The sequence below is a fragment of the Pinus tabuliformis genome, chromosome X, assembly GCF_031772625.1.
Source record: "Pinus tabuliformis cultivar Carrire ecotype Pingquan chromosome X, CPIR1, whole genome shotgun sequence".
NCBI classification, from domain to species: domain Eukaryota; kingdom Viridiplantae; phylum Streptophyta; class Pinopsida; order Pinales; family Pinaceae; genus Pinus; species Pinus tabuliformis.
Window position 1 is genome coordinate 1,603,560,311 of NC_142308.1, and position 144,179 is coordinate 1,603,704,489.

The 144,179-nt window shown below is 39.3% G+C and overlaps 1 protein-coding gene and 1 pseudogene across 3 annotated transcripts; both read right to left on the reverse strand.

The window, feature by feature from the left end:
* Positions 1 to 46,127: 46,127 nt before the first annotated feature.
* LOC149146170 (uncharacterized) lies at positions 46,128 to 117,314 on the reverse strand. Of its 3 annotated transcripts, none has more exons than XM_089447489.1 (9): positions 116,783 to 117,314; positions 83,081 to 83,141; positions 80,751 to 81,022; positions 80,353 to 80,554; positions 80,138 to 80,176; positions 49,033 to 49,176; positions 48,717 to 48,832; positions 48,446 to 48,564; positions 46,128 to 46,530 (listed from the first exon to the last, which is right to left on the reverse strand). In XM_089447489.1, exons 1-9 carry the CDS (start codon positions 117,038 to 117,040, stop codon positions 46,509 to 46,511), a joined length of 1,233 nt encoding a protein of 410 aa, XP_089303615.1. In that variant the 5' UTR covers positions 117,041 to 117,314; the 3' UTR covers positions 46,128 to 46,508. The 3 variants fall into 3 exon arrangements, with proteins under 3 accessions (XP_089303615.1, XP_089303613.1, XP_089303614.1); XM_089447487.1 differs by lacking the exon at positions 46,128 to 46,530 and adding an exon at positions 47,203 to 47,625 and having other exon boundaries at positions 116,783 to 117,313; XM_089447488.1 differs by lacking the exons at positions 46,128 to 46,530; positions 80,138 to 80,176 and adding an exon at positions 47,203 to 47,625 and having other exon boundaries at positions 116,783 to 117,312.
* On the reverse strand, positions 63,883 to 64,969 carry LOC149146171 (zinc finger CCCH domain-containing protein 23 pseudogene; annotated as a pseudogene).
* Positions 117,315 to 144,179: the final 26,865 nt, after the last annotated feature.

A 144,179-nucleotide genomic window follows, 5' to 3' on the forward strand; every position in this document is an offset into this window, starting at 1 on the left:
TGTCTTGACATGATCGATGAAGGATAATAACCTCTTGGTGTAGGATGAAAAGGAATTCGAGGTGGTGAAAAACTAAGACCCGGGTTTTCTAAAAAATTTGTCAATGATACATACCAAGCATCACTCCTAAAAGGACTGTAGAATATTGATTCATGCTCCCTAATATTTAAAATCTGTTGGTTTTCGGGAAGAGTTACATCTTCATCTGGATTAACAAGTTCTTCAATAGAAATGAGGCCAGAAGGAAGATTTTGAGTAATAATATTTCTTACCCTAGGTGAACCAGGATTACTAGAAGTTGGAGAAGAAAATCCTGAAGTTGGAGTAACAACAGGTTCAATGTCAGGCTCAGAAATTTCAGGTTCTTCAGCTAATTCCCTGGAAGTAGAAATACTACCAGTAACTTCGGAAAATGAAATTGGCTCTTGAATATACTCTGTTGTTTGTATTTGATAATCAGGATGAACAATTAAGGATGATTCTCCAGCTTCTGGTGATCCAACTCTACTGTCACTAGGTGATACAAGAGCTCGTAGGCCTTAAAGTTGGCTTGGTGTATAGTCAGGAGGTTTCCCCTGAAGTCTACAAGATTGTCTCGGTAATTCGGCCACAATTAAATATTAATTAATCACACACAAACAAAGAAAATTTCAATAAAAACACCTAAAGTCTCTAAAGAAACAAAGAGCTGAATCACACGCCTAAAAAATCTAAGAGTTCAAACCACACACAAACAGTAACTTCATGTACTAAAAACACTAGTTGGTGATGAAATCCAACTTAGTAGAAGTTTAATAGAGAAAGGGCAGTTGGAACAGTTACCCCGACAACCTGCTTAATGAAACAGACTAGCACAGGTTTCTTCACAAAACCATCTCGAGTGAAGAGAACCCCCCAGAGAGTCCAAGTGAGTGTAGTCGACGTCTGCTCTAGGTACAGTGAGATACTTCCTTCACCGTCGCCTTAGGAAATAATCTTAAGTTTATGGACACTAAGGTTACCAACAGCAACAAATACAACTGGGGGAACAATCTGTTGCGCTCAAAATTATCACCTTGACATCATGTTATCTGTGTGAGTTCATTACCACTCATACTTGCCTCCTCTGCAAGTATAAAACATCATTTCCTCATATCAAGTCTTGAAAGTAAGATAAAATCCCTCAAAGTCTTTAAAACTCTGGTTCTGCACTTTCTCTTTGTCTTACCTATGGTCCTGCACCTAATGGTCATGTCTCCTGCGCACCTGACCGCACTGTCTCTGTGTTATGGGTGCGAACCCCTGTAAAAGTTAAAAAGGCGCGAGTATATTCTGAAAAACTCACTTTCAGTCATTTCTAGAAGCTTCTGGAAGGAATCTTGAGGTGGCAAGTTCGCTCTCTTAAGGTTCATGCATCCCATACCTTAAGGAGCTAACCCCTTGATGTGAGGAGCTTATCCCTTTGAAGGAGGATTCTATCCCTTCATAGGTGGACCTGTAACCTCCTCCTCTGCACTATAAAAAGAAGCATTGGGCTGGTTACTTGGGAGGTTAGAAGTTGAATATTTTTGAGGTGAAATGCTGCTGGAACTTAGTCTTCTTTACTTGAGTTTTTATGAGGAAAGATTACATACCTATAAGATCTCATTTGGAAGAGTGCAAGGCTTGTCAAAGTAAAGGAATTTCTTGTTTCAAACCCCGGGAAGAGCTTGTTCAACATCAAGGCTAAAAAGGTTGTAAGGTTCTTTTACTTCAAAGTTAATACAAATAAATTTGTTTTCTCAATAAGCTGTTGATTCAGGGTTTATTTTATGGATTTCTTGATCACCATAATAGGCATGATTTATAATATTTGCTATGCAGGTGTTATTTAATGTTTTCTTGTTTGTGATTGTAGGTCTTTAAAGGTAACTCTTTCAAGCGATTGGAGGGTAACTCTTTCGAACGATTGAAGGATGGCTACTACGAACAAGCATTGGATCTAAGGTAGGATCTTAAAACCTTTGTAGTATTTATCTATAAATCGCATATGTCTAGAGAAAGATATGTTTGTTTGTCTGTTTGTTGCTAGACTATCTTCTGATACTAGGGAGATCGGTCTTTTCTGCAACATCGATTTATCCGGCCAATAAAATGGCGACTCCAAATCTAAATCTCCAAAGACATGAATCATTTTTGCTTTCAGTTCTCTCAACAGATTTAATCCAATTATTAGAGCCTCATACTCTGTAATGTTGTTGGCACATTCAAAGTACAGTTTGAAGGATTTTATCTTACTAGTAAGATCTGGTGGAATAATCCATATAATTTCCCTTGAACCATCTTTGCAAGTGGAACCATCAAAATGCATGTTCCATATCCCATCATCTTCAACTAACTATACTTTTTCCTCTTAAACTTCATCTTCAATTTGATTCTTTTTCTCCTCCTCAAAATAGAAATCATTATAAAAAATCCAAGAACCAAGATCAGTGTCAATTTCATAAAGAGAATGATTCCCTAGTTCAGTTGTTATAGATCTGATCTGAAAATATATGAAAATACAAATATACCCAAGAAATAATAAGATAGAAATAAATAGAAATGCTTCTTTATTGATCAAACCCTTCAGGTAGGGCAACACCATACATTCACTCCTTTAGGAAGGAGAACACTCCACAAACCATATGCCTATTCATACAATAATCCTTGACATCTCTCAATGGGGAGTCTCTAGCCTCTATACAGGCCTCATACATACAATACCATGGGTCATTACCATGGTTCCATCAATACCATCTATCTAATACCATGGGCTTATTACATTATTTCTAACTACTTGTGGTCCCTTACATGATATAGATTAACCACTTTATTTATTACTACAACCTGTCCCATTATTACATTATTCCCTTGGGTACCTCCCTCTGTACCCCATACTATCCCCCCTAGGTATACTACATTCTACCCCCCTTAAACATGTTTCGTCCTCGAAATATAAGAATAACATTAATAATAAGATCTACTCAAAAGAGTAGTCCGCAAGTACCATGCACATGCATCTATCCATCCAAGAGAAAGTTGAACCCTCGATCTAGCTAGTGCCTCGCTCGCTTGAGATGGAAGTTGACCCTGACGGCTCTTCTGTGTTGCTGTGTTGTGGGTGGATCGTTGCCCCTTTCTATCTGTCATTCGAGGGTTGTTGTCCTTGTTCTTGATTCGTTTCCATCTTGTTGGTTGTTTTCTTGCGGGTGATGTGGGTGGTGATATGTTGAAGTTTTAACCAATGGTGTATCTTTCTTTAATTCACCACCTAATGGAGCTTGATTGGTATCTGGTACATGTTGTGGTGCCTGTTGTTGTTGCTTATCTTCCAATATTACTTCAACCATGGATTCCTCATATAATGTATCAGTACGTGTAAAATTTTATGCTTCAGCCTCCTTGGACTCTATCTGTTTTTTTGGTACCTGGTTTGATGTTTGTGTTTGGTTGTCGACCATCAAGGGCTCATCATCTGATGTGTCAGTCCCTAGAACATCTTCTACTTCAGCCTCCTTGGACTCTACCTGTTTTTCTGGTACCTGGTTTGATGTTTGTGTTTGGTTGTCGACCATCAAGGGCTCATCATCTGATGTGTCAGTCCCTGGAACATCTTCTGCTTCAGCCTCCTTGGACTCTACCTGTTTATTGATGGAAATATCTTGTAATGTAATTTTCTTCTTTTTATACCAGAGCTTCAGGAATTTCTTCTGCACATTAATATTGATAGTACCCACTGATTCCATCCAAGGGTATCCCAAAACAACATCCACATTAGCCATATCTGAAGCATAAAAATCAGAATCCAATACATACTTGTCCATAGAAATCTTCAAATCTTTATAAACCTGAACATCCTCATTATCAACCTGCCTGTGCTCCATTTGTTTGGCTGGTACTTGCAATCTATTTTCCAAATTAAAATTTATAAAATTTTGCTTGCAACTAGGATTTATACACACAATGATCCTCTCCTTCTGAATACATCCATGAACGTGTAACAAGGAAATACCAGTAGAAAATAACCCCACATGTTTCTCATTATCTTGTTTTCTCGTATGAGACCATTTGTCTAAAAGGAGTTTTTCAAATTCTTCATCCGAAAGTTTGTACAACTTCTCTTTGTCAAGTGAGCTCCACCATATGGCAGCTTCATCTTTCAAACCAAGCCATACAAAACCTTTCCAAAATTTCGGACGATTTTTCTCAAGATCTTTTAAGAGTTCTTCAATAGTAGGACTATTATCTTTCCCTATAAAAAATTGCTTGCTAGAAGCCATGAAGAAGGTTTTGAAAAAAAACATCACTTACTTGGCGAAAATTTAAAATGGCCACAGTTCAGTTAATATTGCTTAGAATCCTTATGATGACCTGTTTTCGGAAATAGAATAGTCATTATGCATCTTCCTATGTAATAGAAATCCTGATCTAGGCACTGGAATTTCATATTCGCGCTGCAACTCTCCCTTCGTCACAAACATTTCTGAAAAAAAGAGCTGATTTTAAATCAGCGATATCTCCCTCATCTGGATTCCGATTCAACTGATTTTTTTTTTTAATTGGGTATTTTTTGCAAAGAACTCAGGTATGTAATTAAATTCTACAAATATTGCACCAGACTGTACAAATCTTATCTACAAACTCGTCACCCCAAAAAATGTCTGCAACACAGCTGATTTTTAAATCAGCTATAGCTCCCTCATCCGAACTTCGATTCGACCGATTTTTTTTTATATAAATTGGGTATTTTTTTTTCAATGAACCCGGATCTGTAATTAGATTCTACAAATTTTGCACCATAACGTACAGATCTGATCTGCAAACTCGCCGCCAAAAAATTCCTGCAAAAAAAATAAATAAATAAATTCTTCGCTTTGCCCAAGAAAGTGCTCTGATACCACTTGTTATAGATCTTATCTGAAAATATATCAAAATACAAATATACCCAAGAAATAATCAGATAGAAATGCTTCTTTATTGATCAAACCCTTAAGGTAGGACAACACCATACATTCACTCCTTTAGGAAGGAGAACACTCCACAAGCCATATGTCTGTTCAGACAATAATCCTTGACATCTCTCAATGGGGAGTCTCTCGCCTCTATATAGGCCTCATACATATAAACCATGGGTCATACCATGGTTCCCTCAATACCATCTATCTAATACCATGGGCTTACTACATTATTGCTAACTACTTGTGGTCCCTTACATGATACGGGTTAACCACTTTATTTATTACTATGGCCCATCCCATTATTACATTATTCCCTTGGGTACCTCCCTCTGTATCCCATACTATCACCCCTAGGTATACTATTGATCTGAAATCACTCATGAATGATCTTAGTTAATTAATGAAGGTATTACAGACTCAAGTGCTGGGGTGTGCCTATGTTATTTTATGCAATGGATCGATAAGATTGTGAAATACACAGACACTGAAACAGTAAGAGAACATGGTAAGCAAACACATAAACACAACAAATTTAATAAGGAGTTCACCCAATCCTCTTGGGCTACGTCTCCTAGACTAGTCTTCAGTGGCGGCCTTTCTATTATGTCTTAAAATGAAGAGTTTTACAACAGTGAGCTCAAATTGAGTCTCGCTTAACAGATAATGATCAATAGGGTTGTACTTGGATCCCCCAAATCTCTAGAGTACATAGACTCCCGTTACTGAAACTCGACCTCAACTGGTCTTAGTGGTATGAGTCCAATTTGGTACTCAATACCTGACAGGTATACACAGAGGAGTTGCTTGAACCTCTCAAGCCTTCTCTGGAGTTCACAGACTCTCGGACTCTCTCTGTCTTTGTCTGCTCGATGTTGCCTTTTCTCTACAGGTCAGCTCGGTTTCTCTGTTCTCTAAAATTTTTGCTTCTCTCTCTTTGCTCTCTTTTTCTGCTTCCCCCCTACTTTCTCTATCTGTTCATGGCTTAAAGCCAATCTTCTCCCTGACTGTTCGTTTCTGCTTCCCGGCTCTCTGGATCTCCTACCTCTGTTCACTAGAATTCCCCCGCCCAGCGTCATCATCACTGTAATGCTTCACAGAAAGGTGGCCACCTGTTTCCTCACGAACTGAGTGTCAGTCCTCTTTGAACGGTCGTTATTTCCGTTGCTCCAAGATTTCCTGTGAAACAGATTCCCCTACCAACTCATCGATCATGCCGCATCTCAAACCTTATCTACCTCAGCCTATTTCCCTGTCGAGTTCGGTCACCCATCAGATTGCTTCTCTATCGCTGATTTGGGGACTCCAAATCTTATGGTCTCCGTCCATATCACGCGGGTAAGTAGCATGACCTTTACCCACGCAATGAGAGCGGTTTTCTCTCTCATCCGCTGGATGCGTGTCACCTGTTGGATGGAATCGGGCAGGACTCGGTTGAACCCACTTACCGCTTGAGGTCCTTCCGATATCCTGTCGGTTTTAGTGCACGGCCCACCTTCTGACAAACTCGGTGATTTCTGTACGGTTTTGTGCTTTTTCCTCGTGATCAAGTGCTCGAGGCTTTCCTTCACTGAGGGGGACGCCCTGCGATACGGCGCTAATCGCGTATCAGAAACTACCTCTGTTTTTGGATTTGACCTCCCGTTTGTCAATTTGTGCCAGTGCGCGGTCACCATGGGCCAATGGTCTTCGCGCTTTGACTGAGGGTCCTCATTGTTCTGTGCTAACCACAAATTGCCATTGTTCAGAGGTTACTTCTAATAAGCTCGATATCCTTAGCACTTTGAAACTTTTGTTATGAGTTTTACAAAGTTCATGAAACTATAAAAGTGTTTGAGGATCCAATTCGGATCAACTACATTATCCTTTCTACTCACCACATACTTCATTTGGACTTCCCTATAAAGTCTCCTTAATTCTCCAAACATTGGGATGGTTGCATAAGGCATATCCATCTACAGGGTGACTTCCAACCTAGCTGACCAAGATCTTGAAAGCATCATCCCAAACCTAGGCAAGATATCCACTACTATGACGTCTATAGCAATAATTTTTGCGGGAACTTGTGTCAGATTCACCACAAGATCTTTGATTAATCCTAAACACCTGACCTTTCTTGAATCAAAGGAAAACAAAACTTTTTAGGGCCTGGAAACCTCAAGTACCAAATTGTCCATGATTGACTTAGGCATCAAGTTGTGTGATGTTCCAGAGTATAACATGGAATTATGTAGGATCATGTCATGGATATTTAAACTAACATAAAAAGGAGGGACATCATCATTCACACTAGTTACATGAGGACCGAATACAAACTTAGGAGCATCATCATTTATATTTAGGGAATCGTGTGCATTAATATGTATTTGATCAGTCTCTAAACCCTTTACCATTGTAATAATTTGTTTCCTATATTTCTCATTCTTCAACAGTTCAAAAAAAGGAATAGAATTTTTATTTTATCAATTTCATTTTCTAAATTGAATGATATCTGGTCCTTCTCCATCTCTTTCACATCCTTCTTGGCATCATCAACCTTTTTCTGAGCATCATTTTTTGGGTCATCAACCTTCTTAAGTATGTCCCCTTTTTTCTTGGTTTGTTTTTTTCCTGCTGCAGGTTTTGGTGGTGGAGCTTTAATTGGAACATTCGGCCCCTAAGATTGTATTATCTCTTAAAATAAACCATTGCATTATTATAACCCACCTGATAGATTTCCGAATCAAACATCATTTGAGTGTTATCCTTCTCTTCCAAAGACCTAGTAGATTTATCAAGCTCTTCTTTAGTCAAAAAAACCTAAGTTTCTTCATCATCAAAACAATTCATTTGTTGATCTTCTTCCTCGGTTGGCTCTTCATCAACAAAATTCTCAGGGAAAGGAGGTCTTACGACCTGCTAATCTTCAAGACCTTTCTAGTCTCTTTGGTGATTTTGAGGGCCTTGAGGTCTTTTAAAATTAGGGTTTTGGACTTGAGGTTGAGGCTCGGCCCAAGGAGGAGTTAACTTATCCACTGATTTCTCCATTGTCTTCAACGTAACATCAAACTTTACATATGATGAAGGAGAGGATTCATCTTTGATTAGTACTTTCCTCTCCGTCCTCATTTTTGCCTTTTTTGCCAGCAAATTAGTTTCCACTCCTATGGCATCATTTGCATGGATTTCATTATAGCAGGTTTTCTTTCTCTTAAGTGATAAGTAAATTCTGCATCGAATGCATCTGGATAATGAAGAAGTGTTAGTCCTAGAGGTGGCTTAATCTCAGTTGGAATAGAATTATAAACTTTGTTGAACCTAGCAGAAAATTCCTTCACTGTTTCCCCTAAGTTTCTCTTCAAATTTTCATACTTGGCCAAGATTTGTAAAGGGCTTTTCTTTGCCTCCCATCTTGTCAGGAAAAGTTGTTCAAATTGTTGAAAGCTTACAATCCCTCCTGATGGCAGTCCCCTAAACCATTTTTTGACTTCTGTTGAGAAGATTTGTGCAAATAACCTCATCTTGACATCATCATCCACCTCTTCAAGATATATAAAGTCATTAAACTTATCCAAATGATGTTGAGGAGTGAAACCTCCCTATCCATAAAATTGTATCAAGCGCTGACCATAATTTGTGGAAGGTCATGCAGTTGACTTGGCAGGGCGAGAGGAGCATATCTAGCAGCCATGGTTTCGTGCGATGAGGTTGAAGAAATACCAACACTAAGAATTTAGAAGTCATATGAAAAATTAAATGAAACTATTGTTGACACAAATTATGAAGCGGGGATATCAAATCCAATAGAGACAAATGAGGCAAAAAAAGGTAGAATAGAAAATGCAAGGATATGATATCCAAAAGAGACAGATGAGGCAGAAAAAGTGGAATAGAAAATGTAGGGATATAAGATCCAACGGGGACAGCTGAGGTAAACAAAAAGGTGGAATAGAAAATGGGAAAGTAGCAGACTTAGATGCAATTTTCTGAATCTTATCAACTAAATTTTCCAAATTTTCAAACTAAAGCCAAATGTCTTGGTCTTGCGGTAATAACTTCAATCCTTGATAGGAAAAACTTGGAGTATAGGTCTTAAATTTTGTCTCATCAAATACAGTATCTAAGAGATTAGTTTCTGACTTAGACCTAAATAAAGTTTGTTCAAACTTAATATCAAACTGTATATCATCTATGGACTCAACTTTTTAGGTAAAGAACATGAGCTTCCTAAATGAATGGTCCCTAATTCCTCTGAAGATCTTCTTTTTCTGAACATCTTCTCTGGACTTTATAAGATCTCTGGTGGATTAGTATTTGGGTTCCTTCGTGTGTAGACTCCCTTATGATCCAAAACTCCACTAGTAGAATCACCTTAAATCTCATCAATGGAGTCGCCATAGCAAAATATTGTAGCTAAAAACTGATATTCAAATCCATTTTTACTCTCAAATATCTTATTTAAACAATAAAATTGTTTGGGGAGAATGTATCTTTCGTTCCCCGGCAACGGCGCCAAAATTTTATCACTTCGAAAAAACCTCAGTTGTAGAGGGAAAAAACTAATTTGACCTCTAACTTCTTTAGATTGAAATTTAGTCCTTCAATATAGAGAGGGATCTCTCCTTAAAACTCTACCACTCATTGTCACTTTAGCAGTAGGTTTATAAGCTCATTGGACAAATTTACTTGATGAGATGAGATTGGTTTGGAAAGAAGAGAACAAGGACCATTGGGCATGGAGTCTGGTGTAAAGGCTGCTAACCACATGATACATAAACAATTTAACAAAGGAAAGATAACTTATGGTTTTTTAGACAATTCATCAGTTAGGTATGATAGGAGAAAGTAGAAAATAAATATCAAAAAATAGAGCTAGAATAATTTTGCTAATGATATTTAAGTTGAACAACATAGAAGTAATTTGGAAAATATAAATCTGAGCTTTCAAAAAGAATTCGAATTCAATCACTTTTTTCCAAACATTGAAGACTTATTGATCAAAGTTATGGCTTAGAAGAAAAATACACAGTAGAAACACTGACAGAAAACCACCCACACATGAATCTTAGAAAATTTGCACATGTAAACCTGTTGATAATGGATTATATTAATATCAGAGCTAAACACACAATACTTCTTCTTCGAAAAAATCCCAACCCTTCCTACAAAATTGCAGTCTTTATAGAGTACTTACAAAACTATAACCAAGTTCTGGATTTAAGACATCTGTGGTTTATATCTTCTAATTTAGTAACTGGAGAACCCATAGTAAAAACCATTTTTCGTCAACGTTTCAATTCTCAACCCCTGGAACTATTTGGCAAGGTATGAGGTTTGTCAAGGATAATATTAATAGACATCAACTTAAGGGAGTCTATAAAATAGATTGCTCATGTGGAAAAAGTTACATTGGTGAAACAGGTCGATCCTTGCAGACAAGACTCAAGGAACATGGAGCTGATATTAGGAATGAAAGGTCTCAAACTTCGGCCCTTGCAGAGCATTCCTCAAAAACCAAGCACCATGTCTGCTTGGAAAATGCTTCAATTATCGCACGTGAAGAAAAACATCATAGGCGAAAGATCAGAGAAGCTCTTGAGATTATCAAACATCCACATAATCTCAACAGGGACAATGGTATTGAGATTAGTGGAAGTTGGCTTCCCTTAATCAGAGAAATTAGGATCGCCAGTACATCTCAGGTATAGCGCTCAGTGGGTAGATTTCTCTCTCCTATTCTAGCAATTAGTAGTTAGTAGTTTCACTGTTACTCTCCATAATATTAATTTTCAATACTATTAGGTATGAATTATAACATTTACAATAATAATTATGATAATAGCTTTTACTATTATCATTAATTATTATTATGAAATGTTATTATTTATTATTTATTATGACCTTTTAATAAATCCATTAATTAAATAAACTATTAATAAAAATCAATCTTTTAATAGTAATTATTAGGATCTGATATTAAGTATTAATTATTAACTATTAATATTAATTATTAGTTATTAATTATTAATTATTGTTAATACATTAACATTAATATTATTATTAAGTTTAATATTATTATTAATATTAGTATATTTTTAGTATTTAATATTTAATATTAATACACTCATATTATTTTTTCGTAATAATAATTTAAATATTTATATATTCACATATTATTATTAATATATATTGAATATTAATACTAATATTTAATGTAAATAAGTATTTATTATAATATTTATATATTTACCTATTATTATTAGTATATATTGAATATTAAGACTAATATTTAATGTAAATAAATATTGATTATAATAATTTTGATTAACGATGGGGCCTCTAAGGGCAACCCCGGGGCTGCGGGAGGAGGTGGGGTTCTTTTGAATCCGGATGGTACCACTGAGCTCCAATATCAATGGGGACTGGGCATCGAATCCAACAACAGAGCTGAGGCTCTGGCTCTGTGGCAAGGGCTCAATCTAGCTCTCAAAAGGAACATCTTGAAGCTGTCAGTCTTTGGAGACTCCAGGCTAATCATTCAAGCACTGAATCTCAACACATTTCCCTCTCAGATCCTCTTAGCCTCCATTTACAAGAAAATCAAGCTTATCCTTCCTCTGTTCCAGAAAATAAATTTCTTTCACATTCTGAGGCATCTGAATGATCAAGCGGACCTTGAAGCCAACTTGGGCTCCATTAGAGACAGACGATCCCTGTTAGTCAACTCCAACGAAGAAGACTGCATCATTCCTTAATCCTCTGTATTCGATTTGCCCCCAATTAATCCTCATAGCCTAGCTTTCAATATCAGTGGTCTCATTCTGTTCAGAAAGCCTGTTCCTATCTAAAAAGCAAAGACCGGGTAACAGGGTATTAATTGGACTAAAGAAGTCAATCAGATTCCAAGTCTTCCACCAAAAAACGAAATTAAAGATGAAGGCTCCAACTCAGACCATTCTGATGGATCTCTACTATGGTTAGCGCCCCCGCAGGTGTCCAGGTTCGGACGTAGAAGCAATATCTCAGCTGTGAAGATTAAGGAACAGGGATGCTGAAGGACCGGTAAAAAGAAGGCTCAAGGAAAGGTTAACGAGGACTCTGTATTCATGAAGGCAGCCATCATTTCAAGCCTGAGCATGACCAAAAGAGCTGAGCGTATTGCAACTCTGTCATCTGGCAATCCGAGGATTGATCCTATCTGGATATGATTCAATAGAGAGATACGCTGCTGTGCATTAGCACTGTCATTTCAGATTTTGTTGTAATATCCAAGCACGCGGCAGCTGGTTTGCCGCCCTAATTCCAATAACCGTTACAGTCTAAAAAAAAAAAAAAATTGATTAATTATTATTTGGATCTATTATTGAATCTATTAACTAAATTAAACTCTTAATAATAAATTTAAACATTTAGTAGTAAAGATCAAATAATTAAAGAGTAAATAATCAAAGTATTTATTTATTATTACATTAATAAATAATCTTTTGAAAATACTTAATAATTAATATAACCAAGTTTTTAACAAAAACTTAATTACAAAGTCTTAAAATAAATGAGCAAATATCTAATTAAAACCAATTACATTACATCGTTCCATCAAAAAAAAAAAGAAATAATGTTTTGTATCTAAAAGATCATGTTGTTGCTAGAGACATGGCTGAAAATAAGGATCAAACTGATGACTAATATCTTGCTCGGATTTTTTGAAATCCCTACCTCATCATCATGTTTAGTTTGGTAATATTTCGCTTGAAATATGGACTTGATGCGCAAAAAAGGGAATATGGTACTCAAATCGTTCACTCAGGGTTGCATATGCTCCAAATTGTTCTCTGATGCCTCCAAAAATAATTTTCTCCCAGCGCTGACGGATTCACTAGCAACTCTTCAAATCAGGAGAAAAGTTGAGATTATTTACGGACTAGCTGTCAGCACTTCATAAAAACCTGGGAAAAATCCCACTGACAATCTAACTGTCAATTCTCATCGAAATTGAAGCAGGAAAACACTGACAGGCTAACTGTGAGTGCCCAATCAAAATGCCCTTGAAAACTACTGGAAAAACAAATTTTTTCTTTGAAGATGATTGGTTGAGTTTTTTGGCTGCCTTTAACAAGATATCAACCTTACTTTGTCTCCCTTTCCTGGTTTTCTTAGCCTCTTTAGTAGGATTTTTACCTTGACCCCTAGGCCTCTTAGAACTTGCAGGTTTTTCTCTGTTTATGATTAAATCTTTTTGAAGTGTATCATCTACGTCAATGACCTACTCTTCCAGCTTAAGATTTTGTTTAAGCTTAAATTTGAGCCTTAGTTTGTTAAGAGGTTTAGTATGTGGTCTTCTTCCTTCGTAAATCTCGGCTAAATTAGGCTCCCTATCAGTTTTTTCTTTTCTTGTCTCAAGTTTAGTAACTTCAACCTCTATTTTCTTGGTTGGTTGATAGGCTTCAACCTCTGCAGGAGAGTGCATAAGAGGAAGGGACAAGTTCTTATTTCCTCTAAGTGTCCCAATTATTCTCGTATAAACGCTTTCCAATTCAATAACTAGAGGAGGGGAATGTTCAACCGTCGTATTTCTCTTTTGGCTTCTCGTTTGGACAGATGAAGTCCCATGCTCTAAGGTTTGGGGTTGTTCAACAGTTTTCTTTTTCTTTTTATTTTTGTCAGTGGCTTTAGATTTTGGTAATACGTTCTCTACAAACCCCCCCCCCCCCCCAAAAGAGAAAGTGCTCCCACGTTCTATTGATTTTTCTTAAATGATTTTCAATTAACAATTTAATCAAGCCTTTGTGATAAATAAAATGGGATGAAGCATCTATTTTTTCCCTGAATCTTGCAGACATATGTTTAAGACTCATCAACAAAAAGAAAGGGGCATTCATCCTGACTTGTCCTACAATGTGAGCGAGGAAGTAGAAATGATACAAATTGACTCTATTGAAGTGTCCCTCACAAGTGAAATACGACTGTGTAATCCTCAGGAACAGGTGCCATTCATCCTTGAACCAAGCTCTCTATATATCTGAATGTTAGTGCCTATCCTTATATTTGTCCTTTAATAAAGAAGGCACGTCAATTCTGACCAAAATGTGGCTTTTAAACCATCGTTCTTCATCCACAAGGAGGTGTATAGATTTGAAAACCACCTCCTCTATGATAGGGAAAGAAACACCTCCAAAAGTAACCCATTGGCCGTCAAATCCTTCAGTGAAATCCCTGGCAACCCCGTCATGATAACCTGTACACTAGAAGAAAAATTAATCCCATCCAACCTCCCAAAAATGCTCTCAAACATCTGGATATGCCTCGAGAAAGTTAGGTCCTTTGGGTTCCCCTCTGTGCAACTTTCCACTCTTCCCCATAACTTCCATCGTTCATAACACATGCAATGGAGACGAGAGGGAGATTCGATCACAAAATGCGGGATAGAAAATGATTCACTTCGGCAGATAAGACAATACAATGAATTACCCTTGCACAATAAAATTACGTCCATCGTCCATAACACTTGAGATTAAAATGTGATAATTAATCAAACACACATAAAAATTATTATTTACTACTCTTTTACCATGACGGTTACCCTCCGGCGACGGAAAAATCCCATGTGAAATCATGAAATGGAATATCGTCATCTACTTAGTCAGCACTCACTTGATCAAGTTCCCTCTCATTCACTAACGTGTAGCCTATCAGAACTTAGCTTTTCACATAAAAAAATTAAATTTTACATTTTGCGTTGATACTCTGGTTGTCAGCGTTTTATTTTACAATTTTAAAAAATTGCATTGATACTCCAATTGTCAACGCTTTTATTAAACAAATTTACAATAGGTGTTGATAATCCATCTATTAGCGCCTTTATTCAACATTTGTAAATGGCGCTGACAAACCCACTATCAACGCCCCTAAAAATTTTCAAATAATAAAATCAATTTGTTGAACTTAAAACCATGAAACAAAACTGAGATAACAGTATTCATGATCTCATAAACCCAAAGAAAGTAAGTTTCAATGTATTCATCTTTAGACATTCAAAATATCCTCTATAATTTTGAAACTTGGTCCCTTTGACCTTTTAATCTCCTTCATACACATTCTTGAGCTTGTCCCAAAGTTCCTTTGTTGATTCACAATGCATAACCTTAACAAATTTTGATCCTGTCAGTGCTCCTAGAATGGCATACATAACATTTGAATTACTTTCATAGAGTCTTCTTCCAACCAGATCTATTGGAGTAGGGGTTGGAACCTTGTATTCATTAAAAACAACTTGTGAAACATCAATTCCTTGTGCTTGTAAGAACAAACTCATCCTTATGCTCCAAAAGGCATAATTTCTTCCATCAAACAAATGCAGAGCATGTTTGGTGTATTTTTCTTGCTTGCCTATGAGTCTTATTGAGATCTACCTTCCAATGGTCAAATTTTTTCTGAAAAAACACACTCTAGTATCAATTGTTGGAATATTCAACAATACTAAGAGAGGGGTGTTATCGGGAAATCTAGTGTCTATGCAAAGCTGCTAGTCCCACTAAGACGGGTAGCTATCTTAGAAACAAATAGATTAAAGTTACTTTCGTTTTCCTTTATGAGAAGTAGAAAGGAGAGAATCAAAGAATACCAACCTCGATCTTTCACTTGGTTCTTTGCTTGTTCCTTCTCCTCACCGATAGGTCTTTGCCACTTCTCCCTTGACCACTCCGCTTCAAGGAGTACCTGTAAAGTCAAAGCAGCATAATACCTTCAAAGTGCAGAGATCTACAATCATAAGAAATATAGGATCAGATATATATTGACCACACAAATGCATATACTATCAGACATACAAGAATGTGGAGGAAAATGAGAATAGCTTTATTGATATAAAGATTACAAGAGAGGATTACAACCCATTGATCTGACCCAACGTCATCCTCCCAGCATGAAAGCCCTTCTTCACCTCATGAAAAGCTTAGATCACCCAACACTATGATATTCCACCAGGAAACCAACAACACTTCCTTACAAGATTCAAAATTCCATCCTCTGGATCTCTGGGATGAGGGATCCATATATAGATGATTGCAGGGAGGTGAGTCAGCTTCTAGGATTTTGATTAGTGTCTTCTCTCTGATAGTTCTTGATTCCACTTGGAGATTGATGATATCTTACTCATCCCTGGGCAAATTCAGAGAGGCAAGTGTCATAGGAGAAGTTTCTGGAAGCTTCCATGATCATCCACCTCGCAAATTGTCTCTGCCATTTGTCCATTCTCGCCCATCGTACCCTACAAAAGGGCTTTCCAGTATGCATCACACCTTTTACACTGGGCAGGTGAGATGCATCGCACCCTTAGCACTGAGCAACCTGTATGGTCTAGTTTTGACCAGTTCTGAGCAGTTTCCTGTGGAGAACTTCTGGGAGATGATGTAATCAGCTGACCTTGTTTCTTTAGGGCATGAAACAACACTTTTAGGGACTCAGAAGCCCTTGGTTTATGGACATATATGATTGGGGTTGCAGTGCCCAAAAATGTCTATAACAGTTGCCCCCTAAAGCATGAGGTCGTTAATCTTTTGATGTCGGGTGAAATGCTTTATCATGAGGATCCGAGGTTTTTCGAGCTGGAAGGCGACCTGTAATAAGATACAATACAATACATTATCTTCATAATATTTTCATGATCTAGCTGAGGCGGGCATTCCCATGCTCAGATTTATAAATTCATTTTCATGTACATAGGACAGACAACCGTCTGTGTGGCAGACTAATGATTCTGATAGAGCCATCATCCTTTGATTCGGATGATCATCTGTGCAGCAATGATGTACATTTGATGTCTTTATTTTCCTGAATATATCGCAACCCAGATGGATGATAGATCTATTGTCTTCAAATTCGTTCAATCTTTGCCCGAAGTACAAGTCGATCCATGTGGAAAATGTTCTGGAGTCGAACATGGAAAGACATCGCCTGATTACCAGTCAATGATGTAAGTTGTTAACAGGTGCAAGAGGAATCACCGATAATGATGATGACCCTCAAGGTACGACAGTACAATTCGCGTGGCGTGAAAATGGGACTTGGCGTCGAACACCACGCAAAAGCTCTTGGTCGAAGGCCATTGATGTAAACCTGTCGCCGAAAGTGAGAAACTTGCCATTGAGGCATGCAAGCTTCAAAGTACTGAAAGGGTTGTTCCTAGGTCGACTTCTTGGATAATAAGCTGATGTCGACAAGAAGTGAACCATCGTAGGAGGGCCTTAATGAATCCCACATCTATGACACAGAATGGAGCAAATGACTTTTGGAGGTGAAAACAATCTGATGATACAGGGTTCAGGGTGGCGGTCATGAAAGAATGAAGCGTAAAGGTATTACAGCGGATGAGACACAAGATGGGTTGGTGAATTCTCTGATTGACTTCTCTTGAACATATCGGCGACACTTGAAATGGATTGGTAGCGTTAACCCCAAAGATGGATGGTACGGTGGACCAATGGTAATATGACCGGTGAACAGAATAACCCAACCCGACTCAGACATGGAGTGAAAGTGTCATGTTCAAGAGCGACTTTGCTACCAATAAACTTTCTTCAAGTTTTCTTCCCAATTTTCCCCAGTCATTGTTGACCAGTACCTCTTTATTTTTTTCAAGCTTGATGAGGATAACATATGCTCGTTCTATAATTGTCCCTTCGGGCAAACCTGTCGCTATGTTTTAACGAGCCTAGCGACAGTGAAACTCGTTCTTGTCTATATGGACAACTTTGTCATTATTGGTTTTAACGAGTTTAACGACAAAGATAACTCGGTCCTTTTCAATTTTAGAGAGTTTGAAAGGGACGTAAAGGAAACTCCAATAATCTTTTTTCTTCATATAATCCCTTAAGTCCGAAAAAGTATAAAATAATACGAAAGGGATGATTTTTCGATAATTTTAACGAGCTGAACAAAACAAGCGCTCAATCTTTTTGTGTAATAATCCCTCAAGTCCAAAAAGATAAAATATAGAGGAGGGATAGCACTCCCGGTAGCTTTAACGAGCTAGAGAGGCCAACTGCTCAGCAATCTTTTCATATTTTATGAGTCAAACGAAAAGAGCTTAAAGGAGACTCGTTTTTTGAGGAATGAGTGATAATTTCGGGTAGCAGCTGATTCCAGGTAAGGTTTGGAATTTTCCAATCACGGTAGTGTCACAAGGATGGCTAACAAGATCACTCTTCGCAGTTGTTCCTCAAAAAGGGTAAACAATCAAATGGAGGCGTATGATCAGCTAAAACAGAGTGGAGGTGATGATGAGAACACGACCAAGGCTCAAAAGCTGATGATAATGCATTCACAATGGTTATTTACCGGAAATTGGTTCATTTTTTAATGAGCTTAAACTCTAGGGGAAACATTTTCTCATTGCTTAGGTTTAATTTTTAACGAGCTTGAACTTCACATAAAAACTGCTCGTGCCAGTCGTATAATAAGGATGTCTCATCGATAGATTCCATTTTTATGGAGCTTGCACCTTTCGAAGCTTTGCTCTGTATCCTTCCTTTATGTAAGCTAGGAACGACCAATCCTACGAGTTTAAAGGTTTGAGAATCTAAAAACTAAGAAAATAAATGGTCGCTCTTCACTTGCACGCAAAAAGGTTTGCATGCCCCCGGGTATAGTGAGGTAGAGTTTCGAGGTTACCCCTCAATTTGCAAAAAAAACATTTGCTTTGTCAGGAAAGGCCTACCTTTTATAGGTTACCCCTCAATTTGCAAATAAAACATTTGTTCTATCAGGAAAGGCATACCTTCTAACGGAGGTATCTTATCCGGTATAATCCCATTTTCCTATATGAATGGGTGTTAGACTAGTCATATATCCTTCACAGAAACCTACCCTATACCCAGAGTTTTCCTGCCGAAGCAGACCAGGGTGCATGCCCCCTGGGTTTCAGTCACAACCCCCGAATTACTCGCATTATTCAAGTGGATGGACTAGAGATTGATGAGACATTCCTTGCATGAAAAGACCATTTAGGGATGGTATTTGACTATTTTCCATGTGTGAGTCGGGGAACGAAAGCTGGTCTACGAGCTGGACCACTCTGCCTTCATGCGGAAAACACATTACTCGAAAGAGTGAGGAGACAATGGCTCCCATGCAATAAATATAGTCACGTCCAAGGAGTAGATTATAATTTAAAGGCCCTTGGACTACCATTACAGCATATACATGGTTTTCCTTCTCAAAGTTATAGGCACATTTGGAAGGATCCCTAACGGTCAACTAGTTCCTTTGTCGAAGCCTGTCAGATTTCTCATCTCAGGCATAAGCGATGGCGAACCAAGCACTTTCCAAGCAGTCGAGGAAAGGATACTCACAGAATCCCCTTCATCTATGATAGTACCAACCATGACCATTCTGTAAGCTTGTACAATGATTTGGAATGGTACATTAGACGGTAGACGGGGTCTACCTAGTAGATTCCAATCAAAGGAAACCACTAGGTTGCTTGGAGGTGGGACCGAATAGACAGCTGGATATGACTCTGGTGAACTTCCTTCCTGCGGTAAAGGAACAGGTAGATTGCCCCCATGTTCATCGAAGTCTGTGTTTACGAAAATAATTTGAACGGTGTCGTTCTCATTCTCTTCATCGATTGTATCATCTAAAGATGGACCTTCCAAAGACAAGACCGGGACGACTTCTGCCTCAACCTTTTGACTTTCGTCTGGTATGGATTCAGCGGGTTTATCTTCAATGATAGATGCTTCGATCAACCACAAAGTTGTGTCGGTCGGATTTTCAACTAGTGATGGACTCGGCAAGAGTTTCTTGTATCCAGGAGGAAGCCGCAACGGTGAAGCGGGACAGTTATCCAAGACTCTTTTTGCTTCATCTAGGAAGGGACAACAGTGGACGATGTGATTTCCTTCACACAGTTTACAAGGAAATTTACATTTCCTTTTCTGTCCAAATGCTTCGCTTTCACTAGTTGATGGTGTACTTTCAACATGATTTTCAGAGGTTGATGACACCGGATTGTGCAAACGAGGAGACCAGTCCCTTAAGATCTGAGGGATACAAGGAAAATCTCGATGATAATGGTCTCCTTTTCAAATGACACATGGAGATTTAGGTTTGGACGGTGCAGTGTGTGGAATTTCGCTAGACGACGCATGGTTACCCCTTTTGGACTTTGGCTCCTTCTTCTTCTTTTCTTTCTTCTCCTTCCCCTTCTTCTCCTTCTTAGTTACTCGATTTTTGGCTGTACCAACTTCATCAAGCAAAGAGGAAGGAGGAGAGGGAGAATCGGACGAAGTAGAAGGTTGGGGGGTAACTTTAGGATCATCTAGTTGCTGACTTGATTTTTCAGGAATCACGGTGTTCTGAACGATGGAGGTCGAGAAGAGCCATATTGGCAAGCCAATCGTCAATCCTGGAAGTGACAATGTGGCCATATGAGGTGCACCAACATCTCCCCAAGAGGAGAAAGGACCAGGATTTCCCCCAAAGGGAAATCCTTGGTTGGTGGACTCCATTTTCCTCAACCTAAGACCAACGCAGGAATAGTAGCGTTATTCCGATTAAAATAAAGTTTAGATGCTTTGACACAACTTGTTTTTTCAATTTTTAAGAGTCGAGAAAAAACAAAATATGACTCTAGTCGCCTTCGATTTTTAATGAGCCTGAAGTGACAAGTGATCAAATGGACCTTTTCCTTTAAGGAGTCTAAAAAGGAACGAAAGAGACTACTCTGGAAATCTAGACAGAGGGATTACCAAACCAATCGAAAAACTGCAGAATACTTTTTGCGGTACGGCAGTCAATCTTCCCGAATGTTGTGTTCAGTGCATTGCGATCGATAGGGCGGCAGACACGGCTTCCTATGGATAAAGGATATAGCCTATTGTTGTCTCCCAATATATACTTGATGGTACGTGGGAGCACAAGTCCATACTAGCACTTGTCGTCTCAAAGAGGAGGAATCACCCAACCAACAATGAAAGCGATAGTTACCAGGCTTTACGACGTCGGAATACGTCTCTAGCCTAGACTTCTAAATGTTGTGCGTTAGGTTCCAAAGCATTTTTATGTTCATTGAATTTATTTTACAATTGATCTTTCTTAAGAAATTTGCCTTTCAGGTTCACCGCGTGATGTAAATATACAATTCCTAAAATGCAATCTAAGATGATAAACAATCGTTTAATCTTCTTTTTTCAATGAAAATCCTAGCTACTAAAGAAAGAGGGATGATATTCTTTCAACATAGAGCAGAGAGCACACACTAGATGCACTGTCCTAAATCAAACCAACAAGTAGCCTAAATGCAAATGCACATGCATGTATTTGTTTTTAGCCTTCTTAATGTGTGAATGACAAGAAGAATGCTAAGTACAAATCTAAATTATCTTTTCAAAGCAACAGTACTAACAAATTTCTCTTCAAAAACGAAAGGAAGATAATGACGACACTTTGCGACTTTGAATTGAAAACCGCTTTCGACACTTGAAAAACTACTAATTCAAATCAAATACAAGACAATTTGTATAATCGACCATCAAGAATAATATAATTCTTTTCTTTGATTGAAAATGACACTGCGACACTTCCAGATCAAAAGACGACAGTTTGATTACGCTACTTTTTGTAAAAGAGAACTGTAAATGGCGCACAATACATAAAAACATTCAAAATACTTTGTACTATGGAGGTAGAATCATGCAAAGGAATGGAGTTTCCACAGTGGTATACTGATCACAGACAGCAAAACTCCTGAATAAAGCTGAAGAGAGTGAACAAAGAAACCAAAATCTGGAAGCAAAAGAGGTCTTATCTGATCAGCGCACCTGCAACACAGGGAAAGTGCGATGTAGGGCACCTACTGCACATGTGAGGTGCGACGCATCCAAATTCCCAAGAGGAGAAAGTGTGATGGTCCAGGGACGAGACTTCAACTTGGTTCTTGGTCACAGTTTGCAGCTTATTTCAGGGATTTAAGTCGAGCTAATGATAGTCAGTAAATAGAAATCATAGGGGCTGATCTAATGAGGTTACTAGAGCCACCACTAGGGCAATTAGGATGTTTGCAAATCGATTGTTCAGTTTATAAACAAAACCCGGAGATAGACTAAAGCAGCATTGATCTACTTTGCACTTGCATAGCAAATGCAGTTCGAAGGCTAGTTGGCTTAACTTCAGGCTTCATCTGTAAGTTTATAAAGAAAACAAGTATAGACAATCAAACAAGCTATTCGCTCCCCAGCGGAGTCGCCATTTTTTTATCGGGAAATCTAGTGTCTATGCAGAGCTGCTAGTCCCACTAAGACGGGTAGTTATCTTAGAAACAAACATATTAAAGTTACTTTTGTTTTCCTTTATGAGAAGTAGATAGGATAGGATCAAAGAATACCAACCTTGATCTTTCGCTCGGTTCTTTGCTTGTTCCTTCTCCTCACCGACAGGTCTTTGTCGCTTCTCCCTTGACCACTCCGCTTCAAAGAGTACCTGTAAAGTCAAAGCAGCATAATACCTTCAAAGTGCAGAGATCTACAATCATAAGCAATATAGGACCAGATATATATTGACCACACAAATGCATATACTATCAGACATACAAGAATGTGGAGGAAAACGAGAATAGATTTATTGATATAAAGATTAGAAGGGAGGATTACAACCCATTGATCTGACCCAGCGTCATCCTCCCAGCATGAAAGCCCTTCTTCACCTCATGAAAAGCTTAGATCACCCAACACTATGATATTCCACCAAGAAACCAACAGCACTTCCTTACAAGATTCAAAATTCCAGCCTCTGGATCTCTTAGATGAGGGATCCATATATAGATGATTGCAGGGAGGTGAGTCAACTTCTGGGATTTTGATTAGTGTCTTATCTCTGATAGTTCTTGATTCCACTTGGAGATTGATGATCTCTTACTCATCCCTGGGCGAATTCAGAGAGGCAAGTGTCACAGGAGAAGTTTCTGGAAGATTCCATGATCATCCACCTCGCAAATTGTCTCTGCCATTTGTCCATTCTCGCCCATCGCACCCTACAGAAGGGCTTTCCAGTATGCATCGCACCTTTTACACTGGGCAGGTGAGATGCATCACACCCTTAGCACTGAGCAACCTGTATGGTCCAGTTTTGACCAGTTCTGAGCAGTTTCCTATGGAGAACTTCTGGGAGATGATGTAATCAGCTGACCTTGTTTCTTTAGGGCATGAAACAACACTTTTAGGGACTCAGAAGCCCTTGGTTTATGGACATATATGATTGGGGTTGCAGTGCCCAAAAATGTCTATAACAAGGGGTTGAATCAGTATTAACAATTTTTAACTTCAAAAAATTGTAAATGCATCCACATATGTAAAGCAAAGCACATCAATATACAAAACACAATGATTTTTTTACATGGAAACCCAAAGTGGGAGAAAACCACAGGATTATTTTCTTAATATATATAAAGAGTACATTCAAATTTGTGATCACCAATTAAAAGGAAACACTAATTCCCTGGTTTATCGGGACCAACTCCATGATTCACACCAAAGCTTGTACAAGAGACAATATTGTTGGACACCTAATCCGCTAAGGGTTATGGTGTGAAATGTCAAAAATCATTGAAGTCCAAGAGACCATATGGAATATGAAAAGAAAGGGTCATAAGACATTGTATAAATATCTATATCATTGTGAATAAAATGTATTCCACGATTTATACTAATTTTGTCTGCCCATTTTTTTGTAGTTTAACATGGTACCAGAGCGGGTGAATTTGTAGTTTAACATGGTACCAGATCCAGTGAATTCTTGCCCTGCTCAAGTGTGAGCCAAGCCATTGGTTTTGTGGCCTTTCTCTACGTGTCAGTTCTGCTCATTAGAATTGTTGCCCTACCCTCTCTTCTCATTAGAAATTCTTCCCTCGATCGTTTCTCTTTTGAATTCCATCTTTCCTGAATGTTGCACTATGCGCCTCTAACTAATAATGCTTAGTGCTCATTTTACATGATTTCTCTTTCTTACCAGTAATGCTCAAAATTTTCACATTCTCGTTGCCACTCTTTGCACCCATTGTATGTCTTCCTGTGCTACTCTCTTGGTCGACAATTCGAGGCATTGTGTTCATTCTGCTTCTAATTGGCCTTCATTTCTGGGGACAATAATGGTCACTGCCTATGTGGGATCATGGTATTCAAATCTTGTCATCTATATTAAGGATATTTGGTGGATACAGGAATTTCTTGGCTGAAATCTTGGGTACTGAGGCTCGCACACTTAAATCAAGCTAGGGTTTATTTAACGGTTTTTAAGATCATATTATATAAACCTCCTTTGAATTTTGTGGCGACTCATGGGACTTTAGCAGATTGTTTCGAAATTCGGTAGTTGTTAGACAATTTCATCGAACTTCATTCAATTCTAGTGGAAGTTATCTAGATTAGATAATTTGATCATATAGACCAGTTGGACAAGTCTTTGTTTGGGTATCTTAAAAACGTGAAATTTGAAGCTCAAACCCTATGGATTTTGGACATATTTGACTCGCTCTGCCAACGCTTTTTTGTCTTAATCTGGTGGAATTCTTCATTGAATATAATTTCACTGAGAATATCAAATATATACACATGCTCACAGCTTGGACTTTCTCTCTATGTATATAATAGAATTCTTTGTGCATATACATTAGTAGTCACTAGTGGTTTATTCTCTATGACAAGGTGATGTATCCATATTCCCTTCTGTTGGTAATTGACAACTAATTAATGTAAATTTGGGCAAAATTGTATTAGTTATTGACAAGTTAGTTTCATACCGAATTAGCAGTTATGTAACTGAGGAGGCTCATATAAAATTGATGAACTCCCGAACTATTGTAAGGAGAATCATTTATTGATTGAATAGAGATTCCAATCCCTTTCCCTGTGGATGTTTCCTTGACACCATGTCAGGGTTTTTACCATGTAAATCCTGAGTTTTACTTGTTTGGTTGTATTCATTTTCATTTTCTTTTCTTGTTTAATAACTTCTTTTAACTACAAGTGGTATCAGAGTAAGTTGAGTTGAGTTGGAGGCGAACGCTGGTAAAAAGGAAACAAAAGCTGCGTGAAACCCTGCATGATTATATTTGGAGGTGAACGTTGGTGAAAGGTTGATTATATTTGGAGGTGAACGTTGGTGAAAGGTGAAAACCTTCCTGTTGAGAGCCATCGAGGAGGGTGTCGAACGGTTTGCGTCAAGGAGGGCACCTACTACGTGTTACAAACACTCTGCCCATCGTGGACTAGAGGAAGAGTTGTCTACGTTGTTCCTGGCTTGTCAAAGAGCTTGCCGAAGGAGCTGTTGCTAGCCCTGTCCAGAGCCTATCTGGACCATTGACACCGGTGAAAGTTGTGTGAACTCTGCGTGTGAACCAGGAGTGTTGTTACATATCCATCAGAGACATCCTCGAAGACGCTACGTGGGGTTATACTTGTTGTTGGCCCTGTGGCGAGGAGACCCTGCACTCTACGTGTGAACCTGGTGTTACGTTGCTGCCTCGACCAGCTATTGCCTTGACCAGTCTCTGCGTGTTATCACTATGCCTAGAATTATCGAGGAGCGCCACTGCTGGTGTTACCTGCATGGACCAGAACCGGAGGACCGTCGAGTAAGGCCGTTGTTGGCTTGTCCAGAACCGTCGAGGAGCAAGGAGGATGTTGCTGGCCCAGAGCCATCGAGGACCTCTGTGTGGACTTTTGGAGCCCTGCCTTGAAAAACGCAAGTGCATTCTGTCCGGAAAAGCATCGGGAGACCAAAAAAAATGTTGTTTTCGATCAGCAAAAATAAGTCTGAGTAATTTAAAAAAAAAAAAAGAAGTAATTTTCCTGGAAATTAAATTGTTTCATGTATATTTGAAGTAATCAATATGTGTAAAAGAAATTCTGGGAAATAACTCAGTTTTTTTTTTTAAGCGCAAACAAAACCCTAGTTGAACACAGAAATCAGGGTTTAAAAAGGAACAACAAAAATAGGTTTTTTGTTGAAAAGAAAGAAACCCTATTTGCTAGCAGATTGTGGAGAAATTCAACCCTAGAAGTACAGTTTAGAAGCAAATTAGAAAGAAATGGCCAAGATGTCGAATGCAAAGTTCGAGGTGGAGAAATTCACCGGCAAGAGCAACTTTGCTCTATGGAAACTAAAAGTTAGGGATTTTCTAGTGCAACAAGGGTTGCACAAAGCTTTGGACAGGGCAAATAATAAACCTGCAAGCATGAAATATTCGGACTGGGAGGACTTGGATGGCCGAGCTCTCAGTACCATTAGGTTATGCCTGGCAGATGAAGTTGTTGATTGTTGAAGAGAGTACAGCTTCAGGTTTATGGGAAAAACTGGAAAAACTATATATGACAAATTCGTTAACCAATAGAATTTATTTGAAAATAAAATTGTACAGTCTTCGAATGAAGGAGGGTTCAAAAGTTGCAGATCATTTAAATATTTTTAATACACTTACATGCCAATTATCATATATGGAAGTTAAAATTCGGGAAGAAGACAAAGCTATAACCTTGTTGTGTTCTCTGCCCGAGTCATGGGACCACTTCGTAACTTCAATCAGTTTGAGCACCGTTGATTCTTTGAAATTTGAATCAGTTGTGGGAGCTCTATTGTCTAAAGAAGTACGAAGGAAATCCAATACTGAAATAGTTGCACCAAAAGCCATGATAGCTAGAGGACGTTCAAAGGAAAGAGGAGAAAAAACAAGGGGGTCTTCCAGATCTAAATCAAAGGGAAAGAAGTGTAAGGCAAAATGTTGGCACTGCAATTAAATTGGACACCTTAAGAAAGACTATTGGAAACGAAAAGAATCTAATAACCTGAAGAAGGAAGCAAATTAGGTTGATTCAGGTATGACAGATGAAGTTTTATCTGCTGAAGAATTATGTATGATAGATGAAACTTTACCTATATGTAATGTCTCTCAGGATTTTGAAAGCTGGTTGTTAGACTCTGGTGCTTCTCATCACATGTGTCCACACAGAAATTGGTTTACTTCATAGGAAGATGTAAATGGTTGTTTTGTGTTTATGGGTAATAATGTATCATGTCAGAATATTGTGATGGGAAATATCAGGATTAAAATGTATGATAACACAGTTAGAACATTAACTAGTGTTAGACATGTACCTGAATTGAAGAAAAAATTGATTTCTTTGGGAGTGTTGGATTCGGATGGTTATAAGTTTACAGGTCAAAATGGAGTGTTGAAAGTCTCTAAAGGCGCCCTAGTTGTTATGAAAGCAGAAAAGGTCAGAAATCTTTACAGACTCAAAGGAAGTACTCAGGTCAGTGAAGCAGCGATTGTGTCAGAAAAAGAAGAAGAAGGTACTTGCCTATGGCATCAGTGATTGGGTCACATGAGCGAGAAAGGTCTTCAGATAGTGATTAAACGTAAATCTCTTCCTGATCTAAAATCTTTGAAGTTGGATTTCTGTAAACATTGTGTGTATGGAAAACAGTGTAAATAGAGATTTAAAACTGGAAATCATAATAGTAAAGATATTTTAGACTATATTCATTTTGATCTGTGGGGACCATCTCCTGTTGTATCATATGGAGGTGCTCTATATTTTTTAACATTTATTGATGATTTCTCCCGAAAAGTTTGGGTCTTTATGCTAAAAAAGAAAGTTGATGTATTCAATGTCTTTAAACAATTTAAAGCAATGGTAGAGAAAATAACAGGCAAATCAATTAAATGTTTAAAAACTGACAATGGTGGTGAGTTTACTTCAATAGAATTTGAACAATATTGTAAGGATGAAGGAATTGTTAGACACAAAATTGTTGTTTATACTCCTCAGCAAAATGGTGTTGTTGAACGTATGAATCAGGGTCTTATGGAAAGAGCCAGAAGCTTGATCAGCAATGCTAACTTGCAAAAGGAGTTGTGGGAAGAAGCAATATCCATTACTTGTTACTTAGTTAACAGATCATCTTCAGTAGCAATCAAATGTAAAATTCTTAAAGAAGTTTGGTCAAGTCAGTCTTGTGTTTATTCACATTTAAGGATATTTGGTTGTGATGCTTATGATCTTATTCCTAAAAATCAGCGTTCAAAATTAGATCCAAAATTGAAATGTTATGTCTTTGTTGGGTATGACTATGCGGTGAAAGGATACAAGTTGTGGGATCCTACATCGCAAAAGATAGTCATTAGTAGAGATGTAACATTTGATGAATCTTCTCTGTTAAAATAAAATGTTGAAAGAATTGAACAGGAACAGGTATCGCAAAATCAACAAATTCAGTTGGAGGCTAGACCTTTCTGTGAAAGTCAAAAGGAAGGTGAAACTTCTGGAGAGAAAGGTGTTGAAGACACTGTTGAAGTTTTTGAACTAGTTCAGCAACCCGTCACTCTAAGAAGGTCTACAAGGGAAAGAAAAACTTCCAAAAGGTATGAAGATGCTGCTTCATCTTTTGATCTAATTACTGAAGATGGGGAACCTTGTTGTTATCAAGAAGTAGTAGATGATACGGATAACAAAAAATGGAAAATGGTTATGGAAGAAGAAATGGATTCCTTAGCCAAGAACAACACCCGGAATCTTGTAGAACTTCCTGAATGGAGAAGTGTTTTCGGATGCAAATGGGTCTTCAAACGGAAAGTTGATGGGAGTATCGAAAGGTATAAGGCGAGACTGGTAGCAAAAGGGTATTCTCAGGTTGAAGGTATTAACTTTCATGAGATTGTTTCCCCAGTTGTAAAACTTGTTTCTATTCGTACAGTGTTCGCACCAACTGCATTACTTAACCTTGAGTTAGAACAGTTAGATGTTAAAACAACTTTTCTATATGGTGATTTGAATGAAGAGTTATATATGGAACAACCAAAATTTTTTGTACAAGGTCGCAGCAAAAGATTAGTTTGCGAGCTCAGGAAATCATTGTATGGTCTGAGGCGGTCACCCAAACAATGGTACAAGAAGTTTGACTCCTTCATGGGGAGCCAGAACTTTATTAGAAGTGAGTATGATCATTGTGTATACTTCAAAATTTTCAATGGAATATCCATTATCTTAGCTTTGTATGTTGATGATATGCTTATTGCAAGCAAAAGCATGGAAGAGATCAACAAGGTAAAGGCTCAACTCTCTAGGACATTTGATATCAAGGACCTTGGAGCAGCAAAACATATCTTGAGCATGGAGATACACAGAGACAAGAAAAATGGTAAGCTTTGGTTATCACAGCAGAAGTATGTGGAGAAAGTACTTGAAAAGTTCTGTATGAACAATGTGAATCCTGTTAATGTTCCATTAGCTTCCCATTTTAAGCTTTCTTCGATTTTGAGTCCTAGAACTGATAAAGAAAAGTAGTATATGTCTCATGTACCATATGCAAATGCTGTAGGCAACTTAATGTATGCGATGGTATCTACAAGACCTGACATTTCACATGCAGTTGGAGTTGTCAGTAGGTTCATGGCAAATCCAGGTGAAGAACATTGGCGAGTAGTGAAATGGGTGCTTCGATATCTAAGAGGCACAAGTGATCATTGCATCATCTTTAATGGTAGTGAAGGAGCAGTCTGCGGATATATAGATGCTGATTATGCAGGTGATTTGGACAAAATAAGATCTACTACAGGTTATGTCTTTACTCTTGCAGGTGGAGAAATTAGTTGGATGTCAAAGCTTCAAGAAAAATTTGCGTTGTCCACTACCGAAGCAAAATATATAGTTGCTTCAGATGTTAGTAAAGAAGCAATCTAGTTAAAGGGTCTACTTGATGAGATTGGAAGGACGCAAGAGAAAGTGAATGTACTTTGTGACAGTCAGAGTGCTATTCACTTGGATACCAATCCTGCTTATCACAGCAAAACCAAGCACATTGATGTAAGGTGTCATTTTCTGAGACGTGATCGATGGCGAAAAATTAGCTCTTCAAAAGGTCCATACACGGGAGAATTGTGCAGACATATTCACAAAGCCAGTTACAATAGAGAAGTTGTGATGGTGTTTAGCTTATCTTGGCTTGCAGAAGAGATGATGAATGGGCATGGGCAACGGATTAGGAAAATTGTTGTCAAGGTGGAGTTTGTTGGTAATTGACAACTAATTAATGTAAATTTGGGTAAAATTGTATTATTTATTGACAAGTTAGTTTCATACTGAATCAGAAATTATGTAATTGAGGAGGCTCATATAAAACTAATGAATGCCCAAACTATTGTAAGGAGAATCATTTATTGATTGAATAGAGATTCCAATCCCTTGCCCCATGGATGTTTCCTTGACACCAAGTTAGGGTTTTTACCACGTAAATCTTGAGTTTTACTTGTGTGGTTGTATTCAGTTTCATTTTCTTTTCTTGTTTAGTAACCTCTTTTAACTACACCTTCCATCCGTTTCAATGTCACCTATGTAAACATATTACGCATAGTGCACAATCTGGAACCTTGTTCCCATTATAGAGTTGATTGTAATATTACTTGCCGCGTGAGTTAAATGCCAGGCACATTATGATTGCGTAAGGTGGTGGACAACGTTGTTATACTTGCAAAGACAACCGGAATTCATGTAGTTTGTTTGTGGTTTGGAAGGCTGACTTCCTATCATACATGAAGCTAATCCATCACTAGCAGAGAGGCACACTCAGTCCAAGCACTTAGAGGCTGATTTCTTCATCCAACGGCTTCAGCAACCCACTGTCACGTTTTATTTGAGATTGTTGTTTAATATTTTGAATGTTGTTTGTTGGATTTGAGATCGTTAAACTTGCATTTCCATGCTTGTGATGATATTACAAGTTGACATCCCATCATACATGAAGCTAATACATCACTATCAGGGAGCTACGCCTAGTCCAGGCACTCAGAGGCTGAGTTCTTCATCTAACAACTTCATTATCCCACTATCATATTTTGTTTGAGATTGTTGTTTAACTTTTTTAACGTTGTTGGTTGGATTGAGATTTTTAAACCTGAATTTGAATGTTTGTGTTGATATTAACATATGTGTTGATGAAGCGTTGATATTGCAGTATGTTGGAAGGGCACTAATAATGAAACTGCAATAAAAGGGTTGCTTGTTGACATAGAGTAGATTGTATAATTTTTTTATGGGGAGAATGATTATTTTCTTGAAGAAAGTGTTTAATGCACAGTTGAGAGAATGGATCATAAATTGACATTGTCCAAACCTTTCATTTGTTGAAGTTGAGTTGTTAACAAAATGACCAAAATTATTGACTTATTAGAGTCACTAAATACTTTAATACACTCCATTGTTCATGATACATTCAAAATTGGCAAGGACACTCTCTCTAATATTTGAACTTGTTTGCAAAATTCACAAGACAATATAGAGCTTTTGCAACTCGAATCTCAATTCTAGTGAGATCAGTTACAACGTAAAAGACATTATTATGAACTGGTTTTGTTCAGCACAGTTCTTTGTTGGAGACAGACGACAACGAACTCCAAATCAAATGAATGAGGTTGAAGTTTATTCACATCCAATGCCCATTTCAGGAGCATTTTTGCATAAAGTGTAGACTGAACCTCTGCACTTTCCAAGCCCATCATCAAACCTTGGGAAGAAGTTAACAACATAAACAAAATCGATTTTAGATATGACAAGGATGTGTCATTTTATATTCTAGACTACTCCAAGCCAATTTAGTTTCAAAGTATTGGGTTTCTTCAATGCGGTTCAACTTAAATTGTTCCAAATCTTGCTCCTCATCCACATTCACAACGAATTTTCAAATGAAAACATTGTAATCAAGTTGGCCATGTGAAAGATCAATGTTTTGATCTTCACCCATGTGAGAATTTTCATAAAAATACTCATCATTCAAAAAAATGCTTCAGAAAAAAGATTCCTGCAAGAATGAAGGTTCACCTTGAATGGATCACTTCTTAGCAATGGGCTTCAATAGCGAAGAAAATATGGCGGTCATACCACAAAATTTGTTCTAGAGTATTGGCACATCTTGTAGTTGAGATTTCTCACCGTGTATCTGACAGGGGGGAATTGATAGTCATATACATGCTTCAAAGATACATCAAGCGAGTCTGAGCCACAACCTGAACCTGTCCACTGAGGCTAGAGCCAGAGTCAGCCATACCCAGATTCAGAGTTGTAGCAAGAGATAGAGCAATGCTTCATAAGCATGCTTTTGGTTAGTGGCCTTCCTTAAACCACCAAAGGTTGAGACCTCAATGGTATCCCTTTTCAAAACACTTCCTCTAGAAAGACTTCAACTTCTAGCTAGATTTAGAATTGTTCTAGGAATTGCACCGAGCATTCCAATGTTTGTGGTCAGCCTTAAACCACCACCGGTTGAGACCTCGAGTTCTCCCACCTTATACCATCATTTCAAAGAGCACAAACATCAATTTCTACCATGCATTTTTGCATCTTTGTATTACAGCTCTCTTCTTGGACTTATATATACCCCTTCAGATTAAAGGGGGAATGTTGGACACCTAATCTGCAAAGGGTTATGGTGTGAAATGTGAACAGTCATTGGAGTCCAAAAAATCACTTGGAATATGAAACCAAAGGTCATAAGATATTTTATAAATATGTATATCATTGTGAATAAAATGTATTCCACGCTTTATCCTAATTTTTCCTACCATTTTTATGTAATTTAGCATGTTTTGGTCAAAGAAAGTCTTCCCTCCTGCTAGTTTCTCCTCTATCATTCACACAAGCACTTGATATCCCAAACACGACCTCCTTAGAAACAAAACATCCCTCAAAAAATGATCCTTGAACTCAGCCTACTTATCAGCAGAACTCGTCCTCAAGAGGCCCCAAAATAGGATTGAAACCTTCAAAAATGTGCCAAAAATCCTTCCCCACAAAGTTTCTCTTCACTTTTGGTTCATGAGGTGTGAACTTTAGAATTCCTTATTTTTTTCACTTGTTTGAACATATCCAAATTTTCTTGAGCAAGTGACTTGAAATACTCCTCGCGCCTATTTATAGTGCATTTGGGGTCTAAACTAGGCCAACTTGTCCACTAGTTGCACTAGTTTGTGTAATTAATAGAATGTATAGTGAATATTCGAAAAATCATTTATCCTCAATCGTGTGGAGTTAAAGGGAATTTCATATGCCATTGGAAAGGTCTTGGAATAAGCTTTCCAACCATATAATTTATGCTTCCTTTTGAGCTAGGTAAATAGAGTAAAAGTGCATTCACGGGTAGGGTCTCCAAATGGTGAATCAAAATCTAAAAATCATTTCTCCTCGACCGTGAGGAGTTAGAGGGAGTGTCATTTGAAAAGGTCTTTGAATAAATTTTTCAACCATATATGTTATGCTTCCATCTGAACTAGGTAAACGGAGTAAAAGTGCATTCAAGGATAGGGTTTCCAAATAGAGCATCAAAAAATCGAAAAACAATATTACGAAATGTGTTAAAGGAATATGTAACTTTCTCTTTCATTTGGATAGATTTTGACATTAATGATAACTTCTTTCAACATATTCAAGTTACCTCACCCTCTCTCCCTCCCCCACATTAACGCGATCCATAAACCAAGCCCCATGGATCTGAAATATAAAATGATCATGGTGGGCCACATGTTCTCGTAGCTCTATGTTGAAGACCTTCATATGAAGCTCCCCATGGAGCTTGCGGGGAGACACTTTAGAGCTAGCGAACAAGAAATATTCATGCTTACACATTAGAAATACCAAGTTCTTATACTTGAAGCCATCATCGACTAGGCATGGCATCTCTTTAAAACCAGAAATTTAAAGATCATTTTACTTTGATCCTTGCAAGGCCTTATTCCAGAGGCATAGAGACATCAACATTTCCTTAGACACTCTTAACCACCATCATGTGCCTATACAAAGTCAATCCTCAATCATCTCCACACTACTCATATGATGTCCAATTTTATGAGTACCATCAGAGCTGAACAAGAGTTCTCCCTATCCCCCACCTTATTTTGTATATATAAAAATAAGCTAGAGTTCTTTCTATATAGTCATATACAACATGACAATGGGTGCCTTCTCCACTATGTCTTGATATCTATATTATTATTCATTAATGATGTGGTCCCCTTGGCATTGTCTCCATAATGTTTTCAAATATGGCTAGATGATTTAGCACTCTTATGCGATCTTTAATAGTTGATGGTCAACCTTGGTAAAACCAAGGCTAGGATCTTTAGTGGGTCAAAGAAGATATTTCAATATCACCATTTATTTTTCAGAGGGATTGAGATTAGAAACACTTTTGGAGATACATTTCTCAAGGCTTGGCTTCAATTTGTGGCACATTCTTCAACGTCATGTAAACAAAGGGTATGATTCCTTAGCCATCCTTGCGAAGTAGTTTTTCAACATAAATTTTAAGACACTCCATCCAAGTTGTTCCCCATGGATGCCCTAGTTTGATCCACAATACTCTATGGCTCAAATTTTTAGGGGCACTGGTTGCTAGATGCTAATTGTGCTTTAATCGAGATTGTAAACCTTTCTATTTCAACGCATCATCGAATGCAAGAAGATGGTGCCCCAGCACATCATTATTGTAGAGTTTGGTTACCTACACGTCCAACTTGAGACTACATTTAGCCTTGTTTATCCTCTGCATCATATTCAGAGCTACACCAACTCAACGAAAGGTTGAGACTAGTATCTGTATCTAGCCTATCATTCTTCAAAGTGCATTACTCTATCTAGCCCTCGTGGTCATACCTAGTGTTGGTTTATATGGGTCTCTCTCAAATCTTTTAGTGTTGGTTGATATTGCAGGGAACGCTCTTACTCCGTTTAGAGACAACCATATATGTGCCTAGCCACCTCTTACCTATTAGATAAGAGTTGAACATGATCATGCAAGACAACATTTACAAGCAATGTGTGCATGCCATTAGGGGAAGCACTCAAAAGCAATTTACATCCAAAGATGGCCTCCTATGTCGAGCACTTAATGGAGGTGAGGGGAGAAATCATTATCCAACTCCCATATATTTCTCATCATTGGGGGCAACCTTTTTGTATTCACCTATAGGCCAATTGTGCGTGAGATCGCATATGCCTTGAGTTGAAATGGATCCTCAAATTATCTAGTAAATAAGATTTTCCAATTGTGTCATCTTCAATAGATCAACCCAAAGGAGCACTTATCATTCACTACCACATCTACTATGGAATCCCATGGTGAGTCCATTGCCTATTGAGTGAGCCTTATACTCCCTCCAATTTCTTGTACTACGCCAACCAAAGATGTTATGCCTTTTACATACAGGGGGCCCTTCATCTCGAAGATCATACTCTTCAATATCATCCTCAACCAAATTCCTCCCAAAGGATTACTTACTTTACAATGCTCCCATTAGTGAGGGGCACTAAGAGAGAAACTAATAACAGCTTTTATTCCAACTTTAAATCAATTCGGACTAGAGATATTGTACCCTTCCAGAGAGATCTCACCAGCATGGCCAGACCAAATTCCTTATTAGAAAAAAGACAAAAACATCCAATGCTCAACAACAATTGGTCGCTTCCAAACAACACGAACGGTCCATATCTTCTACCAATGCTCACTTTGGACATCATTTTCTCTTGAGTTTTATTCATTCAGTTTTGAATGTTAAGAGAAATGAATAAAAAGGACCATGAATTACATTAATAGTGTTTTCCAGTCCTCGGATCCATCCCCTCTATACCTATCTCTTCCAATGCAATTACCTATGCTTACAGTTGAGGATTTTTCTCATACTTTATATCTTGTTTTTTGTAGGAGCATTTTTTGTGCTCCCACAGTGCAATGATATCATCATACTAAGCAATCCCACTAACCTACCCTTGTGATCATTTGTTGGACATTAATAAAATTAAATGAAACCAACATAGATCCATATTATCTCTAGACCCACCTAGCATCAAGAGATCAAATCTCTCAAGATGCAGTCCTATGAAACCAACATAGATTCATCTTACCTCTGGACCTACCTAGCATCAAGAGATCAAATCTCTCAAGATGCAATCCTACTTTTTGAGTGCAAGATGCAGTCCTTCATATGAAGCTCCCCAGGGAGCTTGAGGGGAGACACCTTAGAGCTAGCGAACAAGAAATATTCATGCTTACACGTTAGACATACCAAGTTCTTATACTTGAATCCATCATCGACAAGGCATGACATCTCTTTAAAAATCATAGACTTTTAAAGAGCATTTTACTTTGATCCTTGCAAGGCCTTATTCCAGAGGCATAGAGACATTGACATTTCCTTAGACACTCTTAACCACCATCATGTGCCTATACAAGTCAATCCTCAATCATCTCCACACTACTCACATGATGTCCAATTTTATGAGTACCATCGAAGCTGAACAAGAGTTCTCCCTATCCCCCACCTTATTTTGTATCTATATAAATAAGCTACAGTTCTTTCTACATAGTCATATACAAGATGACAATGGGTGCGTTCTCCACTAGGTCCCCTTGGCATTGTCTCCATAATGTCTTCAAATATGGCTAGATGATTTAGCACTCTTATGTGATTTTTAATAGTTGATGGTCAACCTTGGTAAAACCAAGGCTAGGATCTTTAGTGGGTCAAAGAAGGTATTTCAATATCATAATTTATTTTCCAGAGGGATTGAGATTAGCAACACTTTTGGAGATACATTTCTCAAGGCTTGGCTTCAATTTGTGGCACGTTCTTCAGCCTCATGTAAACAAGGGGTTTGATTCCTTAGCCATCCTTGAGACACAGTATTTTAACATAAATTTTAAGACATTCCATCCAAGTTGTCCCCCATGGATGCCCTAGTTTGATCCACAATACTCTATGGCTCAAATGTTTAGGGGCCCTAGTTGCTAGATGCTAATTGCGCTTTAATCAAGAGTGTAAACCCTTCTATTTCAACGCATCAACGAATGCAAGAAGATGGTGCCCCAACACATCATTATTGTAGAGTTTGATTACCTACACTTCCAACTTGAGACTACATTTAGTCTTGTTCATCTTCTGCATCATATTCAAAGCTACACCAACTCAATGAAGGGTTGAGACTAGTATCTGTATCTAGCCTATCATTCTTCAAAGTGCATTACTCTATCTAGCCCTCATGGTCATACCTAGTGTTGGTTTATATGGGTCTCAAATCTCAACTCTTTTAGTGTTGGTTGCTATTGCAGCAAGCCCTCTTCCTCCGTTTAGAGACAATAATATATGTGCCTAGCCACCTCTTACCTATTAGATAAGAGTTGAACATGAACATGCAAGACAACATTTACAAGCAATGTGTGCTGCCATTAGGGGAAGCACTCTAAAGCAATTTACATCCAAAGATGGCCTCCTATGTCGAGCACTTAATGGAGGTGAGGGGAGAAATCATTATCCAACTCCCATATATTTCTCATCTTTGGGGGCAACCTTTGTGTATTCACCTAGGCCAATTATGCGTGAGATCTCATATGCCTTGAGTTGAAATGGATCCTCAAATTATCTAGTAATATAAGATTTTCCAATTGTGTCATCTTCAATAGATCAACCCAAAGGAGCACTTATCATTCACTGCCACATCTACTATGAAATCCCATGGTGAGTCCATTGCCTATTGAGTGAGCCTTATACTCCCTCCAATTTCTTGAACTGCGCCAAGCAAAGATGTTATGCCTTTTACATACAGGAGGCCCTTCATCTCGAAGACCATACTCCTCAACATCGTCCTCAACCAAATTCCTCCCAAAGGATTACTTACTTTACAATGCTCCCATTAGCGAGGGGCACTAAGAGAGAAACTAATAACAGCATTTATTCCAACTTTAAATCAATTCAGACTAGAGATATTGTACCCTTCCAGAGAGATCTCACCAGCATGGCCAGACAAAATTCCTTATTAGAAAAAAGACAAAAACATCCAAGGCTCAACAACAATTGGTCGCTTCCAATCAACAACACAAACGGTCCATATCTTCTACCAGTGCTCACTTTGGACATCATTTTCTCTTGAGTTTTATTCATTCAGTTTTGAATGTTAAGGGAAATGAATATAAAGGACTATGAATTACATTAATAGAGTTTTCCAGTCCTCGGGCCCTCATTCGCCGGGGGGGGCTAAATTGTGTTTGAGTGTTAATCGCCTTTGAGTGTTTTTATTTTATGATTTTTGGAACTCTCACCCATTTTTCTTGATTTGCACTTGATTGATTCTTAGATTACAATCATCTTGTGTTTGAGAATTCTCTTGCATATATCACACTTGCACAATTAGAATTCTCATTTTCAGGATATGAATGAAAAGTGTGCATAGATTACATTTGCATACTTTGGGTGTTTGCCATTTTCTATCGATTTCACGTTTTAGCCCTAGGACATCTAGTGGCTTTGTGTGTCGAAGTTTTGGGTTCTTTGATCGTCCAGTCGACTTTATGATTACTCTTTTGCACTTGCTCAGTGGTTGTCAAAGCTTTTTATTGTTATTCAAGTGATTTGCTTCTTTTCCGCTTGGATTTCGCTTGGCTTCGTTTGGGCTTAGATCACATAGCTCATAGAGGTCTTTGTGTTTTCTTTTTGGTTTGAAGGACTGCCTTGGTGCTTTGGGGACTTGATTGCGTTCTCATTGAGTGAAATTTGTCTCTTTTACTCTGTGTTATTATCTCTCAAAATTTGTTTAGTGCACTTTGCCATTGAAAAGAAAATGAACAATCTCTTTTGCGTTGAATTAGTTAATGGGAATTAAAGCTTTTCATTGATTAGTGACTTTAAAGAAAAGTTTCGTTTATTGCCATTAGCTGCATTAGAGTGGTTCTTGATTCTTTATGGTCATTTTGTTTGATTGAAAAGTTCTCAACTCTCTCGTAGTTAGTGTTCATCGAATGAAATGATACTTTTTGGCATATAGCTTATATTTAGGGAATTGTGAGAGATTACATACGGTAGGACCTGGAAATCGAAACCTAATCAAAGATCAACCGTAAAATGAACTGAATGAACTTAAAAATGCATTGGAACATAACGCTCATTGTTTAGAGGTCTAGGCTAGAGATGTGCTCCGGCGTCGTTAAACCTAGTCACTTTTGTGTCACTTAAGGTTGGGTGATTCCTCCTTCCGTGACGCAACAAGTGGTCTAGCACGGACTTGAGCTCCCACGTACCGTCGAGTATATGGGGAGACCCCACTAGGTTATCATCCTTGATCCACAGGAAGCCGTGTTTGCCACCTTACAAACCGTAACGCACCGAACACAGCATTCGGGAAGATTGACTGCCGTACGGAAAGTCCTTGGTTTTCATATGATTGTCAAGGTGTATATGCAGTTTTACGGGTTGTCTGGTAAACCCTTTGCCTAGTTTCTCCAGAGTAGTCACTTTTGATCCTTTTTGGACTCCTTAAAAGAAAAGGCTCACTTGAGCACTTGTCACTTCGGGCTCACAAAACATTCGAAGGCGACTAGAGTCACCTTTTTGTCCTTTTCTCGACTCTTAAAACATGAAAAGGTAAAGTTCAGTTCCTTTGTCTTAAAATTTATTCGGCCGCGTTCACATTTACCCGGTTAGATCTCGTCCGCGATAGCTTGAGTAGGCTTCTTTTCGTTCTCGATGGCAAATTTTCCGGGGTTCACTAACCCAGGGATCCCCTCTGATGGGAACCCTGGTCATTTCGCTCCTTTTGGAAATGTTGGTGCTTCTTATATGGCGACGTTGTCCCTCCCAGGGTTAACTGTTGGGTTGCCGGTTTGGTTGTTCTCAACCTCTTTGGTCCCTGTTGTCTCACCGTCTAGTCAATCTTCCCCTCCACCTGAACAACATCATGTTGATTCTAAGGTGGATCTCTCCCCTTCTACGCCCACTTCTACGTCCTCATCTTCTACTTCACCAGGTGAAAGTCTAGATTCGAGTAACCAGGTGGCTAAGAAGAAGAAGAAGAAGAAGGCTCCTAAGGGAGAGGTTACAAGTGCAGCTACCCCCTCGAGTACACCTGAAGTCGGGCCCCCTTCCGCTCCTTCGCGGAAGGTCAAGTTTCCTTGTCGATTATGCAAGGAGGACCATCTTCTTCGCAATTGTCCTGGCATTCCTAGGGTACTAGAAGTATGGTATCGCGATCCGGCCCGCCCCTCATCGTCCTCTGAAGCTCACGGCGATGCTACCTTATCAGACGGGAATGGTAAGGGAAAAGGGAATATTCGAATCCCCTGTAGACTTTGTGAAGGCAATCATCCCCTTCACCTTTGTCCACTCATGGATCAAGCCTTCGTTGTCTTGGAAAGTCTTACAGCTCCTTCACCCCAACTTCCCGTTGGTTATCAACGTCTCTCTGTAGCTGCAGATCGTTCCCCTGCTGACAAAGAGATTGATTCATATTCTTCTCTTGTCCAGCCTCCTCTTCCCGAACCTGGCTGTGCCCAGCCTGTTCCAGACCAACCATTGGTCGGAAAGAGTGTCGACTCGAGTTCACCACCCGTCGATCACTCTGTTTCGGAAGAGCATCACGCCCATGTTCTTCTCGTCTCTTCAGATTCTCCTGAGTCCCGAAATGACTCTCCTAACCTAGCTGCTCCCGAAGGTTCTCCTTCGGTTCCTTTAGCACAAGGGGGGAATCATACGATTCCCCCACCAAGTAGTATGGTCGCTTCCTTTGATTGGAATCGCCTGATCACCGGTCGCCTTCCATCCCATATGCCTTTCCAGATCACAGTACATGCCTGTGCTAAGGCAGTACCTGGCACTGTTTTGGATGAAGGGGCATCTGTCAGTCTTATGCCGTACACTACTTGGCAAGCTTTAGGTTCCCCGCAGCTTGGGCCAGTCACTCAGAATCTGTTGGCCTTCGACGGAGGAGCCTGTCCATCTCTAGGAGTTCTCCCGAAGTTCCCTATTACTTTGGGAGGCAAAACCGTCTATATAGATGTCTTGGTTACCCAAGGTGTTTTAGACTTTAGTCTTCTCCTTGGTCGCGACTATGTTTATGCCATGGGGGCCCTCGTTTCTTCGCTTTTCCGTGTGGTTTGCTTTCCGCACGATGGAAGAATTGTGACTATCGATCAAGTGTCATTCGTTAGTCCCCCGATGCCTCCTGCGCTATTATCGTCCCCTCCTAGTTTTCATCCACCAGTTGCATCTACCCCACCACAGATCAACTACGTGGCCACCTATCCCATGCCTGGATCCAGTGATGCCGCCATCGTGCATAGTGTCCTGGGGGCATTAGGCCCTGACTTCCAAGATGTTTCCCTTCCACCGAGAGTGGCAATCTTGGAAGCCCCGACTTTCTATTCATTATGATGAAGTTCGGGTGGAGCATAGTTCTTTTCCGGTGTCAAGCTCCTTAAAAAATGAAACTAGGTTTGGTGGAGCATAGTTCCTTTCTGGTGTCAAGCTCCTTAAAAAATGAAACTAGGTTTGGTTGGAGCATAGTTCCTTTCTGGTGTCAAGCTCCTTAAAAAATGAAACTAGGTTTGGTCGGAGCATAGTTCCTTTCCTATGTCAAGCTCCTTAAAAAATGAAACTAGGCTTGGTCGGAGCATAGTTCCTGATCTTGTGTCAAGCTCGTTAAAAAATGAAACAAGGGTTATGAGGATAGTTCTTTTACTGTGTCAACCTCATTAAAAAGTGAAACAACTCCCTTTCCCGATCTAGTCTTTTGATTAAGATCTCGTAAAATACCAGTGGAGTCTTTCCTAGATCTCGAGAGTGAAGCTTCATTCCATCCACTTTGTTGAATGCAATGAAGCTTGGGGGGGGCATGTACCTCGATTTGCATTATTAGGCTGGGGGCATGCGAACTGATACCAAGCATATTTTTTCATTTCAAGCTTGTGTAAACATGAAACCAAATCCAAGCAAAGTTCTCCATGGTTCAAGCTTGTGTAAAAATGAACCCATACCCGATTTACATCTCATGATTGCCATTTTTATCCACTGAATTCTGCTAGATGAGCCTTGGTTGTTTTCATTCCATCGCCGCCATCTCTTTGGCCAATCATATGCTTTCACTTGGTTGTTTTTCCTTTCCTGAGGAACCGCAGCGATGAGTGGTTTTATTAGCCAGCCTCTTGACCATTACATGTTTTGAGCAGTTCCACCATTACCGGAACTAGTTGCTACCCTTTATACCACTCGTTCCTCTAGGACGAGTCTCCTTTAAGCTCTTTTCTAACTCGTAAAATATGAAAAGATTGCCGAGTATTTTCCCTTTTTGACTCGTTAAATAGAATAAAAATGGAGGTCTGCTTTCAGCTCTTTTCCGACCGTTTAAAGATGAAAAGATTGCCGAGTTCCCTCTTGACTCGTTAAATGGAAATAAGAGGTGGTCGTCTTTAAACTCTTTTCCGACCGTGTAAAAAACAAAAAGATTGTCGGGTCTTTGTCGTTTCAGGCTCGTTAATGGTTACGAAACGACGTGATATCGATCGCTTTTTTACTTTTTCAGGTCGATGTCACTACATATGAAAAGTACTCCTCGATCGTAATGATCGGGCGGTTCTTTCGAGCATTGTTTTATACTTTTTCGGGCTCGTGAGACACAACTTTACAAAAAAAGACCACCCTGGAGTTTTCTTTTCTGTTGTCTTTTCAAACTCTCTAAACATGAAAAGACATCGAGTTCTTCCTTTGTCAGACTCGTTAAAACCTAATGACATCGGATTCCGTCGAAATAACGCTCACAAGCATATGCTATCCCCGTCAAACTTGTTGATAAAAATAACTGGGGTACTCGCCAGCAATGGTGGGGAAAATGGAACCATAATTATTGTCGTGTCGGCAGTATGTCGCTCTTGAACATGGCACTTGTCTGCATTCGTGTCTGGGTGGGGACATCTCATCTTGTTTTTACACTTGCCTCCGTGGGTTTGGGTGATCCTATTTGACCTCTCATCTGCTCATTGCCTTGTCACCATGACCTCTGCTCATTTGATGTCAAATACTGCCAAGTCCACTGTCGTGCCGCCGATATGTTCAAGAGAAGTTGACCTCTACAGAATTACAACCCTCCTCTGATACCTCACATAATTCTGATTCACCACAACATTCTTCCTCTGTCTCGTGTCAATGATGTGGGAAACATTATGGCCCACCTTTGATCAAGGTCACTTCCTGTCGACTTCAGCTCATTATCCAGGAAGCTGATCTAGAGACTCCCTTCCGGTGCCTTGGAGCCTGCATGCCTCAATGGCAGGTTCTTCGTGTTCGACAAGATGTTTTCATAATTGGCCTCCGATCGAATGATTCTACAGATGTTCGATGCCAGCTCACTGATTCGCACGCCGTAGATTGTACCTATAGTACCTGGAGGGCCATTGTCATTATTGGTGGTACCTCTCGCGTCTGTTAACAGATTTCACTATTGGCTGGTAATCAGACGATGTTCATGCATGTTCGACTTCAACTCATGTATTCGCATGCCTGAACTTGTACTCTGTTCAGGTCGAGATGGAGCGCAAGACCCTGGATTTTGTTTGTTGGAATCCAGGCTGCGATTTGTGGCTTATTATGATCGTTACATGACTCATTCACTGAATGGCTGCGACCATGCCTGAGTCTATTTATCGATCCTCACTGGATGGTTGCGCCCATACCTTGGATCTAGATTCTTGTGTGCTCTATTATGGATGGCTATGCCCATACCACATATATCATGTACTTGAGATATCAGTTGTACTTCTTTACGCAGGTTCTCCGGCGGCAGTGTTTTCAGTTACGCATGTTCTTGTAAAAGCATTTCACCCCTCTCACTCGGACCTCATGCTTTAGGGGGCATCTGTTACACAGTAATTTGTCACCATTTATCACCATCCCTGTTTCCCCTCTCCCGTACATTGGAGGACTCATTCCGGGACTTGTGAGAAGTGACATGACCTTAAACCACTTGCATTATATTCCTCTAAGTATGAGCTTCATATGCCCTAAAAACATCTCCTGCAGAATACCCATAAAAAGACCTCTTTTTTCATTGGCGCGGTTCCACAGTGTACTGCTCACGCCAATGGGGGAAATCCTCTAAAGAGGTCGCGCCATTGGCGCTCTGTCTCAGAGTCGCACTCGCGCCAACCCAGTTGGGTAAAGTTTTTAACAAACAAACTTCCTAAGGTTCTCCTTCACCAACTGAATCCGTGTTGAGTTAGGATGGTTTGGCTTCGAATCTCCATAGAAGGGAAGTGGTTTGCCACCTTTCATGGAAGCTTCTAAGTGATAAAACCAATCCCATGGAAATTGTGATTGATCTTATCTCCTTCCCCTCTATCTATAAAAGCTTGTCTCTATGCCTTGAGCAAGCTAGTTCCAGCAGAGTGCTAGTGATAGTGAGAATTCCAGGAGTTCAAGAGATTGAAGTTGCAAGAGCCTTCTTTGCATCCATAAGGCCAAATCTAAGAGAGAAACTAATAACAGCATTTATTCCAACTTTAAATCAATTCAGACTAGAGATATTGTACCCTTCCAGAGAGATCTCACCAGCATGGCCAGACAAAATTCCTTATTAGAAAAAAGACAAAAACATCCAAGGCTCAACAACAATTGGTCGCTTCCAATCAACAACACAAACGGTCCATATCTTCTACCAGTGCTCACTTTGGACATCATTGTCTCTTGAGTTTTATTCATTCAGTTTTGAATGTTAAGGGAAATGAATATAAAGGACTATGAATTACATTAATAGTGTTTTCCAGTCCTCGGATCCATCCCCTCTATACCTATCTCTTCCAATGCAATTACATATGCTTACAATTGAGGATTTTTCTCATACTTTATATTTTGTTTTTTGTAGGAGCATTTTTTGTGCTCCCACAGTGCAATGATATCATCATACTAAGCAATCCCACTAACCTACCCTTGTGATCATTTATTGGACATTAATAAAATTAAATGAAACCAACATAGATCCATCTTATCTCTGGACCCACCTAGCATCAAGAGATCAAATCTCTCAAGATGCAATCCTATGAAACCAACATAAATTCATCTTACCTCTGGACCTACCTAGCATCAAGAGATCAAATCTCTCAAGATGCGATCCTACTTTTGAGTGCAAAACTTGAAAAAAAAAAAATTGCAAAGGAACATTGATTTCTCTATGTTTGCATAGCAAGAACCTCTATACCTTATTCATACCATTCCACTGATAATGACTCAATTGGTAAGAGTGAATTATTGTATCGCAGTGACGAACTTCAATCGATGATTCCTATTTCATTCTTCCCTTTCAAGCCCCACTAACCTATACTTCATTGAATTGTGTGATGAATCGAATATCCATTATGAGTACAAGTAGCTTGGAATGGGGGTAAGTCTGTTGAATTTTAATGATACTATTTATATTTATATAACTTATATGTAAAAATATTCTTATTTTTTATTTTAAAATTCTGATGTGTGTGTGTGCACGCAGGTTCTGATGTGTGCACACTTGCCATTTTTTTACATGCTTTATAATTTTTTAAATTTAATTTTTTAATGTGACATGCAGAGCATTGATTTTATAATAATAATAATCTAATTTCAAGGTCACGACCAAGCCAGACACCAAATTGGTATATGAGCCTCATTGTTTGTGGGACAAGGGACCCACCTATGCACAACGATTTAACGATTGAAGTCTATAGAGGCAAACATGCCCTACCCCTATGAATTTAAGCATATTACCTCTTAGGAGGAAACACATATTACCTCTTAAGAAGAAACCATTAGGCCCATTATATATAGAAAAAGAGGGGGAGAAACTAACTTGGAAGAAAGAGTTCATCATATATTGTAAGTGTTAAATTTGTTAATGCTTGTTAATTAAATTGAAATATGAAATAAACAGATCTTAATTTATAGTTATTATTTATATTTTTTATATATTTCACAAATAGAAATATTTATATTTCTCATTATATATTTATTAATTAAATTTTTTAAATTTTCATTTATTAATTATATAGAATTTAAAATGCCATGAATAAAAATATGAATCATTGTTATTTAAATTTATATTAATGTAATATACATATTTTAAAAAAATGTATATAAATCATTTTTATTTAAATTTATAATTAACATAAGATGTATATGTCCGTAATTTTTTTAATAAAAAATAAAATTTGTCAAAAACAAATGAATTTTGATGTGATTATCGCCAAAAACATGTTTCAAAAACTTGATAATGATCACATTTATATTAATTCAAAAATTAAATATTATTATAAAAAAATCAATAATATTGTTTGTAATTTTATTAATAAAAATACTAAATTACAATATAATAAATTGAATCAATTATTTATTTTATCAGTGTTATTGTCACAATAACGTGGAAACAAATTTGAAAAATTTCATAGTGAAAATCAACGCCATACATATCCAATATATGTGGCCCTTGACCAATTCAAATTATCAAAATACATTGGTTGTTTTTCACCCTGACCATGATATCGTGCATTCTCCTCTCCAGATCTTACCTATTTCACACTACGAAGTCCATCCCATAAGAGATACTGATGATTGCACCCCCACATACATACGTTAGCAGCATTGAAGTCTGTTGTTTATTGAAAGGCAGAATTAGCCTGTACAAAAGTATAATATCCATCTATTTAAAGTCGTCTGCCCCAGTATCATCCAGCTGACGCTGAGGTCCACTGCTCTCAGCTTCTTTTCTTCTCTTGCCTGCAGTTCAAAAATTCGTCTCCAGATCAAAATAATTTTAAATTTCTATAACACGTGTTTTGTATATTGAAATTTCACGATCCACACAACCACTCAGCCTGTGGCAGAATCAATAAATACAAAGAACCCGGCAACAAAGAGGGGTCAGATAGATGATTAAATCAAGTCCTTGAAACCTGCCGAAAGACCTTTTAATCTTTTAAACAACCGTTGCCCACCTGTCCTCCTACAGAAAAACCAAGGAAGGAACAAATTTCTACACGATAAATGCTTTTCAAACAAACAAATCTGTTTCAGCGCTCAAGGATGCACAAAAAGTAAAAGCTGCAGCCATAAGGTAGCTAGATGGTCTAGCAGTTTCTAGATGTAAGGTTTTAAAACTGTAGCATGCTTAGCATTTGCAGTTCGTTAAAACAGCAGTCTGTGCACTTAAACGGTCTAATTGTGCCCTCACCTCACAAGACTTGGAGATATTTGTCTTGTTGACGTTACCTATCCACTGAAGGACTACTGTCAAACTTATTTTTAACCATCAGAGATCATTTCCAAGATGGATAATAAGGCGTCGAAATGTCAAAACATGTAGCCCACTATGAATACAAATCAAGTAATTGACATGATTCATGCTATAACATCTAGAAATGCTTCACAAAAGCCGAAGAAGAAAACAAGGTGAAAAAAACTAAATGTAGCATGTATACAACTTTCCAAATACTTGAAAAGTTTTGAACTGATGTTTATTGAACTGGCAATGAGGATGTTTGAAAATCCATTGCTTACATAATCAGAATTACATAAAATCATGTACAAATTTTAATTAATTGATGCTCTCAAGTGTTTCCAGCTTGAGTTACTAGCAGCATGCAGTCACTGGCAGCATCATATCAGGTTAATTGATGATAAGATGAAGTTAGCTTCTGCAAAGTAAAACAATACACCCTACTCGAAATGTGTTCTTGCCTCAGAGGAATCCCTATGAACTTGAGAGCTATAGTACAACAATTTATTTGATAGCAGCTCATAATCTCTCATGTCTTCTTTTCTGACTTCTTCTCAATTGCCTTTTTCTCCTCAGCTTCCTTTCTCTTTTGTTGCCTGCAGTTCAACCATGTCTCTAGAAGTTAAACACGAGTTTGAAAAACATCAAAAAGAAAATGCGAACAAACAACTAAGCCACAATGCATTCCTCGTAATGCTGTTTAAGCCTTCTATAACCCATGGAAGAGTTAGAAAAACAGGAATGCCCTGAGTGCCGCCTGACCACACAAAACTAAAATGTTGAAAGAAGGAATGTGCTCCCAACAAAAGACTAAACCCAATCCTTGGAATCATGTTCTTGGCATTAGGATGCTCAATCTAATAAAAAAACGGTTCTCTTGCATGTTATGAACTCACCTACCACCATTTGAAATAATTCCACATGTAATTACTAACGGGTTAGTAACTCTTTTACTATAGATAAGAGAGGGTAACCCCTCCATTACCATCAAGAAGTATTTGCTTTGCATTGTATACGGAGAGTACCCACCTTGGACAGGGCTTGACTAACTGCTTTGTCAGCTATGGCTATCTTGCAACTATCTCTCCGATGTTTTTCTTACACTGCCTCTTGCATTACATTCCATTGCAAATATTGGTGAATGAGACTAGTAGAATCTTTGCATTGCTTCAGGCAATGCAAGACCTCTACTTTGTTGGAACACCATTTACTCTTAATCAAACCTTAACCACTCACAGAAAACCCAAAGGAGGATGAAAAATCTGAGCAACAAATACTAATCAAGCTACCAAATGTGTTACCAATTATGCATGCATAGTATAAAAGATCTATGTAAGATGGTCAGAAGATCTACATAATCTCATAGCCAATTTGAAATAATGGCATGAAATGGAAAAGGAGAAATAGAACACGTACACATAAGCACTATACCCAGCTCCAGCGTTAGCAGCACTTAATAAAGCAGCATGTGCACTTGCTGCAGCCATTGCATCTTGAGCTCCAGCTGGTAAGGCATTCCTCCTATCACCATCCACCTACAAGAAAACTCTGACTAAATGAGGCCACAATGTCTTTTAGATATAAACCGTACACTCTTTTCATGCAACCTACATAACATTGCATTATACTTTATCCATAACAAGAAACTGATCAAACGAATTTTAATAGAGCAGATAGGAATATTTACTTTGTCCCACTTGCTTTTCTTGTTTGCTCTATTATCCAACTTTGAATTGTCACCAACAGACACAGTTGAATGCAATGAAACATTTGAACTAACAGCTGCTACCCCAACAACAGGCACTGAAACAGCAAATTTCAACAATTGAGAAATTTTGCATTTGAAACAAAAAGCATCCAGTTTAAGGTTTAGTACAAATGTCTAATGATCACGAAATCTTCACTTATAAATTCCTTCATAAGCAATTGGTGAAAGCTACTGTTTGCAATTTCTTCCTAACATGTATTAAACATAACTATCCAGGAAAAACTCTGTAGCATACCCTTTTGACCACCCATGACCTGCACAATTGGCTTTGATACTGACTGTACCGATGTAGTTTGTACAGCTCCATGAACAAAATCTACCCTTTGATTCTTTTGCTTCTCTTGTTCTCTTCTTTCAAATTCTCTCTTGAGCTCCAAGGCTTACCAAAAAAAAAAGGAGAAAATTAAAAGTCAGAAACAAAAACTATTATGCTTAAAAGAAAGAATGAATGTTCTCTTCTCTTTTCATCTAGGACAGAAGAAACATCAGAACTTATTGTGACCAGTATTACATTTTTTTAATGCAATGGAAGGTCACTTCTAACTCCCTCTTTATCTCTATTGAATGAGTTTCCAGGATAGCAGACAAGTGTGGTGGATGCAGGACAGGTTTAAGATGGCTGGAAGTTGCTCCCAAATTTCTCAGGCATGGCCAAAACGCACTGACAAGCAGATATGTTTTAAAAAGTGAAATTTCTCCCAAAAAATCTAACCCAACACAACTCTCCCATTGCCCTCCACATGAACTGAAATGAATGAAACAGCAAGTAGGGCCATTTTTAGTAGAAAAATTAGGGTTCAGTGTTTCTTTTGTTTTAGTATTTTTTATTCAGTTTTAGTTGTCATGCCAAGCTGGGCCATTATGGGACCAGACTAGGAGCTTAAACAGGCCTGTTTTAGTGCTTTTTTGGAGCCCAACAGACCAAAATCTATGTTCTTATTGCAGCCTCCCATGGAATGTCAAGGCATTCCATGACAGGCCGGGAACATCCAGAGGTTGTGCTGCTCATTGAGAGATGCCTAGATGTCTCTTTACAGGCCAAAATGTCTAAGGAAAATTCCCAAATTAAGCTGGGGACTGGCCAATGTTCATCCTGGAGTTATTTGGGGTAAGGATTACAAGGCATGACTGTATTCGCTGTCAGCCTTTGGCTAGGTGATAATGATCCAAAATTCTCCAAACCGTGTACTTGACTGAGCGGCTTTGATTAATGAAAGATAGTAATAATCCCCTCTTTGACTAAGTTACCAGAAACGCCTGGTCCAAGGGCCGGAAACGCCATTCCCAGTTTCTGAAACGAAAACAAGAAGGATCCTCCTCCAAAATGCCACAAAACGTTTTTTTGCCGTTTCCAAAATTTCGAAACGCCGATTTTGTGAACAGAATCATATTCAGGAGGTTTTCAAATTTTTTATCCATTTCCAAAAATCTGGAAATGGATCCACAAAAATTGTGATCCGTTCCACCTTAAAAGCTCCAGGAATGAGTATTAAAAAAAATAGGTTTCAACTGTTGATTTTGGGTAGCATCGGATGTGTTCTAGCCATGAAAATTGGTGGAGAGGCTAAAGCACATGAGATCTCCAAGATCCAGAAACGGTTTGAACTTTGGACAGATTGTACCCGGTTTGGGAGATATTAAAATAATTAATATTTTTAATAGAGTTCCTAAGTTTAAACTTAGGAAAAATAAAATATTAATGGGTATTAATATAAAACTGGGTTAGAAGGTTCCAAAAGTCATGGATCCAGCCAAATCTAATCTTAGCCCTTGATTAGAGATTTAATCTCGGCTATTGAAGGACTGTTAAAATTGGCAACTAGGGCCAAACTCCATGTGGGTCATCTTATTTATGGTAGCTGACATTTTTCTTGGATTCCTCTCGTCAAGGTGTAGGATTGATCTAACGATCATCTGATTCCGACAAGTATTTATGGAGATACAAATTTATTTGTAATTACTTGACAAATTGTCAAGGTCGGCCAGCAGCTAAATGTGTGGCACACATGTTCAACGTCTCATATAAATACAACTCACTCATTCTTCTCTCTCTCTCCTTAGCATTGGCTTTATACACAAGGAGGAGCAGCTCACACGTGAGAGGAAAGAGGACGCAAAAGGGCAAGTAAGGAGGACGCAGAAAGACGCAGTTTGGAAGACGCAGAAGCTGCAGGTCATCTCTTTGACCAGCATTGACCAGCGTGGACATTTCAGGGCTGCGGTTTTGGTGTGGCTGTCTCTCCTAGGCAGGCCGTAAATTCTGGCACAAAAACTTAGGAATTCTAACCTCTGGTTTGACCAGTGTTGACTGCCCTAGTTTGTCGCAGCAGGTTAACTTCAGTTGACTGCAGTTTGACTGGGTTTCTCAGACTGTTTATGGGCTGCCTCTTCTTGCTGTTGGAGGCCTAGATGACCAGGAAATTGACCAAGCATATTGGAGGTCAATTTCATCTTGTTTGACCAGATTTGACTTTGCTGGTTAGGGTTTCCTGCTGCTGTTATAAAATTACAGATTTATGTATTTGTACTATTTCTCTCTGCTGAACTATTGAAGATTAAAGAAGAATTTATCAAAGGGTTTCCCCACATTGGGGTTTGTCCCTGGTTAGCCGCCACATATGGTGTCTCTTGTCTTGGCTTGTTTTTTGTCGATCTATTAATGTTCTATCTGCATTTTACTTTATGTTTATTTGATTGCTAAACAGTGGCTTAATAAGAATAAATTGAAGTAAATTGCACTAAGCATAGAACATACCATAAATTAACATGGTATCAAAGTTGAGGTGAAGACAAATCCCAAGCAAGAGCAAGAGCAAGAGCACAATCACCGAAGTTGTTGAAGCAATCCTCAAGACTTAATGGGGTCCTCATCACACATCCCCGCCAAAGACAAGCTCCGTGAGAAGTCCGACTATCACAGATGGAAGATGTCTCTCGATCTGACATTGGAAGAGCAGGAAGTGTTGGACCATGTGAGAGGCAAAATCATTGAGCCTCCATCAAATGCATCTGTTGCTGCAAGGAACAAGTGGACCAGGGGAGAAGTCAAAGCAAAGAAGATCATCCGAGACTCTATCGACAAGCGCCTGGTGGCCTATGTTTCCAAGCTGACCACCTCCAAGGAAATCTACAATAGACTGGTAAGCTTATTTAAAGTTAATGATGCAAATCAAGTTTTGTTCCTTAAGAATAAGCTCAAGGAAATTAAGAAGGGCAAAGATGAGAGTATGCAAGCCTACTTTTTAAGGATCATCGAGATCAAGAATGATCTCCTATCAATTGGGGAATTCATTCCTAACAGGGAACAGACCATCACTACTCTCAAAGGGCTCCCATCTGAATGGTATATATTCAGACCCACTCTTCTCAACAATAATGTAATCCCAGGATTTGAGGAATTGGTGGCAAGATGCATTCAATATGCATTCAATAAGAAACAAGGATGGAAGACCAGGAAATCCCTGCACTTAGAGGCAATCCCACTGCATTCTCCTCTCATGCTAAAAGGAGAAATAATTCCAACAACAATCAAAGGAAGGGCAGGTTCAATGGCAAAGGAAAGAGGAATGTCAGAAATCAAGGAAGTGGTCAACCCTCCAAGAAGGCAAGAAACTCCAGGTATGAATCTAACATTGTTAACAATAAGCAAGATGAATATTATCTACCAGCGGCCCTCTCTACTACTTCTCCCCTGGACTCGCTGGGAAATTGGCTTATTGATAGTGATGCCTCAAGGCACTTCACTGGTTACAAAGAATCTCTCTCTAATCTGACAAAAAAGGAGACCAACCTGGAAATTATTCTTGGGGACAACTCCAAATATCCCGTGAAAGGCATAGGGAATGTCTCTCTTCAATGGAATCAGGGTAATACAATTCATTTGCAAGAAGTCCTATATGTACCTGATCTCAAAAAGAACTCGGTGTCCCTTCCGGCAATGGAAGACAAAGGCTACAAGGTGGCCTTCATCGATGGCAAGGTACATGTATGGAAAAAGAATTTCAAAGACGCTTTCACTCTTGGGTTTCGGGTTGACTCTTTATATCATGTCAGAGGAAGACCGTTGGGTGTCATGACTTGTGACACATCTCTTCAGTCCGAACTATGGCACCGGATGTTTGCCCACCTTCATTATAAAGCTCTACCCGATGTGAGACAAATGGTGACCGGGATGCCTGAGTTCAAATTAGAGCAAGAAGGTGTATGTCCAGATGTGCCGAAGGAAAGCTCAAAAGGGGACCATTCCCCTCAAGCCATAGCAAGACCTCTAATATATTGTTGTTGGTTCACTCTGACATATCTGGTATGACGCCTGTGAATTCTTTGGAAGGATATTTATATTACCTCACTTTTACAGATGATTATTCTCGCAAGACTTGGATATACTTCTTGAAAAAGAAAGATGAAGTGTTCTCCTAGTTTCGTCACTTCAAAGCCTTGATCGAGAATCAAACCGAAAAGAAGATCAAGATCTTAAAGACTGATAATGGGACTGAGTATGAATCCAATGAGTTCCATGACTTTTGCAAAGACGCTGGCATTAAGAGGGAGACTACAACACCATATACTCCTAAGCAAAATGGGGTGGTGGAAAGGAAGAATCATACGATTGTGGAAGATGTCCATGCTATGCTCCATGATCAAAGGCTTTCGAAGTTTCTATGGGTTGAAGCTATGAATACTGCTGTATATGTTCAAAACCGATACCCTCATCAAACATTGGGTTCCAAGACTCCCGAAGAAATGTTCACTGCTAAGAAACCTGACATATCTCATTTTAGAATTTTTGGAAGTCTTGTATATTTTCATGTGCTGAAAGAGAGAGAATAAATTGGGTGCATCTGGAGAGAAAGGAATCTTCATGGGCTATAGCGAAAATACTAAGGGCTATAGAATCTATGTGGCTAGTCAAAGGGGAGTCGAGATTAGACATGATGTCACCTTTGACGAAGATATGGCTCTTAGCAAAGTTGACAATCTTCCTATACTAAGGAAATCTGGAGAAGTTGACACCAGGAAACCATAGGAAAAGGAAGATGAGACAATGCCCGATATAGAAGACCCTATGGATCCTATTGATCTCCCTCCACAAGAGCCTTCCTCTTCTAGGAAGAGGCCTTCATGGCTTAGGGGGGCACTTGATGATGCCGAAGGGCACACTGCACCCAGAGGGACTTTCCGAGAAAGTAAGAAGTCGGTTAGGTATCAGGGATACTTGACCATCATGAGCACGATCATTCAAAATGAGCATTCATCGTTCGCAGAACTATCAAGCATCAAGTATGGAAGGATGCTATGACTGAGGAATATGAGTCCCCAAACCCCAGGGCAAAACAGTTATCACTTCGAAATGGCTTTACAAGATAAAGCATGGAGCTGATGGAAGTGCTGAAAAGTATAAGGCTCGTTTTGTCACTCATGGCTTCTCTCAGAAGGAAGGTATAGACTATGATGAGATATTTGCACCTATTGCCTGATACACCACCATCTGCTGGATCATAGCCCTTGCTGCTTCGCAGGGATGGAACCTACATCAAATGGATGTCAAGACCGCGTTCTTGCATGGTTCGATCAAAGAGGAAGTCTATGTGGAACATCCCGAAGGATTTGAGATTCATGATCGGGAATCTCACGTATGTAGGTTGAAGAAAGCCTCCATAGGAGGAAGCAAGCACCCCGAGCTTGGTATGAGAGGATCGATAAATACTTGATGAAGTTGGGATTCACTAGGAGTGAAGCTGACCCTAACCTTTACTTTAATGTTGAAGATGAAAAACCTCTCATACTGGTGTTGTACGTTGACGACCTCATTCTAACAGGTGCAGACCCTCTCATTCACAAATGTAACAGGGTGTTGGCTTCTGAGTTTGAGATGAAGGACCTGGCACTAATGCACTATTTCCTAAGAGTAGAAGTCTGGCAGAAGCCAAGGGAGATTTTCCTATCTCAAAGAAAATATGTGGTGAAGATATTGGAAAGATTTGGTATGGCAGACTGCAAGCCCGTGACTACACTGATGGAGCTCGACTTCAAGAAGTTAAGCGGTAGTGCTGCCAAACCTGTTTTGCAAAATGCTACTGAGTATCATCAACTCATCAGAGCATTGATGTTCTTGGTGAACTCTTGTCCAGATATATGTTTTGCAGTCAACACATTGAGTCAACATATGGTTGAGCCTCACCACACATATTGAGTTGGTGCTAAGAATCTGTTGAGATACCTTCATGGCACAATCACTCATAGGTTGAGATACACTACTGGAGATGTGAGACTACATGGATATACCGATGTTGATTGGGCAGGCAGTGTGGTGGACCGAAAGAGCACTTCCGGTGTTGTTTCTCTTTGGGATCTGCCTCGATATCCTGGATGAGCAGGAAGCAGAAATCGGTGGCTTTAAGCACCGCTGAGGCAGAGCACATTGCTGCAAGTATGGCCTCTTATGAGGTTGTCTAGCTGCGGAAGCTCTTCAATGAGCTGTTTGGATTTACAATGGATACTACCATGATCCTGTGTGACAACCAGGGCGAGATTCGTTTATCAGAGAATCTCGTATTTCATGATCGCTCCAAGCATATCGATATCAGGTACCACTATATCCGGGATATGGTGCAGCGGGGAGCAATAAGGCTCCAACATATCGATATAGATGAGTAGGTTGTCGACACTTTGACGAAGCTCCTGGAAAAGGTCAAATTCTTGACTTTCCGAAAACGACTTGGTGTCGTTGAGAGACCCTCTTATGAGGGTCATGTATGACGCATACATGAGCTCTGGGAGCTCCGAGAGGCTTGGGGTACTTCTTGGAGCGACATGCGACCACAGGGCAACTCACCCTTCCCTAGTGGTGCGCTATGTACAAGGTGAAAGGTTCAGCCTTCCCCCATGATACCCCGTGGCGAATTATGGACAAGATGATTAGTTCTCCTATCGAGGCATCCTACCCATGCAGTCTGGGACTCATGGGAAGTACCTCTCATCTGATCAATGGATAGGGAAATGGGGTTAGGGACCATAGTAGTACTATCGATGGACGCATCGTTGTATCTACCGTACTCCCTAGGCTAGGATGACCTCCATTGATCTGGGATCGGTGAGAGTGGTATGACACACCCTCTGGGACTGACTTTGGGTCAGCGGGGAGCAATAAGGCTCCAACATATCGATACAGATGAGCAGGTCGCCGAATCTTTGACGAAGCCGCTAGGAAAGGTCAAATTCTTGACTTTCCAAGAACGACTTGTTGTCGTTGAGAGACCCTCTTATGAGGGTCATGCATGATGTATACATTGAGCTCTAGGGGCTCCAGGGGGCTTGGGGTACTTCTTGGAGAGACATGCAACCATAGGGCAACTCACCCTCCCCTAGTGGTGCGCTATGTACATGGTGAAAGGTTCAACCTTCTCCTGTGATACCCCATAGCGACTTATGGACAGGATGATTAGTTCTCCTGTCGAGGCATCCTACCCATGCTGTCTGGGACTCATGGGAAGTACCTCTCATCTGATCAATGAGTAGGGAAATGGGGTTAGGGACCACAGTAGTACTGTCGATGGACGCATCGTTGTATCTACTGTACTCCCTATGCTAGGATGACCTCCATTGAACTGGGATCAGTGAGAATGGTATGACACACTCTCTGGGACCGACTTCGGGTCAGTGGAGGATTGTATGATACATCCTCGATCATTTATTTTTCTTCATAGTTTAGCAGAGCAGAGCCAAGCAGTGCAGGGCAATGCATTTGATGGAAGTGATAGTACCGACGGTCAAACGGAATAGCAGATGGAGTTCTCCCTAATTGAGAGGGAGTGTTAAAATTGGCAATTAGGGCCAAACTCCATGTGGGTCATCTTAATTATGGCAGCTGATATTTTTCTTAGATTCCTCTTGTCGAGAAGTGTAGGATTGATCTAACGATCATCTGATTCCGACAAGTATTTATGGAGATATGAATTTATTTGTAATTACTTGACAAATTGTCAAGGTCGGCCAACAGCTAAATGTGTGGCACACATGTTCAACGTCTCATATAAATACAAGATAGGTGGAGGCATTATTTCACCATCTCAACTCACTCATTCTTCTCTCTCTCTCCTTAGCATTGGGTTTATACACAAGGAGGAGCAGCTCACATGTGGGAGGAAAGAGACACAAAAGGGCAAGGAAGGAGGATGCAGAAAGACGCAGTTTTGAGGACGCAGAAGTTGCAGGTCATCTCTTTGACCAGCGTGGGCATTTCAGGGCCGCAATTTTGGTGTGGCTGCCTCTCCTAGGCAGGCCGCAAATTCTGGCACAAAAGCCAAGGCATTCTAACCTTTGGTTTGACCAGCGTTGACTGCCCTAGTTTGTGGCAGCAAGTTGACTTTAGTTGACCGCGGTTTGACTGGGTTTTCCAGATTGTTTATAGGCTGCCTCTTCTTGTTGTTGGAGGCCTAGATGACCAGAAAATTGAAAAAGCGTATTCGAGGTCAATTTCATCTTGTTTGACCAGATTTGACTTTGCTGGTTAGGGTTTGCTGCTGTCATAAAATTACAAATTTATGTATTTGTACTATTTCTCTCTGCTGAACTATTGAATATTAAATAAGAATTGATCAAAGGGTTCCCCCCATTGGGGTTTGTCCCTGGCTAGCCGCCACATCTGGTGTCTCTTGTCTTGGCTTGTTTTCTGTCAATCTATTAATGTTCTATCTACATTTTACTTTATGTTTATGTGATTTCTAAACAGTGGCTAATAAGAAGAAATTGAAGTAAACAGCACTAAGCATAGAACATACCATAAATTAACAAGGACCAACGGGAAAAGTATAAGAGGAGGCTTGAGGGTCAATTGGAGAACACACCAAAGTGATCAGTGATTCATTTTGCTAGAGCGGGGTTGCTAAGCAAAAGGGAATCAGTGATCAGCAGCGAAGGGTGATGAATACTGGACAGAGAGGCAGAGACGGTACTAAGAGCCCAGTGCAGAAGCAGGGAGAGCAAGAGCAGCAGTCAGTTTAGGCCACGCAGAGCCCAGCAAAGACAGCGCAGAGGCCAGAGTGACTGCGTCATCCACGCAGAGGCTATTGGAGTGATGCAGAGGGTCCCAGAGGCTGCGCAGTGCCTCAGAGGGCTGACGCAGGTCAGCAGGAGGCTGAGGCTGATACAGAAGGGCTGCGCTGAGCTTCAGAGTTGCCAGAGAGAGTTTCATGGGATAGGTTTCATGAATACCTATTTCCAAATATAGACGTATTGTTGCCGTGTATTTTTCTCTGTCGGGTGAGCCAGTTAGGCACCCAGTTGTACTCAAGGAAATACTGCATAATAATAAACCCTCAGAATAGTTGCACCGGTTTTCCCGCGTTGGGTTATTCCAAGCACATTTGTCCAAATATAACAGTGTGACTTGTGTGTTTGTTTTCTTTCAGCTGATGATCTGAAGATGTTGGGACTGTATTGTGTTTATTTCAGTATTTAAATGTTTTAAATAACTTGTTCGAATTTAAACAAGTAGAAGAGATAAACCAGCAAAATACAGATTAATTTTCTAATGGGTAGACTTAGAAAATTCAACATCAAGTTATGCACTAAAAGTGATGCCATCACTTAATCAACCAACCAACCAGGCATTTGAAGTCGAGCTGCTGTTGGAGCTTAGAGCAGCCGCTGCCGTGACCACTCAGCCATTGGAGCCACAAGGCATAGAGCCTGCTCAGTGCTGTTGGAGCCATTCCCTTATGCTGCTGTTGGAGCAGTGACCACTGACCTGTTCGAGCTGCCATGAGAGGAGCCATCATTACCTAAGGTTGGAGCCTGATACTCTCATATAGGAGCGGCATCGAGCATGCCTTGTCATAATGCTATGCAATTGTTAGAACCTTTTTGAATAACCATTAATGAATATAAGTCGACTTTGCTTGGAGGCATCTCATTAAGGAGCTTGCAAGATGAATGAGGTACCTTGCTACAGTGAACTTACATTTTCTCTGTTCTGAGCCACTAGCCAACACTGACAAATTGAATATTCGTCTTTCTGTTAGGTATAAGGTTTCTGCTCTAATTTTGTGTTCCAGAATCCAACTACATAACAAGTTAGAAATTTGTCAATATGGTTTTCACAATAACAGTCCATGGTTGATATTAGTACTCTGGAAATCCTTGCTTAGCATATGATGGTTAAGTAGATAATTGAAGGGGATAATATGTTAGATAATGGTTTGCTCCTTTTGAAAGCATCTATCAGCACTATTTTTAGACATGATATATACACAGATCATGCCATGCAATGTCTTGATCAGATGAGATTGACCAGGAATAAAACTCATTGCCTCTTGCTCTGTATGAGTTATCTCATCAGTGGAATCTTTTGAATATAAATTGGCTGAACTTGGAGGCTTCAATTTTTTAAATTTTTAATGCAGAGACTAGAATTTTTACCACTATTATACTGGTTGATAAGCTTGTTCATTGCAACCTGTCAACAATTATGCTGCCCATCTTTTTCATTCATTGCCTATCGATTCCAATGTCACTGGATGGAAGCATTACAGAGTTACCAACATGCCACTTTTTGTACACCAATGGGAGAGGATAGGGTTTTTCTTTAGACATTTTCTTCTTTTCCTGCTTAAAATATGTATGATTTTTAGATGTTTCAATCATTGGATTGATAATTGATAGCCACCTAGAATTGAATTAGAAAGGTTGATCTAGTTGAGGAGCTTTTCCATGCTTATTTTGATCTTCCTCGAGATGTTTGTTAAATAGTTTTGTTACTCGGTTCTTTAGATGTGCCTAGATAAAGGAATTATAGCCATATATAGTTCCAATTTGCAGTTGCACCATAGGTTAGTTACTTTGGTGCAGTTTGTTATGTTCATCAGTTAACAAGTAGTCTCTAATCAATATAAGAAAGATTGATTTCAATGTGCTACTAAATCTCTTTCATTGTATATTGTTCAGTGTAGCTGCAAAGTTTCAAAATGATTACCTTGTAACAAGACACTGTTATTCACACTTTTACATCGAAATATATCCATCTCGCTCATTTTAACTCAACATTGTTTATTATGTTTCAAATTTTAAGTTTTAACTAGAGCAATTGTAATTGTCAATTTTATTTTGCAGTTTCATTTACATCATCATCATGGCAACTTCAAGTTCAGCCATTCGTGAGGCAGAGAAAGTGGAACATGAAATTGAATCTGCCCCTAATGTTGATCAAAAGTCACCACTTTGGAAATATGTAGTTGTTTTTGGGAAGATCCAAGGAGGGGGATCATTGACATGGGTTTGCAGTGAGTGTAAAAAGGAGTATAATGGATCACACACTTGGGTTAAAGCGCATTTACTTGGGTTAAAAGGCAATGGAGTCCTAATATGCACTGACCCAGCTAAAGAGAATGGGACAGATGGAAATGGTTTAAGCAAGGAAAAACTTGTAAAATATCAGAAAGAAGAAGACAAGTCAGATGCTAAAGCAAATTAGGCAAATCCTGCCTCTCCATCAACAAGGTTGGGAGCATCTTCATCAAAGCCTCCACTTTTTCTCTCATGGAATTGTCAACCCTAGTTCAAAGCGGTCTAATTTGGGACTGCTTGAAAGGAGTTTTAATAATGATGCTCAAGAGATGGCAGATGCAGCTATAGGGCAATGCATTTATGCAAATGGCCTTCCCTTTAACTTTGTGTGACCTCCTTACTAGGCAAAGATGATAAAAGCAGTGAATCAAGCCCCAAAAGAGTACAAGAGCTATAGGACAATGCATTTATCCAAATGACCTTCCTTTTAACCTTGCGCGATCTCCTTACTAGGCAAAGATGATAAAAGCAGTTAATCAAGCCCCAAAAGAGTACAAAAGCCCTGGATATAAGAAGGTCCGCACTACAATGTTGAGTGTTGGGAAGTTAGATTTGGAAGCTAAATTAAGCCCCATTCGTAATTCAATTCATGTCCCATTTCAATGGTGTCCATCATTTCTGATGGATGGAAAGATCAAAGGAATAAGTCTTTGATCAATGTGATTGCTCAGAGCTCAAACGGCGCGATGTTTTTGAAGGCAGTGGATTGTTAATCAATGAATGGATTGAATTGATTTACAATGAGCAATGAAGCTCAATAAATAATACAAATGTATTTACAGAAACAACAGGTTTCTACTAAGAAATAGAAACAGCAAGTTTCTAATAAGAAACTGCTAATAAGATCACAGACGATCTTATCTACATAAATGAGCATTAAACACTAAAATAGCATTATTCTAATACCCTTCCTTAATGCTCAATCTATTTACAACACCTATAGACCCTCTGAATTTTACAAACTTATCAGGACCAAGGGGCTTGGTGAAGATGTCTGTTGGCTGCTCTGTGGTGGGAACATACAGCAATTGAATGGATCCGTCTTCAACAAGTTGTCGAATGTAGTGACAATGGGTTTCCACATGCTTTGTTCGTTAATGGAAGGCTGGATTCTTGGCGAGTTTGAGCACTCCCTGATTATCACAGAACAAGGGAGTAGGAACTACCTGGGAAACATGCATATCCGCAAGCATATGTCAAAGCCAAACTGCCTCACAAGATGCCTTAACTGCGCCCCGATACTCTGCTTTTGTCGAGGAGAGAGCCACTCCCTGCTGCTTCTTACTAGTCCATGTGACAACACCGGATCCTAGACTAAACACATACCCGGCTGTAGATTTACGGTCATCAACCGAACCTGCCCAGTCGAAATCTGTGTAACCACTGAGTGTAGGATCTGAAGTCCGAGTGTACAGAAGTCCATAATCAAGAGTGCCACTCACATAATGCAGCACACGCTTCGCTGCGATCCAATGATCAGCCTTAGGAGCTATCATGAAGCGTGAAATATAGATCACTGCAAAACTGATATCAGGTCTAGTGGCAATAAGGTAGATGAGGTTGCCCACTAATTGCCTGAGTAAAGATTCATCCACAAGTGGTGAGGATGATTGAGCTAAAAGTTTGAGCCTTGGTTCGATAGGAGTGGCAGGCTTGCAATCCTGCATTCTGAACCTATCCGCAAGATTTCTGGCATACTTGGACTGAGAGAGAAAGATGTTGTTCTCAGTCTGCCAGACATCAACCCCCAAACATAAATGAAGAAGTCCCAAATCTGTCATATCAAAAATTGTTGCACAAATCCTGTTTGATCCCATGGATCAAATGTGTTGAACTGCCAGTAATGATAAGGTCATCCACATAGACAACCACAAATAGAATATCATCACCAGGGTGTTTGATATACAGGTTTGCATCAGATGGACTCCGCTGAAAGCCATGATCTCTTAGGTACTTATCAATTTTCATGTACCAAGCCCGAGGGGCTTGTTTCAGACCATAGAGTGCTTTGACTAATCTACAGACTTTCTGTTCTTGACCGGCAACCTTGAATCCTGGAGGCTGTGTTATGTAGATTTCTTCCTGTAAGTCACCATTCAGAAAAGCACTCTTTACATCCATCTGATGGACTTTCCAACTAAACTGAGCTGCTAAGGCAAGGACGAGCCGTATGGTACTCATCTTGGCCATAGGAGCAAAGGTCTCCTCATAGTCTATGCCTTCCTTTTGTGAGAACCCTCGAGCAACAAGGCGAGCCTTATACTTGTCTAGGGTTTCGTCAGCTTTGTATTTCACTTTATACACCCATTTGCAACTAATGGGCTTCTTCCCTGTAAGAAGATCAGAAAGGGTCCAAGTGTGATTCTTCTGAAGACTCTAGAATTCAGCTTCCATAGCCTATTCCCACTCAGGTATACCCTTAGCCTCTAAATACATTTGAGGCTCAAAAACACTGTGTAGGTTAGCCATAAGAGCAAAATTTACTGTAGGATGTTGTTTGCTCTTATTTCTGGAAGTTCTACCTTCAAGGAGTTCATTATCCCAGAGATCACCAATAGTTTTAGCCCACCATTTAGGCCAGAGAGTAGAAGAACCAATATCTGGAGTAGGTGGAGGAGGCTCAAGAACAACAGTAGCAGTGAGAGGAGGATTATTTTCCGGAGGGAACTCAAGTAGTGCATCATCAAATACTGATGCTGCATCATCCCTCCCATCAAATGGACCTAACGGAAAAAAAACATGGTGAGGTTGATCCTCATAACACTACTCAGAAGGAGGAGAGTGAAAGAACCCTCTGTCTTCATCAAATACTACGTCCCGACTGAAGATAAGATGATCAGTGTCTATATCTATCAGCCTATAGGCCTTGTGGTGATCACTGTACCCTGTCATCATGAGTTTCTGGCTTTCAAAATCCAACTTAGAGCGCTTAGCAGCTGGAATCCAAACATATGCAACCGAGCTAAACACTTTGAGGTGACTGATCTTAGGCTTACGGCCAGACCAAACCTCTTCTGGAGTCTTCCCCTTAACACCATGAGTAGGTTATCGATTAAGAAGATAGACAGCAATAAACACTGCTTCAGCCCAAAATTTGTTCGAAACACTTGTGTTGCAACATGGAACGAGCCATTTCAACAACCGTACAGTTGCGACGTTCGACAACATTGTTCTGCTGAGGAGTGTAGGGTGTAGTTAACTGGCGTTTGATGCCATGGGTATCACAGAAGTTGGAGAAAGCAGAAGAACAAAATTCCCCCCCATTATCTGTCCTAAGAGTTATGATATTACAGCCAGACTCTTTTTCAACTAAGGACTTAAACTTCTGAAAGATACTAAACACATCAGATTTACGTTTTAGAAAGTACACCCACATCTTTCTACTGAAATCATCTACAATAAGCAAAAAATATTTGCAACCAGTAACTGAAGATGTATTCATAGGACCACAAATATCAGCATGAATTAACTGGAGTACCTTAGATGCACGCCAAGATTCTCCATCCTTGAATGAAGAACGAGTGTTGCTTGCCAGCTTGACAGGCGCCGCACACGCCCAAATGCTGAGTCTGAATATCAGGTAACCCTGACACAAGTCCCTCCCGAAATAGCTAAGGGAGATACTGAATGTTTAGATGCCCATATCTCTGATGCCACAGAGCACTGATGGGAGAAACACGAGCTACTAGAGCCACCTCAGGAGAATCACCAATGTCAAGAAGCCTGTATAGGCCATGATCTTCTAGGCCAACAACAATCGTAAGACGAGTTTCCCTGTCAATAATGTAACACTTATGCGCACTGAACACGACATCAAGCTGAGGAGAGTTCCTCATAATCTGGCTAACGGACAGCAGATTAATTTCCATACCAGGAACATGGTACACATTCAGGAAGATGAGTGTGCACCCATCACACTGGATCTGAACTGTACCTCTGTCAACCACTGTGTATTCTTCACCTCCACCGAATACCACGGAATCACTAAAAGATGAGAAGTCAGTAAACCAGTCACGTCTGTGAGAGAAATGACGTGATGCACCAGAGTCAATGTACGAGGCAAAAGACGAGGCATGATTTGAGGACCTTTTAGTCATAAAGGTGTAAAAGGCAGATTCCTTTTGCTCGGAATGTTCTGCAACATTCGCTTTCTGATGAGACAGTGGTGGAGACAGAGGCGAAGGTGACTGGGAATGCCCCACCAACGTCGAAGTCCGGGAAGATATCAAAGATCTGCCGGGGGAACTCGAATTTACGACAGAAGCAACATGAAGCGTCGTACTACTTCTTGGATTGTTGCTGGGAGATGAAAGCCCTGGCAACAGGCAGAGTTGCTGCGGAGTATGAGCAAAGAAACAAACTCTGCGCTTACAGCTCCGTCCATCTTTACAAGGTTGGGTCCGATATCGAGCAAGATGAAGCCAGCACTCGAAAACGTCGTGAGCAAACTCGCAAGCATCCCCGCGGCGGCAGGTTCCTTTTCTGAAGTCCAGGCAAGCAGTTCCAGAATAATGAAAGCGTCGAGGATCGCGTCTTCTTGCCTTCTCACCAGGGTGAGCGAAGGGGCACTCAGTCCAGTCATGGCTCCGTCCTCTCATACAGCGCCGGACCTTAAATTCATACATTCTGAATTCGTCGCAGGAATAAGCATCCACAGCAGGCAAAGACTCTTCATCTTCATTATTAGAAGGCAAATACTTCTGCAGGGCACAAAACACATCCTCCAGCGGAGGCGAACTAGAGCCCACAAATGCGTTATTAAGACGAATGCCGCGCATCTCGCCCCGCGCATCTTTCTGCACAAAAGCCTTCATCACAAACCACCGCATGTCCCAAGACATCTACAGGTTATTTGCGAAGTTGGAGCTCCTTAAGGTACCTAAACTTTAAAGTTTATTTCCATGTTTTAAAACTCCAACTCAGACTCCTAACTAGTCGAGGGTCGACTTTGACTGCGACTCTGATTCAGTATCAACTCGGCCTAGTTGATTTCAGGGACTCTGTCTTTGTAAAAAACACATTAAATATTTATTTTTTTATTGAAAAACATAATTTTAAAGATTTTCATTCATGTTTCCAAACACAAAGCATTAGAATATAGGGAGAAGACAACATATGATCAAAGTAGGCTCATGAATATATCCATTATATCAAAATGGAACACAGTGCAATGTCCAATACATGTAATATATAGATATCAAAACAAAAACACATAACCAAGGAGGTTCTAAATGCCCTCTACAGCAAAAGTAAAACATCACTAGTCACTAGTCATTATTGGCTACTGCTAGAGAAGCCAACGTCATTTGGCTCAGACTCTAAATCAAAGGCAAATGGGGAAACCCATGGCTCCTCCTCATCACGATCTCCAACTGCCACTGTAAAAGTAGTAGCACTAGTAGGTGCAGCAGTTGCACGCTGAGATAGATGAGCTATGCACTTGTGTCGTCGCTAAGTAGAGGAAGTGCCTGCAACTGGAGGGACTTGGGGCTAGGCATGGTACTAGTGGATCTGCATTTAGCTGAACACTATGTTCAACTAATGCCTCCATCTGTAAATCCAAATCAAGACCAATATCCTCATCAAAATCAAACTCTGTTGGATGACTCTCCACTACTCAACCTGATGTTGGATCAATATCTTCCAACACAATGGAACTTGTATCAAGTCTTTTGTTCAACAATTGCTTGCGTCTTAGCCGGAGGTTGTATTGGACATAAACTAGATCATCTAACCGTTTTGTTCCAAACGGTTTATCTTCTTTATGTGAATCCTCTCAAAGATAGAGCAATTGCGCTCACACCCAGTGGCACTACAAGTTTGACTCAAAATACGGATTGCAATCTTTTGCAATTGAGGACAATGGCTACCAAATGTGCAAAAAACATAGTTGTGTAATGAGTTAGCTCAACAAATTATATCCAACTTTCAATATATAAACAATTTAACAAAATAAGAATTTAAAATTGAAATTGTTTGTTTACCTGCCTCATCTGCTTCCCTTGCAATCCTTGCTAGGTTCTTACCAAAGGTTCCTGTGGCTCTGCTGAAACAAGTGATCTTTCGGTATATCTCCAACTGGTCACTCTCCTTAGGGACCATGCAGTTAATGCAGTCAATCAATCCATCTCTAACCTCCCCAGTAAAAGTTTCTACCTCCAGAGCTTTATAATGATATCTTGGGTTCAAAAAAAAACATAGATGCATGTATAGGGCGATGGAGTTGATTGTTCCATCTTTGATCAATGATTTCCCAAATGGGCCCATACTTAGCCACTCTATCCTTGTATGCTACCATTATTTGCTCCTTTTCTTGATCCATAGCCTCATACATGAAGCCCACAGCCAATCTTTCCCCATCCACCAACCGCAACACCTTAACCAGCGGCTCAACAACTTTCACAATCTTTGTTGCCTTTTTCCAAAATATTTCTTCATTAACTTTCTTTCTCACATCTTTGCCATCATGTTTGCAAGACCAATGAAATTCATTCCATTCATGACTGGAAAACACCCTTTGCAAGTTGCTATGTTGGGAAAGCATAGATTGCAATGTCAAAAATGAATTGCAAATCTAGTGATGGCAAGCCTAACAATATCCTTGCCCCCTGTGTGCTTCCTCATCAAGTTCAAAATCCATGAGTGATTTTAGATATATTTTGTTATGCTTTTGGCATGCTCTACAGTGATCTTGATCCAGTCTATTTTACCAATATCTTCGAGCATGAGGTCTATGCAATGTGCAACACATGGGGTACATGGGGTCCAAAAGATGGTTTTGTGTTTTTCCTCTAACATTTTACCAACAAGAACATAGTTAGAGCCATTATCTGTGATGATTTGAACAACATTAGCTACCTCATCCAAAAGCTAAAACAACAAGTGTGCATCTTTCACTCTATCAGATGCATCAACTGATTTTATGATGGTACATCCTAATTTTTCCCATGAGCTTTTGAAATCTTTCAAATATTCATCAATGGACAAAACCTCTTTTTGCAAAAGAAATCCCCTTATCTTATGCATAGTACGGCCTTTGAAGCCCTTTCCAGCAGCAAATATGGCATAAAACATAGGTTCATAATATGGTGAACGAGAAGCATTGAAGGGGATATCAGCATCATACGACCAACTACATATGTAATCACAAGCAATTTCTCTCAATTCTTTCTTGCAATGGTCATCTAAAGTATGCTGCATTTGACCTCTATTAGCTTGAGGACCATGTGCACTATCTGTTAAGTCCCTATAATACTAGTCTATTCCCTCATTGTTATTGTCAATGTAGCCCCCTTATTGTTATTGTTATGCCCATGTAGTCCCCATATTGTTATTATTATGCCCCATAGAAGCCCACTATTCTTATTGTTGTGCCCTTACATTATTATTGTTATGTCGGTTATGATTATATTGTGACCCCTTAGACTCTTACATATAGGAAGGAGGTTTTGTTATTTGAATTATCAAAGAATTGTTCATTTGTGTAATGCAAAGGAGGTTTCCCCCTCGAAGAAGCTAATTTTGAAGTCGTAGATCTATCTCTTCTATTTTGTGAGATGGTTACATAACATTCGTATTAGAGCTTGGGATTCTAGGGTTTCGCTACTTCAAACAGGTCATCTTGGCATTTTCGCTATAACTAATTTTTCAACAAGGCTTCAGAGGCTGAAATTTTTATCACATGGAGCTGTAATCTTGGTGAACTTCGTGTAAAAATTTCAGATCTTGGTTCACTATATTTTCAGAGATATTTTCGGTTGGCATGTGTGCCACTTAAACATTGCAAGCACTGCAGCAATCCATGCCACCAAAACATGAGACGAGCATTCTGCATGAGTTTCAGCTAAGCACCACGCCACCAAAACATGATTTGACCAGTCAACATATGTGCCAACTGAGCACCAAGGGTCCTAACTATCCACGAATGTCTCAGAGATTTTGCTACGTGATATTGTTTACTTCTTCATTTCATACAACACAAAATACAATGCATGTAAAAAATGCATCCTTTAGATCTAGTGACAATTCGGATCCCTGAGCCACATTATATACAAAAACAAAACCAAAGCTAACAGTTTGCTTACATGGCTCATAGTAGCATTCCACATAAGTTGAACCAAAACTTGACCACACCAATCAAGACCATGGACATATGTTACAGAGTCATTGTCCAAATTTATGTATTTTGCTTTCAATAGTTTTTTGGTAATTGAGTGTCCGCTAGGGTTCTAGCTACTCTAGTTCTATTGGCTGACACTTCCTCTTTTGTTCTGGCTACGATCGAGGGTGGGAGCAATGATGAGTGCCCCTTCTTTCTTCTAATTTAATGCATTGAACTTCCAGGTGAGAGCAGATCCTTCAGCAAAGAAGGTGCCCTCCTTTCGTCGCACCCTTGGCAATTCGTAAAGAATTGCTTGACCAAATTCTCAGTGTTACTATCCCTTCAGTGTCTCTAATGTAGAAGGTCCTTCTATTCGCAGTGCGTACATTGATGGCCTTCTCTTTGATCCTCAAATTTCGAGCAATGAAATCATTAGGTCAATTGCATTAAAGGAAAACTATACATCATCATGTGCGACGGGGGCTTTGTGCCTTTATGCTCAATGTGAAGAAGCATTGTTCAATGTATACATAGTAATCAATCTTTCACAAGCCTACATGAGATTATGCTAGAACCAAACTTTATACTCGCTAGGACTTGGTACACATTGTAACGATTCTTTGAATATACCGATGTTATTGTGCAAGAACAAAAGGCTGACATCCAACATACAACTGTAGAATTCAGAACGCATGCACAAGTTTTTTTCACAAGAAACACACAATGCTTTCAAACTTTCAATCCAACTCACAACAAAGCTCAATCCTCCAAAAATCACCTGGCTATCATATTGATAGGAAAAGGATTGTTTTCTTTTGAATGCGCACAAACTCCATACCATATTCACATCGTTAACTTCAGTTTCTCAACCATTTGCGCACTCAGACTGATAACATTTTTCTTACCCGACACTTTCAATCAAACTTCGCTTTTAATCACATCACTTTGCTAGAGTGATACACAATTCAAAGCATCCCTTGATTGCTTCTCGAACTCAAATCTCCTCATAACAATTACTCACACATTTGTATGTCATCAGATCACCTAAATCTAAACAGAAGATGAATTATTGCAATTAAGTTTTTGAGTACCTTACACCTTTTAAACCCACGAATGTGTACATATATATATATACATGAACGAGTGGGTCGAGTTTCATGCCTGTAAACCGTGCCCAACATATGTCTTCAAAAAGAGTTTTCAATTTTTATTTTATCAATATGATCTTTGACCAAACCCAATCACTAAAATTTAGGCATATGTCCATATAACTGCATTACAAGATCAAGGCCCACCTGTGCTCATAATATTAATTTGAAAATAAAATTTCAACCAAGGCTAACTTGGGTGAGTTGGCCATGCATTTGGGGCTCACTAGCTTCAATTAAGCATATCTCCTCAACCGAGAGCAACAACATGATGTGCAACCTATCGTTGAAACGGCACGAGGAGGACTACACGATGGTGTTGTTCTAGCGTGCAAATCTACATACATATGCTTTGACAAGAGCAGGGAAAGAATGGGACTTCTTGGCTTCGGGATTTCATTCTTCTCTTTTGGGGCATCTTGTCCATAAGTACTTCCAATTAATGTAATCCATTGACATATATTAAAAGCGTTCAAAGATTGATTTTGACATCAATGACAACACCATTCAACAATATATTGAAACTTGGAAAGAAATCATTATGAATAATTGAGCAAGAACATTTCAATGACAAGCAATGTTCTAGCTTCGCTTATATTGGAGCCCTCATCATTAGTATCACCCTTTGCCTCTACCTCAATCAGTCAACACCACCCAGTTTTGACGAAACTACCTAATCCAAGTTTTATTATATGTTTGAAAATCTTAGCATGCCTAATCAATGATTTTGGTTTGAGTGAAGAGTACATTTTTGCGAAGACCACGACATAAGAGTCCAACAAGCAATAGCACTAACATTGAGGTACCTAAAGGGCTTGGTGCTTGTTACTTCTTTTTCAACAAAGGTACCTATATCATATTATTTTCTCACAACGTTGTAAGCCCCAAGGTGACAAGTCAAAAGCCATGTAACAACCATGTGAGGCCTAATATAAGGTATCTTAGACCTTCTATCATGTTGAGTCATGTTGTTTTGGTTTGACCATGTCTTATCCATTTGAATTCATCTCTAGTTCCTTTTCTCCTAAATAGGATTGAAGAACCTTGAGTCGACTTACTCAAGGGCTCATGGTTTTATGGGAGCTTGGTTTTGTAGGGGTAATCACCAGTGTATGGGACAATCCAGCACGCATCAAGGTGTACATAGTTATGAATCTATGCAGTCTGTAGGTGTCCTTGGCTTTAGTGTCATATCCTTCAAATGTTTCTCAAACATGCCAATGTCACAGTCAGCGACATTTCATGATTCCTAAGGTTGTTCACTTTTCCCACTACAAAGTGGTACCAAAAGTTAAAAATTCAACAAGGTCTCAGACTGCAAAGAGTGATATTCCTTGAGGATTGGAAATCCAAGATAGGAAGTAGTCTCTTGGACTGACACTCTTTAACGATTGGACAGGGTATCCTAGATAAGACACATGGAATTTTTACATATGGTGAAGGCATTCTCAAGATATGGCTAGTCAAAGCTGATAAATAGGTGGCAAAAGTTTCTAGGAAGCAGAATAGGGCAATCATTGGGAAAATTTTCACATGCATTACCTCAAAAGTGGTCTACTCAACAACAAGAGCAAAACCCATGTTTCAGATTTTCCAAATCCTTGAAGGCATTATCATTAACTTGTGCATGATGAGATGGCAAGGCAGGTTTCCATGAGGCATAACAAACACAAATTTTCTCAGAATTTGACATGTAATATGTCAAAATTGGCCTACAAAACAAGAGAAACAAAACCCATATCTCAATTTCTCCAAATTCCCAAGGGCGTTAGAGATCTAATGCATGGCATGATGATGTGGCAATGCAAGGCATAATTTGGTCAAACAAAAAAAGACCCAAATGAAATAAGGCCAAGTTACAACAAACCTTGGTGGAAGAATTGGAAAATTCATCAAGGCATTAGAGAACTAAAAAAAGGTCGTCAAGTTTGAGATAGTTGTTGGAAAGATCACGGAAAATGTTGGAGCACTAAAAGCTACTATTCTTCATCTTGGTACCTTTTAGATCCTTTGCAAGTGGAACATTGGGCTTCCTAAGGTTTTGTGAGTCAATCTAATGTAATATTTTATTTAAAAATTACTTAGTCTCCAACATGTACATCACTAGTAAATATTATTCTTTAAGGGAGGCAAACTAGCCATTATCTAGCCATTAGATAAAAAAGTTATAAAATGCTAACCTCTCCTCTAGTAATTGTTCTTGACTATGAGATCATTTTATTATATTCAATAAGAAACCATTTTGCAAAATACTTATGTATTGGATTGATTCTTCTATGTCTTTTCTTAGCTTTAGCCTATAATTTATGCTTAATAGACTAACTTGTAGGTATAGTTTGGTTATCACAATGTTGCTACAACGATCCATTGAGAGACAACTAGTCACGTGAAATAAGAAATTTTCGCCTCACCCTTAACTACCACCAAGAAGACACAATCTAAGTGTTGGACAAGCTCTCTAGGGGGTAATCTTAAACTAGATTTGTGAGATATTGGTAGCAATCATTGCTATAATAGTTGGGGCATCTCCAATGAGTCAGTGTTATCAAGACCAAACTGAACCACTTTGAACCAGCCGATCCAACCAGTTCTTGTATGAAACAGGTTCAGACCAGTGACCTAAACCGCTTTTGGCTAGTTCAGAACCGAACCAACCAATTTTGTACATTGCCATAAAGGACCCTCAGAACACAATCTTTTTTCAAAAAAGCAATGATTTATGACAAGGGAAGCACAGTATTTGACCATATAGCCCTACTAATGTTATGCAATTCATGGTAATGTTAAATTCTTAAAATAAAAGTGACATTACCATGAAATGACTCGAGATGTTTGAGAGTGGTTCTAACCTCATTGGATTTCATATGGAGAAAGTTCAATTTTAGATCTCACTCAAAATCTAGCCGACTTAACAGTTTCCCAAGATTTCAGGATTGGGGAGATCGCAACGCTCCATTGGATTTTGTCATGTACGAGGGTATGGAAGTAGTATTAAATCAAGAGCACCAAGCCCTCTATGCACCTTGATGTTAGTGGCATTGGTTGTCGAACTCCTCTATCATGAGCCTACTAAAAAAAGTACCCATCGCTCAAAAAAAATATTGACTTGACATGCTATGCTTTTTCTATCTTAATTTAGAAAACTCAAACACCATATTGACTTGACATGCTATGCTTTTTCTATCATATTTTAATGCTTAGAGGGTGATATTGTTGACAAAGATCCCAATATAAGAAATGATTTTGACGATATGTAGGTATTTGTCGTAGCATGATTTTTTTGGATGCTAGAGGTCATGTGGCACTTGTTTGCTGATGTATTTTCGTTTTATGATGGATAGCACTCAGTGCTATTATGGTTATGTGCACCATTACATGCTATATAAATGAGAACTTTTGCTTATTTGTGTTTAAATGGTTTGGATTCATGTGGATGCACATGAATATATATATTTGTTTTCCTATAAAATTTGAAAATTTTATGTGTTTTTGGTTGAACTATTTTTTGTCTAGTTTTTTTACAGTTTTTGGTTCGGTTATGACCAGCTTCCGATCCAGGAGGTCTACTGATTCGATGACCGCTCCAGCTCTGATAACATTGGAATGAGTAGATCCTCCTTATGGGATCAAATTTATCGCATGTTATTTTAGATTGGATTTAGTGGGATAGTTTCACCCCCATCTCCTCATTCACTCCCAATTCTCAAGGGAAAGCTAAGAAAGACAGGGTTGTGACTGCTCCAGCTCTGATAACATTGGAATGAGTAGATCCTCCTTATGGGATCAAATTTATCGCATGTTATTTTAGATTGGGTTTAGTGGGATAGTTTCACCCCCATCTCCTCATTCACTCCTAATTCTCAAGGGAAAGCTAAGAAAGACAGGGTTGTGGTTCCGAAGAGGATCTTCAACAATCTACTAAACAAAATGATAGCAATGCTCTTGATTAACTATCAATTCCATAACTTCCTACATAATAGAATCTAATGAAAATGCTACAATCCTACCAATCCTGAAATCATGAAAACTCTTATGTCTGTTGAATTTTGAAAGGAATATGAAATTCTACTTTCTCTATATGAAGTTTGATCATGTTACAAGCATTAAATGCCAACATTTTGGTGCAAACTAAGAGCGAAACCTTCTTTTAAAGAAAAATTACCAGTTTTAAAGGTTTCTATAAGTCTCATTAATTCATAGTTAACCTTTGATTAGGCATTAAAACCAAAAATTGGGTCCCAATAATTAAATAAAGGCAAAATCAAACAAATTTCATTTGTAAACGCATTGTACATACATCGAAACGTGTTAAAATTTAAACAAAACTCATTTCCCACATGTGAAATGCATTTCATGTTAGACTATGAGTCCCTAGACAATCACAACGTTCAAGGCCATGAGTTGTAATCCTTATCTTGATGAGTTGTTCTCATGATCCACTAATGAATCGTCAATGAGATCTAGAAGGTCAATTGATGTATTATAAATTCATATACTAGGATCAAATACATAGCAATACATTAGCTTGAGGCCTTTTCCGCCATCTTTCTTGTCTTGTCTCGCTCATGTTAATTGGTTGATATTATAAAGTGGGATTGTTAAATCTAGAACTACATGCAATTAGTCTTGCAAGATTAGTAAGCAGTGGAACACAATGAGTACATAGATTCATATATGATCCAACACCATAGGAAAAGTTGACAACAAGCAACCATAGAAGATCTACCTAAAGCAAATGATCCTCGAGATCTCTCGATATTGTGGCCCAAATAGATATTTGAAGATTGAGAAAACCCATGGATTTTGATTCAAAGGCTTCGGGTTTCAGATTTATAGGGAAGGTTGGGTTCTTAGAGCAGGAAACCTTGATCGGGTTATGCCATGAAGTGCCTATCTTTCAATCGGAGGGGTTTAGCCAGCCCGGACAAGAAACTGTCGCTTAGAAGACTATTAGGCTCGGTTAGGATTGATGTATTATTGCTACAAGAGACTTTGGGAGATGGGGGCTCCATCAACAAGATTTTGTTGAACATGCTTCCAGGTTGGATTTTCCATACTTTCGATGTGAGAGGGAGATCCGGGGGATGTGCTTTGGGTTTCAACAAAACGACTATCAAGATTGACAATATTTGGGGTGGAGAAGGTAAGATTTTGTTGAACATGCTTCCGGGCTAGATTTTCCATACTTTGGATGTGAGAGGGAGATCTAGGGGATGTTATTTGGGTTTCAACAAAAATCCTATCAAGATTGACAATATTTAGGGTGGAGAAGGATATTTGGGGGCTAATTTCACAACCACTAATATTGATGTGCCTCTCAGACTGATAAATATTTATGGTCCCTGCCATAATAGGGAAGGTTTTTGGGACAAGAGGATGAATTCATCATTTAGGCATAATGACAACATTTATCATAGGAGAAGACCTAAATTTCTCCTTGGGCCATGTTGAATCTTGGGGAAACAGGGCACAGACTGACCCCTTGACGGCATATTTTGAACCCCTGTTGGACTACAATAACCTTATGAACATTGACTCGGCCAAGATTCTGTTGACTTGGAGGAATAGGAGAACAAGCGAGGATGCTCTGGCCAGAAGACTGGACCGATTCATCATCAAAGCACCTATGTTGGCGAAGCTGGACAGAATCAGACAATGGGTGGGATCAGGGAGTATATCTGACCACTCCCCAATATATTTGGATATTAGGAATTCCAACCACAAGCCAAACTCCCCATTCAAATTTAACTTGACTTGGCTTGCAGAAGCTGAATTTCACAAATTAGTCATGGAATCCTGGACTCACTATGGTCATGAAAACAACTCTACTCCATCCGTGGTGATTGCCAACAATTTAACCCGTATCAAACTCAAAACCATAAGATGGGCCAATGAAAAAAAAGAATAGGGATGACGCTGCTATACAGAAAATTGAATCTGACATTTCGGAGTTGGAGAGCAAGGGTATTGCTAGTTATTCATCCTGTGACAGCAAGGAACATTTAATAAGATTGGAAAATGAAAAGATATGCCTCCTAAGACAGCAAGACGAGACGTGGAGATTGAAGTGCAAAGCGACTTGGCTGAAGGTTGGGGACAAAAACACAAAGTTCTTTCAACAATGTGCCAGGGGGAGGAAAATAAGTAATACAATTTGGACTCTAAGGAACCATACTGGAAGGGAAGCAAACACTTTCAAACAGCTCGCAAATATGGGTATCAGACATTTCTCACAAATGTTCAAAGCACCCAGGGATGCTACCATTGCTGAGGTACTCCGTATTGCTGGAACAATACCTAGATTTGTTGAGGCAGAGGATATAGAGACATTAAATGAGCCAGTGACTTTGGGGGAAATTGAGGTTGTTTTGAAGTGGTTCAAAAGAGACAAAAGCCGGGGACCATATGGATGGCCTATGGAATTCTACCTTACCTTCTTTGATCATATTGGGGTTGATCTCCTTATGGCTATTGAGGACTATAGACTTTCAGGACAGATGCATGAGGGATTCAATTCGACATTTATTGCTCTCATACCCAAAGCTGATAACCCTCTATCTTTTGATGATTATCGTCCTATATCCTTATACAATTTCATATACAAAATAATATCAAAAATTATTGCAATTCGCATCAAGCCTATTTTATCCAAGATGATTTCCAAGGAACAATTTGCCTTTTTAAACCATCGCCAGATTCATGAAGCCATTGGGACAGCACAAGAAGGGATCCACTCAATAAAGCTCAAGAATACTAAGAGTATCATTCTAAAGATTGACCTATCAAAAGCTTTTGACAGAGCTAGTTGGACATATCTCCAGCTTATTCTAACCCATATTGGATTCCCTCACTCATTCATAAAATGGATCATGTGTTGTTTTACATCTGCATCATATAGCATACTCATTAATGGGGTTGCATCTAATTTTTTCCATGTTGAACGTGGTCTGCGACAGGGGTGTCCTTTATCACCTCTGTTATTCCTTCTGATCATGGAGGGACTAAGTAGACTTATAACAAAAGCCCATGCAGAAGGGTCTTTAGGTGGTGTAAATATGTCAGATGTTTCCTATCTTTCTCATCTATTGTTTGTAGATGATGTACTTATTTTTTTAGATGGTTCTATCCATGATACCACTTGCTTCAAGAATATTCTATCCATGTTTTGTAAAGCTATAGGTATGGAGCCCAACTACAACAAGTCCACCATCATGCTGGTGTCATGTTTACAAAATGAGCAAAGACATGCCCTACAGCATTTTCATTTTGTCAGGCAAGAAATGGAGACTAGACTCAAATACCTTGGATTCAGGCTCAAGCCAAATGGTTATTGTATTGCAGACTGGACATGGCTTATAGCAAAAATTGAAGGGCGCATCAACATATGGCAGTAGCGATGGCTTTCCAGAGCGGGAAGACTAACACTTATAAAATCTGTCCTAGAGGCCATCCCAGTATATTGGATGGCCCTTACCTAGATCCCAAAAGGCATAATCAATAGAATACAACAAATTTGTTGTCGATTCTTATGGCGGGGGAAAAATGTTGGGAGGACCTTTGCCTGGGTTAGATGGGAAAGAATTGGAAAACCAAAAAAATGGGGAGGATGGGGTATAAAGGATCTGCACTTATTTGCAAAGGCACTTGTTGCGAAGATGGGGTGGCAAATTATCACATCCGATAGTTTATGGAAAGAGGTGGTTTTTATAAATACATTCACCCTCTGTCAATTATGGACTGGATACGCAGCCCGACCCAAGGCAACAATGGCGCATCTATCATATGGAGAGCTATTACTCATTCGAAAAGGACTGGCTTGGCATATTGGAAATGGTGAGCTGGTGCGACTTGGCATAGATGCTTGGTCTGGAGGTGGTAATGCACACATTCTACCACTGGAGCTCAAACAGACTCTTGCATTGGATGGCATCACTCAGCTCTCTCATATTGCAGATGATAGAAACTCATCCTGAATCTCATAGAAATGGTTTAATGCACAGGAACTCAGGATTCCAGAAAGGTGGAGCAGGGTTTGGCATCGTTTCATTGGTGCACTGGAAGAAGCTAACATTAGGATTACTATACAAGAGGATGAAATCATATGGGCTACTGCAACACATGGTCGATACAGCCCCAGGGATGGATACTCAGCTCTTATATCAGCATAAGACCCAGTGGAGGTGGTTTGGTGGTGGCACCCGCTATGGAAGCTTAAAACACCTCACAAAGCCCGCCTTTTCAGGTGGGTGTATATTAACAAATAAAGTGCCCACGGAGGAAATGGTGAGCTGGTGCGACTTGGCATAGATGCTTGGTTTGGAGGTGGTAATGCACACATTCTACCACTGGAGCTCAGACAAACTCTTGCATTGGATGGCATCACTCAGCTCTCTCATATTGCAGATGATAGAAACTCATCCTGGATCTCATAGAAATGGTTTAATGCACAGTAACTCAAGATTCCAGAAAGGTGGAGCAAGGTGTGGCATCATTTCATTGGTGCACTGGAAGAAGCTCACATTAGGATTACTATACAGGAGGATGAAATCATATGGGCTACTGCAACACATGGTCGATACAGCACCAGGGATGGATGCACAGCTCTTATATCAGCACAAGACCCAGTGGAGGTGGTTTGGTGGTGGCACCCGCTATGGAAGCTTAAAACACCTCACAAAGTCCGCCTTTTCATGTGGTGTATATTAACAAATAAAGTGCCCACGGAGGACAACCTAAAGCGTCGTGCCTATCATGGTCCTTCTAGATGTTGCTTTTGCAAAGACAGTGCCGAAGATATTGATCACCTATTCCTACATTGCCCTGTGACTAGTTAGGTGTGGCTTCAAATCACTAGCTCCCTCCACATTGTGCACAGATGGGATGGGTCTCATCTATCTGATGCCTAGCAAACTTGGTGGAATGTTGCAGCAACACAAAAAATAAGGAAACTCCCTCTGCTTGTTTGTTGGGGTATTTCACTGACCAGGAATCGTACTATTTTTAAGTTTTTCAGGATGCACCCACACTATGGTCGGCCACTTGTAACCATATTGCTGCTATATATCATTTGATCCCTGAGGAATCAGGGAAACAACCTGCCTATGTCATAATTCCTGAAGTTATTGATAATAATATCCCCTGAACATTTTTTGATGGGTCGGCACAGAACACTAGATGTGGGGGTGGGGCGGTACTACACATTAATGAATCACATCATTTCAAGCTCAAATTGGGATTAGGGAGAGGCACCAACAATTCTGTTGAACTAAATTGTCTCAGATACCTTCTCAATTTTGCTCTGGAACAAAACTGCCCCAGGATTCAAATCTTTGGGGACTCAAAGCTTGTTATAAATTGGATCAACTCTGCATATCATTGTCACGTGGACACACTCAGGGGTTTACTGGATGAAATCATCACTTTAAAATCACATTTTGATTTTATTGTATGCTCACATATATACAAGGAAAGAAATTTGGTCGCTGACTATCTTTCCAAGGAGGCCGTGTAGCATCACAGGGGGCAGTGGTTGATTCAAGAATTCCGAGACCAGGAGTTCTATCAGTTTTTCCACCAGCCATTCATTGAACAGGATGGGTTTATATCCGAATGATCTGCCATGATCATTTGGCAGCTAGATGCATTTTTGTTTTTATATATTATGAACTATATGGACAACTATGTTTTTTATTTGTTAATAATTATGTCTTTTATTGTAAATATTGGAACTATATGAACACTAAACTGGATAGAATGGCTTAAATCCATTACTTGTGATTATGCATACTCACATGCTGATGATACAACATGTAATTTTCTTATCTTGTTAATGATAATTATGATTTTTTCTTGGGAAAAAAAGTGAGGTTGAGTGATATAGACGATTAGGAAATCCATTAACAAAATTGGATGCTTGTTATAACACCATGTTTATACTTTCATTATGTCAACAAATAACTAACATGTTCAGTGGTCATGGCCATGGAAAAGAGACCATGTAATTATACACTAAATGAGAGGTTACCAACCTCGATGAATTCAAAGGAATGCCACGTCCTTCCAAATCCTAAACTTGAGTTAGTGCACAATTTTCTTACAAAATGTTTTTCTTTTACCAATAGGAACTTGATTCATTGGTCAGGTCAATAAAACTTTAAGCCATACACAAAAGGTGTCCCATTCTGTTGTGGTCTGCCACTTGGATGGCATGAATATCAAAGAGACGATACCAATTTTAAGTTCCAAACAATTTTGGCTTAATAATTACCCTCAACTGTTGCACTTAAGCTGAAAGAATTCATATGCAGTGCAACCCATGGGCTTTTCTATTTATTTATATCTTTTCTATGTAATTGGTTACATAATGACGATCTTGAAAATTTTGAGAGATGTTAACAAGCAATAATACCCTGGGGCCTGGAGTCTCTTACAACACTTAACGACTATACTTTTTCAAAATCACCAAAACTCAACTTCAAACAAATTTCATTGTTTATGCATCCAATAAAGATTTATAAAACTTGATGTCTAACAAGCTTGGTCCATCCATGCATCTACCCAAATTATTTCAATCTTACAACCTCCCAGAAGAGTTCAAACTGCTAATCATTCAAAGTAGTAAGATCACAACATGCTACCTAAGTTCCAGATGTTGATCATGGCAAATGCATCTAACTTTACAGTTCATGGTCTTTTAATTTCATTTCCCCCCACAGCAAAAGATTTTTGTATGGTCTGGAAGATGTCACCAGTATTTGAGGCAGGTGGTTCTGTTGACAGAAAAATACCTGATTACACCATAAATGTTTTGTTAAAGCATCTAAACAAAATGTTAATCTTCACTTACAATTTGTAAATGCAGCACATTAGACAATGTTGTAACTTATCTGACTGAGCTTATTAACAAATAATACCAGAACATTTCGAAACACAAAGCTTCAAATACACAGTAAAAGAACTTTACCTAAAGAATCGTAATAGTCACTTGTATCATATCCATGTGGATCAAATATTTCCTTTTTGAAGCAGCTACCAATTTGATCTATCCCCTGGTACTTCACAGCACGCTGCAAGAAATCTGGATTACGATATCCCTTTGAGTTGCGTAGTTCTTTGTTGAAGCTTCTTCCAGCACTTTTCAAAGCAATATATTTGGTGATCTTATTCTGCATTCAAGAGAAATCCAGTGAACGCTAATTTGAATTGCAGTCTAGGAAGAATTTGAAATCGCAAATGAGAGCACACTTCAGAAAAGTGGTTTTTTTAATGCATATCCTGCCTATTGAGGAAGTTATGTCGCACTAAAATTAAGTTCAGCTGATAACTCGCTCAAACTGCAAACAGAAAACATACAACACTTGCCTGCAGCTCCTCTGAGCATTTAGTTGTCGGGGGTGGAGGCAGAAAATCTGCCAGAGGATCCTCCTCTTGTTTCTCAATCTCCATTTTGGATACTCCATTCAATTCAGGGGAAGGAGTAGCTTCAGGTTCTTTTGTCATAACAGAATCAACTGATTGTGTATCACTTTCAGGTTTTGGGGCAGTTTCTGCCAGTGAAACTGGTTGAGGAGTTGAAACCTTGCCGGGAGTCAAGATTTGAACTGTTCCAGGCGGTGTCCTCTCCTGTGGAACACCTGTCAAATGCAAAAGCCAAATCAAACTCAATCTTTGAATCAAGACTACAAAGATGCTATATGAACTATAAAATGAAAAGGAACAAAGCTCGTTTATATAAAATCAGAAGAACTACCTACAACTCACTAGAACTGTAATTACAAGGCCAAAACACAACAAAAGATAAAAAATAAATAAATTCTAGTTTCCATATCCTCTTTATAAGAATCAAACCATTGATGCACCGTAACCTTCTAACCACCTGTATAAAGAGCCACGAATTACTCGGGTAAATAGTACATAACTGTTGTATGGCCTTTTGTCCCCTGGATATTGATAACATGTGTCCATGCCACATGGGTGCCCATGTGCCCACGTGCAGTGGTTGTGTATTTATGGTAGTTGGCTGTTAGTGGACTGCATTTATGACAGCAGTTAGTTGTAAACTTGTAGGCATTATTTCTAGAATGACAATTCAGGCGGTGGATAGGGAGCGTGACAGGATGATCAGGGAGAGCCGAGCAGCTGAACAAGGAAAGAGAATGTGATAGCAGTAGAGAACATGGACAATGGCAGCAAACAAGTACCACATGAAACGGCGGAGGAGTTTGACCGTCGATGGCACAGGTAGCGGCTTGGTCGACTAAGTTGTGATCCTTTGCAGCATAAGTTAGTGACAGAAAAATACGGTTGTCTTCACGACTCAGACACATTGGCAAGCAGCGCGGTGCAGCGGCGGAATTGTGTGAGCGGCTGTGGCTGCAATGGATGGCGGACAACATTTCAGTTGCAAAAATTCTTCTGTTGATGGCAGCTGCTGTAGAGACTATAGTTCTGGCTGCGGTGGTGAAGGTGTTCTTCGATGGCGGTAGATGTGGCAGTATAAGGATTTTGTACAACATTGAAGGGTGACAGGTACAGAGGCGGTATTGGAGAAGGCGGCAGGAAAAATAATTGGCGGCGACATGTAACAGGTCATAGGCGCAGGTGACCGTCCATGTAGCGGTAGAGACAGCGAGAAGCATATACAGGCAACTGTTCCAGCGGGGCAGCAGCAATGTTGTGCAGCAGGCAGATTGGTCAATCGACTGCCGGTTTTTTTCTATTTTTTTATTAATGATATATATATATATATATTCTTTTTCTTTTTCTTTTTATGGATTTTTTTTATATAACTTTTTTAAATATTTATTTAATTTAATTTAATATAAATTAAGGAAAAAAAATTATGGCCAAAGGCCAACTGGCGAACTGCAGACCCTCCAAAAGCTTATAGTGAAACGCTTCAACGGCAACGAAGTTGACGAATTTCAATGGCCAAAGACTTGGATCGGAGAACAAGCCCTGTTCAGCAGTGAAGCAGCCAAAGGATCGAACTGCTCTGATACCAAACGAAGAGAACAAAGTTCATTCTTCAAGTTAAATACTCCAGAAGACTTAGAATATGTAAATCTCCATTGAGATACAAGAATATATATATATATATATATATATATATATATTAAGAAGTATGAATGAAAATGATGATACAATGAGAGTGAGGGGCCTGCTTATATACTAGGCAGTGCCTCTTCATGGAAGGTCATGGGCATTTATCCTATGATAAAGGTGGACTATGTCAAGTACTGATGGGAAATTAATGCAAAGTAACTGGATGACATTCATGGAGTAGTTGTAGTTACAATGGCCAAGAGTTGTCATTGTCTTGTTAGGATTGATGTTGGTCATTGTTATGGTGGTTCACCATTATTCGCATAGCTGAATTGATGAGGTTGTTAGACTGTTGCAGCCATGATCAATATGAATGATAATGGACAGAACCATAAGTCTGGACTCTGTCCTTCTAACAGATTTGAGATAATATAGAAATGAAGATCACGTTGGAGAGAGGTTTCCCCTGGCACGCAGGTTCCCTCTATAAATATGTGTTTCACGGGTTGTGATTGTGATATTTACTGTGTTTGTGAAGAAGAATGGTGCTAATCTAGGCAAAAGTTAGACATGTCACATCACACTTTACGAGTCTAGCAATAACGATTACAAATTACTAAAAGCCTAAAGGTGAAAATTTCACTCACTGTTTCCAACCTGAAGATCTTGACCAAAAATAGCTTGGCCAGTGCTTACAATTTCTCCTTCCTGCATATATACAACAAATCATGCATTAGAACTTAGATGTTTTTAGGCACAGAATTTACCCAAATTGAAAATTAAGAGACATTGAGACAGACAGTATGTAATATGTATAAATATGAACAATCAATAAAAGTCAACAAGATGGAAAGCATAAAGAGCATTAAAGGGAAAAAATCCATTGGAAGAACAGAAATGAATATTGAGAGTCTAAGGCTGATCACTAGAAAGAGAACTGGAGACGTTTGATATCCAGCAAACGTGATCATTCTCCAGGTCTGAACAGGAGGGTCTTCTTTATACTTTACAAGTTTACAGAAGTCCATTCATAGTGGTTGAAGGCAATTGTGAGCCAACTATGCAACCTCATCCTACTCAACTTCAAAATCTTGGACTCTGATTACCATGCAAGTCATAACTTAAAACAAAACATGTTAAATGAAGAAATCCATACAAGTCAGTACAATAAGACTCTATAAATGTATTCATCAGATTTGATCTCTTTGTGGTAATGGCTGTCAATTGGAGCAATGGCATGTTGATGTTTGTAGCTTGGGCAGGTACTCCTACTGCACAGGCCTAAGATTCTAGGTGTGCAGACGTCACCTAATACACCTTTAACCTCAGCAACTATTTTAGTGATTAAAGTAAATTTCTTTTATAAGACAAAAGTGTGTTAATCTAATGAAATGCAAAGGGTTTTATATTAGTGAATTAGATGAATCTGAACCATCAATCCCAAGTGAGATATAATCTCAACTGTCAATCACTTTGGAGATTAGGGTTGTGGATTCAATCAACAACTCAAGCTTATAAAAGAAAGGCTAGGTTAAGGGAGAAGACAGATTGACTGAGCACAAGGCATTGGGTGGAGGACTTACATTCAAGCGTGCTGGGTTTGAGGAAGGTGCAAAGGACAGCAAGAGAGATCGAGATCAGCCAAGCAAATCGAAAGACAGATCCAGGTGCTAGGTTTAGAAGTTAGAACTATCATGGTATCAGAGTGTGACCTCTGAAAACTAATTTCCAGAATTGCACAGGCCATGTTCATACAACCGTTGCAGGGGGCCAAGTTTGGGCCAGCGACCATACAAGGCAGAATTTTTTTTTTTGCAGGCACAAGGGTCATATGGATCAAGTTTGTACACTGTGTGGGCAGGCTCAGCAGAAAAATTTAATACAAAATTTCGCAGAGAGAATCAGACGGCACAGCTGGATATATGAAAAAAAAATTAAAAAGAAGGCTGGGCTGTAAGCAGCTGACAGGACTGTCAACCACCCAGCAGTCATGCTAAAGCTCAAGTTCCATGATGGGCAGGGTTGAGCAACAGCACCAGCAAGGAAGAACAGCTACATAAGTTGACAGACACAGCCAGCTGGTCCCCGAGCACATGATGCAGAGGACAGACGGGTCACAGGGCAAGGAGAAGTGGCAGTCAGTCAAGCCAACTGCCAGCCATTGGGACTGTCAACAGAAGCACATAGGGACTGGGCCACTAATGGCCAACAAGGTCAAAGAACCAATCCACCAGACTTAAAAAGAGGTATGCAAGGGGGAACAAGAAAACTCCACCAGCAGCCACAGGGTAGACACAACCTCCCAGCAGAGGTGTATCCCAAGGGAGTTTGGGGGGTGGGGGGTGGGCAGGGGCACGCTGGTCGAATAAGCCACCTGCAGCAAGACAGCAATCACAGGTGCAATAGAAAAACCAGCAGACATTGAGGCTCACCGTTCAACCTCCAGCAGAAGAAGTTGTATACGTGGGTACAAGAGCCATACAAAGGCTATACAGGCCATACAACAGCACAGATAAATGCAGTGTTAACATAAGAGAGCACAGAGCAGCAGTGAGGCAGACTGCAAGAGAGGCAAGGCAGACCGTACAACAAGAAGATTTTTGCAGAAGAGGTCGTAGTCACATTTGTTCCAGCAGGTACGATAGCTAGGTTTGCAGATTGAACTTTGAAGTGATAGGTGGAGGTCATACTTCAAAGGGCGATAGAAGGAAACCATAACAATCAGAAAAATTGTGTGTTTCAAGGTTGGGGACACAGATCCACAAGAGATCCTGGTGGATTTATAAACCAACAACAGTTTATTATTCTTGTGGGTGCTAGGACTTAGCACAAGGCAAATTATCAGATTAGAGATAGTAGCCCACAAAAGGACATCAGAGCTCAGATTGTCATCATGGATACCATGAAGAAGACAGCATGGGAGATGTTCAAAGCTCTAGTGGACTTGTTCCAAAGCAACAACATGAACAGGAAGATGATCTTGAGAAACAACCTCGGATCCATCCAAATGTCAAAGTCTAATAACATTACCAGTTACTTCATGAGGATCACTAAAACACAGGATCAGCTTGCAGCCATTAGGAAGAAAGTGGAGGACGTAGAGTTCGTAAATGTGGCCCAATTAGAAGAAGCTTTGGGAGGAGACTAAAGCCAACAAGAAGGAAGATGAAGATGAGAACCTGGCCTTGCTCAATATGGCCTAGAATCGCAAAGGAAAGGATTCCAAAGGTAACAGTGAGGAGGCAACCTCTCAGCCAGGGAGGAAGGACTTGAGCAAGATAAAGTGCTTCAGTTGCCACATGACTGAGCACTATGCATCAGAGTGTCTGGAGAAGAAGAAGGGGAAGTTGCAGCATCAGCAGATTCAGCTTGATGAGTTTGCAGCAAAGTTCGAGGACTTCTCATTTGTCTTCTACCTATATAACAGCACCATCACAAGGAGTGATACAAGGATAGAGGTGCATCACACCATATGATGGAGGTACGGGAGCTATTTAGTAGTCTGACAACGAGATACTCAGATTTACATGTGGAGCTTGCTAATGATGCCAGGTATGCAGTTAAAAAGGTTGAAACCATTAAGTTACAACTAGAGTCAAGAGGCATGTTGGAAACCAAGGACGTGCTATTCATACCAGGACTGGAAAAAACTTGCTCTCAATACTAATTATGGACAAAGGATATGTAGTCAAGTTCAAGCATGGGTAGATGCTCTTTCATCTAGAGGACTCTAACCTAGACACAACAGTGGCCATTGAGGTCATAGATAGCAACTTGTACAGTTTGACTGGCAAACCTATTCAAAAATTGAGGGATGCTCAGGAGCATCTGGAGCCTCCTAAAGCACATTCAAGGATAGCCGACCTCCAAAGGACATTGTGCCAAGACCAAAGGGATAGCTAGTTCCAACTGGCTCTTAAGGAAGTACCTCTCTAATTAAGAGGGAGTGTTGTGTTTGTATCTCAGCCAACTGCTTCTACATAGCCCTATGCATCTAGACATGAAAAAGTCACCTAATACACCCTTAACCTTAGCAATTAATCTAGTTATTAAAGTAATTTATTTTATTATATGACAAAAGTGAGTTAACTGATGAAATGCAAAGGTTTTTGCGTTAGTGAATGAGATGAATCTCAAGTGAGATGAGATCTAATCTCAACCGTAAATCACTTTGGAGATTAGGGTTGTGGATTCGATCAACAACTCAAGCTTATAAAATAAAGGCTAGGCTAAGGGAGAAGACACATTAAGTGAGCACAGGACACTGAGAGAAGGACATTTCAATGATTGGGTGGAGGAGGACTTACATTCAAGTGCAAGGGGCAGCAAAGAAGATCCAGATCAACCAAGAGATCAAAGGAAAAATCTACGGCTTGATCATCTGGATTAGATCCAAATTCTTGTTGTACCTATTTTCCTCAATGGGCCATTACACCATGAAGGGAGCCCTTGTAAATTCTAAGCTATTAATGAAGAACTGATTTGAAGGGGACAAATATGTGTGCATGTGATGGTGTTATTAGTGTACTTCAATTACTTCCACTAATTATTTTGCTTACATTAAAACTCTAGCCATAGTATTATTCAATAGGTCTGCATAATCTGCTAGGAAGTAATTAACCAAGTGCTAGGGTTAGAAATTAACATGCCACAAGTTGTTTGGGGTAGGGGCAGGGCTCCCCCACTCCTCTTACTACATTTGTGGAAGTGGTGTAGGCCAAGCTTATTGAGGAGAAAACTAGGTGGGCCTAGCAGCTGAACCTTAAAAGTGATAGGGCTCCCTCTACCACCTCCATCCCCACAAGCCCATGCATGTTGGGAGCATGTGTCTCCTAGATACCCTTGATCTCCCCAATGTTATCCTAGCCCATGCAAGTTGGGAGCATGTGTCTCCAAGACACCCTTGATCTCCCCAATGTTATCCTCGAGAGAGCTTGGCTCAGTTCTGAATCCAGCCTTTTCCTCCAATTCAAGTCTATGGGTGATCAGCTTAGGGCCCTTGGGGGCCAAGTGGAAGTTGTTCTCTCTTCCCATCAAGATCTTCCTAGACAAAAATCTCACTAGGTCACAAGTTACAACTTACAAAGATCAAACAATGTAGCGAGCAAGTTGTAGCAACACAATAGGAAACGAAATGCCTAATCATTAGAAATTTATAATTTTTAGGTTATCCAAGACACCCTTGATCTCCCCAATGTTATCCTAGCCCATGCAAGTTGGGAGCATGTGTCTCCAAGACACCCTTGATCTCCCCAATGTTATCCTCGAGAGAGCCTAGCTCAGTTCTGACTCTAGCCTTTTCCTCCAATTCAAGTCTATGGGTGATCAACTTAGGGCCCTTGGGGCCCTTGGGGGCCAAGTGGAAGTTGTTCTCTCTTCCCATCAAGATCTTCCTAAATCTCACGAGTTCACAAGTTACAACTTACAAAGATCAAACAATGTAGCGAGCAAGTTGTAGCAACACAATAGGAAACGAAATGCCTAATCATTATAAATTTTTAGGTTATCATGAGACTCCCTACCCACTAAGTGGGAAAATTAACCTAGATTCTCAAAATGACGAGCCCATTCAGAAAGGTGGCAAGGCTAGAGTATCTCAGTGGGATGTTGCAACAACAATGAAGCATTTTGGTCATCGTCATGAATGATTTAAGACACCCTCAATTCATTAGATGTCCTCCTTATCACAAGGACCCATGCAGGCCATGTTCAACCACTCCAGGGCACAAAAGGGTTACCATTGGTTTTTTTGTTTGTAATCAAGTGACCAAGTGTTCCAGTGGTTTCAAAGGTTCAGGTGGGATGCTGTTTTTCCACGATAGACCTAATCTAGGGTTGGCCTCTAGATTAGGCCTAATTTGATGTTGACCTCGGTGTGTTGATGTGTAGATGGACTTACGATCAGTGTGAGCAGGTGGAGCCGTGTTTAGTAGATAGATGGACTTGATTCATTGATAGAGGCAAAGTTGTGATTGTTACAGATCGGGAGGACGAGATACGACATAGAGGCTATGATTGTGCACTAGATCAGCGAGATTATCATTGTCTCTTGTATCTTATATCTTGTACTAGTGATGTATGAGGGCCATTATCCCTAGCATGGGAGACCTAAACAGTTGTTTTATATGTTGATAATATAATGATGTTGGGTTACATATATTGTTGCTATTGTTCTTATTGTGCACGTGATTGATTCACTGTTGTCTATATTCCACTTGCAAAGTAGCTTCATTGTGATTCTTGGTTTGGTAGCGCCAATGATTTAAGATTCTATCCTAGACATTTGGATCGTGGAAAAATAACATTGTATCAAAACGTGCCTGAGCTACTTTGAGAGACAGTGAATCAGGGTGTGCATAGCGAAGTACAGCTTAAGAGGGAGTTGGTCACATTGTAAGTGAAGGGCTCACTACAATGTCGAAGTTGCAGGTTGGTCTCTAGTATGAGGAGATGTTGAAAGGGTTGTCCAGCTATAGTCCATGGAAGGAAAGGATAAAGTTTGTCTCGTTGGTCAATAGGATTTGGGAGTTCGCCACGAAAGAAATCATGAAGCCATCCGACCCTAAGGAGTTGTCAGCGTACGAGGAATCGGATACGAAGGCAACATTAATCATCCTAGATGGTATGAAGGACTCCCTAATACCTCATTTGTCCAGGAAGAACACTACACATGAGATGTGGATGGCTCTTCAGAATTTGTTCCAGAATAAGAACGAGAACCGGGTATTGGTAGTGGAGGATAAGTTGAAGTCCACCAAGATCATGCAGGGTGAAGGAGTAACTTTATATCTGACAAGGTTGTCTCAAGTCAAATATGAGCTTGTTGTTGTTAGTGTGACTATTTCAGATTATGATATGGTGAGGATTACTTTAAAAGGCTTCACCGAGGAATGGAATCCCTTCATCAAAGGGATCGTTGCCAGAGAGAAGTCGCTAGATTGGAATAGGTTGTGGGACAACTACATTCAGGAGGAGTTGCGAGAAGAGGATCTTCATCGGAAGAAGGCTTTAGATGATGACATAGTACTTGCAGCACAAATGAAAGGCAAGCAAAGGAAGGACTTGAGTAAGATCAAGTGTTTCAACTGTGGCACGATCGGTCATTTTTTGTCAAGATGTCCGATGAAGAAGAAGACGAGAGATGACAAGAAGATGAAAGGGAAGTAGCTACACATCAACACATTGAGATTTTGTTTGTGAAAAAGTCCCTTTGCCCACTGTTGCTCCTCAGGTACTCAAGGTATTCTTCCCACTATAGCCTTAAACTATTACTATATGAAGGTTAACATAAGGTAGGAGGGTTGCCACCTATCACTATTGCATGTCTCTTCTGCTACAATGAACATGGGTTGTCATAAACTGCTCCTCTAGGCTGGCCAAACCTTGAGCTCAAACTACCTCCTTCTAGTAGATTCCTTTGTCCATCAAAGAGCTACACATAGGGTCAATACTTCACCCAATCACGCAATAGTCCAAAGTCCTTGTTTGTTGCTCTAGGGCTACTCTTGGGTCACCTACATGTTGCCCTCCAACAATCCAAAGGCACCCAATACTTTTGTCCACACTAGGACTCCATCCCTAGCATCAAATCAACACAAAATCATCATAACATACCTTGGTTTATAAGTTTGTTCACTGTTGTACTTGTCGCTCCTGGTTAGGGCTTGTGACCCACTGCTACAACCCTCACAACCTTGCTCAAATAGCCCTTCTACAGCTGCGATCATATTCTCCCTTGCTCCTGCTGCTTAGAACTGATTCCTAGGAAGAGGCCAACCCTAGATTAGGCCTACCATCCCTCTCCCAACTGCCCAAAACTCTTCGAAACTCTTGCAGCCCCCTACAGCAACCCCAAACAACCTTTAATTAGGCCTTTTGGTGCCCTGCAAAGTGACTGTCCTCTGCAGCCCTCAAACAAAGGCACTCCTACACAAAACTACACCCAAACAGACCTTCAAACCTCACTCCAAGCTTGCAGCCTCCTCCTACACAAACTCGGACCTGCAATAGAAGGAAGAATGTGCCCAAAACAATCCCTCTCTTCCACGCCTTGTCCTTCTTTCTTCTGTCGCTACCTTAGAGATGAAATGATGATCCTTTGATGCACATGGATGATTGATTAGCCTCACATTCGCCTCATATTTATATCTAAACATGAAGGCTCCATCAAATCTAATGTGTGGGCTTGACAACTTGTCACAAGGTCTCTAAACACCTAGTCAACCTTGACCAGACCCACTCATTAACTTAAAAAATTAATTTCTCATGAAAATAAATCCTAAGACCTAACAAACCCTAGAAGCACAAAGAAATGCATTTACCTAGAAGACCATCAATAAGAAGCATGAAACCCATGCTTTAAAATAATAATAACTTTTTAGTTTCTTCTTTTTTTTTTACATAGGATACATATTGAAATGAGTACGACAATTATGAAGACCAAAATTAGTTACAATATTCATAATTGTACAACCAGTACACCATCATTCTCAAGCTGAAAAGTTCTCGTAAAAAGAGTTGGATTGATAAGCCAACTATAAGCATCATCATTATAATCAGCGCTGCGACTGAGGCCTAACTTGACAAGCTCAACTTCATTCAAGAGCACTATGTCGGGAGGCTTTACGTGTGACACCGCACTACCTCTACAAGGCACATACACCATCCGGATGTCTACAAGGTATGTCCTTTTGAATATCGATCCTCTTCAACCACTCTTCTCTTGGATACTTGTCCTGTCCTCAAAGTGTTGGTACCTTTCCTTTCTTGGATTTTATATCCTCAAGGGAGTCACAGATGCTTATCCAATCCTCCACTATTCTCTTTTCATTACCGAAAGAAGAGAATGCACATGTTATGTCTAACATCACTCCCTCTTAACCAGGGAGGATATCCCTATTCCTTCTTGACTAAGGAATATATCCTTACTCCTATTAAAGGAGACTACTTGCACCCTTTCAAATCTAGAGGAAATTCCAGACTTCCTTTCTATTTGGGAAGTCAACACCACAAGCCTTATAGCTTTTCTTCATAAAAGTATCAACTACTAGTTCTCATGGACAAAGGCATTGCATTGAGCCTTTCCAAACTTCAAGTTGATCATAACTTCCTCATGAAAGTGATCTCCTTTGACCTTCAGGTTATCTTCTCGCATTGCTACCTTTCAATCCCAAGATGGACACATCTTGACTTCACAGTTGCCAGGTACCAAATATTGAGCTTCCCTCAACATTTTTCATACATTCCATTCATATAATTGAACTTGCCTCAATTGTCATCTTGCAACATCTTTCCAGGTAGCAAAATAATATGTTAACCAGATAACCAACAATAATTAAAATCAGACTTACCTCATCATGATGACCTTCTCGTTCCATCAACATCCTCATGGTCCATCTCCATATGAATCTTCCTTCATGCATCAAAGTGCCCAAGGATCGAACTTGATTACCAAGTTAAACCTTTTTCTTACAGAGATTAGACTAGATGTTAATCATTATTTTACATATTCTATAGAAAGTCTTAATCTTTTATATCTCCTTAAGTAAGTCAAATTCTTCCTTTTAAAACATCATATAATCATACTTAAGCATATTACAAGATTCTACATGAATCTTATCCAAGAGTCACTTCCAATGAGTATGCTCCTTATTTCAACATCTAACTATTTATATATCTCACAAAGAACCTACTACCTAACCCATTGCATAATGTTAGATAATAACTAGATGATAGTAACTGGATGATCAATATGCAAAATGGTCTAAAGTAAACAATGCATGTTATCCTGAAAGAAAGATCGATTTTACCAAGAACCCGACAAACAGGATGCCTTCTTTAATAATAAATATCTTTCACTTCTTTCTTCGACTTCTTCTAGGGTTCTCCTACTTCCTCAGTTATGTGAGTCCTGCTTCTTTCCTTTCCCTTATTGTTTTGTTGGCTTAGACAGTCCCTTTTATAGTGTCCATATTCAATGCACTTTAAGCATTGAACCTTGGACATATCTTTCTTCTTGGACTTCCCGAACTTTCCTTTCTTCAGCTTCTTGACTCAACCTAGAAATCTAATACAATGTCATCTTTTACCTTGATCCTTGCTTCTTTCAAAATGCATTGTGTCGACAACTCATCAAAGAGAGTTGAATCTTTCCTAGAGTAGATGCTTGTTGCAAAGTTGCTCCATTTAGGTGGCAATGCATTTAATACACAGATGGTCATCTCATAATCAGAATCTATCTCTCGAAGCCCTTGCAAGTGATCTATTAATTGAGAGATCTTCATTAGAAAGGATGCCATGTCCTCATCCTTTGATTTCTTCATTTTGTATAGTTTATTCCGCAAAGACATCTTTTGTCCTGATGTACTTATAAAGTACAAGTTCACTAGCTTATCATACATAGCCTTGGAAGTTTTCAAGTTTGCAACAAATGGAACAAGAGGATCTTTAATGGATTCAACTATAATCCTTTGTGCCCTTACTTCCCCTTCCTCGTACTTCGCTAAATCTTGAGTTTTGTCTTTGCCAGGTTCAGTGATTTCACCAGTAACATACTCCATTACCTCATGTTCAGTATATGTCAGGTCAATCCTTTTCTTCCATGCTAGGTAATTTGATGTTCCAACTAGCTTATTGCTCTCCTTGCAAAAAGAACCAATATGACTCGCAGATTCAGACATAGAGTAATATGATACTTACTTGATAACCAAGATTCTCCTTTTTTCTTGATGATGCCTTCAACCTTTCTTGATGCCCAGACCTTTGATGAAACTTCAATGATGTTCTTGAAAGATGTTTCCTAGGATTCCTCCGACAACAGCATTCAATAGTGATGAATGATACCAAGATCCTTTTGATGCTTCTTCTTTCAATGAGCCTTTAGATAGATCTCCTTCTTTCAAGAGACAACCTTTCATGTAGTCTTTTTCTCAAGCATTTCTTTGATGAGAGTTTGATGTAGTCTTGATCTTTTTCAATGTAGGAATCCTCCTTCTACATTAATAGGTTTTCTAATTCTTTTCTTTCACAAATGATTCCCCTTGACAAACAAGCCCTTTTTTCTGTCCAAGCCCTTCTATGTATCCACAAGATGATCCTTCAGCTACATTCTTCTTCACCTTAGCTCTGAAACCATGTTGGAAAATTCATGTGGCAACTTACTATATCAATTTTCCTTAACCTTAATATGTACTTGTGAACTTAGTTAATCTTCTTCTGTTTTTTTAGTTAGATCGTTTCATCAATCAAATATCAAGAACAAAACAGTAACAATAGAGGACACAAAAATTAGGCTCTCAGCCAAGGGAAAACCCAAAAAACTCCTCTTCTTATAGAATTTGCTTCAAACAAGACACAAAGACCTAAACCCTAGACCAAGTCCTTCTTCAATTACCAAGTGAGCCCTTCCAACAAGTCCATACTTGATCTAGCACTAACCAGCTTCAAACTGCAACTTCAACCTCCCAACTTCAATATTGCTTCTCAGATTTGCAACTTTGGCCCTTGAAATTGCTGCAAAAACCCTAATCCAACTTCCTCTTGAGACCTTCCTTGAGGAAGGTAGCGTCTCCCAACATCAATTAGGTCAAGGCAGAGTATTCTTCCTTCCAGCAACAAGAGAATGCACTTCATCCTACTACAACTCAAATCTGCAATTTCGGCCTCCTTTGTAGCTGCAAAAACCCTATACTTTCGCACAAGTGAGAGAGAGATAGCCCAAAACCAAGTCTTTTTCTTCTTCTAGACCTTCGCTCTTCTTGTCTTCTTGCTTCCCAGCAAGAAATCGAACTTTCTTCTTAAGATCGAACTTCTTGTTGTGTGAGTGCTAAATGAGGTCGAATTGTTCCTTTATATAGATTTTCCAAGGGGTCGAATTCCCTCCTTTAGGCCAACTTGAAGCTGCCAGGGCTAACTTGTACTTTCGAAATTTCCAAGACTTTCTAGACTCAAAATATATTATTTTTCCAATACATTTTGCTCAGAAGGGTCTTATAAACATGATGTTGACTCCTTTGACTCATGACAATAAATCCTAAGACCTAACAAACCCTAGAAGCACAAAGGACATGCTTTTACCTAGAAGACCATCAATAAGAAGCATGAAACTCATGCTTTAATAATAATAACTTTTTATTTTCTTCTTTTGTTTGTTGCATAGGATACACATTGAAATGAGTACAACAATTATGAAGATAGAAAATAGTTACATTTTCAACACTTATTCCCTTCTCCATGCACACAAGCACCCCCAAACCCCCACCTCCCCCACCCCACCTCTTCTACGCCCACCTCAAACCACTATCCTCTTTAACAAGGGAGATCCTAACACCTTCTCATCCCACCCTAGCAAATGCCCCAACCTAGGTCCCTAGTTTTCCTCTCTAGAGTCTACCTTGGGAAAATATGCTTACCTCTCTTTCACCATTTGAGAAGCAACCCTTAAGTGATGCCCCCACTCCACCCAATCCATCTTCCCTTTACCAAAAATCGACTCTTGCCCTATGAATCTGTGGTATGACAAGGATTACAAAACACTCCACAACCAACTTTTGCATGCTTTTTTCTATGCTCACCATTCCTACGCTGCCCTTAAAAATTCTTATCATTGCCTCCTTTGCCATGAGAAATGCCTATTTATCTCACAAATGAGACATGTATTGATCACTTCTCTCATCCATTCTCCTAAAAATTCTCGCGCACCATCTTTCTCCGCTAATCCCCTCTCCCATCTAGCCTAAACCCCAATACCATGTTTTACCACACCATGCTATATGATGCCCCCTAGGCAACTCTTGATCCAAGTCACCTCTTCTCCCGACATTTGTTACTCTCATATCAAGACATCCACGAGGCAAATGGAGTAATGAATAGGAACAAAGCAACAAACAAGGAGGGATTCTAGGTTGAGTTCTTCAAACACAATATTCATGCTCTAGAAGCTAACTTATTCAACCATTGTCCACATAAGTTTCCCATGGACATGCTTCCAACACATGATTCACATCATCCACAAATCAAGTTCCAACATTGATCCAACAATTATAGAACTAACATGGTTGATCACACATTCTCAAAGCTTTAAGCTAATGTTCTTCATTTGAAGTTCTCTAAGAAGCTTAAGCAAAGACACCTCCGAGCTAGAGGGCAGGCTAGGTTCAACCCAGCATATCAAACAATTAACCATATTCTCATGCTTTGAGCCACCATTAAGGAGGCAAGGCATTTCTCCTCCAAAGTCTTGCTATTTCATATACTTTCTAAAAGCTTTTGACTCTATTCCACAACAAGCCCTTTTCCAAATGCTCAAAGCCATCGACATCTACAAGACTTTACTAATTGCCATCATGTGTCTATATAAGTTGGTCTTTAGTTGTCTTCGCAAGGCTCACAAAGAGTCCCACTTTATCAAGAGTACTATTGGGGTCAAGTAGGAATGCCCTTTGTCCCCCACATTGTTTAGGATATTAATTAATGAGCTAGAGTCCTTCTTTCATGAGCATATCTAAGGCAAAGATGAGCACCTTGTTCACCAAGTTTTGACATCTATTCTACTTTTCACCAATGATGTGATCCTCTTGGCCTCATCCCTAGAGGTCCTACAAAGGCAACTAGACATTTTAGCCCTATTTTGCGACCTTCAATAAATGATGGTCAACCTAGGGAAAACGAAAGTTATAATCTTCAAAGGGTCATCAAAGGTTCTCTTGGATTATCATTTCTTTTTCAAAGGAAAGGAGACAAAAATTACCAACACTTATAATTACTTGGGGGTGCAACTCTCAGTGCCTCGTTTTAGTCTAAGGTAAGCGCCTTAATCCCGAGTCAACAAGAGTTACATGTCCCTAGCCCTTTTCGGGAAACAATGTTTTGTCACTACTTTCAAGACATTCCATCCAAAATATATTTCAGGGACACTTGCATCATGCCCCAATCCTCTATGGTTTCGAGGTTTGAGGGCCTTGTTTACTAGTGTCCAATTGATCCACAACTAAGATACTGAAAACACTTCTCATTAAATGCATTATCAAATGCAAATAGACAATCCCTCTACCCATCATCCTTGTAGAGATTGGGGCCTAGCCCCTCAAACTTGAGACTGTATTTGGCCTTGTTTTCACTTCTTCAAGTTTGAAATTTCACAAACTCAAGTAAGGGGTTACACCAATATCAGTGCTTGTCCTATTGTTCATCAAAGTCCATTTTCTTTAGTGAGTCCCCCAGGTCATACTTAGTGTTTGTCAATTGGAGTCTCAAATCTTCTAGAGTCTATGGGTATTTCAATGCACTAGCTTTTTCCTTTTGGATACTCCCTTGATGCACCAATTCGCGTCTTACATATTAGGCAAGAGTTGAACAAGATCATCCAAGACGACAATTACATGCAGTTCATACAAATTAATTGGATAAATCCATCGAACAAAGTTCATTTGAAGATGGTTTTATACCATGATCACTTCATGGAGCTGACACACAAATTCATTGTTCAACCTCCTTACACACATTGTCATTAGACGCATGCTTTTCGTAATTCTTTAGGCCAATTCAAAATGAACTTACATAGGTATTGGTGGAGGTGGAGCACCAACTCAATCAATCAAACAAGATTTGTCAATTATGGCATCTTCAGGAAGTTGAGACAAAGGTCCACTCCATATTCTACTACAAGATTAGAGGGCAATACCATTTTTTATTTATGGAGCTACAGATCCTCTCTAGTTTCCTCGAGCCTCGCGACCAAAGATGCTTGGCCATATGCATGTAAGAGGCCCTCAAGCTTCATTTCTATACACATTGACCACCTCCTAGGCCAGTCTCCACCTAGTCAATTACTTACCTTTTTACGGCACTCCCCTGTACTAGGGGCACCAAGAAAAAGACAATAGTGGCCTTGCCTTCAAATCCATATCAATGAGGACTTGTGGGACTATCATCACTTGCCAACAACCTTAGAGGCATTGTTAATATAGATCCCATCCCAACAATCAAGTGAGATCACCCAAGGCCCAACAGTGGTAAACATCTTCCAAGCAACAACGTGATACACAAGTCCAAATCCTCCTCTTCGTTAACATATTCTAAGCTTTCTCCACTCAGCCTCGAATGTTAAGGGAACTAATTCTAGCAGGACCCTAATACACTAGCTTTTTGGTCACTCAATTTTTTGATCCATGCACATTGTACATGCTTCTTTCAGATCGGCAACTGGGCCGGTTTCTGACTGACACTACTATAACTGCTAGGTGCCAAAGTATACCCCATCTGCATACACGATTAAGTCGGGGGGGTGGAATTGAACCCCAAATCTCTTGGTACATAACACTTCATTTTCATGGCACTTGCCAATTGAGCTGCCCCACGAGGGCTAAACTATCTTATCTTACCTAAAAGAATCATGATAAAAGTTTTTTAAGAGCAAACTACTTTGTTGTATTCTTACATTTATTTAAGCAAAGATGCTAAAAATGAACTTTGATGGTGGTTTCAGATATGCTGACCTGAAACAAATAAAAATAATTCCTTTAAGAAAAGTATCATACTTAACTCATTATCCTGTGCATTAATCTGTCCCGGAATTCCTACCAGACTATTCTAGGCAATGGTGAATTTTCATACTAAGAAAAATCTTACATGCAGGTATCCCTGCAAGGTTGCTAAAACTCTTTCTGAGATTAACGTCAGTTGAGGTCATTCAGTACAAACATCTGCAGCTAGCAATCTCAATTATAGGCCAGTACTTGTTTCTGCCTTATTAACCTTGAGTCCACGAGTATAAGTGAACTGAATTATATAATACAGAAAAAATAAACGTATTGTATCACATTGCAATGGATGTATTGAGATAACCACAGAAACAGACACGTCATCACATTAACAAAAGAACAGTTGCTTTACTTGCCAGTGCCTTGTTTCCCCTTTTTTGTTGACTGTATTAAATTTAAAACAACCAAAAAATGGCAGAATCAGTCAGCAGTTCCATTGACCAAGCCGGATCTCAAACCAGGCTTGAAAACAGTGGACTTTTTCTGCTCAACATTTACATCATATGATTTTGGTGTTGTTGAGCATTCAAGTTTTGTATGAAGCATCTGCTTCCTATAAGTAATTAAAAATTTATTGATAAAATATTTAGGATATTTTAAATTTGTGTAGTTTACCATTTTACCTTCTGCATATATCATCGTTATTTGGTCAACCATTTTTCACCATTTTCAAAGTCCTCCATAACATGCCATACTAAAGTTGTAACTGTGCTTATCAAAGATATTTAGCATTTTAGAGCCTAGAAAATGCCTTCAAGCATTGGAAGAATCAGTCAGTGGTTCGATTAACCAGGCCAGACTTGAAACCAGGCATGGAAACAATTGATTTTTTTCCTAACATTTGCATCATGTCGTTTTGGGGTTGTTGGCATTCAAACTTTGCTGTAAACACATGTTTCTTATTAGGAACTTGGAATTACGGATGAAATATTTGTATGTTGCAGGAAACATTGCCCCCAGGACTGTTTCAGCCAGGAAACGATATGGAAACGCGTACCATACGGCCTGGAAACAAGTTTCTGGTTGGGGAAATGTGACAAGTACAGCCGGAAACGAGTTTCCAGGCCATACGACAGAGTTTCCACTTCATATTGCAATTCTTCTTTTATTTTTGTTTTTTCAGTTCTAATTTTTTTATTGGGCAAATAAAATATCTTGTGGATGCTTCTAGATGCCTCTCTCAAGTTATAAAAAGACTCTTGCCTTGTTTCCTCATCACACAATTGAGCAAGTCGTTTCTCTTTATAGTTCTTGCAGCCTCATAGTCTTTATTGTACTTGCAGCCTCATATATATATATATAATAAAGGCTGATTTTGAGATTTGGATATATAATAAAGGTTGATTATGGATACTCCGATATTATTATTTTCATTATGTGATCATTCATGAGTAAATGTGATGTAAATTTAATCATACTGTTTAAACTTTAAATGTAATAAATTATAATGTATCATGTATGTTTTATGATTGCACATAACATTTCTTAAATGTCCTAAATTCTAATATATATATATATATCACGTTTCCCCATTTCCAATATTTGGGGGGGTCACGTTTCGTACCCGTGCCCGTTTCGGAAACTCGTACCCGTTTCCCCGTTTCGTGCAACTTAGATTTGTAGTTTTATATATCTTAAATGTGTGTTATTTAGCATTTTACTATCTGTATATAGCATAGTTATTTCCTAAAGTTTATTATCAGCGGCCAACTGTCCTAACGACCTTCCCTCAATTAGCTATTCCGTAGACACACTGGGCCACCTCCCACCATTTAAGAAAGAGACCTAAATAAGGTAATCCATGAGAACATCTCTCAACAATACATTCAATTTACATTGACCTCAAGTCATGCCTCAAAATGTCTCCATGTGTCAAAATCCTGCTCTGGGCACATCATCTCAAAAGGGGCTATAAAGATGCCATGGCATAAACTCTCTCAAGTGTTGGGGCTCAACGAGGTAGTACAGATCCTCCCTTTCCATCCTGGGAATCACCATCATCATCCCGACTCCAGATCAAGCTATGCCCATCAAACAGTGTCAAGGCCAGCCTAGGGCATGTTGGGTCCATTGGGTACATCATCAATATTCTCCAACACTAAGCAAAGCGATTTCAGCGTTTTAGCATCTAGGGGTGCTATGAGGTGTCAATCAACTGATGGAATCATCAAAATGCCCAAAGCTCTATTGTGGAGGTGCAACGCTGCATCTACAAAGTCATCACTGATCTCCAAAAGTGTAATGTGGCTTAGGCATCATGTGGAGTGAAAACATGGAATGTGTGCCCTCAAGCCCTTTTCTGATATGTGGTTAAGGACCACCTAGCAAAACCATCTCATACTCAAGTAAAAGTTACCATTCATTACAAACAATGACCATAGATGCATCATAGTGGAACATACTTAAATATTAAGGGCATAGTAGGACTTCAAACTGGGATTGCCTTCAAATGTCTAACTAGACCAAATCCCATAAAAGTGTTCCCTACCTTTTTAAGGGTGGCTAGATGGTCAACCCTATTAGGTGCTTCCAACCCGTAAGGGAAGGTGACCTATCCAAGGTCAACCTTTCAATTCATAGGCATTTGTGATAGTAGTGGGAATGGAGGGGGAAATGCTTCATGGCTAAGTGCCATGGTCATAGGATCAATTAATGGAGGTCCATCATCTTGAGTGTATAGATGTATGGAGGGAGCAATCGTGGAGGCATGAGTTACCCCTTTCCTCAGCCTGTTTTTTCCACCCCTCTAGTGTGCCTTTTACTTCTTTTTAATAATGCTTGGATAACGAGCATAGCTTAGGTGTCCAAGCTTGATTTTAATAATGTAGCATCAATTCACTGCTTAATGATGAGTCAACTTCTCGCTCAGTTGGGACATGCAAAGGTTCCTTTATTATGTGATGGATGAGTCAACTTCTCGCTCAGTTGGGACATGCAATGGTTCCTTTATTATGTGATGGATGAGTCAACTTCTCGTTCGGTTGGGACATGCAATGGTACCTTTATTATGTGATGGATGAGTCAATTTCTCGCTCGGTTGGGACATGCAATGGTTCCTTTATTATGTGATGGGGCACCTGGTGCTCAAGAGTTGGTTTATGGCTAATGAGGGGTTAGAGCTCATGATAGGTTATTTCCCACGCACTAATTATTGTCCCGGTCATCTTCTACATTTTAACTTTTCTTTTTCTTTCATTATGACCATCTAATGCTTTTACCTTTCTTTTAGTTGCATCAACCTAGGTTGGGACATGCAAAGCTTCCTTTATTATGAGATGGAGTATCCCGTGCTCAAGAACCGAGAGATGGCTAATGTTCTTTTTCTTTCATTGCGGCCATCTTATGCTTTTACCTTTCTTTTGATTGCATCAACCTCCATGGCATAGTTTTTCGGCCTGGACTCAAGGATGTGGATGTGAGCGTGCCAATCCCAATGAACCAATGATAGCAAACCCGAAGGATGGATTTGAAACCAAGGGAATGACAGAGAGTGTTAAGTATGGAATAGGAATGAACGCGCTACTTCAATCCAAGTTTCCCAATTAGTGCCACTCCTATAACCCTAAGGGCTCAGAGGAGGTCCCACTAGAATAGGGCCAAAGACTAACCCCTAGTAAAGCAAGAGTACAAATTTGCAGTCAAGAACGATCAATCATCCAGATCACCCCTTCATCCATGTTAAAATCCCCAAACATTAAGGAAAAGCACATGATTGCAAAATGGTTAAAGTACCTACCAAGTGGTGACCCACCTTCCTTCAAGAGGAATGTCGAGTGGTGACCCTCCTTGCTTCAAGAGGAATGTTGAATGGTGAGACGTGTATGACCAATGCAAATGGTGGATGAATGTGGCATATCACCATATACTGAGGAATGCATAGGGTTGTTGGTTGGTTGGTTGTCCAAGATAGAATATTAATGGCTAATAGTGTTTGTTCCATTAAATATAATAACAGGAGCATGTTAGGCAACAGAAAACCAAAATGTCCTTAACAAAGAAGTGTTGAGCCATGGTCACGTCGAAAACCCCCTTTATGTTGAATCAAATATTAGAAATTTAGAACTCTATCATGAAACATAGCACTCACCAACTTCAGTGTCTATTCAACTTCATATATGCAATAAAACCAAGATGTTCTTGTCCAACCAATGAGATCCATCAAGCATATCCCAATGCTATCTTGAAACATAGGATGTTGAAAATTCGTCAAGTTCGTGAGCGCTCTACAAGGAAACTAATCTATTTCATCACGTATCATTGTATCATTGTATTGTTAGTGTTTGTAGCTCAAACAGGTATTTCCATGAGGTTGTCTACTTACGAAAATCGTCATTAAATGGATCTTATGCTTTTTCTAGAAGTTCACATAATTGATTAATTAATTAAGTGAGCATATTTTTATTAAAGTGACTTTTAATCAATAAAGTGACTAAAGTGGGTCACTTAAATCCGTGACCACCTCATACCTATTAGAGAAGCTATATTGGATGTAGAGCTAGTGAATGTTGCTCTAAATGGGGTCACCAAGGCTTGGGAACCATTCATCATGGGCATATGAACATCTTCCCAAGAGGGAAAGTTTGGGATGACTACATCCAAGAGGAGACTCGTAAAGAGTCCAAGACTAGCAAGCAAGGAGGAGGAGCAGTAATGAAAACTTGGCCTTGGTCAGTGAAACAAAGAAGACCAAAGGGAAATTTTCCATCAAGAAGGGTGTCAGTCAGGGAGGGGGATAGCAGTCCAAGCAAAAGAAAGATATGAGCAAGATCAAATGTTATATCTGCCATGAGAATGGCCATTTTGCTTCTCAATGTCCACATAGGAAGAAGGTCAAGGGGAAGTAGTAGATAGTTGCAGTGACTAAAGAGGCACCATGGAGCAAGCTTGATTCCAAGTTAAGAGTGACAATTCACCCATGTCTTGCTTTTATACTAGCGCTATTACTAGAAGCGCTTAGTACTTGAACAATGGCATGTCCCACCACACGACAAAAGGTAGAGAACTATTCAGTAGTTTTGCAGAGGACAACTCAAGGATCCATATTGAGCTTGGCAATGCTGCCAAGTACGCAGTGAGGGGCCAGGGAGCAATTTAGTTTCAACTTGAGTCAGGACAATCCTTTGATGCACAGGGGGTACTCTATGTACCTGGCCTAAAGAAGAGCCTTTGATCCATCTCAGTCATGGAGGACAAAGGTTATAAGGTTAACTTCCAGAGAGGGCAAGTGTTTAGTTGGCCAGAGGGAGCTAGTCCAGACACTCTAGTGAGGATTGAAGTACGATAGGGGAACCTATATAAACTTCACGGTCAACCTGCTTAGGCACTAGTGCACACCACTGAGAGCATGTACGAGCTTCGACATAAGGGGATGGGACATCTCCATCACAAAGCTCTACCATTATTGAGACAGATGATCAATAGGCTTCCAGAGTTCAGTGTAGACCAATAGGGGGTGTGCAAAGGGTGTGCTCTTGGCAAGAATGTCAAGGCATCTTTCGCTAGCAGCAAGGCTCGCTCCAAAGGCATTTTGGATCTAATCCATTCTGATTTATCAGGGCCTGTGTCAGTGTCTTCAGTAAATGGCGCATCTTACTATGTGACTTTCATTGATGACATCTCTAGGAAGATCTAAATCTACTTCATGAAGACCAAGGGTGAAGTCTTCAGTCATTTCAGAGCTTTCAAAGCTCAAGTAGAGAACATGACAAGAAGAAAGATCAGGGTAGTAAGGACAGACAATGAGGATGAATACATCTCTAATGAGTTCATTGATTTATGCAAGGAGATAGGAATTAAGAGGGAGTAGAGAGTGGCCTACAGATCGTAGCAAAATGGGGTTGCAAAGAGGAAGAAGTTGTCTATCATCAATGTGATGAAGGCCATGATCCATGATCAGAGTTTGTTGATGTTTCTATCAATTGAGGCATGTAACACAATTGTGTATTTTCATAACAAAAGCCCACATTAGATTCTAGAGGATAAGACATTGAAGCAAGCATTCACATGCAAGAAACCTGAGATAGGACATCTCAAGATATTTGGTTGTCCAAACTACATTCCCATACCTATGGAAAAGGGGACAAAGTTGCAACCATTAGGAGAGAGGGCCATCCTGGTATGATACAGCAAGGATTCAAAGGCTTATAAAGTCTTCCTGACATATCAGCGGAAGACAGTGGTGAGCCGAGACGCCAAGCTCAAGGAGAACCTGGCATCTAATCTCAATATCTACCATCAAATGTAGAGGGACCTCACAAGAGGAGGAACCAAAGGAGTTGTTGAAAGCAAATACTTCCAATAGTACAGCTAGCCAGCCTTCTATGCAAGAGGAATAGTGAGCTCCTTTGACATCAATCAAGAGGCCCAAGTGGGCAAAGCAAACTTTGTGGGATGTTGGGGAGCATGTTGAGCCTCCCAGGACCACTTTCAAGGAGAGCAGACCTCCACGGAAGTTTTTGGCATACATGGCTCTGACTACTAGCATCAATGTTAAAATCGCCATTTTTCGGTGAAGTGCCAAAAAACCGCAATTTATTCAACTAGCTAATTTTTCAGTCTAAAAATAAAAATTAAAAAAAAAAACTTGGCATCAAAAGTCGGCAAAAAAGTCTTGACTAAATCCCAAAAATCTGATTTTTTCATCAAAACGATAAAATCGACCAACTTTTTGCCGACTTTTTCACTGACGAAAAAATCGTGATTAAATCGAATTAATCCTGATTTTATTAAGAGTCGACCGAAAAAGTCGTCCATCTTTCCCAAGCCACAGATAAGAGGCCGAAAAGGGAGAAAAACACATTTGCTTGTTGTTTATGCTCCCATTCGTCCCTGTGAAGAGAGTAGTTGTTTGCCATTGCCCAAGAGGAGGAGATTTGCTAGTTTTATGGTGGGAATTTGAAGATTTGTCCACTGCTCAATGTGAGAGATTCAAAGTGTTGAATTGTTGTTGCCAGGTATGTATTTTAATTTCTCTCTTAGTCTTTGTTACACAAATGGCTTCTTAAATCTTTCTATAATTCTACCAGTTTGTTTTTATCTTATTTTTGCCTAGAATTTTGAATGAAAACATTGTTTAGAATCTAGATTGAAGCAAAACTTCAACTTTCAAGAATCAAATGACAAAAATTCAAACCCTTGTTTATTGAATCTAAGTGTGTTCAAGTGAGTGAGAAGAGGCATTTAAAATCTAAAATCAATAATTGCATTGTGTTTGCTTCTTATGTGATGGGAAATTTTTAATTTTTTTCAGATTTTTTTTGTGCCCAGGTTCAAATTCAGTTCAAAGTTTAAAACAAAATGCCAAGGCTTTTGGAAGCTATATGGGAATATGGTGAACTTGATACTATACCGAATCTGGGGGGATCAATAGAATGTATTTGACTAGCAAGTTGTGTGGCAAGCATATGTGAGGAGGTATCAACATATTAAAATTCCATTTGGGGCAAATTTCGGGGCAAAATGTAGACCTTTGCCCAAATCCGTCTCCAGAAATCATCCGACATGCCATTCAATCGTTGATGGATAAAGAGGAGGGCAAAGACACCAAGGCAGCACTAAAAATCCAACTTGTAGGGGCCTCAAGAGTGGGGGGCAGTGAGAGTGCTTCTTCAACATCACCTTCCACACCCATATGTCCCAACCCCTCAGCTTTCTCATCTTTTTTTGTTCCTAGAACCACACCTGGTGCACAACCTGGCATCAAATCAACACTTAAAAAAAAGGAAAAGGCAGAAGATGACAGGTCGGTTAGTAAGTGTCTTCTATCTAGTTTTGTTCCTTTCAACATTGCCAAGACAAACCCATTCTACCAACCTATGTTTGATGTTGTTGTTGTCGTTGGCCCGGGGTACAAAGCCCCCACCTTTGCAGAATTGAGAGGGCCTCTTCTTCAAGATGAAAAGACTAATTGCACTTCTAGATTGAAGGAGTTTAGGTCATCATGGGAACACACTAGATGCACAGTCATGTCAGATGGTTGGACTGACCAGAAGGATAGGACCCTTTTTAACTTCTTGGTTAGTTGTCCCAAGGGGACAATGTTTATGAAATCTGTCGATGCATCAGCACACATTAAATATGCACATTTATTATGTGAGTTGTTGGACATCTTCATTCAGGAAGTAGGCCCAAGCAATGTTGTCCAAATCATAACGGACAACGCTACAAATTATGTTGCAGCTGGCAAGTTTCTTATGGAGAGGTATCCTAACTTGTTTTGGACACCTCTACTGCTCATTGCATTGACTTAATGTTGGAGGATATAGGTAAGATTCCTATTGTGAGAGATATTGTTGAATCATCTAGGAGCATAACAAAATTTATATATAATCATGCATCTATGCTTAGCTTGATGATAAGATTCACCAACAACAAAGAGTTGGTGTGTCCTGCCATTACACGATTTGCCACTACTTTCATATCTCTTCAGTCTCTGTTGAATTCTATGTCAAATGTGAAGAGCATGCTTCTTTCACCGAATTGGCGTGCTTTATCTATTAGCCGCAAACCAGAGGGAGAGGGCATATGCAAACTAGTTTCATATGATCCGAGCTTTTGGGCAGGAGTAGAGGAGGTGTGTGCCATTTCAGAATCTTTGGTAAGGGTTCTTCGGTTGATTGATGGAGACAAGCCCACAATGGGCCTACTTGTATGAGGCCATGGATAGGGCCAAAGAAGCCATATGTGCTTATTATGAAGATACGAGAGACGAGGGGTTAGAGAAACAACAGGTCATATGGAGAGTGATTGATGAGCGATGGAACAATACCCTCCATCACCCCATTCATGTTGCAAGTATTTACCTCAACCCCGCATTTGCTTACGCCTGTGGTTTCAGATTTGATGCCGAGGTGATGGATGGATTCTTCACTTGTGTTGAGAGGATGGTGGCATCTGAGCAAGAACACGAAGATATTTCTAAAGAAATTGAGGTATATAGGATGGGAGGTGGCACATTTAGTTTTACCATGGCTATTAAGAATAAGACGACCAAAATGCCCGGTAAGCTTCAATTTGTTTCGAACTTTCAAGTTTAGAATTTCAATGGTTTTTTTGTTATGTTTCTCATTTTTCTTTTAACTTGTAGATGCTTGGTGGACAAGCTATGGTGGCAGAGTACCCCATCTCCAAAAGCTTGCCATTTGAGTGCTTAGCCAAACATGTAATTCCTCTGGGTGTGAGCGCAATTGTGTATTTGACAAAATACACAGCAAAAAACGCAACAGGTAAAAAAAATTCAAATTAATTTTTTTGAATTCATTTTATTATTTTTAATATTTAAATTTTCTAAGTACTAATTTACAATCTATGATCCTAATACAAATTGGAGTCCCAACACCTCAATGACATGGTCTACGTCTACTACAATCTTCGATTGTGAGTGAGACAACTTCAGAAACCTCCTGATGTGGAAGTCGTCTCTTTGGACAATATTGATACCACTGCTGAATGGATGGTCGAGACTGAGAGGCTGACTATGGACTTGATCTCGGATTGGTTAGATGTGGATCCAGACGAGGTAGCAGTTGCAGGGGAGGGAGAGCCAGAGGTAGAGGAGGAGGAGGAGGAGGAGCATCAGGGTCAGGAGGCAGAGCTGGATGAGGATGATGAGGAGAAGGTGGCAGGTAGCAGTGGCAGGGGAGGGAGAGCCAGAGGTAGAGGAGGAGGAGGAGGAGGAGCATCAGGGTCAAGAGGCAGAGCTAGATGAGAACGATGAGGAGAAGGTGACACCATCTAGGATGGGCAGCAACAACATAGGGCAGAGGCCACCTCTTTCATCGATGTCTAGAGGATGACTGACTTCATTTGTATTTCCAAGGGTTGGGCCTTCTTCCTCTAGAGGAAAAGGCAAAGCCATTCCCTATTCCCGTAAAAGGGGCAGAGGATGTCAGTGACTCATTACTTTATGACATGTAGATAACTCATGATATACATTTATTATATTTTTTGTTGATATTTTGACTCTTGCGTGTTGAGACTCAGACAAGACTCAAGATTCAGGAGTTGATTCACTATTTGATATGTGATGTAGCACTACACTTCATATACATATTATATATTAGCTTTCTTTACATGTTTATGTGGAAATGCATTCATTTAATGTTGTGGATACACTAGATGCTAAAAAAAATAAAATGAATATTTTTGTGTTTTATTAATTTTGACAACTTTTTCAAAAAACTCTAGACTTTAACGAGTTTTTCAACTTTTGGACCCTTGCCGATTTAATCCCGACTTCGACTTTTTCCACAAAGAGGATTCATTTCACAAGCCATGTGAGAAGGAGAAAATTAGAAATCTGATTTTCAGCCATTGGCCAAGAGTTACAACAGCAGCTCAGTAAGGAGAAGACAACCAACCAACATCAAGGTAGAGCAGTCGTACAGCCCAGCAGAGCAAGCCACATGTGTGGTGCAAATCTACCTCAATTTCTGTGCAAATTGGAATTTTCCAGGTTTATTGTTCATTTGTTAATTTCTTAGAGCCATTTTCCCTGTAAGGGAGCTCTTGCAAGTTTTAAATGATGAACTAATCTAGAAGAGCAACAATAATTGTGCATTATGTGTGATTGCTTTTCTCGTTTTTTGTTGCTTGTAAGAGTTAATAATTCCAACAAGTAACTAGATCTAATATGTTTGTTTAGATAGTTACTTTTAGGATAATTTAACATGCACGAGTAAGATAGACACTCTAGAGGCTTGGGCACTCCATCAAAAATGTTTAGTAGCATATGCCCATAAAAATCCTCATCAAACACCCCACGATGCTCCAAAGTAGGCTAAGGAGATGAACACTCTAAGCGAATAAGTGTCTATTGTGTTTAATATCACCAAATAAGTACAGTAGGCTTGAGAAGAGCTAAACACTCCTCCAAAGGTATATCATCATCAAACTTAAATCAACGCCCCCAATGTCGCTCAAAGTGTATCAAGGAAGTGGGCACTCCATGAAATTCAATGTCTTTTATGCTAATTATGGTCAACGAGGTGAAATAGACATAAAAAATCGAAGGATGCTACTGTAATATGGCCATAACCAAGCCTTTATGTCAAAAAGCATCACCGTGACGCAGAACTAGCATCCATCATTCAACAAATTGAATCAAGGCATGTGTATCAAGTTTCAACACCATCAACCAGGGCAAGCAATCATCAAATGAAGAATGCATCATCAACAATCAAAACCAAGGAGCATGTGATCACCAAGAAAGAAACCAAAATCACACAAAACATCAATGGTGGGATCCATCAAGGAAGACCACCATGCTTCGATCATCCTTAAGCAAAGAAAAATAAGGTATGTACCATATGTAGTTCCTTAGCACCCTGCAAGCTAAACCTGTAAATATGTCTTAATCACTCATGTCAACGCAAGGGTTAACAGCACGTATACTCCAAAATCTAGATATCTAGCTATACGTTCAAAAGAAATTCAAAGGAATACAAAGTGGTTGTAGAGAAAAACATGGAAAATTAAATGTCCATTGAAGGTAAAAAAATGTGATTTTTATTGAACAATAAAACTTTAACATGGGATTCCCCAATGGGGGTGATGGACATAGTGCACAGGGCACCTTGTGGCCCATGATGACCAACAACTGGCACTCGGGTCGAGGGTCGCCGCCCTGCCCTCTCACTTCACCTAGCGTACGGGGAGGAGTAATGGTATGCGTGTGGAATTTAGTAGCACCTCGACTAGTGCGGGAGATGTCGTTCTAAGATCAAGGGTGGTCGACAAGGACTTCATTCATGTTTCGTTTCGGCTTCATGCTCTTGCCTGGTTCTTTGCTTGCCGGAGAAGGAAGCGACGCCGCTTTCGTTGGCACCCCCAGAAACGCGGTTTGGCCCTATGTTGTTACCTCTGTAAATTGGTAACTTTCCTACTACAAGGGTGTTTTTTGAGTGGTTGCCAACTATGGTTCCTGGTGGAATTGGCCTTCGAGAGCTTCTGGCCGATTTGTGTATTGGTGTTCTGCGGCTACGAGTATTTTGGTGGTTGGAGTGGACTGCGTAGGCAGCATTGCCCCTAGGAGGGGTGACGGTTCGGTAGATGATTGTCATCTTTTGGCTTCTAGGCCCATAATTGGGCTGTTTCGATTCTCCGCATGAGGTTTCCTGTCTTTCGAGGAGAAGGGAGCAAGAATCTTGGAGGTAGAAGTGATATTTTGCTGCTAGTGTGGTGGGGGGGGAGGTCCTCAGAGTGTGGTGGGCAATTTTGTGCTTCTTCCGGCCCTCCTGTGTTCGAATTTCAGTACCTCTCTGTGTTCGAGCCTAGGGTGGCACGACTGGTGGGGTGGCGGATCTTCTGAATTTGTGTGGTGTTGTGTGGTTTCAATTGGTGCGAGTGTGCATCCCTGTCTAGGACGTTGCTAGTTTCTACACTAGATACGACGGGCCTAGTGGGTGTGGGTCAGGCATGCCTGGAGGGTCTTCTACATTGCAGGTGAAGTTGCTAGTCCAGCGTCAATACATCCAGCCCCGAAAAGAGGGCTGCCCTCCCTCCCTCCAAAGCCCTGCTCGGCGGGACACGAGGACCAAGCTTCTCAATTGCAGAACACGGAGCAAGGGGTGGAGGTGTCTTTGGCTCGTCGGAGTGGCAAATCGACAGGAAGATCCTGGAGGATGGTGGCTAGTGTGCGGGGTAATCGAGGGTGTGGCGGCTCGATGAAGGGCCAAGGGGGTCGATCATTGTGAACATTGGCAAGGGGCAGGCTCGGCAGCTCGAGACGGTAAGGGTGTGCAGAGTCTTCGGTTCCTGGTTCGAGGGTCATTCAACATTGTTGCTTGGAAAATTGTAGAGACTTGATTCAATCCCTGCTGGAGCGATTGGAAATTGCTGAAAGGATTTGACGGGAGGAACATGTGAAACTAGGAGCTACCTTGGATAAATTGCACTACTTTCAGTGCCACATCCGAGAGCGTATTATGGTGGTCTAGCGAGGACAGAACTTGCTATCGGAGAAGGTGGAGAAGTTGGAGTCCTGGATGGCTCATTTCGAGGAGCACGTCCAATGCTCTTTTCAACCTCTGCCTCCTCCTGGGATAGCCCCGGACAACCCAGCCTCCATCACGTCAAATAACTAGCCTTTTTGTACTTTTGACATATGTTGTATGGTCAACAACCCTGGTCGGAGTGAGACCACATGTTTTTGCTGCTACTCTCGATGTACATCTTTTTGAAGAATGAATAGAATTTCGAGTTACAAAAAAAAAAAACTTTAACATGGGATAATCTCCAAAAAAACAACAGGTGTGGACCTTGTAGATGCCCTTTATGTAGGATTAATGAAGAGGTTAATCCTCATTATTGATTTTGGTTGCCCTACCCAACTGTGGAGGGAGATAGAAAATTCGACTAGTTTAAGAAATGTGTGGTCAGGAACAAGAGCTTGAGAGTTTTATGCAATAACCCAACAGTGACTACTCATTAAGTAATCCAATTCGACTGGTTTAAGAAATGTGTGGTCAGGAAGAAGAGCTTGAGAGTTTTATGCAATAACCCAACAGTGACTGCTCATTAAGTAATCCTAGTGAATTTAGCCTGGTGCAACTGGTTGTTGAGAAATGCAAAGCTTATTTGATAATATGAAAATTCTTCTTATTCAATGTGCATCTCAAGGTCTCAATACCTTAAAGAGTTTCCCATAGTTGAAACAAAAGAAGCCTCCCACGCAATTTGTTACAGAGATAATGAAAAGAGAGGGTGTGTGTGTTTATTTTGACGAAGTTGCACATGGTGACCCACAACGACATGGGGCAAGGAGGTGCTTGTTCTTAATGATAACCATATTCTAGGGTTTAAGCCTCACCTAGCACTTAGAACCAACAACTATGCAAAGTTAATGGCTCTCAAACTTAATCTTCTATTAGCAAGAGGGATTCTGAGCATATCTGCATCCCCAGACCCTGTATACACTCCCACATGCCAAACCGCACTATCATACAAGCTCCCATCACACTTCTTGGACGCTTGCTAGGCACTCCTTAGACCCTCCCTCAACGCTTCATAAACACTTCCTATGAGATTTCTAGTGTTTTATGCTTAGCACAATCACTTATTCCAATTCTTCTTCAACTAGCCATCAATTTTATCCAATAAATTCAATCTTCCAGTAACAATAAACAATTGTATATAGAACAGTAAATCCAATGCACAATAGAAGACAGCCAAGAGCAATAACAGAGACACAAATTTTGGTCAAAGACCAAGGAAAAACGCCACAAGGGGGAAAACCCTTTGAAAATTCTTCTTCTTTTAGATTGTCATCAAATGTTCAGCAAAGAGACAAAGTTCCACTTGATCAACAAAAGAGTCAAATTTTAGCAGAGAGATACAAAGTTCCAACTCATCAACAAAAGAGTCAAAGTCAAACCTTTGACTATCAAGAGACCAACCAACTTATATACATAAGATGAGCCCAAAAGTCAAATCTGGTCAACAAGTCAAATCTGCAAATTCTATCAAAGTCAACAACAGTCAAAGATGTTGTAACCAGTCCAAAAGTCAATGGTCAAAGTTGCTCCAAAAAGTTCAGTCACCTGACAATAAATGTAGCCTTCCTTGCTAGTCAAACTTGAGTCAAAACAATCTTCAAAACCTATCAAAGGAGAGAGTAAACTCTACGAACAAACTTTAAATTTTTTGTGGTCAACTTCAATCAAATTCTACAGTCAACAGAGGTCAAAAAGCGCATAAAAGTTTGGTCGTTTTCCCAATGAATTCAGCCTCCAAAATATCAAAATTTTCCAAGTCAAAGTTGGTCAACGACTGGTCAAGTTGTCCCAACGAGAAAGTCAACACATAAATCAAACGTGTCCTCCTTCCTTTCCCTTCCCATGTGTGAGCTCGGACCTCCAATTGCAGACCTATACGAACCAATCAAGAGAAGAAAGAGAAGATATGATGTCCCCTGATGATGCTCCAAAGTGATGTGCCATGTGGTTTACTTATATGATTCTTTAGAGATCGAATTAGCTTGCCCAAGCCGACTTGAACTTTTGAGCACATGTGGGTTTCACCTTAACAATTATATATTTCCTTAACCAAATTAAATTCTTCCAAGGGCTAGGAGGGGTCTTTCTTGATGAGGAAGGTTGTCGAAAAGAGGGAATTTGTCCCTGAGCTGCCAAATTAACACTTCCTAAGCATTTCCTGGATGCTCCATAGTGGTAATGTTAAATTTTTAAAGTAAAAGTCTCACTTTTACTTAAATTTTTAACATTACCATTATTTGTTTCAGGATGTTTGAGAGTGGTTCCAACCTCATCAAACTTCATATGAAGAAAATAGAATTTCATATCCCATTCTAAATCCAACGGGGTTAACAGTTTTCAAGATTTCAAGTTCAATGGGATTGTGGCATTTCATTTGATTTATCACGTATGAGGGTATGTGATTGCCATTTAATCAAGAGCACCAAGCCCAATATATGCCCTAGTGTTGGTAGTGTTGATTAAACTCCTTTGTCATGGCCTTAACAAAAATGTAGCCTTAACTCAAACCAAAATCATTGATCAGGCATGTGAAGCTTTTTCTACCATATAAGGCTTGGATTAGGCAATTTGATTAAAACTAGGTGATGTTGATCGATGTCCCTAGAGAAAAGAGGTAGAGACAAAGGCTAGACAAGAGGAAAAGAATGAAGAATGATACTAATGATGAGGATCTCACTACATGCAAAGGTGGAACATTGTTTGTCAAGGAGTGGTGGAACATGCAAAGCAGTGCTACCCCACAGCTACAACATTTGGCAACACAGGTGCTTTCATAATTGGTGAACACTTCTTCTATAGAGAGGCATTTAGCAACTAGTTCAATTTATTATTTTGGACCTTTTGGTCTTCACATTTCATTGTGTAGATCTATTTTGTAAACATAACTATTTGATCATAATATTGTTGATTGTGGCTAGATAGTTATTTCATTCCATAAGTTCATGGTCTATTTTCCATTATATGACTTAAAAATTTGTATGTTTGTTTGCAACTGATACAGTCTAGTTTCAAGATGGTTGATGCTCAAATAATTAATCAATGTACTATGGATTCCATTTCTATCTTGATTTATGTACAAATATGCATGTTTTCATATATTCTGCAACTATTTGGCATTCTAGATTATTTTTATATATATATATATATATATATATATATATATATATATAATGGGCAGTTCCTAGGATTTTTCGAAAATGACACTATTGACACTTCACTTCTCAAAGGCACTCGTGCTTTGAGCAACCATGATCCTCAGGCTACAAGTTTTTCGCTAAGAAAATGGATTCGTCCTAAACCCTCTACGTGTCCCCAAACGATCGAATCAAACATGATTTGGTGGGACACGTATCCTCCGATCGCGTCCGGGGAACAAGTTCATCGTGTCCCTTGATTTGATGTCCCATAAAGGTCAATTTTGGGTCATTTTTCCCTCACTTTTCTCTGACTCTCTTGTTGTGGGTGTGTGGGAACGAATAGCAAAGGGTTTGGGAGCATTTTGGAGGCAATTCGTCTTATTTATAGGCAGAGGGATGAGTGGTTGAAGGGAAAGACAAAGATGTGGGATGTCTTTCCTAATGATATAGGTTTGGATAGCAGTGTTGAGTTGGCATTTGCCAACTTGGATCTTAATGAACCAATGCTACAACCTATCATTTTGATGATGGTGATACTATTGAGGGGTCATCCTCCACACCAGCAGATGCAGAGATGACATTGGATACAAAGGAGGAGGATGTAGCAGAGGAGAACAGTGGTGACCATGATGATGATAGTGATGACGATTTTGATGATGATGATTACTCACGGACTACCAATTGCCTTGAGGCTTGTAGTTGTTTTGTATTTGCTATTTCTATTTGCCATTGGCATTGCTACTACCTATGTAACACATTTTAATTTTGATGACTTAATAAGAAAACTGCAGTTTCTTGACTTTCTCCTATTAGATCATTGATGAATCTGTCACAATTGTATCTGTATGCATAATGTTACTTTGTAAAAATTACATCTAGATGAAGATCTATGTTTGAATCAATGAATTTGTATCATGAATGAGAATTTGCGGTCTAATTTATAATATATATATATATAGATATATATATATATATATATATATATATATATATATATCATGTCATGTTTTGGGGGGTCAACGTGCCTGTGTTGGACACTTGAATCCTTATGTCTTGCCTGTTCTGCGTCCCCGTGTCAGGTGACTTAGGTTTTTGGTGATTCTATGCTTGTGATCAAATGGATGAGGAAGGAACATAATTGCTTAAACGTTTTATTGCAACCATTATTGGAAGAGGTACACGACATTTGTACAATTTTTACCATCTTACTTTCATCCATGTAACAAACACAATTCTCAATGGACTATCCAAAGTCGATTTGGGTATGCATCATGGGCAGTGATACATACAAGAGGCAAGAGAAGGCTGGTGTCCAAGTACTATCATCCTACATTTCATGATTTTCTATAAAGAAGTCTTTGTCTAGCTGGATCTGAACAGAACTTTACTTACAATATGTAGGCTGTTATTTGGTTTTAACTGAGCTCCTCTAATAGTTGGAAATACTATGTAAATAGGAATTATTCTGTATAAAGAAATGTGAGATATGCATGAACTGTTTAGTTTTTTTCATGCTTTTTTGTTGCTAAAATGAGGGTTTTTTCAATGAGGTTGTAACGAGGTTAGATTGTAAGTGATATTGGGATATCCACCCTCTTGGTTTGAGGAGTTATTTGAAGCTGAATGCTTTATTTTGCAATGCTGTCAAGGCATTTGAAAAATGTAATTTTATTCATCGAAATATAGTTAAGAACATTCTTTTGCGAGGGAAAAAATTGAATATCCTTGCCTTATCAAGTTTTACCCTTTTTAAGGTAAGGTCAACCATAAGATATGGTATAAAAGTTGTGACTATGCTCATCAGAAAAATGTCTTTAGGCATAGTCCCTGGATTTGCTTATTTATTGTAATAGGTATGAATATTGGGAAATCCTAAGCACCGGTGCTATTTCAGGACTGGACCTCGGGAATTTATCAATTCGTGCAATGTCCTGCACGGTGCTAACAACCAAACATTTTGCAGAATTTCAGCAAAAGAACCAACTTAATGTGGAATTTTATCATCTCTTTTTTACACAGGCAATACTTCCCTGAACTTCATTGTCGCCAAATTTGAACGCAAACAAGAATGAAATGACTTAGGTTGAAGATTAAGAGTGGCTCTTCTCAGGGATCTTGTTCCAAGGTGACCCAAAGGAACTTCGAATTTTTGAGCTGGCAAAGCTCAAGGCTCGATTATAACTCTGTGCCTACAATGCACAGACGCTTTCACCGTGGCTTGGGAAGTCCGCATTAGCCACTTATGAAATTTCGTCGTCATGCTCTACCTGCTTACAAAGAAAGATAAACGGCTTACTTTGCAGAGGTAACATGTAGGTTGTTCGTCCAACAAAAAGAGCACGCTGCAACACCAATTTTAAATATTTCTGCATAATTCCATTCAACAGAAACCCTAAACAAAGTAAAACTCATATACATAAAAATACTAACATCACAATTTTTTCTTATCGAATTATAAGGAAGAGAACGCTTAAAAGCAAAAAGACAATTATTAACATCGTTTTGCCAATTCATTCGACAGAAACCCTATCTTTTCAAAAATTCACAAAAATTAATAAAACCCTATTTGCCGAACAATTTCGATTCAAATAAGAAAATACGAAAATAAAAAGAAACAGAAAACCCATGAAAATTAACGTCCGGAACCCTAAATAAACGAAAAAGATATTCAGAAAACCCACCTCTGGCTCGGGAGACATTGCCATTTCGTCATGTGCGTAATCAACGATCCCGAGGCCCCCTTTGCTCGGCCGTTCTTCTTCCATTGGAGTTGCAGGCGAAGGACTCCCTGAAGGTTTTTTTTCAAGGGACAAAGGAGGTGGGGGCGACGGGGATGACGGAACAGAGGAACTGTCATCCACATCATCGTCGACGTCCATATCTTCGTCATTGTATAGAGATAACAGGGCAATTCCTTCTGCTTTTCTCTTGCCAGCCATTGGCTTTAATATAAATATATACTGGAAACTTCGTACTCGGATTTAAAGCATACCGAGACTCCAAAAAATGCTCAGACGTGTTTTTGCTGCGAGAGGTTCCAGATGCAGAATTTCAATGGAGATGTTGGGCAATGTTTTTGAAGAAAATGGGCTTACTCTGCAAGTGAAAATCGAGCGAAACGCGTTTCATCTCTGGACTCTATCTGAGCAAACCTTTCGACGGTGGAGTCGAAAAAACTATATTCTGGGTTATGTTCGTTCTCCCTTAGTTAAATCAAAACCGTTATTTATTTATTTACCGTTGTTTATTTATTTATGAAAAAAAATGAGGACGACTTTGAAATTGAGATATCGCGTGCGCTGTGAAGAACCGTGTTGGTACAATGGAAGGCAATATAATATTTTAATTTTTTTAAGTAGGAAAAATGTTTTGACGGCTTAAATTGTTGGAAGGGAGGGGAGTACTTAAGTTCTTCATCATTTGAAATGGCTACCCACATTTTCAAGAAATAATCATTTTTCATATGAATAAGAATATTTTATGTGAGGTTTAAACTCCTGGGGTGGGGTGTAGATCACTGTTTTTGTGTGGGGTTTAAATTTTATCACGTCTTAAATTTTTTATGGGGAGGGGTTAAAGATGGAAATCGTTTTGGGAATTAAAATTTCCTAAGGAATGTCCAAACTCGACCAAGCTTTGCACAATCTTGGTGATAAGCATCCCATTGTGGGTTGATCGTTCTTCCTCCATTCAATAAGCAGGTTGGCCCTCGCATACGCTCAACATAGTTATAAAAAAATGAGGTTTAGGAGGCTTATGTATTTATCTTCAAATCATAATACTTTTTTAAAGTTCAAATAGGTCAAACAAATTAATAATTTATCTAAATTGATGATTTAACGTTGGTTCTAAAATTAAAACAATAATTGGGTGTAACTCAATTACAAAATACAACACTTGTTCATAGTTTTATGGAAAGTAGTAAGATGGAGCGCGAACAGTGAGCTACGATTCGTTCTTCCCACAGGATTTTGGATGGAATTGTCACATGCTGAGAGACCATTATGATCAGAACAGGCATGCCAAGCATCATGAATCCTCGTCACTAGACACAACATTACTCCCATCGACTTTCAGGATTGCAACGCCTCTCCAATCTCTCTTTGTTGGATGTGGAGGTTTTTATTGCTTGTTGGTTGGTGTTCTTTAGCAAATTAGGGAGATCCATGCAGAGAGTTTGGATCCACTTTCCTCGTATCCTTGGTCCCTTTTATGCTTTTTAGTTGGAGCTGTGAAGGGGGATCAAGCAGTTTTATAGGTGTTCTCGAAGCTTGAATGTCTTGTTTTTCAAGTCTTTTTGCTCCACCACCCACAAATTAGAGTCGATTTGGTTGTAAAAACTCATTTCCTTCTTCCTTTACAAATGGTGGAGTAACTAAAAGGAACGATCCATTCCTAGTGTGCTATTGAATGGGTTTTCAAGTTTGAATGTCTAGATCCATATGTTTTTTCACTCTTTTGTAGGGGTATTGAGCTAAATCTGGAGGAGGGTTTCCATATTTTTGTCAAGACCCAAAGTGGGAACTCAATCCTTTTATGGGTGTTTGGATTTGATCTTGTGGTGGATGTAAAAAAGAAGATAAAGTAGTAGAGTAAGCATCTCTATGTCTTTGCAATGCTTATAACATGAAGGGAAGTAGTTAAAGGATTTATCCCCATTACATAGATATGGTATCTCAAGAAACTCCAACATCATTATGTTTGTGTGGCTATGTGGTGGAGCTATAGGCACCATGAAGCCAAACATCTCAATACCTTACAAGGAAGTTGCATGTTCCAAAAACCCCAGTGGATATGTCTCCTTCAAAGATACAGTTAAACGGAAGGCCCCAATCCAATCAGATCAGGACCAAAACAACCTAGACCCTACATTGTAAAACAAATGGAACAAGAACCAACCATGGAAATCAATCATTCAGAGGTAAACTCTCTTTTTCTTTTGATATCCAATCGAAGGTTGTTATCTACATATTTGATGATTTCTAGCCTAAATCGAATGCATACCACTAGTGGGTTTTCTCCTCTTGGACCTCCAACTATGATATTTATTTATGTTATAATGAATTCTGCATTGTTCAATTCGAAACACAGAAGGAACTGGAGTATGTCCTAAATGAGGGGTCTTAAAGGATATTGGAAATACTCTTGGAAAATTCAAAAAGATGGACCTTAACATAAAAAAGACAAAAAACAAAAACAACAACAATAACAACAAAAACAAAAACAAAAAAGTATCTTTACTTTTGCCAAAAATTGTGTAGAGATGGATCTCAGCAAAGGTCTACTTGACCGCATCCATCTGAAACACAAAAACTTTAAATGGGCCCAGGTATTAGATTACACGAACACAACATTCAGATGTCAAAATTATTTTCAAATAGGACACTTGCATAACACATGCCCACAGGCAAAAAAGATACCAAAAAGGAAAAAGAGGCAGGGCCAAAAGCCAAAGGGATGGCAGGTATCTGACCCTCGCCTTTATGAAGAAGAAGAAGCAAATACCATGGAGAACCATCCAAATACGGCTACACATGCACAACTTAGTAACCAATCAGATGGGGGTGTTGTGGATGAGTCTAGATCTGCAACCAACATTTAGAAGGGTATTGAATTAATAAAGATCTGAGCATTAGATCAGCAGAATGAGGAAACTCACAACGAAAAGGTTATGGGGGATATAAAGAGAAATCATGTCTCTGAGAATCCAAAATCCGATAAAGAAGCCCACGTGCTGACAATTAGATATGAATTGGAAATGATAACAGTTGGTCCCAAACCTCGGGTCTAGCAAAAGGTACAAAAAAAGAAAGGTAAAAAGGAGAAGTTATGTGATCTTTATCACACTTAGACATAATTTATGTAATTTTTATAGGTTTCATTTGTATTGCTCATTAGCCTAAAGGCTTATATGACCGAATGCTTTCAACATCTAGACACTGTAATTTTGTTCCTTGTTTCAAGTTTAATAAAATTGAGATTTTTCCCTCAAAAGAAGAAGAAGAAGAAGAAGTCAATTACAACTTTTTAGAGATTTAAAATTGGTTATCCATTGGATTTATAAAGAAATTACTCCCAAAAAAATTACAATGCAACATGTGCATTAAAGTTCTTGATCTACAAACATCTTTCTCATGTACATTTATGTCTCATATTTACAAGAACAAGAACAATATTGTAGATAGGCTCTCAAACACCGGATTTAGAATAGGACGAACCTATACTATTTTAATAATCGAAAATGGATCTACCACAAAATTTATTCATGAGCCATGGACATAACTTTAGCCATTGTAATTTCTATCTTGATTTTATATAATGATGGTCTTTCAAAGGTGAGGAGACAAAGATCACTATGACATATACGTATCTAAGGGTATTATTCGTATTTTCTCTCTTTAGTTTGTGGCATGACCTTTAGATCCAAATCATCAAAGGCCATGGGTACTTGGCTCTTCTAAAGAGATTGTGTTTTCAATACCATTTCCAGGACATATTGTCGAATGTGTTTCTCATGGACACTCTTGTTCGACCAATGGTTTTATATGGATATGAGGTTTGGGGACCCAGATTACTAGAGTCTAATTAGTCATTGGTAGAAAGAGCGCATATCATCCTTCTTTGTCACTTCATTCAATGCAATTAGATAGTTCCTCACGTCATTGTCGCTGCAAAGTTTGGCGCTCAGCCCTTTCAACTCAAGGGAGTGCTATTTTGTCTCACTTCTACATTGTGTTCAGAATTTTGTTGATACAATGCAGGGGTGGTATAGATATCCATACTTGGCTAATAATTTGTCATAATCCATTGCAACAACTAGTCCTCTGACTCAGTCTAGATGTTGGTACACTAAAGTCTCATATCTCCTTACTTCGATTGGTATTATGTTGGACCTGTTACCACTCAAACTGGCAGGGGCCTTAGGAGGGGATCCTATAGGGCAACTATTAGGTCAAGTGCAACGATGGAGAGATAGCCCACTACCACCTCAGCTAAGGCTCCCTGCTCTTTATGGACTTTCACCAATGGGAGGAGACCTGGTATAAAGAGGAATCACTATAAAAATAGGTCAATAAAGGGATAAGGAGTGACTCTTAAGGCCTATTCACAAGAGAGACTTAATTGTATGGATTTCTTGCTCGGGAGGCAAGGTGATAGGCCCTCTAGGAAGGGCTAAAGGATTATTGATGTTAGGGTTTGGAAATATATCTTGTAAAGATGATTCCTAGGCCTGGAAATCCTTATAATGAATTTGTCTTTGCGTGGTCCTTGTGGAATTGGGGTTGTTAGGCTGCGGAATGACATGAGACCAAGTAGACCCAGAATTAGGTCAAGGAAGTGGGATTGATCAACCAAGGAGGGGCTTGACTTAATTAGGGAAGAGAAGAGGATCAAAGGACATATTTTCTTTGTAGATTTAGATGCAATGATCCTAATGAGATCACTAACCCAAAATCAACTTAGGGCAAGAAATGGTCTCGTTGCTAAGGCTTACTATATCTTGGCATTCCACTGTCGAAATTGCTTGAAATTTGGAGGACCTCTTGAGAAAACTACAACGCAATAGTGGACCAATTTTCAAGGGTTTTGGATGGTTACAAATGATTTTGTGTGATGCCCTAGGATACTTCTTGGGTTAGGCCTAGAATAGGAAGAAATGAAGAAAAGAAATGTTATTTTTACCACCAAAGGGATACGATGATCAATAAGGGATACGATGATCAATTTCTTTTTGCTTGGGCTTAATGGAGTCAAGATACACATATATCATGGAATTCCGTAAGCTAAGGAGCTGTAATTGATCTTTGTTAGCCTCTCCAAGGCCAACAACTAGATCAATAGAGATTTATACTTCAAATTTTGCGAAGGAGACAAAGTGTAGGTTTTAACCCTGTACAAAAATTACCTGCATACGAATTCTAAAACACAGAAAATAAACAATGCGAGAGCATAACACATAAAACACATATACACAGAGATGTTCCCCTGGATCCCAAAACCGGGACTACCAGCTTGATTTTTCATTATATTCCTTTCAATGTTATAATACATATTTATACATGCCGAAACATCCAATACCATGGACCAAAAAACCATCGCGTCTAACACCATGGACTGAAAACCATCGCGTCCAAAAGACATGTGCGAAAATCATGCACAAAACCCTAGGTGGGTCCGCCCAACCTAACATAGGGTCCAAAACCATAAAGTGGGGTTACGGGTACACCTCAAACCCCCTGTGACCTCCACACCCCCCCCCCAACAATCGGCGCAACGAAGGGGGTACTCCACCCCCCCTCTAACCCCCCCAGTTAACTACGTGGGCTAGTCGTGGAAAGAATATAACACAACCCAAGATTCTCCCACTTGTTGTTTTCTTTCCACGGGGGGCCACAAGAGAGCTTAGTCATTTTTCCAGCCTTGAAACACCCATTGTTTCTCTACAACAAGAGAACTTATTAGAGCTCACAGATTTTGTCAATGCATCTGCAGTATTCTTCAAAGTGTCCACCTTTACCAGCAACACCTTTTGTCTTCTATCATATCCCTCACAAAGCGATACTGAACATCAATGTGCTTTGTCTTTGAATGATATGCAGGGTTCTTTGCCAAGAAAATTGCACTTTGGCTGTCACAATCTATCCTTATAGCTTCTTGTACTAACCCCATACTTGAACACAATCTCTGCAACCAAACTGCTTCCTTGCTTGCATGAGTGGCTGCCATGTATTCTGCTTCTGTAGTTGATAGTGCCACTACAGATTGTTTCTTACTCATCCAACTGACTGCACCTCCAAATAGGTTAAACACATATGGGTGCGTATTCTTTTCAAGGTAACATGCAAAGTATATGTAGGGGCAAGGTTACAATCTGTCATCGACCAAGGGTTCACGATTACAAAATCAAAGCATTGTTGTAACAGGGATAAAAACTAAACTGCAAAACTTAAAAAGGAATTCACAGTAATCTAAAGAAATCTGTAACAACAATCAAGAAATACACGCAACAATGAACAACACACATAACAAGAAAACATGCAGCACCTTATCAGAAGAGCGGGCCCAACTCTCTGATCAGGGCTACGTTACTCACAATGAAAGATAGAACAACAAAAGGGTTGTATTTTATTAATATGAAAAATGTTGTTACAATACAGATCAGGGTCTGGCTAACCCCTCGTACAGGAATGACCCATCTTTTATATAGTACAAAGGGGAATAACATCTCTCCCCAAAACCTGGCAACTATATGCCCAAAGATATACATTAGTTCAACACAGCACTAGCGCCGAGAGGGCAAGAACATAAATGATCCAAAACGGGTTGAGAACAACTACAAATTGGTTATGTTGTTTCATCATGGTCAATCAGCTACTATGAATCACGGAACCGCTGCGATATGCTGTGAGGTCAACGTCTGTGCTCTAGAATCTACGGTCCTAACATGTTTTAGTGGTTCACATAGGCAAAACCCTCATGAATTAATTAAATATTCCAAGAGACGAAGAAAAGGGAATTACCTCACAATTTTAGCATAGTAAATATATGTGAATGAATTCAAAAAGGATGAGAAGAGGAGTGGAAATGCAAGAAAAAGATAGGCTGATTTGGTGCCCAACACTCCCATCAGCTAGGGTACTTGACTTCATATATAATAAACTGACTCCCATTAGCCAGGAGACTTGATTCTACTAATCAAATCAGAAGACTATGTTCTCACATGGATCTACAAACTACCAGCCGCTGAAAGCCACCACGATCAACGATCATCGCCCAAATTCGATTAGACTATCCAGATCCAATTTGATGGAGAAACAGTTCATTTCACTGAAGTTTTGAAATCATTGCTCCATTCTCATGAAGTCATTGCACTTCTCTACATTATATGAACCTCGTTTCACATATTTTCACACTAGATCCCAAGATTCTCTGCTCAACTTTGATTCAACTCTACAATCATACTCTCAGCAGAAAGACACCATCAAAAACAAATCACCACAATCATATTCTCTCTACTCAAGCAAAACAATGGCCACAAAACTTGCATCAAATATGAATAACATAATCACCAACAACTAAAATAAACTCACACTCAACCATAACATCAAACCCTCACTACAAAATATATTTATTGCATAATACAATCAGTAGCATAAAATATAATGGCTATCTGCCAAATGCACTACCAATACCTGTAATACAAATGTGAGAGTCACAAACATGGAGCTATACCAAGCTCTCCATCTCTGCCAACACACTCTGCTAAATCTACATGCATCTCTGATCTTCTATCTAAAGTTCTGAATCAATACACTTCTTTAACAAATAGATTTTCTCATTATGTTTCCATTAGAACTCATACACTAAAGTAATCCTACTCACAAATAGGTCTAAAGCATACTCACACAATGCGGTCTTCTCTTACTCACATACACACTGGATCAACCATCACCGAGCTCCAAAGTGAAGAATATAAAACATGCTAAGATAAATTCACCTTTGGCCTGGTATCAAGAGTGCACAAAGATTAAATCAATCCTCAACCATCACTACTTGTGCAGTAAATGCATTCACACCCATTGGAAGACTTTCCAAACCAAATATGACCTTTTTCAATTAATCTAGAAGTCTCCAATATTTCCAAGTCGAAATAATCTTGATGCATGTGAGGAATCTAAAGAAATTATAACTAAAGACACACCACATGCACAAAACTAGTTGATATAGATTGCAAGCACATGCACAAAAATGGCTAATCTAGGTTGCAACCGCATGCACACACTTGTATCCATGTGGTTGGAGCCTTTCAACTGCATACATAAGCCTGCATGGGCACAATTGGAGCAGAGCATAATGAAAAACATAAATTATCTGATCATAACCTCTAGCACCTGTTGGATCACCTTATCCAACATCTAAACTCACCTCCAAACCTCTTCCTAGTCCTATGACACCTTTGAAACTAGGCCAAACATATCTCCCAAGTGTCACTGCCAAGTTGACCTAAAAGGCCAACAAATAAAGGTTGACTTGTCTTCCAATAAGCCCTTTTCTCTCCTCTGACACCTGCACAGGCTGCAACACTTGTGAACACACTTTTTAGTACCTCTGGAACATCATCATTAGACCAACGCACTGCTGCAACAAGTCATCTCCATGAGCATAGATGAATACCTAGTATGCCAACTCAACTACTGTGTCATCTCAACAACATGAATGACACTTGAGCCATCATCTCCATCACATGTAGATCTACATCATCTACCTGTAGCAACATAAACAAACCACCAACCATACCAATTTCATCATATGACCATCATGTTACCAACAAGCTACATCATCAAAAGTTGATATCAATGCCAACTCAACTAGTTGAAACCATGCTACAAGGAAGACATATAAACACCAACTAGACTACATAGGTTTGAAATCAATGCCAACATAAGCTAGCTACCATCATGAATCAATTCCAACATCAGATAGCTAGAACCATTCAAACCATAATGCCAACAGAGATATGTGCAAACCCTAACACCAATGATGGGGATCTGATCGTACTCGATTAATGGTCCACAAGAATTTAGGATTATTGAGTTTACCAAAGACTACCTTCTCATCTGCCATTTCTGTTGGCAGTTTCGGTTCATTCATATCCTTTGGTTGCCGCGAGGGTTCCATGGCTTTGCAACTCATTTTCATTTCATGGTTTTTCTATTGACTTTGGCACTCGAAAATGCGTAAGTACTTTTGTCAAACTATTGCCTGCTGATGTTTTTTCAAATCCTTGGTTCATCTATTAGGAAAACGTACATTTTTCAACTATTCGAAACTTAAACTCTGGTAAATTTTATTCCTTGTTACAATTCTCATAATTTGAAATAATTTAATTATTTTCTTCACAGTTCTTAATAATTTAATCAAAACATATCTTTATACACCTCTTTGATTAAATTTGTTTATGGGGTTTGGAATTTTTGCAAATAAATCCTTCGATATACCATTGAGGTATGGATGATTGTTTTGGTACCCTGAAAAAGTAAATAAGGTTAATGAATTAAACCGTTGCACATAGGCAATTATTTGTTAATTTCAAGAGTCTTTTTTTTAATTTGTTTGAACGATTTGTTACATATGTATATAGATATATTTATGAATGTAAATCCTCTATTTTTGAATTCTTTTCCTCAATGATAATTATGTGTTCATACTTTTTAGTGGTAAAAACCCTATCCCGTAAGAAATATTAATGGAAGACTTTGGAAGGTTTTCGAGTTAGATTATATATATTTCCCAAGGAAAAAATCATAATTTTATTAATGAAAACAAAATTATGTGTTGTAGTTGCTTACAAGAAGTCCATTATCTAGTCAAAGACTAATGATCATAAGTTCATACATAAACAATCAACTAAGGGCTCAGGAGAAAGTTAGACTTTTCTCCTTTTCTTCTTTTCAACCTTCCGCCATTCTCCTTGAGATGGTATAGATGAGATGATAGTTAGTTGTTTTTATTCTATTCTTGTGGTTTCCTTGTCTGAATCTAAATTTTCGGAAGCATACAGACGTTTTATTCCTCCAAGTTCATTTTCTTCAGTTATCCTGATTATCTGATTTGTGGGTCCTTGTAATTTTGTTAGTGTGTGTGTCTGTTCATCTTTTTATTTGTTTTCTTGTATGTATTGTTCTTCCTAATTCAGAATGGGATCCTTTTATGCTTCTTCCTCTTCCTCATCTGATTCATTTGGAAAAAATTTCCATCCTTTTGGTTGGTTCCCTGATTTCTTCCTCCTTCGATGCTCATTCTTGGCAGCAGGGCACGTATTTTGAAGGTGTCCTATTTGGCAACATATTCGGCATCTAAAAGTTGTGTTCTCGAAATCTAGGATTTGAGTCCACCTCTACTTGTTGTGTATCAGTTGGATGTGATCCAGTAGGCCTTTGCTGAGATCCACCTCCACACATATGCGTGCGAAAGTATATATCCGTTCTTCCATCCTTTGTTCATTGATCTTTATGTATCATCCTAAGATATTTCCAATGGTTTCTAGCAGTTGATTATGCTAGAAGTGTAGGGGAAGGTTATGTAGCCTCACCCAAACTAGCATCCCTGATACATTCAGGGTGTTTGCATCAAATTTTGGAAACCATGGAGTGATGAAGAGCTTGTCGATCCCCAAAACCATGGTTCTTCCTTAAGGATAATATCTCGCTATTCTGATGATGCGAATTTTACAATGAAGAAGCCTTTTGAGAAAATGTGTATCTCACAATTTGTTGTCCAATTTGTGATGATACAGTGAAATAGATCCATTAGCTTTAGCCAATAACTATTAAATCTGCAAATGAGGGCTTGTGCCTCATAAGTTGTGCAGAAATTGTTTGTTTCTGGCAATTCTATGTTCAGTTCTGGGACATAATTTGCTTGCTCCACAATCTATGGATTGGGAGTATTGTGTGTCTGTGTTGAGCTTGTTGTAGTTGTTGATTTCCCTTGGAGGATGTTTTTTGTATGATAGACCAACATTATCATGTTCCCAATTCGGCTTTGTTCCTTTGGGTAATTTAAATCCAGTGGCCACTCCTGTTTCTTTGGATTTACTTACTCTTGTTGCTCTTCCTCTTAGCCTCAGATTGAAAATGATGGTGGTAGAAGGAAGAATATTGTAGTCATGTATACATCATTCATTCTGTAAAGATCTACCGCCATAGATAAGGTTTTGTAGCTGGTATGGGCATCCCAATGTATTCATAATAGTTTACTTTTAAAGATGGAATACGCTTTCAGGAGCCTGTACCTAGAACGTTGTATTTCAGCCCATCGTTTTCACCTTCGTTTTTCCGGTGCCATAGATTATGTTTGTCTTTGCCCCTTCTTTGTCACAATCCACCACCTTTTTCTCCCAAACATCACGATGTGGTAACACTCGAAGTTGGCAAGGGAAATACAAATCTGTCCATAACGGGGATTGATCGGCTACGTAGAACTCGGGGTTTGAAAGATCTAGCCAAAACGGAGACCGGTTTATTAATTGGTGAACCAGATCTGGGGAGGGATCACTTATCCCTGAGAAAATAACCAGGTCCATCCACAACGGGTGCTGATCTACTCATATGGAGCCAAGATCTTTATCTGAGTTCCCTGAATATCGTAGAAAGCAGTTGCGCAGAGGTCTACCCAACTTTTTAGAGGTCCCTCCTTTGCAATTTACCTGAGAGACGGCTGATCAATAAAGGGCAGAGCTAAATCGGGTGCAGGCTTAAGAATCTGGTGAGTGTGGGGCCGATCTACCTTCTGAATGATCAGATCTGATAGGTTATGTTTAGATCTATGGAAGAAACTTTGATCCAGAGATGGAGCGATCATCCCTGGCTAGTGGAGGATCCATACATCCTCTAGGAGATCATGCTCTGATTCACGGCGAAATAGAAAGAGCAACTGATAGGCGAAGACTACATAAGCATCTTCAGTTCTTATGTGGAGGCATCATATTTCTGAATTGTGATCTTCATCGATGGCTGGGTCACTGGGTTGTGGAGCTGCACTGGCGCAAAAAATTTATTCAGAAACCCTCGCCATCCGCTTCCTCGCCAAGGGTCGATGATGATGATTCTTCTCATATATATATATTTTTATTTTTTTCCTTACGACCATATACAAATCTCAGCGCCATTTGTAATTTTGTTGTAACAAAGTGTAAATTATGTTGACATATATGTACATATTGGGTTCACACTTTGTAAAATAAACCCTACCCTTCAAGAAATCATTGATGGGATTTAAAGGGTTTCTAGTAAAAACCCTTTCTGGTCTTTATTTGTTAGGGTTTCTCTTACAACTATTCACAAGTTTCGATTTTGTTTTTCTTATAATGTATGCATTGTATTTTAAATATAGGAAATAAACCTTGTTTGATTTAGTAGCTCAACCATACTATTTACATATTGTCATGTGTGAAAACATATGTTGGCTCAATGTACTTGGGTTTTTCCTTCTTATAAAGTAATATTTAATTTGGTTATTGTCATTGGTATCTGTCTTTACAACCATTTTAATTTCTAGCCTATTAGTTCCTTTGAAAGAATAAGTTTATTTCATATCCCTTCTCTATAAAGTATCAACTCCCTTTTCATTCTGTTTTCATTAACAGAAGATGAACCTTCTCTGTGTACTTCATTATTTTTTTATGTATTTTTTTTTGGTCAAGTAAGAGTGGAACCTTCTATTAACTGTTAAAGTGTAATACATATGATACACGTCTTTACCAGTGCAAAGACAAGCCCGTTGCTGGTTTACCATCACAAGACAAGCCCATTGTTGGTTTACCATTAATAGGGTTAACAAAACCCAAGATCAAAAAATATCTCATGAGGGTATATTATCTCATGGGGTTATATCAACTCTTCATCAAAAAACTAAGGAACCCTAATAGTCGAGATACAAGTTCCTTTCTTTTCACTGGTTTCTCGTACAAACTGTGAAGACCATCGCACTTCAAAAAATACCAAAATCGTGCCAATCAATCATCTACAGTCCGCTCCCCAAGCCCGAACCTGAACTTGCTACCCCACTGTCGAAACGAACTTCCCATTTGATGGTCCACAAATCCTACGATCAAAGAGTTGTGCGGAGAATCAGCGCCGTTGATTAAAGACTATTTAATCCAATGGTCCACCATGATTTCAGCGCGAACACTAGCACGATGAATAACACAAATCCGGACCCAAAAAAGTTTAGAGCATCTCAATCTATGAGATTTCGGGTCCATCCAAGTGGTTAAAGGTTGAGCTCTTTCCGGCCCGAAATCTGTTGGATGACTAAGGCCAAAGACCCTACGGACTGCGTCCATACAACTGGCAAACTGGTTAAGCACCATCTCATGAAACCTCCGGACTTCAAATATAACTAAATTGCACCTGAGTAATCTCTGGTCCGCTTTCCCAAGCCCATCCTGAACCCACAATCCCCACCGTCGAAACAAACTTCCCATCCGACGGTCACCAAATCCTCCGACCCAGAGAGTTGCTCAGAGAACTAGCACTGTCGATCAAAGCCTATTTTACTCCTTTATGTACTTGAAATAACTTTGAAAGTCTATTTATGCGGAAAAATATATACTCTTTATTTTCCATGAATTTTTAATTTAAATTTCCTATACTGATATTAATATTTTTCTTTCTTCTTCTACAGTGAACTTAGAATTTTTACAGAGTCTAATTTCTTCAAAGGTAGTTATGTAACATATTTCCCCTTTCCTTTTCCTTTATCTTTTAAGCACAATTGTGTGCTATATACTTTTCACTATTTGTTTTCTATAGGCATATTATTGACACTCCAAGAATAAATTCCCCATTTTCATTCAATGTTTCCAAATTCTTGGAATACTACTATAGTTTGCTATATATTCAACTATGTTTCCCCAGGTTAGAGGTTCCAAACCCTCAGTTTCTCGTTCTACCTGGGAGTGACTGTTGTACTCGAAGTTGAATTTCCAGATTGTTTGACTCTAAAATGTTTAGTGATTAGGGTTTTTATTATGTATCGCTTATATTAAATTCTCTTCCTTAATTGGAAGTAGCTCAAAGGCTTCAAGCCTCTTCTAGAATATGAGTTTCTATGGAAAGCATTGTTTCCATTTATCTTTCTTAATATTAAGTTTTTTGTCTTTTTCTACATTATCTTTCTAAGGTTTATTTACAACCCCGAACATATTTTTTTTATGCAAACTTTGAGTCTTTTGGCTTTGTACAATTCTGAAGTAATTTAAATATTTATAAATGCCATATTTTCTTTAGTCATATATTCCACATGTCTTTTATTTGAAGAAGCCTTTGAGTTTTAATTTTAATTTCACTGTGAATCTATTATTGTTTACTCTAGTCTTTTATGTTTTAAGAAGAATAACTTCTCTATATTTATTATTCATTTCATACTAGTATCATTTGAAAGAGAAGCGATTCTTTGAATTGTACAAAGTCTAGTTGCTATATTTCCTGTGTGTTTACTCTTTATATATATATATATATATATATATCTAATTCTATGGTCTTATTATATCTATATAGAATTTATGTTCCATATCTATAAATACAATTTGTTCTAAATTGAATCATTTAGCTCGTATGTACATATACATGTGTGCATTCATTTATGAATAGAGTCTTATATTCTAGTTAACTATATAAAAATAATTTGTGCATTTAATCCAAAGTTTAGCATAAAACTTTGTGTATAACCATAGTTACATTTGGCAACTTTCATATCTACATGTAGCTGATTCTTTTTCGACTTACTATGAACATAAATAATAATAAAGATAATCATTACTTCTATAATTACTGTAAAACTTTCAAATGCTCATAATTTAGTTTCTCTTTCAGTATTTCCAATCAAACGAATAGAAACTTAAACAAATTTTCCAAATACATTAAATTTATATACAAATAAAGGTCCAGGGTACTGACTTGAACAATATGTATGGAAAACAAATAGTTGAGTACTTGGCTCCTCCCAACCTTGATATTGCATTCAACTAGTATCCCCCCAATCATAACAAGTCTACAATTTGTCTTCTATTTGTCCTGTTCACTTATTGTTCCCATAGCTTCTGTACTAGACAACTTGGTTTTTTTTTTTAAGCAAGAAAACAAAAAGTTTTTTTTTTTATCCACTACCCATCTACCACTCTTTTGGTGGTTGGTAACTACCTCCACTTCACCAACAGGTGGCATGAGTTACTGTTGGAAATAATACTGAGAGGGGGGGCGAATCAGTATTATTAGGTTAATTATTTTTCATTTCACAATCAGATTTGTATATGCTACTTCAGTTAGTAAAAACCGTGTATCTACACGACTATAGTTAAGGAAACCAGCGTATAACCAACATACTTGTAATTTAAATTATTCTTGAGATTTTGACCATTAATCTATGCATCAAACCATATAAATAGTAACCAGGAACAGTGAAACAGAATAGGCAGTCACACATAAGAACACAAGATATAAGGTGGAAACCCAATGTGGGTGAAAACCACCTGCTGCAATTCGTCTATATCTTCTTTTAATTAGAAACTTCTTTTTACAATGTTTATGTATTGGTGCAGTCTTATACCAGTACACAGGCTGCTACCTGCAGAAGGCTACAAACTTCTCTCGTTTTCCAGCTTCTCCTGGAAGGGAGCTACAACCCCCTTAGCTCTTATACTAGCTGAGATACTAGTACGTAGGTGCTGACCTACAGAAGGCTACAACCTTCTCTTTTCTTCCAGGGACCATGTTTCATAAATTTTCAGATTGGATCCATGAATAACATCAATCAAACATCAAGTATATCTGCATCAACCAATCTTCTTTGTACAAACCAATACTGAATCAACCAATCACTTCTTAGAAAGTTGTAACCAGAATACAGTGACAGTAACCAGAACCAATCCTGAACCTAGAACACTGCAACAATAAACAGAAGTAGCTAAAACATATTTCATGAGACGTACGCTACTTCAATATGCATAACCTGCGTGCATACGCTGATGTATTAAGGCCAACCTGCGTATACGTTGTTTTGAATTAATGAACCAGCGTGTATACGCGCCTCTGCTGTGCTGAACCTGCGTACAGATCTATAAAAGATAATTTACCCTTTTCACTTATTTAGACATCAGTTATACCCAGATTATCAGATTTATAGATCAAGTCATGCGCCAAATATAACAGATCAAAATCACACAAAGATACTACCATTCACGCCTTAAGATCTTGACCCATCAATAGAACTTATCCTTCTTCTAGTGCTCAGGTTCCTCCTTAATTCAGATCCAGCTATGCACCATTACGCAATGACAAGTATTCTAGATCTTGCTCTTCATCAGATATTCAATACTTGAGTGAATACTCTTGCCTAATGATCTCCTTTCCCTTTTATATTCTTAGGCCTTACTCAATACCACGGTCCAAAACCACTTAGAACCAATACTTGGGACCCAATACCTGGGTTCAACACTTCGGATGCAATACCATGGTCCACAACCATAGGTCCAACTACCAAAGACCAAATACCATGGACTAAAAATGAGTTTTCCCACATGTACGCGCTTTTCTGTGCATGAAAGTGCGTGTATACGCCTACGCGCCTTTTGATCAATGATACCACGTGTATACGCAATTTGGTTAAGAGGAAATTGCGTATATCTCTTTTTCTTTCATTCTGAGAGCCTGAACTGTGATCTGCCATCTGAGTGAGTTGCCATCAAGGACAACACCTGTGTCATAGTGCCAAACTTGTGTCATAATGCCAACAATCTCCCCCTTTGGACTTGATGGCAACCCCAAGTCACTCAAAGTCATTCTCCCCCTTTGACATCAAGGGCAAATGGTTCTGCTCCCCCTGAATACATGCTGAAATCTCTGCTTTCTTGTGTTGTCCATGCTCCCCTTGATTGTAGGCAAGGTCTGCAAAAAGATGTTCTACAAAAAAGAACATGACTCTATACATTATAAATGACCTTCCTATCAACAAAGACTCATACATACATCCATCTCCCAACCAAGTGGGGATATACCAATATTGACTCATCCACCCAACCAAGTGGGGATACACCAAAAGTTTATACATGATAAAACAAGAGCATTACTTCATCCACCAAATAGGCCGTTACATGACCTTGATAAGAAAAGAAATACATGACATAGAGACGAAATATCTACAACAAGATTATGATAGTCATCAACAACTGTCATCAGAAGCATCTGTCAATCATCATTCAGACCAGCAACCATGTTCTCCCTCTACACTTGTTCCACCTGAAACCACAACCAACTGTGAACTTGAACCAAGATCTTCTAAGATAATGCCAACAATGCATTATTAGAAGTATATATGCTCCCCCTGAACCTGTGCCAGATGGTCTCTGATAGACCCATATCAGACTCTTTTCATCTTGAGCCTGGCCATTGATTGTCTTCAACCCAACATATACGCGACTGTAACCACAGAAAACGGTGTATGTACGCGGATGATCCTCATGAAACTCACGTACAACCACTTTTCTTTTAAACAGATAAGTTTCAACAGCAAGATGATGCATCAACTACTCCTAGCTTCTGTTTGAGGTATTCAAATGTCTCCCTGGGTAGTGGTTTGGTGAGAATATCAGCAACTTGTTCCTTGGAGGGAACATACTCCAATTTGACCTTTTGTTCAAGCACTTGTTCCTAGAGAAAATGATATTTGATAGGTATGTGCATGGTATTTGAACGCATGACTGGATTCTTTGAAATACTGATTGCACTTGTATTATCACATAAAATGGAGATAGGTGGAGTACAAGTGATTTGAAGATCTTGCAAAGTTTGCATCATCCAAAGGAGTTGTGTGCAGCAAGATGTAGCAGCCACATATTACACTTCAGCTGTAGATAAAGCAATTGAACTTTGTTTCTTGCTGAACCAAGATACTAATCTGGAACCCATAAAGAATGCACCACCACTAGTGCTTTTTCTGTCATCCACGCTTTCTGCCCAATCTGCATCTGTATATGCATGAAGTGTGAGATCTACATCTCTAGGATACCATAAGCCACAGTTTTATGTTCCTTGAAGATATTTGAAAATCCTCTTAACTGCCTGAAGGTGTGCTTCCTTTGGATTTGCCTAGAATCTTCCAACTATTCCCACTGCATGCATGATGTCTGGTCAGGTACCTATCAGATAGAGCAAACTACCAATCATGGATCTATAGGTTGGTTGATGTACTGCTACTGATTCATCATTTGCGCTGAGATTGCATCCTGTTACCATAGGGGTACATACTGGTTTCGATCCTTCCATGCAATATTTCTTCAAGATCTGTTTGAGGTACTTGGTTTGTGACAGAAAGATACCATCTTTATTTTGTTGGACTTGTAAACCAAGAAAATATGTCAGCTCACCAAGCAGGGACATTTCAAATTCTTTCTGCATCACCAAAGCAAAGTTTTGAATCATGGCTTCTTCATTGCTACCAAAGAGGATATCATCAACATACACAACAAGTATTAGCAATTTATCATTATCAATTTTTATATATAGATTGCTATCTGTTGATCCTTTAGAAAAACCTTGTTGATGGAGGTATTTGTCCAGACGATAATACCAAGCCCTTGGAGCTTGTTTAAGACCATAGAGTGCCTTCTTAAGTCTGCATACAAGTTTTGGATCATTTCCAAGGATGAATCCATCTGGTTGCTCAATATACACTTCTTCTTCTAAGTCTCCATTTAAAAAGGCAGATTTCACATCCATTTGAAATACTTTGAACCTCTGAAAGCTAGAAAGAGCAAGGAACATTCTTATGGCTTCAAGTCTGGCAACCGGTGCAAAAGTTTCTTCAAAGTCTATACCTTCTTGTTGAGCATACCCTTTACAAACAAGTTTGGCCTTGTTTCTAATAACATCTCCATTTTCATTCAGCTTGTTTTTGAATATCCATTTTGTCCCTATGACATTCTTATCATTTGGTCTAGGAACCAATTCCCAAGTATTATTCTTTTCAATCTGCTCAAGTTCTTCATTCACGGCCTTGACCCAGCATTCATCTTTGCATGCTTCACTTACATTTTGTGGTTCAGTGGAGGAAAGTAATGCTAGATAGCTTGAAGCTTTTGAGATAGTTCTTCTTGTTTGTACACCTGCCTCTTTCTGCCCCAAAATTTGAGTTTCTGGATGATTCTTCTGAACGTACCTTGATGGAGTCTTTTCTTCTATCCTTATCTGTTCTTCTGGTGCCTCATGGGTTTCTTCTTCATCATAAGTTTGATTTGATGTTGAAGGATAGTCCTCATCATCTTCGAAATCTTCAGATTTTATCTGCCTAGGAATGTTTCCTTCTTCATCAACCACTACATCAATACTTTCAACAATTTTTCTAAGTCTTTTATTGTAACACTTATATCCTTTGTTGTGGGGAGAGTAACCAAGGAGAATGCCTTCATCTGCTCTAGGTTCAAACTTGCCAAGATTTTCATCAGTCCTTTTGATGTAACATTTGCTTCCAAAAATTTTGAAGTATTTTACCGTGGAAGTCTTACCATACCAAAGTTCATGAGGAGTTTGAGTGTTATTCACCTGGACGTTTGTCTTGTTGAGAACAGTAACTGCAGCAAATGCAGCTTCACCCCAGAAGGTTGCGGGAGTTCCAGACTCATCAAGCATAGCATGAGCCATTTGTTGAACTGTTATGTTCATCCTTTCCACTACTCCATTTTGCTGAGGAGTCCCTGCTGTAGAGAATTCCCTTCTTATTCCATGTTCTTCACAAAAATTGAAAAATTCGTCCGAGGTAAATTCCCCTCCTCGATCAAACCTGAGGCATTTGATTCTGCGATCTGATTCATTTTCAACCAAGGCTTTGAATGCTTTGAACTTTTTGAAAGCTTCGTCTTTATGCTTCAGAAGTCCTATCCAACACATCCAGGAAAAATCGTCAATGAACAATATGAAGTATTCTTCTCCTCGAGGTAACCTTTTCCTAGATGGACCACATACATCAGTATGGACAAGTTCAAGTGGCCTACTAGCTGATCTTTCCTTCTCAGGGAAATTAGTTCTGGTTTGCTTACCAAACTAACATGATTTGCATATTGTATTGTTTGGAATTCTGATGTTAGGGAGATCACGAACCGCCTGATATTTTCATGCTTTCCTTATCTGGGAGAAGCTTAGATGCCCCAATCTTCTGTGCCATAGCCAATGTGCATCATTCTTGCTGAGATAGCATTGTTGTTGTCCTCCCTTAAGTATGTATAAGTTATTTGGAGTTCTTATTCCTTTGATCACTGTTTCTCTTGTATCAAGCTCATGAACAATACATCCATTTGATCGAAATGTTACCTCATTTCCTTGATCACACATTTGACTGACACTCAATAGATTATGCTTTAAGCCGTCAACATACATAACATTTCCAAATTTAACCTTTTCTTTCAAAAGAACAGAACCTTTACCTTTTATGAGTGCAAGGGTGTCATATCCAAATGAGACCTTCCTTTCTTTTTCTAAGGCACTATATGGCTGAAGTTTTTCTTTATCACCTTTCATATGTTTCGAGCATCCACTGTCGATGTACCACTAATTTTCCTGCCCTTCCGCATATAAGGCTATACCACATCTTTCTAGTTGTGATTCTTTCTTTCTCCATGTTTTGGGACTCAATGAAGCTTGCTTCTTCTGAGTTGTTTTCCGAAACCTACTCCTACATTCAAAATCTTCATGACCGAAGTTGTTACAAATAGAACATTCTATTTCATTTTCAAGAGCAGAAAAGTTATTGTAGGTCCTTTTCATGATCCCAGTCATACTCCTTTGTTTTTGAGCTTCTCTAGTCATGATGGTCTTGTAGGCAACACATTGAGCAGCTTTGTGTCCAAAGTTATGACAAGAGAAACATTGGCCATTGAAGAAATTCCTGCAATTATCAAACCTACCGACCAAATGATTGTAGTTTACATTGACATCCATTCTTGAGGCAAATTGAGAATGATTTACCTATGGTTGGTTGTAGCTTTTGTTCATCCTTGAAGTAGATTGCCCCCGATTTACTTAGTGATCTTTGTTCATTCTTGAAGTAAATTGTCCCTGATTTACCTGGTGATCTGCATTATGCCTTTGTTGTTGATTGTCAACCTGTTCACTTCTCCTTGCTGCATCAAGATAACTTTTGGAGGTGGATGGCTTCTGTGCTTGAGATGCTTCTTTAGTATATCCAAGACCTGTCTTAATTAGAGGAGAACGCTGCACTTTGATAATCTCATCTAAATTTTCAGATCCTTTAGCAAATCTAAGATTAAGAGCTTTTGTTTTCTCAATATCTTTTCTAAGTCCCACAATTTCACATTCTAACTTTTCATTATGTTTTTCCCTTTCAGCAAGTTGGAATGTTAGAGTATCTATAATCATATTCTTTTCTTCTAAAGAAATTTTAAGTTTAAAAATTTCTTCATAAAGCCCTTCTTCATCTATAGCATCCAAAAAATAATCATCTTCAAAAGCCATCAAAAGTCTATAATCATTACATTGTTCATCTTCATCACTATTTGAAAATCCATCATTGTCTTCATGTGTATAATAGCTCTTCTTACTTACATTCTGTTTTTTGTTCCATCTAACTAGTTCCTTACCTTTATCAAGCTTATCTTTATGAGGACACTTGGCTGCATAGTGACCGACTCTTCCACAAGCAAAGCATTTAAAAGGTAGCTTACCTCTGAATCTTCCAAAACCCTGTTGAAGGTTCTTGACAAAGTTTGATTCTTCCTCTCCTTCTGACATATGTCCTGACTCATTGTATTCTCCTTTTCCTGAGGCTTTGAATGCAGATTCTCTCATGTCTAATGGTCCTCCTTTTCTCATTTCGAAAGCAGTTAGGATTCCATGCAGTTGTGACATGGTAATGCTCTGTAGATTCTGCTTTTCTTCTATGGCAGAAACTTTTGATTCAAACTTAGAAGACAAAGATCTTAGAACCTTTTCAACCAAAGTAACTTCTTTTATTTCTTCACCCAAGTTTTTCATACGATTAACAATCTCATCTATACGTAAGAAATAATTAGCCACACTTTCATCATTGTGCATTTTGAGATTTTCATATTGAATTCTAAGAGTTTGTAGTTTAGCACGTTTTACCTAATCGTCTCCTTCATAGCTTAGAACAATCTTGTCCCATATTTCTTTTGCAGTTTTGAGCTGCATAACCTTGACGAATTCTGATTGAGATAAACTTCCTAATAGAGTATTGACAACCTTTGCATTTGTTTCATACTGCTTCTTACCAGCCGTATCTTTAGGAGTTGCTGATGGAAATGTGTATCCTGTTTCCACGATATCCCAATTTTCTGTACCAAGAGATTGAAGATAGGCTGTGATTCTTACCTTCCAATAGACGCAGTTGCTTCCATCAAAGATTGGTGGCCTGATAGATGCCTCCTTTTCGTAGTTGCTCATGATGATAGATCTTCCTTCAAGCGATCAAGCTTCTTCTGAAGGACCTGCTCTAATACCAATTGTTGGAAATAACACTGAGAGGGGGGGTGAATCAATATTATTAGGTCAATTATTTTTCATTTCAAAATCATATTTGTATACGCTACTTCAGTTAGTAAAAATCACGTATGTACGCAACTGCAGTTAAGGAAACCAGCGTATAACCAGCATACTTGTAATTTAAATTATTCTTCAGATGTTGACCATTAATCTGTGCATCAAACCATATAAACAGTAACTAGGAATAGTGAAACAGAATAGGCAGTCACACATAAGAACACAAGATATAAGGTGGAAACCCAATGTGGGTGAAAACCACCAACTGCAATTCGTTTCTATCTTCTTTTAATTAGAAACTTATTTTTACAATGTTTATGTATTGGTGCAGTCTTATACCAATACGCAGGTTGCTACCTGCAGAAGGATACAACCTTCTCTCGTTTTCCAGCTTCTCCTGGAAGGGAGCTACAACCCCCTTAGTCCTTGTACTAGCTAAGGTACTAGTACGTAGGTGTTGACCTACAGAAGGCTACAACCTTCTCTTTTCTTCTAGGGACCGCGTTTCATAAATTTTCAGATTGGATCCATGAATAACATCATTCAACCATCAAGTATATCTGCATCAACCAATCTTCTTTGTACAAACCAATACTGAATCAACCAATCACTTCTCAGAACGTTGTAACCAGAATACAGTGACAGTAACCAGAACCAATCCAGAACAACATCCTGCCTTTTAGGAAAACAATTAATTGGCCAACTCCATAATTTCTTAGTAAATATAATCATTTATATTAGATGATCCAAGTGGATATTGGTGGCCATCTACCAAGTCCACTTGGACCCCCACCATTGTTTCTTCAGCTTTTCAGTTTCCTTAATTGTAGCACAGTTTACTATTTTTAGCAGTTTTTCGGGTCTTGAACTTCCAGAGCCGTTTTGAGGCCCTAAAAGATGTTTTTTTTGGAAAATTGGGAGCAACATGGGTCCATCAATTGATGTTGCTCTTCCTAAAGTTGTATTTCTCAGATAGATCTTTCTAATAAGATATTGTGTGCATCAAACGGAGATTGTATGCCAAAGTTACGACCCCGGGACATTGATGTACCAATTTACCCAAACATGGCCCACAATTTCGCGTTTCATCTTCTAGGGTTAGGTTTTTGGATGTTTAGGGTTTTCCATTGTTTCTCAACAATAAGTAGGCCTTTGAGCCTCATTGTAACATAGTTCAGAGGTATGTAGCTGCCACATCTCTTCTCAAAGATAAGCTACCATCACCCTAGCTGGTTTATTTCCATTGTTGTTTGTAAGCATATTTCAGTATTTTACATTAATGAAATGAAGTATTATTTCCAATGCATCTCTGTGTTTATGGTTATCTTTGTAATTTGTTGCATTCCTGTTTAAATCAAGATTAGTGGTATCAGAGCGGTCTGCTTTTTCTATGTTTTTCTTTGCATGTCCCCAACGAGGTCGGGATATAAGGAGTTAGGGCTTGAACTGGTCGAACCTTTGCAAGACCAGCCTCACAAATCCTATCAAAATCTTGCTCGAAGAAGTCCTCGAGCGACAAAGGAACGTGATGATGGACAACTTTTCCCAGATCCTTCAGCAGCTACCCAGTGGCAACTTTTGGCTTCCAACAATTACTCTGGAAACACCACACTATTTAAGTTACAAACTAATTTTGAAATCCCCATATTTGAGGGTTAGATAGACGTAGATGAAGTCGATAAATGGTTAAATATGCTAGAGGCTTATTTTTCTGTTCATGATTTTTCCAGTCGGGAAAAGATTATTTTTGCTCTTCTCAAAGCAACCCCCCACGTCAAGGACTGGTGGGAAACCTACTACGAGCAGAAGGATGAAAGTAGAGGCTCACTATTTTTCAGCCACATCCACTTGGGATTCATTCCAGGATTCCATCAAGGAGCAGTACTACCCTATCGGAAGCTATGAGGATCAATACATAAATTGGACCACGCTACGGCAGGGAAGGGACCAAGATGTGCCAAAGTTTACCAATATTTTCCGTACCCTTTGCACAAAGTTGGGTATCAAGGATTCGAAGCAGCATTTAGTAGTCAAATGCCATGGCTGTCTGCACAAGTACATCTAGGAAGAAATATAATTCTTGAACATCCCCTCGCTCGGCACAACATACCGATATGCTGTCAATGTTGAGCAAAAGTTTAAATAGAAGAAGCGAGAATTTGGATCTGTGAATCCGAAGCAAGGGAAAGGTGCCCCCAAACCTTAGAACAAAGGACAAAGCCAAGGTGGGGCGACCCAAGACAACTTTCCAAAGCTGCAAGCAAAGAACAACATCGTGAAGCCGAAAAAGGACACGGGAAAGTGGTGTGAGTTCCATAAGAGCTCCACTCACAACACAAGTGAGTGTCAGGCTAAGCAGTCACTGGTGGCTGAGCTAAAGGTTTCAGAATCATATGCATGTTCTGACTCTGAGTCAGAACCTGAAAAGGGGAATGACAAAGATAAGCAGATTATTGATGTGGAGCCCAACACCACTGTTGCCACCACGAAGATCCAAAAGGAGGAACCCGAAGATCCAGAGGAGGAGGAGCATCTCTTCCACTCCTAGATGTGGGTAAAGGGCTCCCCGCTACAGTTCATTGTCAAAAGTGAGAGCCAAAAGATCCTCATTTCGGAAGAGGTTGTGAAGCGGCTAGGCTTACCGACCACAACACATCCACAACTGTACACCATAGGGTGGCTTCACGAAGGACGGGATCTTCGCATGAGCTAGTAGTTTCGCCTTCCATACAACATCAAGCCCTTCACAGATGAGGTATTGTGTGACATTGCTCCCCTTGAATTTTGTGATGTATTATTAGGATAACCATACTTGTGGAAGCAACATGTTGTGTATGAATCGAGGCCCCGTGCTGTTATTTTTACTTTGAGAAATAAGTTGTACAGGATACCGGAGGTAGCACCACCTACCGCCATCTCTTTGGTTATTGCAAAACAATGCAGTAAGCTCATTTCCAAAACCAAGAAATTTGTCTTCCTGATGATACCCCTCAAGGAAAGAAGAAGATGGTGGCCACGACCTCCAGACAGGGCCCCTCCACACGACAACTACAGGAGGACAAGGTCGTGGAGGAGTATGAGGACATATTCACCTCCCCCGCAGAGGTTCCTCTGCACTGTCAGGTCAAGCACTCCATCGATTTGACCGTAGGTGCGTCGTTGCCCAATGGACCAATCTATCGGCGCTCCATTCTGGAGAATAAAGAAATCAATAGGTAGATTCAGGAACTGCTCCAGAAAGGTCACATCCGTCCGAGTTCATTACCTTGTGGGAGCTCAATTGTGTTGGTATAGAGGAAGGATGAGACTTGGAGACTCTGTATTAACTATTAGGTGCTGAACAAGATCACTGTTCGTAATAGGTACCCAATCCCACAAATTAATGACCTCCTGGACCAACTGAAGGGGGGAAAATATTTTAGAAATATTGATTTGAAGTCAGGATATCACCATGTACCAATTGAACCCTTTGATGTGTGGAAGATTGCCTTCAAAGCCAAGGAGGGCATTTTCGAATGGTTGGTTATGCCTTTCGAATTGACGAATGCTCCTGCAACCTTCATGAGGCTAATGGATGACATCTTGCGGCCATTCACCAACTCATTTGTAGTGGTATACTTGGATGACATCCTGATTTGTAGCTAGTGTTGGGAAGAGCACCTCCACCACATCCGACAGGTTCTCCAAACACTGCGCCAACACAAGTTATGTGCTAATTTGGAGAAATGCACTTTTGGCATGACCCGAGTTTAGTATCTGGGATACATTATTAATGAACATGGGGTGCATGTGGATCCATCCAAGATCCAAGTCATTTGGGATTGGCCATCTCCAACCACTCTGACAGATCTCCACAACTTTTTAGGTTTTGCCAACTTCTACCACAGGTTCGTGTTGGGATTTTCTCATATCACTTGGCCCTTGAGTCAAGTCACCAAGGGAGGAGCAAAAGAAAAATTATTTTGGTCTGAATCTCAACATCTGCACGGCACCAGTGCTTGCATTACCAGACTTGCAACAACCATTTGAGGTCGAGACAGATGCCTCTGACTATGCTATTGGGGCAATCCTTACTCAACATAGGCATCCAGTGGCATATCACAGTGAGACACTTTTAGACATAGTTGGGAAGTATCCCACTTATGACAAAAAGATTTATTCCATTGTGCAGGCTTGCCGAAAATGGAAGCATTACATTTTTGGGAAGGAAACAGTCATCCACATAGACCACCAACCCCTGCAGTTCATATAGACCCAAGGGAAACTGCAGAATGATCGCCATTATAAGTGGTCCACATACCTGCAACAATTCCATTTAAATATCAAGTATAAGAAGGGCAGCACCAATAATGTTTCGGATTGCCTCAGTCGACCACCAATCATGGCGTTAACCACCGTGCTCAACTCTTGTGGGCACGAGACTTCTGATTAGCCACTTCTCTACCAAAGTGACCTAGAATTCGGCCACACATACCAGACACTCTTGGAGGGTCAGCATGTCCATATTTTCACCTCCAGGATGCCCTGCTATGCCACCTAGGTCACCTTTGTGTTCCTTCAAGCGAGCCTGCCAAGATGATTTGGGAAGCACGCGACAGTCGGGCTGCTGGGAATTTTGGGGTCAAGAAAATGGTGGCAGTACTACATAAGTATTTCTATTGGCTGAATCTTTGACAGGATGTCGAGAAGTACATCAGATCATGGACTTCTTGCGCCATTGCCAAACTGACCATCAAGAAGCAAGGCCTCTATACCCCGCCGCCTACCCCTACTCGACCTTGGGAATCCATCTCCATGGATTACATGCCAGGCCTTCCTTCCACTAAGCATGGAAATGACTGTGTTTTTGTGGTCGTCGACAAGTTCTCGAAGATGGCCATTATGGCGGCCTGCAAGAAGAATATCACAACATAAGCCACTACTAAAATCTTCTTTGAATGCATGTGGGTACACTTTGGGATCCCATAGTCTATCATCTTAGATCGGGACAACAAGTTCCTCAGTACAT

What these genes read in the sequence shown, in the direction of transcription:
- LOC149146170 (XM_089447487.1), bottom strand. Translation starts at nt 117,040, where the DNA reads ATGGCTGGCAAGAGAAAAGCAGAAGGAATTGCCCTGTTATCTCTATAC. An exon ending in ACCACCTGCCTCAAATACTG is followed by an intron (nt 49,177 to 80,137) that starts GTGACATCTTCC and finishes TTTTTTGGTAAG; the next exon opens with CCTTGGAGCTCAAGAGAGAA. An exon ending in AGAAAAGCAAGTGGGACAAA is followed by an intron (nt 48,565 to 48,716) that starts GTAAATATTCCT and finishes GTTTTCTTGTAG; the next exon opens with GTGGATGGTGATAGGAGGAA.